At 32.9% G+C, this 144,179-nt stretch overlaps 6 protein-coding genes across 9 annotated transcripts in view; 3 read left to right on the top strand and 3 right to left on the bottom strand.

The window, feature by feature from the left end:
* LOC145333888 (actin-binding protein WASF3-like) overlaps nucleotides 1-195 on the top strand; it is an 8,814-nt gene extending 8,619 nt beyond the window's left edge. The window contains exon 9 of the mRNA XM_080179145.1: nucleotides 2-195. Coding sequence (XP_080035271.1) covers nucleotides 2-66 — 65 coding nt within the window. The 3' untranslated portion in view covers nucleotides 67-195. The remainder of the gene's footprint in view (nucleotide 1) is intronic.
* A 3,915-nt stretch (nucleotides 196-4,110) lies between these two features.
* On the top strand, nucleotides 4,111-9,480 carry LOC145333259 (uncharacterized). Its single transcript, XM_080178394.1, has 7 exons — nucleotides 4,111-4,130; nucleotides 4,567-4,632; nucleotides 5,067-5,138; nucleotides 6,629-6,705; nucleotides 7,502-7,558; nucleotides 7,911-7,998; nucleotides 8,359-9,480. The coding sequence occupies exons 1-7, from the start codon at nucleotides 4,111-4,113 to the stop codon at nucleotides 8,483-8,485; spliced, it is 507 nt and encodes a 168-aa protein (XP_080034520.1). The 3' UTR covers nucleotides 8,486-9,480.
* Nucleotides 9,481-22,858: 13,378 nt separating this feature from the next.
* Nucleotides 22,859-24,219, top strand: LOC145333513 (uncharacterized). The gene is made up of 2 exons (XM_080178672.1): nucleotides 22,859-22,940; nucleotides 23,508-24,219. The coding sequence occupies exon 2, from the start codon at nucleotides 23,509-23,511 to the stop codon at nucleotides 24,001-24,003; it is 495 nt and encodes a 164-aa protein (XP_080034798.1). The 5' UTR covers nucleotides 22,859-22,940; nucleotide 23,508; the 3' UTR covers nucleotides 24,004-24,219.
* Nucleotides 24,220-34,929: 10,710 nt separating this feature from the next.
* On the bottom strand, nucleotides 34,930-38,903 carry LOC145333512 (uncharacterized). The gene is made up of 7 exons (XM_080178671.1): nucleotides 38,827-38,903; nucleotides 37,561-37,654; nucleotides 36,998-37,092; nucleotides 36,427-36,521; nucleotides 36,119-36,173; nucleotides 35,539-35,599; nucleotides 34,930-35,377 (listed from the first exon to the last, which is right to left on the bottom strand). The coding sequence occupies exons 2-7, from the start codon at nucleotides 37,651-37,653 to the stop codon at nucleotides 35,174-35,176; spliced, it is 603 nt and encodes a 200-aa protein (XP_080034797.1). The 5' UTR covers nucleotide 37,654; nucleotides 38,827-38,903; the 3' UTR covers nucleotides 34,930-35,173.
* Nucleotides 38,904-43,658: 4,755 nt separating this feature from the next.
* On the bottom strand, nucleotides 43,659-123,233 carry LOC145333966 (uncharacterized). Of its 3 annotated transcripts, none has more exons than XM_080179229.1 (23): nucleotides 121,246-123,233; nucleotides 120,098-121,127; nucleotides 114,243-114,294; nucleotides 112,913-113,047; nucleotides 110,179-110,262; nucleotides 109,486-109,578; nucleotides 106,354-106,410; nucleotides 94,562-94,649; nucleotides 88,340-88,396; nucleotides 71,890-71,971; nucleotides 70,156-70,237; nucleotides 69,623-69,712; nucleotides 69,314-69,382; nucleotides 68,990-69,113; nucleotides 68,636-68,764; nucleotides 68,233-68,426; nucleotides 67,796-67,886; nucleotides 65,966-66,051; nucleotides 63,352-63,432; nucleotides 62,863-62,947; nucleotides 61,871-61,976; nucleotides 56,765-56,834; nucleotides 43,659-45,082 (listed from the first exon to the last, which is right to left on the bottom strand). In XM_080179229.1, exons 1-22 carry the CDS (start codon nucleotides 122,816-122,818, stop codon nucleotides 56,771-56,773), a joined length of 4,452 nt encoding a protein of 1,483 aa, XP_080035355.1. In that variant the 5' UTR covers nucleotides 122,819-123,233; the 3' UTR covers nucleotides 43,659-45,082; nucleotides 56,765-56,770. The 3 variants fall into 3 exon arrangements, with proteins under 3 accessions (XP_080035355.1, XP_080035354.1, XP_080035353.1); XM_080179228.1 differs by lacking the exon at nucleotides 56,765-56,834 and adding an exon at nucleotides 109,767-109,804 and having other exon boundaries at nucleotides 110,217-110,262; nucleotides 121,246-123,227; XM_080179227.1 differs by lacking the exon at nucleotides 56,765-56,834.
* Nucleotides 45,952-55,938, bottom strand: LOC145333968 (uncharacterized). Of its 2 annotated transcripts, none has more exons than XM_080179230.1 (21): nucleotides 55,883-55,938; nucleotides 54,397-54,458; nucleotides 53,662-53,714; nucleotides 53,153-53,244; nucleotides 52,657-52,754; nucleotides 52,110-52,207; nucleotides 51,996-52,030; nucleotides 51,294-51,389; nucleotides 51,139-51,208; nucleotides 50,859-50,897; nucleotides 50,683-50,775; nucleotides 50,384-50,497; nucleotides 50,046-50,114; nucleotides 49,258-49,341; nucleotides 48,940-48,980; nucleotides 48,816-48,853; nucleotides 48,473-48,523; nucleotides 48,115-48,247; nucleotides 47,652-47,686; nucleotides 46,509-46,572; nucleotides 45,952-46,152 (listed from the first exon to the last, which is right to left on the bottom strand). In XM_080179230.1, the coding sequence occupies exons 1-20, from the start codon at nucleotides 55,921-55,923 to the stop codon at nucleotides 46,511-46,513; spliced, it is 1,404 nt and encodes a 467-aa protein (XP_080035356.1). In that variant the 5' UTR covers nucleotides 55,924-55,938; the 3' UTR covers nucleotides 45,952-46,152; nucleotides 46,509-46,510. The 2 variants fall into 2 exon arrangements, with proteins under 2 accessions (XP_080035356.1, XP_080035357.1); XM_080179231.1 differs by having other exon boundaries at nucleotides 46,515-46,572.
* Nucleotides 123,234-144,179: the final 20,946 nt, after the last annotated feature.

Raw genomic sequence — 144,179 nt, 5'->3', positions numbered from 1 at the left:
GCCTTATCCACACATTTGAGTGAGAGTTCAACAGATGATTATTCAGCAATTATGTCAAGGAAATAAACTGTTTAAATGCTTAGGTGGCGGGTTAGAGTCCTACCTGTCAATGTATAAAATTGACTAAAAAGCATTGAATATATTGTCATATACCTTTACATGATTAAGACTCTACATTAGATCTTTTCATGAAAATACCCTTTTTCGAATTTCAATCTTCTGCTAACCTAAAAAGTTACTTTAGGGGCCTAGAAATATATGTACAAAATTTCAGCTCTCTATCTCTACTGGCGACCTAGCGCCAGGCATGTAAAATATCAACAGATAACGGTAGCACGGCGGTTTTAACAATATCTCAGTAATGTGCAGGTTTTTAGCTCTTCTGCATATTTCAATTTAAACACATAAGGCCAAAGATATTTTATCCAAAAAATCTTTTGTCAAAGTCTACTCTAGACCTAGCGCCAGTCAGTTTTCTAAAATCATGCATTTTATACCTGTGAAAAATGAAATCGCCAGCGCTAGGTGTAGAGTAGACTTTGACAAAAGATTTTTGGGATATCATATCTTAGGCCTTATGTGTTTAAGTTGAAATATGCAGAACACCTAAATTCACCTTCCAAGCCATTCTCTAAGCATTTTAATTTTTTTTTGAATTAACGGGATTTCAAAACTGCCTTTTGAAAAGGCCTAAAAAATATCTTTTTTTGTCCCTTTTTTCACTGTATATAGTTACAACTTATTAAGATATTATTCTCAGTTAAAAAAAAATTGGCGCTTCCAGCACCAAAACCGGCAAAAACAGGCAGTTAAACTTCTGAACCCCTACTTAACCCCCTGACAGACCCCCCCTCTATCTCGGCTCCTGTTACAGATAGAGACGTAAAACTTTTTTCTGGTTGTTCATGTGTATTTATAGAGAATTACTTTTTCTAGTCATAGCCGTCAGACCGCTCCTTATCTGCTTTTTAGCATCCAGCCGCTAAATATTAAAACAGCTGTAGAGCAGCCAATTTTAAAGCTAAGAAAACCAAATTTTTTGACAAACTATTATTTTTTATAATAAAAAGATACCTTTTTTGACCATCGCCGAAAAACGACAAATAACGGAAACCGCCAATTTTGGCGGTAAAACGGCCAATTTTAAAGCTAAGAAAACCAAATTTTATGACAAACTATTATTTTTTATAATAAAAAAATACCTTTTTGACCATCGCAAAAAAACGACAAATAACGGAAACTGCCAAATTTGGCGGTAAAACGGCGGTTGGCGGCGCTAAATAATATTTTTATCTGTTTATAGTTACAACTCATTAAGATATTATTCTCAGTTTAAAAAAATTGGCGCTTCCAGCACCCAAACCGGCAAAAACAGGCAGTTCAACTTCTGTATCCCTACTTAACCCCATAACAGACCCCCCTCTATCTCGGCTCCTGTTACAGATAGAGCCGTAAAACTTTTAAACAATTAACTGTCTTGACCCTTTCCAGACCTTAATCAGCCAATTTTTGTATGTAGTCTTTTATTGTGATCATAAACAGGTAAAAATATTAATTGGTGCCGCCAACCGCCATTTTACCGCCGAAATTGGCGGTTTCGGTTATTTTTTGTTATGAAAAATAATTGCTTGTCATAAAATTTGGTTTTCCTAGCTTTAAAATTTTAATATTTAGCGGCTGGCTGCTAAAAAGCGGATAAGGAGCAGTCTGACCGCAATGACTAGAAAAAGTAATTTTCTCTAAAAATACAAATGAACCAACAGAAAAAAGTTTTACGTCTCTATCTGTAACAGGAGCCGAGATAGAGGGGGGTCTGTTATGGGGTTATGTAGGGATACAGAAGTTTAACTGCCTGTTTTTGCCGGTTTGGGTGCTGGAAGCGCCATTTTTTTTTAACTGAGAATAATATCTTAATAAATTGTAACTATAAACAGATAAAAATATTATTTAGTGCCGCAAACCACCGTTTTACCGCCAAAAATTGGCGGTTTCCGTTATTTGTCGTTTTTCAGCGATGGTCAAAAAAGGTATTTTTTATTATAAAAAATAATAGTTTGTCAAAAAATTTGGTTTTCTTAGCTTTAAAATTGGCCGCTCCACAGCTGTTTTAATATTTAGCGGCTGGATGCTAAAAAGCGGATAAGGAGCGGTCTGATGGCTATGACTAGAAAAAGTAATTCTCTATAAATACACATGAACAACCAGAAAAAAGTTTTACGTCTCTATCTGTAACAGGAGCCGAGATAGAGGGGGGGTCTGTCAGGGGGTTAAGTAGGGGTTCAGAAGTTTAACTGCCTGTTTTTGCCGGTTTTGGTGCTGGAAGCGCCAATTTTTTTTTAACTGAGAATAATATCTTAATAAGTTGTAACTATATACAGTGAAAAAAGGGACAAAAAAAGATATTTTTAAGGCCTTTTCAATAGGCAGTTTTGAAATCCCGTTATTTCAAAAAAAATTTAAAATGCTTAGAGAATGGCTTGGAAGGTGAATTTAGGTGTTCTGCATATTTCAACTTAAACACATAAGGCCTAAGATATGATATCCCAAAAATCTTTTGTCAAAGTCTAATTGGTGCCGCCAACCGCCATTTTACCGCCGAAATTGGAGGTTTCGGTTATTTGTCGTTTTTTGGCGATGGTCAGAAAAAGCATTTTTTTTTTGTTATGAAAAATAATTGCTCGTCATAAAATTTGGTTTTCCTAGCTTTAAAATTTTAATATTTAGCGGCTGACTGCTAAAAAGCGGATAAGGAGCAGTCTGACCGCTATGACTAGAAAAAGTAATTTTCTCTAAAAATACACATGAACCAACAGAAAAAAGTTTTACGGCTCTATCTGTAATAGGAGCCGAGATAGAGGGGGGTCTGTTATGGGGTTAAGTAGGGATACAGAAGTTTAACTGCCTGTTTTTGCCGGTTTGGGTGCTGGAAGCGCCAATTTTTTTAAACTGAGAATAATATCTTAATGAGTTGTAACTATAAACAGATAAAAATATTATTTAGCGCCGCCAACCGCCGTTTTACCGCCAAAATTGGCGGTTTCCGTTAATTGTCGTTTTTTTGCGATGGTCAAAAAGGTATTTTTTTATTATAAAAAATAATAGTTTGTCATAAAATTTGGTTTTCTTAGCTTTAAAATTGGCCGTTTCACCGCCAAAATTGGCGGTTTCCGTTATTTGTCGTTTTTCGGCGATGGTCAAAAAAGGTATTCTTTTATTATAAAAAATAATAGTTTGTCAAAAAATTTGGTTTTCTTAGCTTTAAAATTGGCCGCTCTACAGCTGTTTTAATATTTAGCGGCTGGATGCTAAAAAGCAGATAAGGAGCGGTCTGACGGCTATGACTAGAAAAAGTAATTCTCTATAAATACACATGAACAACCAGAAAAAAGTTTTACGTCTCTATCTGTAACAGGAGCCGAGATAGAGGGGGGGTCTGTCAGGGGGTTAAGTAGGGGTTCAGAAGTTTAACTGCCTGTTTTTGCCGGTTTTGGTGCTGGAAGCGCCAATTTTTTTTTAACTGAGAATAATATCTTAATAAGTTGTAACTATATACAGTGAAAAAAGGGACAAAAAAAGATATTTTTAAGGCCTTTTCAATAGGCAGTTTTGAAATCCCGTTATTTAAAAAAAAAATTAAAATGCTTAGAGAATGGCTTGGAAGGTGAATTTAGGTGTTCTGCATATTTCAACTTAAACACATAAGGCCTAAGATATGATATCCCAAAAATCTTTTGTCAAAGTCTACTCTACACCTAGCGCTGGCGATTTCATTTTTCACAGGTATAAAATGCATGATTTTAGAAAACTGACTGGCGCTAGGTCTAGAGTAGACTTTGACAAAAGATTTTTTGGATAAAATATCTTTGGCCTTGTGTGTTTAAATTGAAATATGCAGAAGAGCTAAAAACCTGCACATTACTGAGATATTGTTAAAACCGCCGTGCTACCGTTATCTCTTGATATTTTACATGCCTGGCGCTAGGTCGCCAGTAGAGATAGAGAGCTGAAATTTTGTACATATATTTCTAGGCCCCTAAAGTAACTTTTTAGGTTAGCAGAAGATTGAAATTCGAAAAAGGGTATTTTCATGAAAAGATCTACTCTACATATATGTATGAACAAATTATCAAGTTGCAACATATTTATATAAGATTTTGTTTAGACTTACAAATAGCCAAGCTTCTTATTCGCTGACACTATACAAAAGTTTTAGTTCGGTTGTCTTACCTTCTCATTTTAGAGTTTCGCTGTATTGGATGTTGTCATCCTTGTTATAATAGAATTCGGGGAGTTTATTGGACTGTTTATTATACTTGTCGCCAAAGTTTTCTAATAGCGTTTTCTTATTCATTGGCTCAACAACTTTTGGGACTTTTGGTTTTGATTGGTTGGTTTCTAAAGTTGAGTGGACAAACGTTTCAACCAGTAACTTTAACTTACAGAAGGGGTTATTTTGTGTATCGTCATTGGGAATGGACATGAATTTATTAGCCATTGTCATATCCCTTTAGATTCCTGAATAGGATAAAAAAGATTAAAGCAGTTTTTTTTGTTGGTAATATGTAGGTCTGCTATAAATTTACACCAGTTACCCCATCATAAAACTGTTCCTCAATATTTATTTGGCAATAGGAAAATATATTTTAAATTTATTTAGATATCTGATAATTATAGTTCTTTATTTATTACAATTTCAACAATCTAGTTTAGTTATAAGCAGAAAAAATATACTTTATTGCAAAATTCATTCCTTTTTAAAACGTTTTAACCTTTGGTATTTATGGTAAAGATTTTAGAGTTTCTTCGCTTTATAAATTGTACCACTGTTACGTGAATCAACATGGCTGGTTTAAATCGATAGAACAATTTTAACATGACTAGATTAAATATAATAGAAACAATAACTAACTTAACATTTTAAATGCTCATTGGTCAAACGAATCTACACAACAAATTTGAGACATCTATCTTTAAAAACATTCTAGAAAATTAATTACATAGATTATGGACAATAATTTCTTAGGACACTAAGAGCATATAGAAAATTTAAATATAAATAATTCAAGTGAGAGCTATGAGACAAGCCATTCCCAATCTTTATCTTCTGGTTACAACTCTATCACAAAGTCAAATTCAGGAAATTTATTTTACAATATATATAGAGTAGATAATAAACTAATCTTACTCCAATAACCAAGGATCGGCAGCCACGCGAATCTGCGATGAATCCTCAAATTAAAACCCGCATGGATACTTAGGATTTTTTTAAAAATAAGGGAATGCATATTTGGATAAGGCTTAAACTTCCAATGATTTGAAAAAATTGTAAAATGTTGATTTACCAGAGGCTTACATTTTGAAATCGTCATAAAAGAACAAAAAACCATTTTTAATAGTTAATTATTGCATCGTATTATGGACAGCTTTCTGTGGACATAAACATGAAAAACCAGTTTTTGTTGTCCCTATGGGGCCGAAGTCCAGAGCTGGATCTTTAAAAGCGTAGCCGTTGCCGTAGTCGTGGTCAGAGTTACAGCCACCAACCTAATAGCGATCTTTAAATCATATTATCCACGCGTTGCCGTGGCCACAAAAAAAATTGCAATCTTTAAATCATATTGGCAACGCGTGGTCGTAGTCGTAGTCGTAGCGTGGTTAACCACGCTAAAAGTGACCACAGTCCGTTAGTGTGGCTAAAGCGTTGCTAAATCCACAAGTAATTTGATAATTTTAACGTAAACCTATTGAAAGTGAGGTTTATATGAATTATAATTAAATGAATGTATAAATAATTAGAAAAATAATGACCCAACCCGCCATTCATGTTGCCTGTCTAACCTTTTAAGGGACAACTTAAAATAAATAAATACTATACTTAAAATACACTTTTTTTGATTTATTACTACAATATTATTGATAGAAAAGAAAATTATTTCTTTTTAAAAAATATTAGTAAACAATTTTACTAATTAATTTGACTGTTTGGAGACTGTGGAAGTTAGAGGGCTAAATTAATCAAATTATTGTTATACACTGTTTACTACCTTCATACAACCACTTTTTGAATTTTTTTTTGTAAAAATGATAGTAATAATACGTAAAAACCTCAAAACATTTAAAGTTTATCATTAAAATAGTAATTTTGTATAAAAAACTTCAAAAATTAGACGTTATAATTTCATTTCTTTGATGAAAATAATTTATTTTTAGGTGGACCATAAAAGATTTTAGATATCCATAATTCTAGGATAGCCGGCATTGCACTTCTGTAAAATCATTTAAAAATCCATGTTTTATTAGCAGCACTGTGGCGACGACTACGGCTACAGCTACAGCTACAGCTACGACTATGACTATGACTACGACTACAACTACAACTACAGCCATGACTACGGCCACGGCTACAGCCACACCAACGGCTACACATTTAAAGATCCAGCTCTGGTCTAACAAAACTGGTATTAATCTTATGATTTTTATTTTTATTTTAGTAAAAAATTGTCTGTAATAAGATGCTATACGTGATTTTTAGTATTGCTGAGAACCGGTTCTAATCAAGCTGATACTTATCGGTATCAAAGACATACGGAAATAATGTTTGATATTGTATTAATAAATTTTTTAAAGGTTACTTCACAAACCCACACAATTCGCATTCAGGCCATTTGAGATCCCCTACTCAGAACTTTTCTGTTAGTAGCCAAGGTAAAAATATAACAAGGATGGAAACAGCCATAAAAGCAAAGCTTTAAAATAAGTAGGAAGGACAAACAAACCTTAACTCGAAAAATAAATAAGCAGATCATAAATTTGTCGCAAAATTGCTTAAATACAGGATATTGTTTAAGGACATACTTAATCTTTAGAGAAAGCCTAAAATGTCACGTGTGATGTCATAAAAAACCATCTCTATTTTGGTGGGTTCAATTCATACTTCTCCTCTTATCCTTCCTTTTTAGACGAATTTTTATGACGTTACACGTGACATTTAAGGCTTTCTCAACTTTTATTACTTGATTATACTGATGCTTGACTAATAACATTGTACTTTGTTGCCTAGCAATCAGTATTCCAAAAATCAGATATATCGGATATATTTTTCACCTAAAAATTGTATCTAAAGGGATAAGACAACAACCGATAAAATGATGTACATCCCCAAGACTGATATACAAAATACCCCTTTCCGAGATAAAATTCATAATTGAAACGTTTGAACACTTAACTTAATGACCCAACCAATCAATTTCCACAAAGTCCCCTCCCTTCATGGTAAATATGAACAAAGTGAATTTAAAAGCGTATTTTATATAAAGTTGGATGTACGCATTTATGTTAAATGCGCTTATCAAGTCAAACTGTTATTAATAAGCACATTTGACTAAAAGCTTACATCCTACTTTACGGAAAATACGCATAAATCCATGAACCTCTTTATTGCCAAAAAATAATCATTTTACTTTCCCTTTTTTCTGTTATACATAATAATGATACTTTTTAGACCTTTCATCGTATTCCTCATTGAGTCCAATTAAAAATTCCACACTCTCATCACAGGAAAGAATTATTAATAGCGCAGCTACTCTATAACCCAAAATGATCGGTTCGTCAGTCTGTCTGTCATAACAACTGTTAGATACATATAACAGTTTTTTCTTCTTTATGTCAAAATACTTGTTATTGCTACTTATAGTTAACATAATTGGGTCTCCCTCTCTTCGCGAGCATAGACCCCTTATCTAGTAATTTAAAAAAATAAATATTATAAGGGGAGGAGGATCTTATTTTTTTACCTGAGGGTGACAAAAAATAAAAACCACCACTCCCCTTATTTTCCTTCTCTTTTTGAACGACTAAGATATTTGAAGGAAACCTCCCATAATTTGATAATAATTCTAAAACCCACAAGGCGTCCACGGCAAGTTATCAAACACTGAACTCAAGTACAGCAACTTTGATTTCACCAGCCTCCAATAGAAACAGCTTTATTCTACCCAGGAATAGGATTAGGAATCATCCCCGAGAGGGAGGGGACAATAGCTAGTAAATTATAATTATACGCAGTGTATCACATTCTTTAATTTGTTGACTTGAAAACTTTTATTAAATCTTTTTAAGTTGGTTCAAACAAGCAAGAGTTTATGTTTATCATCATTGGGGAATGGGGATGTATATAAATTTGAAGTACATTGTCTTATCCCTCAAAATCCCTGACTTATTTCTAATTTGCGCACATATATGTTATGTTGATTAAAAAAAGCAAGTGTTTATGTGTTTATCATCATTGGGGATGTATATAAATTTATTGTCCAATGTCTTATCCCTCAAATCCCTGACTTATTCCTATACTGTGTATAGCTATCCATCTGTTAATCATGACTACTCTGAACCCTCTAGCCCTGCGGGGCTCAGCCTACCCTCACCCCCTGCCAATTCACAACCACAGGCAGAGATAGAATATAGCTATGATTATATCCTTCAGTAAAAGTAACAGTATGTCTATCTATTTTATATGTCTAACTGTGTGTACCTTATAAGGATCTTGGTAACCATTAAACCGATTTGGTTTAAGTGAAGCTTGATAGATTTATAAATATTTTAGTAAAGGGTGTCTCAACACTCCTGCAAAAAATATAGTAACTTATATACCAAGAAAATATTTTCAAGTGCTTCTGGAAGCCGACACTAGCACAGAAAACATTTTAAACAGCCGCTAGAGGCCTAAAGGGGCTTGTGCGCTAATTACTTAATATCTACTATCTCATTTTCTGTAATCCACAGGGGTTTGCACCTCCTAATCCTCCGCCCCCGCCACTACCACCTCCGCCACCCCCTCCCCCACCCCCTCCAGGTTTCTCAGTAAACCCCAAGAAAATGGTTGCTGAAGACAATTCAAAAAAAGAAGGAAGAAAAAATGACTTGTTAAATATTAAATAGATATGTTAGTACATTAATAGACAGTTTGATCAGAGAGGAAGAAGACATTGGACTTAGAGTCCCCAAAGTCTTATGATAGCGATTTCTTATTCTGTTGACTTAACAACTTTGAGAACTTTAAATGAATTTTCATTGGTTGGTTCATTTAGTTGCATGTACAAAAGTTTCAACCACTAATTGTAATCAAAAAAAGGTAATTTTTTGTCATTTGTTCATATGTTCTTTACACTAAATTTAAGACGTTTTATGTGATTAAAGCTAAGAAAATATATATTACATCATTCTTGTAGACCGACGGACAATCTATAATACAAAGTAGAACGATGTCTGTCCGTCTGTCCGTCTGTCCGTCTGACCGTCTGTCCGTCTGTCTGTCCGTCCGTCCCTTAAGATCTCGGTAACCACTGAACCGATCGGATTCTACTCTTCAGGGTATATACCTAATGGTCCTGTGGTGGTTTTAAGCTATTTTCTTGGGGGGTGGGACACCCCCAACCCCCCCAAAAACAAAAAAAATCCCCCCCCATTTTTTTTTTTTTTTTTTTTTTTCTTTTTTGTAGAATTCTTTTGAAGAAATATTCTTTTGTAGAAGAATTCTTTTGTAGAAGATTTCTTTTGTAGAAAATTTCTTTTGTAGAAGATTTCTTTAGTTCTTCTTATTTTTTTTTTTAAATTTTTTTTGTTGTCATCTCTTGGGGCAAAGCCCCTAGAGGCTAGGGGCGAAGCCGCTAGTATGATTTATATAGTAGACTGATCATTAAAGGTTTTTCTTAAAAATACTCTTTAATAGCAAACGAGAAAATACACATTAAAAACTTAACAGACTGAAAGACAGACAGACATATTTGCTGCTAGTATGAAACAAGAAATATAATAAAATTGATGATTGTCATTAATATCTAATATAATCAGAAGAAGAAATAAAAGCTACAAATATCAGCCTCAAGAAAGCTCCATCTATAAGAATAAATATAGGCGGTCAAAATTCACAACTGCTTGCCGATATCAGGTATTTCTGCAAAGCGACTCTACAATAATCAGAAATGTCTGTCAGTCCGTTAGATAAATTTCTCCCCCAAAGAAACGATTAATCTATAAGAATAAATATAGGCTTTCAAATCTTGCTGATATTAGACATTAAACTTATAATATGTTTTAAATGTGGTCTCCCTCAAATATTATTACTTTTTGATTGGTTGGTTCAAACAACCCGTGTCCAAACTTTGAACCAATAATTTAATATACAGCTGGGTTAATTTTGTTTATCATTGTTGGAGATGTACATCAATTTATTTTCCATTGTTATGTCCTAAAAAGACATAATAATAAAATGAGCATTTACTATGTTTACTAACTGTAACGATATAAGCAAGAATATGCAATTTTTATTGTAGCTGTCTATTGTGCCTTTGCAAAATAGGGATAGATGTCATCACTTTGACATGCCTATTCTATTGACGTCATAATATACCCTATACCCATCTCTTTTCTAGGGTTGTCTGCCCCCCATTCTCTTTCTCTCTCCCTGTACTATGACGCCAATAGAACATGTAGGCCAAACGCCTTGACATCTATCCCCATTTTGCTAGAGCACTCTAAACTGCTACTTTTTATTAAGCTTTATCCTGTCATTCTTGTTTTTGTTTAGGAAAGGTATAAAGCTCCGCAGGGTTGAGAGCAGAGCCAAACAGAGGGAAGTGGCTGATAAGTTGGATGTGGCTAGTATATTAGCAAGGTATATATAGATAGATAGATATATAGACAGATAGATAGTTAGATAGATAGATAAATAGATGGATAGACAGGGTTGAGAGCAGGGCCAAGCAAACGGAAGTAGCTAGTATATTAGCAAGGTATAGAATGATAGATAAAAAGAAAGAAAGAAAAAAAGAAAGAAAGAAAGAAAGAAAGAAAGAAAGAAAGAAAGAAAGAAATAAAGAAAGAAAGAAAGAAAGAAAGAAAGAAAGAAAGAAAGAAAGACAGAAAGAAAGAAAGAAAGAAAGAAAGAGAGAAAGAAGGAAAGAAAGAAAGAAAGAAAGAAAGAAAGAAAAAAAGAAAGAAAGAAAGAAAGAATGGAAGAAAGAAAGAAAGAAAGAAAGAAAGAAAGAGAGAAAGAAAGAAAGAAAGAAAGAAAGAAAGAAAGAAAGAAAGAAAGAAAGAAAGAAAGAAAGAATGAAAGAAAGAAAGAAAGAAAGAAAGAAAGAAAGAAAAAAAGAAAAAAAGAAAGGAAGTAAGAAAGGAAGAAAGGAAGAAAGAAAGAAAGAAAGAAAGAAAGAAAGAAAGAAAGAAAGAAAGAAAGAAAGAAAGAAAGAAAGAAAGAAAGAAAGAAAGAAAGAAAGAAAGAAAGAAAGAAAGAAAGAAAGAAAGAAAGAAAGAAAGAAAGAAAGAAATATTAATAGATAGATATAATACAAAGTAGAATGATGTCTGTCCGTCCGTCCCTTAAGATCTTGGTTACCACTGAACCGATTAGATTCTAATCTTCGGGGAATATACCTAATGGTCTTGTTGTGGTTTTAGACTATTTTCTTGGGGGGTAGGACACACCCAACCCCCCCAAGAACATAAAAATACCTCAATTTTTTTAAAAGAATTTTTTTCGTATAAATTTTGCGAATTCGTCATTTATTCGTGAAAATTAGCGACCCATTCGCAATTTTTTCGGCTGGGTAGGTAATAGAGGATGTAATGATTCCCGTAATCACATACTTTTTTTATTTCCTCTAGGGGCAAAGCCCCTAGAGGCTAGGGGCGAAGCCGCTAGTATATATATATTATAGATAGATAGATATTCTTTAAGAGATATAAGTTTTCCGGAATTTTAATGTAGGGAGTAGATTTGAAATCTGCATCAAATTTTAAGGATTTTTTATAAAATTCGTTTTTTGTAAAATTCTTTATCTAAAAGCGAAAATACATTTTAAGTTAATTAATTTTGACCAATAGGATATGTGGATTTTTAACTACCTGCGCTCTAATTGGTTGAATGGTGTACGATATCCAATCAGAGCGCAGATTTTTTAAATCCACCAATCCCAGATGCCAAAATTAATTAACTTAATTTGTATTTCCGCTTTTAGATAAAGAATTATACAAAAAAACGAATTTTATAAAAAATCCTTAAAATTTGATGCAGATTTCAAATCTACTCCCTACATTACAATTCCGGAAAACTTATATCTCTTAATATTCATATAGATAGATAGAGTTAAGTTTAGACTTATAAATTTATATTAACTTTAACCAAAAAAAATCATAATAGAATTCTGAAATTTTGTTTATGGTTTCCTTATTTTAGAATTTCCGACTAGCATAAAGTTTTACCGATTTTTTGCTTCTTATCCCTTGTGTAACCTATATCTTGAGGTCTTTTTTTAATTATAGAAACCTGCATATCTGCTCCTATTAGAGATAGAGTTAAAGTGAAAATTCAAGTGTTGTTTCCCCTTTTATATAGATTTTAGAGCTTTACTTCCATGAATTATACACATCCTTGTTTTTATTTAGAAGAGTAGCATTCCAGCATAGCGATAGTGATAGCAGTGAAACTGACCAGGATGATGCTTGGGGTGAAACTGAAGCCTAATTGGTCCACCAAATATTATGAATATTTGAAATTAGTATGGAAGGGAGTGGACATGGGGTGTTTATTGCAATAGTTTCCAATTTTTCTTATTTGTTGGCTACACAACCTTGGGGTCTTTTATTGAATTTTGATTGGTTGGTTCATTTAGTTGAGTGTCCAAATATTTTAACCACTAATTGTAATTCACAGAAGGGGCAATTTTGTGTATGATCATTGGGGATAAATCGGCCATTGTCTTATCTCTTTAGACTCCTGAGCTTAATTGTACCACAAAATATTGTAAATATTTCTAAAATATCATAAATAATATTTATACATTTTAATAAATTCAAAATTATTTACAGGATTTTTAAAAGCGAAGCTTTTCTATAATTAGGGTCGGTCCGTCCGTCCGTACGTCCGTCCGTCCGTCACAAACGGATAGCTTTTTCGTTAATTTAGGCATGTTAGAATTGTCCTATCGATTTGAAACTTTGCATGGTGATTCCTTTAGTAATTAGGTACGATTTAAAAAGCGTAGCAACTCTATAATCATTACACGAATGTCCGCATGTCCATTTTAAAAATGTTTTTTTTTTACTTTTTAACAACAAATTTTTATGTGATCTAATCATTCTATTGATCTGATTTTTGGTATACTGATTCCTGGGACAACAAAGTATAATTTTATAAGCGAAGCAACTCTACAATCAAGTCCTAAAAATGTAAATATGCCAATACACATTATCCTGTATCAAGCAGTTTTTTAACAAATTTACTTAAACTTTTGCTTCAACTCTTATACATTTATATTCTGATTATTCAGTTCTGACACTATATAAGTGTTAATGTACGTTTGTCCTACCATTTCAGTGCTTCGCTTTTATGGATGTTGTCATCCTTGTTAATGATAATATTATTAGTAGCAAAATTACTCTATAACTCACTACTTTGGTTTTCTGTACGTCCTTTTGAGTTTTTGTGTGTGAATATGCCTTTTTAACAGGGCTCTCAGTGCTCTCCCCCCCCACCCTCATTGTCAATTTTAGATTTAGAAGGAAATTTTGTTTGGACTTATACATTTATATTTTTCTTATTCAGTTCTGACAGAGTTGCTATTATGTTTGTTGTCACCCTTGTTATTAGAAGACCAATTTGAGGGAAATTCTTAGTCAGTCTTCCTAATTTTAAGCTTTTTATGTTTTATCTCTTGGAATTAGGGTTGGGCCGGATAGTTTTTTGGCCGGATACCGGATACCGGATATCCGGCTGATTTCAAATGCCGGATATCCGGTAACCGGCCGGATATCCGGCCAACGCCGGATATCCGGCAAATATCCGGTTATCCGGCCAAATTACCGGATATCCGGCCGGATAACCGGCCAAATTACTACATATTAAAGTATCAAAAAAGGATATAGTCCCTTTCGTAGCAACGCACCTTAAGGGGCGATTCGTTGTATTTAAAATTGCTTTTAATAGGTTATTTTAGGTTAGGTTAGGTTATATTTGGTTAGGTGATTGCCCCGCAGGGCTAGGCAATTGGCCCCGCAAGGTTAGAGTCCCCTGCGAGGGGCTAGAAATAGGAGGAAAGCTACTGTGAAAATACGAATAATCGCTCCTTAAGGATAACTTAAAACCTTACAACGACTTTTTTTATAAAAATTAAACGGACTAAAACCACCCTGGGACCTAAAAAGGAGAACCATATCGGTTCATCAGTTAGCGAGATCCTTCGCTACAGACAAAATAAAGCTTACTACTTTATATAATAGGATAAAATTAAGGTTAAAACTTAAAAATTAAGTAACTATTAAATCTCCATAGCAAATAAATCTAATTAACTATTACTACCCTCAATATGTAATATCAACCCCTAACCCCCCCCCCCCCCCACCTCTGTTTTTTTCTATCCCATTTTCTGTGTATAAAAGGTAGAAGGCTCCAACTGAGTGACTTTCGAAATATGGGTATGAAACATAACTAAGAGTTGAAAATTTTTAATACCTCCTTCCTGGCGGGCACAGGATGCCAGCAAATCTGGTAAGGTCATTCAGGTAAAAAGTAAAAATATTTTTTTACTTAAACAAAGCATTTCATGTTATCTAATACTAAAATATCCTATAGTCGTACATCCTCATATGTAATATAGATGTTCAAGTCGATTTCAGGTTCCAGGTATAATCCTGCAAATTCTGAACCTCCATATATATATATATATATTTATATATTTCATAAAATCCGTTGCCGTTTACCTGCCAACCGTCGGTTTGCGGCTGGCAGCTGCCAAGTACTGCTGCCACCGCCAAAATTTATGTTTTGAGATTTCTAATATAAAATTTACATAAAGATAAACATATTCAGAAAAAAAATTTCTTCTAGCTTCAATAATAAGAAAATTACAGCCATTTAAGATTTAAAAAAAACAGAGATTTTTGTTGTAAAATATAAAAGATTATATTGCCGGATATCCGGCCGGATAGTTTCAATATCCGGTATCCGGCCGGATATTGAAAATGGCCGGATATCCGGCCGGATATCCGGCCACACCGGATATCCGGCCCAACCCTACTTGGAATTTCTGATATAACAGAACGCCCCCCCCCCCCTCCCTCCATATTAGGGTTAGGAAGACAATACCGAATCGGGTACTCCTTTACAGGGTAGCTTCTCTTTAATCTAAAATACGAAAATTAGGTTGATCACACCTCTTGGGGCAAAGCCCCTAAAGGCTATGGGCGAAGCCGCTATTTTCTACATACAATACAACCTTTTCCATATCATTACCCTCAATTATCTAAACCAGTTTCTTTGCTTTGACGTCAAACTGTTATCGAGACTATTTGATAGTGATTGTATCGTATATAAATTTTTCTCGCGTTTTTATGGTAATTTTACATGAGACACACAATCATAATCTACGAATTTAATGTTATGTTGGGCTTAATAAATCATTGGAAATGTCTGACATCAATCATGAAACAAGTAAAACTTATTCAAAGGAATGCGGCCAAGAGTGAGATGCCATATTTAGGTTCAGGTAGTTAAAATACTATCTTATTTCAGTGGGACTGGGGAGGTATTTATGTTTATTCTCCTATTATATACAGTAATAAGCGTTTTTCTGTCTGTAGCGAAGGATCTCGCTAACTAGCGGACATATATGGTTCTCCTTTACAGTGAAGCTCCTTAAAGGTCCTAAGGTGGTTTTATGCTATATTCTGCCCTTCTATATCCCTTTGAATATAGAGCCCTTAGATGTTAGGGGCGCAGTCACAATATAATAAAATGATATTAACCTAGATCTAGATATATCTTATAGTTTCTGAAACATTGATTATTTGGAGAACCTTTGAAATGAGATTTATATACTCTTCTAATTAAATTTAATGGTGGTGTCATTTTTCTTTACCAACTTTGGCTGTTTTAGGGGGTGTATTAGAAGGATGCATTAACCCCCTGTCTGTACACATCTGTTTTTAATAATCCTGGAGGTGGATCTTTAAATGTGTAGCCGTTGCCGTGGCCGTAGTCGTAGCTGTCGCCACTGCCAGTGCTGCCAATAAAGCATGGATTTGTAAATGTTTGAAGTGTTTAGGTATTATTATTATTATTTTATTTCATATTTTTAATTAAAATTCAAAAAGTGGTTATGATTTAAAGATCGCGTATAGCCGTAGCCACGCGCAGCAAATTTGATTTAAAGATCGCTATTAGCTAAAGGTTGTGCAAAAAAAATGTGAACCTTTTTAAAATCTAGATTGCGCGGCTTGTGTTAATAGTAGAAAAACGTTATGCATACCATTAGAACCACTATTAAGTCTATTTTTTAGAAATATTAAAACGATTCCTGTGCTATGTATAGTTTAGGAGCGAGTGGTAAAATGTCCCAACTGCCTTAAAACTTGACTTGCGAGTAAATCATTAAAGATTAAAGTATAAAAAAAAATATATACATTTTTAAAATTCAAATTGCGCGGCTTGTATTAATAGTAGAAAAACGTTATGCATACCATTAGAACCGCTATGAAGTCTATTTTGTGGAAATATAAGAACCATTACTGTGCTACTTATATTTAGTTTAGGAGCTACGTAGAAGAATGTCCCAACTGGCTTAAAACTTGACTTGAGAGTAAATCATTAAAGATAAAAAAAATGAAATGACTGCATTGAAATGCTGATTACAGATCTGAAAACCGTTTTGCAAAATATTGATTCAGTCTGAAATGATTTTCAAATAACCTACCAAAATGAACAATTTTGACTAAATCAGCCTTTTTAGGTAATGAGCTCTTATTCGAACTAGGAGCAATATTTTTAAAAAGGTTATCAGATTCATAATCAGCATTTCAATGCGGTCATTTTGATATGCAACATGCCTGTGTTTGAAGGAATTTCAATTTTTGGTTTTAGAGGGGGTGGGCACTCTTTATTCTCCTCGCGCGCCCGTTGTTTTGGATTAAAAAACCTGTTTCAAGTTTCACAGGTTTTTTTTATAGGCCCAGTAACCCTTGCTAATGTGAAAAAATGTGAAATTCCAAAAAAGTTGGAAATCAACCCGCCTTATTATACCCGTGTTTTCTATTTATTTGGGGAAACAATAGAATTATAAATAAAAAAAAACTAATTAAATATAAGAGTGTTGAAGCCAATTTCAGATTCCATATATATCATAGATCCTAACCCTCCAGACCTGCAGGAAATTTAAAACAGCTCCTCCAACTGCAATTTTTGACTAAAATACTTAAAAATTGTCTACATAACATGTTATTTTTTGGTAAATATTCGCCGCTGCAAACCATTTAGATCTGCGGCAGTTACAAGCCGGGGCTACCTCAAACAACCCCCGCCACTGAAAACTCAAGTTTTGAAAATTTGTACATTTATAAGTTAAAGGTTGTTAAATTCCGTATGTAAGAAAGGAACCCCAAGAAAAAACTTTATACCTTTAGCAATAAAACGAGCCGAGAATGCACCCCCCTCTCCTATTATCTTAGCTCCTATTAGGGCTAGAGTGCTATAGAATATCTTGCATGTCCCCTGTTTGATAAAGAACTTCCGACTATATGTCAGTAAAAGTTGTATTTGGCTTCCTTTACCTTTTTATTTATATAGCATATACGTAAAATTTAACTCGTTTATAGTATATTTAATTATTTTACATAGAATATTTAAATAAAATGATAAAATGTAAAATAAACAAATAATTCTATATTTATCATTCATTATTTTAATACGTAAATTAGTTATTAATAGAGTAAAGTAGCTCAATATTACGAATGTTCTTCAACAAAAAATCTGATAAGTCATTTTAATGAGGCTAAGCTTTTTTTTTTTGGGGGGGGGGGGGATAAACCCCCACTAAACAAAATCCTAAAGTGACAAAGGCACCAACAGAATTTTTGGTATTATGTTAGATTTAACTACTTCCCCCCTCCACCTTTCTAAAAAAGTTTATTACCAATATCACTGAACATTTAGTCTATAGTTTACAATGTACGTTTATTTATCCATGCATGATTGTGGTGCTTTGCTAGGTTATCAAGTTGTTTGTCCTCCTTGTTATTTTATTTATTATCTGGTCTAAATAACACCGGAAATGAATAAAAGGATTTATATGAAACAAAAGGATCAGGTGCAGTTCACAGTAAAATGTTTCAAAAATTATGTGAACAAAATTTTAACCAACAAAAGAAGGTCTAAAAATAACTTAGTAATTAACATTTATCTAGCAGTACAAATTAATACCCTAAAGATATATTTTAATGCATAATTTTTTGTCATTAAGCTTTCATTGGAATTTTACTATTCCAGGTTATCTATAGGTCTTCTAATGTTGCTTTATGGCTGTGTGAAGGTATAACATGCTCTTTAAGTCGTTTGGCAGCTAGCAGCTTTCAAGTTTATAGATTTATGTAGATAATTGTTTACAGGAACATTTTACTGTGAACTAGACTCGATCCAAACAAAACAATAAAAATATTATATTCAAAAGGACAATGTAATAAACAAGTGTAAAAAAAGGATTATTATTTTGTTAAGTGCTTTTTTATATTACTAAAACGTTCCTTTATTCTATATCTATAATACAAAGTAGAACGATGTCTGCCTGTTTGTTTGTCTGTTTGTTTCGCTAACCGCTGAACCAATCAGGTTTCCCTTTATAACTATTTTCTTGGGGGGTGGGACATCCCAAACCCCCCCAAAAATGAAAGTACCTCCCCCCACCAAGACAAATTTTTCTTTTTCTTTTTAAAACTAAAATTAAAATAGCAAGGTCGACTACCCCCCCCCCACATTCAATTTTTTCCTTCAATTTTTCTTTTAAATTTAAAATACAAAAAAAATTGGTTTGATCAAACCTCTTGGGGCAAAGCCCCTATAGGCTAGGGGCGAAGCCGCTAGTTTTAATATAAAATACTATTAAATTCTATCGGCTGCATCCCATTATTTGCTATTTTTAAAGGGAGTTTTTAGAAAAAGGCCTGAATCCATTCCTCCCCCATGGTTACATACAAAATGTAATCAATTCTTGGTAGTTTTGACAATCCTAGTTTTAATAACTGATCAAGATTTTAATAAAAGAACAAAAAGTTTGAGAATGCATGTTATTGTTTATTGTAGCTTAATAGTTTATTTTTTTATTAGCTTCTCCTTCTGTCTATATGGCAAGAGAGATACATGTTTTTTTTTATGCTGGCCAACGTGCAGGCCATCCAGAGAGATACCATGCAGTATTCAACGCCAAGAGGACGGGACTATCCGACAGAACGCGCCAGTCTACGTAGGTACGGCCAAATACAAGATTGAAGACTTAGTGTGGTATCTGGCCCCCCGTCTAGTACCTGGGAAGACAGGTAAAATCACGAAGCGATGAAAAGGCCCCTGGAAGATAGTACGCCATGCCACGGAGGTCCATTTTGTTATCCACCCAGCCTCACCTACAGCCAAGACATCCAACAATGCTGATTACCAATTAGCCACACCAAGCAGAGGGTGTCACGCAGAGCCTGGGTAGCTCGAGCCATCCTACACCGCTCTACGCCCCAGGAGAAGCCTGACGTCCACCACTGGTCAAGATTTGATGTCCCAAAGCCCACAAAATCTTGAGGGGAGGTTGTGGTAGACGGACAGACCATCACTTTCCCGAGAAGTTTAGCTGCAAGTTAAATTTAGATACCTTATCAAGATTCCATCTACTCACAATGGCCCCCTCAGACAATGGCCATTGTTCCTGGCAAATTCTATCGGCGGATAAGCAGCGGTCAACCCTTATCAGCAAGAAGGGGCAAGGGTTCCCCCTTCTCCCTCCAAGCACTGCCGCCTACCCTTTTGTCCCAGCTACACAAGTTCATCCCCTCAGATGACCTACCCTTTTCCCTTTCACCTGGACGGATCACCACCTCTAATCTTCACCCTTCTACCCTTCTACCCAAGTTATCTAGCTATCTCTGTAATTTGGATATAAATACTGTATTTTTGTTATCTTAGTTAGTACCAAATAAATCTTTAATTCTTCAACACTTGAAGTACCTCTCTGGATAGAACCATCGAGCTAAGTGCTCTGTCGGGAAATCACGCTATCTTGTAAGGGGCTGAAACGCTTCACCCCTATTACATGTCTTTTAATTTAGAGGGAGGGGAAATTAGATATAAATTACACTGGTACATACCCAAAGTTTATAATAATGTTATCTTATTTGTTGGTTTACAATTTTTGTTTCTTTTTTCCATTTTGATTGGTCTTCCAGTGCCCTTAGTTTTTACAAATCAGATAAGTTTTTGCCATTTTACGACCATGATAAAGCTTTTCAACCCCTCTTCCTAACAAAATTTGAGAGGAAAAAATTTAAATATAAATAGTTTACTGTAACTTGTTGGTTAATCCTGATATTCTAAAATATATTTTAGTTCAAATTAAATTGTATAACAAACAATTATATAAAAAAATAAATTTTAATGACCATATTTTTCTGTATGTTAAATAATACTTTATTACCTTCAAGTCAGGGCTGGGGGTCGCAAATCTTTTGGACTCCTGCAGAATTTAAATTTGGTTAAATTTCATTAAGTATCCCCAAACTGTTTGTTTACAATACAGTTGCGGCTGCCTTTCTCTGGCATTGGAAACATCTTTCCAGTATGGCTTCAAATCCGATAAATATCCGACGGATTATAACCGGTTCTAACCATACAGAAAAATCATTTAAAGCATTGCATTGTATTACAGACAATATTCAACGAACATTGAAGTGAAAACTAATAAAATTGATACCAGTTTTGTAAGCCAAGGACTTTGGCTCCTTGGGGCTAACAAAGCAGGTTTTAATCTCATATTTTTTATTTTTTTTTATCCGCGGAAAGCTGTCTATAATACGTTGCTATAAATAACAATAAAAAATTTCAATTCATATATCATATATGATAATATAATATGTAATACGTTAATTTAATAAAACAATGGCCGTTTTAATTGTTGTTATTTTTTTTGGCAGGAATTAGTGATGGATTGAGAAAATATTTTTTCTCAATCCATATGTTGAACTTGTTGCTTTTTATAACTTATGTTTTTAAGTGGATAAAGGTGGTGCATATCAGTTTAACAACAATATTATCTTCTCCCTCCCTGGTAAATTTAGTGTATATATTCAATATTCATAAGTGTGTGTAAAAAAATAACCAAATTTTAACTATCGCTGTTATAACTTGAATGGAATGACTTTTAGAAATACTATATTAATAAAGAGAATTTTTACACATTCTGGGCAGGTCCGTTCATTCGTTCATATTTCTGTACCTCTGTGATGGATTGCTTTTTATCCATGTTATAATTGTTCTATTGATTTTAAACTTCCAGGATCCCTCCAGGCCTGTGTCTATTAGTTACAATTTATAAAGCACTAGTGGCTTTGCCTGTAGCCTCTAGGGGCTTTGCCCCAAGAGGTAATTAAAAAAAATGTAGTACATGTGGTGTAGCACTAAATGGTTGGTATCATCTGCATCATCAAAAAAAAATTATGGGGATTTTTTTATTTTTGGAGGGGTTGGGGGTGTCCCATCCACCAAGAAAATAGCCTAAAACCGCCACATGACCAGTAGGTATATTCCCCGTAGAGTAGAATCCAATCGGTTCAGTGGTTACCGAGATCTTAAGAAACAGACGGACAGATCTCATTCTACTTTGTATTATAGACTAGTGGCTTCGCCCCTAGCCTCTAGGGGCTTTAACCTATGAGGTAATGGAAAGTCAACCCTCGTATAAGAATTTTGTTAGAGTTATATTTTCAATAAAGTTATTCTTTGCCGAATTACTCTTTGATAATATTTTTTTAATAATTTTTCTTTTTTTTTTTTGGGGGGGGGGGAGGGTCATGGGATCTTTGCCCCATGCTGCAGTGGGGTTCCTCCACCCCAATTTCTGGATTTTGTTTATGAGAAAATAGCTTAAAACCACCAAAGGACCAGTAGGTATATTCCCAGAAGAGTAGAGCCCAATTTGTTCAGCAGTTACTGGAGATTTTACAAAAAATGTGAATACATTTTTTTAGGGGGGTGTTTTTTTCAGTTTTTGAAGGGGGGGTTGGGGGTGTCCCACCCACCAGGAAAATAGCTTAAAACCATCACAGGACCAGTAGGTATAATCCCTGAAGAGTAAAGCCCAATCAGTTTAGCAGTTACTAAGATCATAAGCTTCAGAAGGATAGACGGACAGACGGACAGACATCAAGCTACTTTGTATTATGGATAACAAACTTATAATAATTACCTAAAATTACATCTGGATTTTTTACATCCTTGTTTATACAGCATCAGTGCAAACAAAACTTAAATGCTTCAGAGCTTGCATTACAATTCTAACTCTCTATTCACAAAATATATTTATGTACCTTTAGATATTTAACAAAATAATAGATACAACCTAGATACATCATATCTAAATCATCCAATAGGAAATCAATGAAGGAACAGTCTGACCTTATTAGTGTTTAGAGTAAGCCATGAACCGTCGCATTTCCTAGGATAAAGGTTTTCTTGGGCAATTCATATCGTGTACAATTTTATTCCCTTAAATAATGTGAAACATATGGCATAACAAATAATAAGTCAGCTTAGTCTTAGGATAAAGTAAGCTTTAGGGAAATTATATCCTCCAAAACATTCGATGCTCATATGAATGAACTATATATGTGACAACAAAAATAATATAGGTGTTTGTCTACTTATACAATTTCCTTTTTGATTTGGCAGATTATTGGGCCGGTTTGACCATCTAAATCTACTATATTTATTATCAAAATAAACACCTTTTCCATTGATTTTGTTGCATTTAAAAGTGGGGATTTTTGTTAGTAAAATAAGTCTTTCAATCTCGTTGGATCTACGTTGTAGGTGAGAGAGAAAGGTCACACACATATTTGTAACACGTAATTCTTGTTAGGTAGCATTTTTAATTATTTCTTAGTAGCGAAGCTACTCTCTAATTTGAAATGTCCGTCTGTATGTATGTATGATTTTTTCGGCTCCTTATAAGATAGAGGGCTGAAACTTCTTGTCATTATTTCCATCAATATGGAGCATTATAAGGTATAAAAATATTTAAAATGGTCAGACTTTTTTTGAGCAGCTTTTTAGCTACTTTTATTTTTCACAACTGATTTTCTCTGCTTCTGTAAAAGTTAAAAATCTGAAACTTCATGTCAACATACCCATCAATATGGAGCATATTTAGGTATAAAATATTCATGGCGGTCAGACTGCTTTTAAGCAGCTTCTACTTTTTACAACATATTTTCTAAGCTTCTACAAAACCGGCACAGGGTCTTTGCCTTGTAGGTAAAGTTTCAATAGCTCGGGCCCCTCTATTTTTTAGTCACAATCAAAAACATTTTTGATATCAAGATGGTTGTAGAAGAAAAATTATCAAGTGATTGGGTGATGTAGTTTTATAAAATTAGTTACGCAGATTTTTAAAAAATATTGCTTGGTTGGTACTACTTTTTTAAAGGATGATTGGCATGGCGCTGAGTGCCTGCAAGCTGATGATGTTGTTCACAGTACTGACCTTGTTGTTCTCCTGGCACACTGTACACACACTAGACTTGGATATTGTGCAGGTTTCTTCAGACGAGTCATCAAGCGGTCAAGTGTTGAGACTCGAACCCGACAGTGTTAACGAGCTTATAGTGTCTGGAAAGAATGTTCCTAGTTACCTGAAACATGTACAAGAATGGTCGAGACAGAAGAGGGAGGCTAGAAGTCCGTGGTGGAAATCTATTCTACAATTTGGCAAGGAAAAACATGAGAAAGGTGTACCAGATAGTCTAATAATAGAACCCGAGACGAACCGCCGTAAGCTGGCGGCCAGCCAGGGCTCACCTGGAACTACGCTGTCACAGCGGCCGTCCATTGAGGAGCCGCCAGTCAGCCCGCTGTCTAAAATGCTTGGCGGCCTTCTTCCAAACACTAACTTCAGTAAACCTAAAATTTTACTATTTTATTAAATGTCGTCTTTGTCAATGAACAATCTAGAGTGGTTGCAAAATGCTAAGACGACATTTGAATATGGTTCATATTGTTATAATAAGATTTAAAATGTGGGAAACCTCTCATATTTTTATTATATAGACTATTTCTGTAGATCTTTTTAGCAGCTTTTCTTAGTTCCTAGTCAAGCAGAGAAAACTTTTCTGCCTTTCTCTTATTTTGAAATAATTTAAAATTTTGCACTTTTGAGTAAAATCCAGATTTTTTAGTTACTTTAAGAGTTTTTTTATTTAATTGTATCCTTTAAGTAAAATTAAATAATATTTAAATGATAATGATACTTAAAATACTTTTAAAATGGGGCATGAAAATTAATGTATATTATGTATTTTATTAATATTAAAAAAAAGTAATAATTAATTTTTGTTTACTTCTTCAAAAATAACTGTTCTTAATCATGCTTCCATAAAAAAATTTGCCATACTGTATTTGTAATAAAATTACAAGGGCATTGTAAAAAATATTTTTTTATATTTTATGTAAGTAAATAATAATGTACTATGTAATAAATGTTGTAGTTTATTAGATTTTAAAATAAACATTATCTATAATAAAAAAAAAAAAATATTAATTTAAATATAACAATTCTTTTAACAATATTATATAACTCCTAAAGAAATAATTCAATAACAAATTAACAGCATACCTTTTTTTAAACATGAAAAGAATAATTCTGTTTGTTTTCATTTGTTTGTTTTTTGTTCAAATCCAGGTAAAATTTATTAAACATTTACAACAAACAATAACTACATGGATAGGAATAAATAATCATAACATAAAAGCATTATAATACAGATACAATAGTCAGGTTGGGCAATCATGATCCCCCATCCCTGGAAAAAGTGGGGGGAATTAAGAATACAGTCAACCATAATATAAATACATATGGATTAGGAATAAAGATAGTTAAAGATAAATCATACAGTAAAACATAGATAATTGCAATGGTTAGGTAGATGGCTATCCCTGTCTGGGCAGGCAGGATAGCCCATGGAGCAGCACAATAGGTAGGTAAGCATAGAGGGGTTGAGTGGTAGGTCTGGGTACTAAAGAGGGAAGGTTTGATGATTACTTGTGACAACAACAGTCTGTGTGGGGGTGATTCTATCAGGTGAGGGCAGGTTTAGATCCTTTATCCTCAGGGTTGAGGTGGTGCTGATAACTTGGTGGTTGAAGGGGAAGGTTCCGGTGCTTAAGATGGGAGAGGGAGGGGTAACACCCCTCCCTCCATTTGCAGGACAACTGAGAGATGAAATCAGTACCGTTATCTGACATATTTTTCAGGTGGCTTTACAATTGTAGAATAACAGGATTTAGCTAGGTGCGTAGCATCACTATAATGTCTTGGTTTCTGCATGGTCCAGAGCTGCCGCATACCACAACTCTCCCCTCGGAAGGCTGGAGGGGTTGTCTGCACCGCCAGACTTCCAACAGTGGTTGCGGCCTTCAGTTTGTTGTCCTTGTGGAATGGGTCCGCCAGGATACCAGCTGCTGACTGGTGGTGGACTCCAGCCCTCCCCAGGTCGAACGGAATCTACTATATCTGCTGGAGTCGCTGGTCCTGTTGGATGTTCTGGCCGTTGGATGTGTACCTCTGAGGCCACCCTGGCAACCTCCAGGGGTGGCACAGCACATGAGGGGGCTTGGACCAACAGCCTTCTGGTATACACCTCTTCAGGTTTCTCCACTGGGCTGGTGGTCTCCATCGTGTTGGTCACCTTGCTGCTGGCAGGCTGGCTACTGGATGCAGGCGCAGTTTCTTCGCCCTCGGGGCTGGTCAGGTTCATTCGGCTTCCAGGGTCTCTGTCAACGCGGGCAGGTGGTGGTTGCCATACTGTAGGAGCGTTGCCTTCCTCAGGCTCATCCTGGACATTGGCAGGGGGGTGCATGGCAGTCAGACCTGCGGGGTAGGGGAAGGTAACAGTCCATCCCTTATGCCGGAGGCTGTCTTGGATCTGCAAGGGTGGCTCCGCTCTAGTTGGCTGGGAGACAGGCCCATCCACGGCCACTGCTGCTGGTGGACTGGAGGCACAAGGCTCCGGATTTCCTCCCCTAGCCTGAAGGGGTCCAGGCACATCATCTCCATCTTGGGTAGACATAATTGTTGAGGATCCTCTACTTCTATGGTTAGGCTCGGCACTGGGCGCATCTGGTTGAGTTACTCCCCAGGCGGCGGGCAAAGCTTCTTCAGTTTGGCTGGTAATGGCTGATATCCTGGTTCCTGGGGCAGATGCAGGGGGCGCAGGCAAGTTTGGCCCAGCCCAAACTTCCTGATACACCAGTGCAATACAATTACCCTGGCTTGGTTGAGGGAGGTAGACAGCTGGATGCAGTTGAGGGTGAGGGACAGCTGGACTCTCCCTGCTGGCTGAGGGCTCTGGCTGGCCGGGGGTGACGGGTGTCACCCCTTCCTCTGGGGCTGCGGGCTCATTCTGGGGTCCAGGTATCTCGGTGGCGGCGACGGTTGTCGCCCCAGGCACCAGCGTGGGGGCGCTGGATAGCACCCCCCAGTCTTCACAGGGGTCCAGGTCTCTCGGTGGCGGCGACGGTTGTCGCCCCAGGCACCAGCGTGGGGCGCTGGATAGCACCCCCCAGTCTTCACAGGTGGCGGCGACGGTTGTCGCCCCAGACATCAGCTTGGTGGTGCAGGGGAGCACCTCTCGTTCCTTCCAGGTGGCGACGCCGGTTGGCGTCCCTTACATCGACTCAGCCTCGCTAGCTAGCGCCTCTTGCCTCTCCCACTCGGCGGCCGCCAGGGCCTCCCCGTACACCGTCCCGGTGGCGCTGGGTAGCGCCCCTCGGCTCTTGCTGGGGGTGACAGGGGTTACGGACACCAGTCCCCTGTGGTTGAGGCTGAGGCCCAGGCCAACCCGGTTGGGTTCAGCCGCTCCTCCCAGCACGTTGATCCTGGCCACTATGGTCCCAATCTGAGACACAGACTCCTGGGTAGCCGCGGCCCCAGCGGCGGCAGCTGGTTGGGGTGACGGCTGGGCACCTCCCTCCAGGTGGACCTGGGTGTCAGACTGGTTGCATGCAGGTTGTTGGGCGGCCTGGTGTTTCTTCTTTGCCTGGTTCCAACCGGTTCTACACTTGGCGGCTGTGTGGCCGTTGAAGCGGCAGCGCCCCTTCGTCCAGCTGGGTCCCATCAGGCCGGCTTCCCCAGGGTGTATCAACCTGCCAGGTCTCTCCTCCTCCAGTTGGGGCACCAGCTGACAAACAGGGTCTCCCCTACTAGGGGTCAGGCGGTGCTGGGCTGCTTGTGGTGGCTCCTTGGTTACATTCAGCCTCCTCCCCATACACACAGGTCCCTTCCATCCAACAGCGGCTCTCCTCTCCTGGGTGGCGAGGCCAGCCTTGGCCTTAGCTTCTGCAGGTGCTTCTCCACATGAGGGATCCTGCCTCTGGGTACGCCAGGTAGTTGGTAGCAAAGGCCGTTGATGGTGCCAGTCGGAAAGGGGGCTATGATCTCTGGGGGGTACCTGTGGCCAGTGTGTGGACAGGTACCCACAGTTGAACCAGCAAGGCCCAGAAGATGCCATCCGGCTGGTAGCCTGAACTGTATTCTGGACTGCCAGCAGGCTGTCGGTAGCCACCTGAGTTGGGCCAGGGTTGCCAGCTGGTATTGCGTCCCTGCCAGGCTCCGTCAGCTGCTGGTGGGGAACCCCTGCGGTGGTTCTGGTTTTGGCAGGGGGTGGCCTTCTTATTGACTTCCCTAGTTGGAGCTCTGCATCCTGGTGGGCCTCCATCTTCAGCAGCATGGGGGAACTTGGCTGGGACATGTGCAGTGGTTCAACAGAGTAGAGGCATCTGGTCTTGGAGTGTGGGGGAACAGCCTCACTGCTGCTGGTCAACCCTGCTCCCTCCGTGCTGGGTAAAGCCTTCCACTGCAGCAGGTCGCCAGTTCCCATCCTTAGGCCGGTCCCCAGTCGTTCCATGCCTGGGGGCTCCCAAGGAGGCTTGGGTGGCGGCTCCCCCACCCCCAGGTACGCGTCGGGCATCTGGGTGAAGAGCCTATTCCCCTGGGACAGCTCCCCATCCTCCAGCTTGGTGAGGCCAGCGCCAGGGAGGACCTTTCCACCCCAGAAACAGGTGGTACTGGCCCTAGGGCTGGGCCCCGTTGGAGTCTCAGTTCTGGTGGTAGTGTCCATCTTGGGGCTGGCCACTAAGTCTCTGAAGCTTGTCACCTTCTCATTAGGCTCAGTTGCATCGTTCAACACCCCCAGGAGGACACCTACAGGTTCAGCAATCCCCAGTCCAGTATTGCTATTTCTCGTGCGTTGAGCACCAACTGAACAGGAGCTGTGCAGCGGACATTCAGTCACCCTTCCAGACAAGGGCATCTCAGGGACCAGGGGTCTGTGACCTGGCATGTGTTTGATGTTCACTGTACTCAACACAGTAGGCCAAAGTAATAACAGAAGCAGTATCTTGTATGAAGAAGCAGAGAGTGGTGGGGTACAGATGTTGGGGGTTCTGGTCCAAATGAAGACTTCTGTCCACCACAGTGCCAGCAGCAGGCCTAGGCACACAGTTAATGCCCAATCAGGAATGTCTTCAATTGCCGCACGTCGGGCTAGGGGCTGACAAGTTCTTATCTTGTAGATATAGGAGCAGAGTAGAGTAGCCGCGCCGCAAGGAGGTTCGAGCTGGCTCACCCCTAGTATAAATACTATAGCTGTGTAATTAGGGTGGTAGTCCACGTAGCCGTAGGCTCGGTCCTCCTGGCTCAAGAGTTTCTGTGGCTGGCGCGCCCCCATGATAAGTAGCAGGGGGTTGGTCTGTTGGTGCCAGCGTCTTGTTTAACTGTTGAGCCTGAGTTGTTCTCCTTTCCAGTATAGCTCTTGATTTCTGTGGTAACCAGCGGATCTTAGCTTAAAGGTAACAGGGAATTATGTTAGGTATCCACAGATGTCTCTAGGAGCGTATCCGCTAGTAGATATATGGATAGGTAGGCTATCTATATATATACATGGCTACACGCCCATATATATATATATACGTGTATAGGAATATCCCCAGAGCTAGCTAGCTTTTCCTCCTTGCTCCAAAAAAAAATCACGCTTCCTCTGTATATAGTTCACAACTATGAGGGTCGATGGTCCAGGTACACACCACCACTGCCCAGTGTGGGGCAGCAAGTCAGGCTATGTCCACAGGGTGGGCGTACTTTCGTTCAGTTACCATATCAGTTTCCAGTGTTGTTTGGTGAGGTTAGTATTCACTTACTTGCACCCATGATACAAAAAAAAACAACATTATTTATCACTTGGGTATTTATATATACATATATTTGTTTCACTAACCACTCAGCTTTGAAGTAGGGTTGGCAGGGCTAGGAGGATGTTGAGGGTCTGAGCGGGTTTAAGGAACTGGTTTAGTTTTCCTTATCACACTGTAGACAGGGAGGGAGGAGCTTGCAAGTTTTTCTCCTAAAAAAATATCTCTGTTGTATGCTATAGAGTGGCCCCTCTCCTGTGTGTGTGTGTGTGTGTGTGTGTGCGTGAAATCTCCTTTCCGTGCAGCGCGCTTACGCACCGTCAATCCGCGCACACAGATAAAACGCGCACTTATCCCTCAACTCGCTCTCTCGTTGGTCCGCTTTGTCCGTTGAATTTATGATATTTCCGCACTCTGTTGCGCTACCCGTGAATGGCGCTCTGTGTTTCCGGTTGCTAGCCCCACACTACGGACGGACTTAGTCTAGTGTGGGTAGGAAGGGGGGAAGCGCGTGAGGGGACGGGGGTAACTCCGTCCGTTCCCCTTGTGAGGGAGGGGGGAGTGTTATAGGTTTGAGGGTAACTGTGTGCTGGTGTAATAGTGCCTTTTCTTCTTAATCCTAGGCTTATCTATTATATCACCCTGATTGTATTTGCCTTCAATAGAGAGGGGCTCCTCCCTTTCCTCTGGAATAAGGGGTGTATTGTTGTTGTGCTGTAGGCTTGAGGTGATTTGATTGTATATCAGGGTCTTTATTATATTACATCTAGCTTCTATTTTTGTCCTTATCACAATTACATAACAGATTTGTTTACTAACCCTGTTCTATTTTTAGCTGTTATCACAATACACAATAAATCCAAGCCTGTTCTATTTTTAGTTTTATCACAACACAACAATTTGTTTGCCAAGCTTTGCTCATAAATCTATTGTTTAGCCATCACACCAGGGTGGTAATCCCTGCAATGTGACATAATATCTGTTTTTTCTAGATGGGTGGCTGCGTTGTAGCCTCTCAGGATACTTGGAGTTGACGTAGTTTTCTCTGCTTTGGTGCACTACACTCGTATGTTGGCTCGCAGCTCGCAGCTATGTGGCGTGTTTCAGCCTATCGGCGGCAGGGAATGTCCCGTCCTGCTAGCGCCGCTTGCAGCTATGTGGCGTGTTTCAGCCTATCGGCGGCAGGGAATGTCCCGTCCTGCTAGCGCCGCTTATCCAAATCCAGCTGATGGCGGCAGGGAATGTCCCGTCCTGCTAGCGCCACTGGTTCGGATCCTGCTATCTCTTGCAGTAAAATTGGCCTATTTTCAGCCGTTTACACTTATTTGGCTTGTTTCAGCCGGTCCGCAGGCCTGTTTCAGCCTTTTGAGCGCTCAATTCTCCGTTAGATGTCGGCGCTTCTCGCGGTTCTTCGTCAAGTTTCACTTCCACAACTGCCGGATGCAGAGTTAGACTTGCTGTCCAGGGTGGGTAATTCAGGTTGCTTGTGTCAGTTTTGCCAGTTTCACTGCTGGGAGTACCTTAGCCTCAGCTGCGCGTCTGCTCTACACTTGTGGTTCGCCGTAATCTCACACAGCTGTCACCAAAAGTTGTGGTATCCGCCTAGGGTAAATGGCAGACACCAGAGTTCGAATAAAGACTACGGCAGTGTGAACAGACGTGGACACCTTACTATAGAGAAGCTACGCTTCTCTAGCATTCACTAGACAAGAATCAACATCTATTTCAGTTGTCACTTTATTGAAGGTTTAAAGGATACTAAAGCTATATACAACAAACAATAACTACATGGATAGGAATAAATAATCATAACATAAAAGCATTATAATACAGATACAATAGTCAGGTTGGGCAATCATGATCCCCCATCCCTGGAAAGGGTGGGGGGAATTAAGAATACAGTCAACCATAATATAAATACATATGGATTAGGAATAAAGATAGTTAAAGATAAATCATACAGTAAAACATAGATAATTGCAATGGTTAGGTAGATGGCTATCCCTGTCTGGGCAGGCAGGATAGCCCATGGAGCAGCACAATAGGTAGGTAAGCATAGAGGGGTTGAGTGGTAGGTCTGGGTACTAAAGAGGGAAGGTTTGATGATTACTTGTGACAACAACAGTCTGTGTGGGGGTGATTCTATCAGGTGAGGGCAGGTTTAGATCCTTTATCCTCAGGGTTGAGGTGGTGCTGATAACTTGGTGGTTGAAGGGGAAGGTTCCGGTGCTTAAGATGGGAGAGGGAGGGGTAACACCCCTCCCTCCATTTGCAGGACAACTGAGAGATGAAATCAGTACCGTTATCTGACATATTTTTCAGGTGGCTTTACAATTGTAGAATAACAGGATTTAGCTAGGTGCGTAGCATCACTATAATGTCTTGGTTTCTGCATGGTCCAGAGCTGCCGCATACCACAATAGTAGTATTTTAATGTATTTATCACATTGCATTATAGACAGTTAGCCATAGAAAGAAAGTTTAAAAAATTTAAATCCCTGTTTTGTTGGACTTTGAGATGTCTTGCCCTAAGGCTTTGGTAAACTAATTTTAATTTTTTTTTTAGTTTCTTTTATGGCCAAAATTGTCTTTAATACGATATGATACATGTTTTTAATATGGCTCAGAAAAAGTTTAATTTATCAAGAATGATTTTTTTCAAAGCCTTATTGAAATGTTATTAAACAATGTTGATGTTATAAATTGAATGATTGATTATTGTAAGAATGATGATTTTGAATAAAAGGAAAAAAATAACTTTGCTATGTTCATCTGTCACCATCAAAAAAAGCGAAGCTGCAAAATCAAATAAGCTGTTGTTATTCCAACTTTTTTATTAAGTTCTAGCAGCTAGACCCAAAGAGGCCTCTAGGAGAACTTGTGATAGTAATTGGGGGGGAGGGGGGAATTCCATCCCTCTTTTAATTTTTACAAAAAATTGTAATAAACCTTTCCAAGACCTGTAAAGAAGAAACATATCAGTTCAGCGGTTAGCATCAACTCTAAAATGCTGAAACCTATCCTTTTAGGTAATTATCGTTGTATTCTAACCTGAACCCTACATAACCCTAAAAAAGCATAAAAATAGCATATAGAATTTGGTCCAGATTTAATCGAAAGTCCTAAATCACTACAGAAATATAGATAACATTTTGTTAAAATTTTATTTTTATAATTATAAGGTTTATTGTAAAAATCTCACACTTTTTAATTTTCTGACTAAAGTACATCTAGTATATAAAATCCTAAGGCATAATTTTGTTTGATAATCTTACGTGTCTGAGAACTAGTGAACTGTGAAGTTCCGTGTAAAATTTAGTTTATGCAGTTCAAAGAATACACAACACAGACATACCAGAAAGTTGAAAAGATGATATACTATACACCATGGAAACTATTCAGACAAAAATGCCCAACCCCCCTTTCCATCTGAAGTTCCCTTGCAGGGGCGCAGCCGTCAGTATTCAATAAGATAATGAAAATGTTGGAACAAAAATTAGTTTACATGGATAAGGTTATTTCACATACATATTGGAAAATACATTGAATTTAATGTTTTTTTTATTTTTCAAAAGAAAGTTTTTCTATAATTAGGGTGGTTCCGAACGTCAGCCCGGACACAATGGATAGCTTATATTGTTAATTTAGGTATGTTAGAATTGTCTCATTGATTTCAATCTTTGATGATGATTCCTGTAAGATCTAGGTAAAAAGGCCGAAAAAAAGTATGCTCTAATATTGGAATGTTGTGCGATTTTATATAAAATTTTTGTTTATGATAAACTAATATTCAATCTCAAAGAAGTTGTATCAACTTTTTTTTTTATAGCTAGCCGGTCCTTTTAGTAAGTAGTAGATGTAAAATTTTTCATAGAATTCAGATATGCAATCGGTTTTTTTGTAGACCTCTTATTTTTTAAGTAATTTAAGTTTTAAAAAAAAAATTAAGTCGATTTTAAGGTACTAAAATGCAACAAAAAAAAGAAAGAAAATGGCCATTTTGAACAAAAATAGTAAGATCTTTACTTTTTCAATTCTGTCAGGTAATTATTGAAAAAATCGATTTTTTTAAACCCACGAGAATAAAAACTTTGAACTCAATTTTATCATTTCACAAGTAAAAAAATATGGGTTCATATATACCTTTAGAATCAGAAAAATATTACGAATCCATTGTAAGCAAAATTGAAAAAAAAAGTTTACAATATAGTATAAACTACAATAAAAGGAATTATATGAAAATATCATATTATATTGTACAGGCAACGTCTTAACTCTTTAATTGAGTATAAAAATGGGAAGGGGGTATAAAGGGGGTAAAGAGGGGGTAAAAAAGGGAAGACGATAGTGTTGCCAGAACAAAAAATACAATTGGCCATTTTTAAATTTTTTTATTTTTTTACTTTTTTTCAATTTTGCTTACAATGGATTCGTAATATTTTTCTGATTCTAAAGGTATATATGAACCCATGTTTTTTATGTCTGTTTGAGAAAATATTTAGGTCTAAAGTTTTTATTAAACCGAGGTTAAAAAAATAGATTTTTTCAATAATTACTCAACAGAATTTTAAAAGTAAGGTGTCAAATTAAAGATCTTACTATTTTTGTTCTTACTGGCCATTTTCTTCTTTTATTTTGTTGCGTTTTAGTACCTTAAAACCGACTTAATTATTTTTTTTTAAAAACTTAAATTACTTAAAAAATAAGAGGTCTACAAAAAAACCGATTGCATATCTGAATTCTATGAAAAATTTTACATCTACTACTTACTAAAAGAACCGGCTAGCTATAAAAAAAAGTTGATACACCTTCTTTATAATAATCTCCTAGTGTTAATTTTTTATTGTTTGACCTTTTGACTTTGTAGCTTCAATTTTATGAATATTGTCAAGGACTTAAAGATTCTAAATTCTTCAAGAAGAACATGCATATTTTTTTCTCCTTTTATTTAATTAATCATCATTCTTACAATGCTCAATCATTTAATTTTAATATTATTACAGGTTTTTAATATTTCAATAAGGCATTAAAATTATTTTTTGATACACTAATTAAACTTTTTCATAGCTATATTGAAAACATGTATCATATTGTAAAATAAAAGAAACTAAAAATAACACAATATTAAAATTAGTTTACCAAAACCAGAGAGCTAGCTCAGGGGCCAACAAATCAGAAATTATTTGGGTATGTTTTCTTTTATGGGCACTTGTCTATATATGATGCGATCAATACATTACCAGTGTATTAATAAGATATGGATATAAGATACAAATGATAAAAGTCAAAGTAATTTTGCTTATTCAAGACCTATTTATGTTGTGTCTTTTCAGCCGGTTGTCAAAGGTCTCGAATAGATTTTTGTTTGCGACAAATTACTATATGCTACAATTTTTACATATGTACTAAACAATATCTTACCCTCATAAAAAAGATTTGCAAAAGAGATCAAAAATAATGCCAAGGGCTTGACCAAATTGTCTTATTATGAGGGTAGACACATTTATTTCAAATAATATTAAAAACACAATAAAAATCAGGATAAATATTAAATTTGTTCACAAGTATCTGGGACTTCTCAGTTTCTTTATGGGGAGTAAAATAAAGTGTTTCAAATTTTGTGAAAAGGTTTTTTTTTTTTTTGGGGGGGGGGGGGTGCTTAGTTTGGGCATTCCTTGATAAGTATATAGGCAAATGGCTTTTCATAAAAGCAAAAAAAATGTATAGTTAAAAATGAACACAAGAAAATAATAGTTGCAAATTATATGTGTTTCTTTGTCCAAGGGATTTTTCTATGATTATGATAATTTATCAGACAAGTTTTAATTCAAATACTTTATTTTAAATGATGTTGAATATAATTTCAAAGATTTCTATAAAGTAAAAAAACTTTATTAAATAAGGCCTTTCTTAAAACTTAACCTTCTTCTTAAAGTATTGGTCTAGCTTGGAAATGCCGTTGGATTGGAAGTCGCTACTAGCAGCGAAGACATGATTGAGCTCATTGGCAGAGATTGTCTTAAATTGGTTATTGAACAAATCTAATAGGCTTCCACACTTCAATTCATTGGAGATCAAACGTCCATCTGATTTGTCATGCTTTATCATACAAATCTGAAAAAAAATAATTATTTATGAAAAATATTTATTCTATAATAAATATTTGTTTTTGAACTTTTCAAAAATTTTAAAGGAAGTGAAGTTTTCCATGTAAAATTAATTCTTATCAAGACTTCTTTTGAAGATAACTGAACATTTTATTAAAAATGTGTAACCTCATTTGAATACAGTTCTCTACACTTCCAATTTCGTTCTCCAATTGAATAATCATGTATCCTTTAAAAAAATCATTACAAATTAGATTATCCTGACAATTTTCAATAATTCGAGGTTTTTATTTTTGTAGTTTGTATTTACTTACATCTTATAATTTAGTTTAATTGTCAATTCAATTGTTAATTTTTTTTTTTTTAAATCAGCAACTCTATATTAATTGTTTTGATTATCTTGAAAATATGGATACAGCACAACATTCATAAATTGTAAGCTGCCATTAAATTAGCACAATTCCTACTTGGATTGCAATTTACTGAAATGGTCATATTTTGACAATACCTAATGGACAAGGAAAGCTTGGTATTGGCATGTAAAGTACCCAAATTTTTTATATGTTTAATATGACACAAAACCATTATAAAAATATAAATTTGCATTCTTTTTAGTATTTTCATTAATTTTTCATGAAATAGAAAGTGAACATGATTGAAAATATAAAAACCTAGTTGAATTTAATTGTTTAAGTGATAGTTTCTGTGTTTTTGTGCTTTTTATCTTTAATTTCAGAAGAATACTTACTCACAAAAAAATACTTTTCTCACATCTGCATAGTTTGCAATACAACTTCTACCATCTGAAAAAGAATATGGTATTTGCAACTTTTTTTTAGTTTTACCCATTTGGTAAAGATTATGGTAAAAGTATACCCGTATTATACAACTGTTTTAAATATTTTTTTTGGCAGAAATATCCAAAGCAGTCATGTATATTTTTTTCCAAAATTGCTTTGAAACCAATGAATAGTCACGTTGTGTAAAGAGTCTATGGAAAATTTTATTCCCCCTTTGCTTTGTCGAGCGCCAGGACATGATTAGACTAAATGTTACCTGATTTAAAATGTCCTTTAAATACTGTTATGTTGGTAGGCATGAAAATATAGTTTTGAGTCTCTCTTCTCTTCCCTCTTCTGTATCTCATATTTCTAAATAATGTATCATTTTTGGTTTAGTATTTCTATTTATATGTTTGAATATAAACTTTGGGGTAGTTGCACGAAATGCATTTGAACTTGAATTAAGTGAACCATTTATTATTTCCTGTTTGATGGTTTAGGCTATATCGAAATGGCATATATTTGAAAGAATTTCAATTTTCTACAACGTAGTTTTAAAGATATCAAGACTAAAATAGTTGCTTTTACCTACACCAATTAGACATTTTTGGATCTAACTCAAAAAATGATTTGTAAAAGCTTATTTTCAATTTGAAGATATTCATTGCTAACCTATATGTATATATGTCATATTCTACAAAATCTTTTAAAGGTTCACCTTTACAAATACCCCCAACTCGTTAAATGCACTTAGTGCAACTATTCCTTTACTAGATTTTTTAATCATGCAAATTTTGATTTATAGAAAACAAATAATGTAAAAGGAAAATGCAAAAATAATTTACTTTGAGTGTTCCTCTGCTTGCCACTCATACAAACAAGATTCACAAACATGCCTATCTATGAAGGCCCTATGGGGACATCTGTTTTCTGGAGAATCCTAAGAAAATACAAATTAATAGAAGTTGTATAGTATCCAACAACAATAAAAAGGATAAGTTTTTTTAATCTTCTGTGATGTTTAAGTATTCCAGGCCAAAATCAAATTGACTTCTTTTTCCCCCATTAATCTAAGTTATTTTCTTTGCCATACAGAAAAATTCATTGATTATTTCAAATTTAGAAATATAAAATAAAAGATAAAATTATGTCGGGTTAACAAGACTGAAATTAATCTTATGTTTTCTCAATTAAATGCTACAATACTTTAGGAATAAATAGTGCACAACATCATATTATAAAACATCTAACAAGTTTCTATGCATCACAAAATATTATCTTTTTTGAAAACACTGTAATGTACAATACAAATGTTAAACTATTTATGGGTTTTAAAGGAATGTTTTTTTTTGCTTCAGATAAATTCGTTTCTACAGAAGTAAAATTAAAATATCTAAATATTTTTTACCTTGAAACTTGAAACAAACTGTTGCTTATTTAAATTTTGTTCACTTGGCTGTAGAAAGAAACTGAGTATGCAAAACAAAATAATTCCTTTCATCCTAAATTATATTAGATAATTGTTGCTATCATTTTTGTCTTCAAGGTTATATAAAAGTAACTAGATGTCTATCTGTCCGTATTAAACCTAAAATAGCCCACTGAACCGTTTTTCTTCTTCTTTGAAGTAAAGCTTCTTATATGTCCAGGTAAGGTTTTTAACTATTTTAAAGGAGGTTTATTCATAGACGTTCAAAATTTAAGAAAATACAATAGATTACTCCCCTCAAACCTTTGAAACCCCTTATTTTACCCTCTCAAAAAAAGCTTGGACTTCCTTGGTTTAATTTAACTTCCCAGTAGAATTGGCTCTTGGAAAAAATCCCCCTCCCATGCTCGAAATAAAATTCAAGAAAAATTTATGATAAGTATTATAGCAAAATTGGTTTCATTGTAATTCAGCCCACACGGGATTCAACACACGGAATTCAGCCCAGCGGGATTCAACCCAATGGAATTCAGTCCACACGAGATTCAGCCCAAACAGAATTCAACCCACGGTATTCACTATTCAGCCCATACGGGATTCAACCCATGGTATTCAGCCCAATTGGGACTCAACCCACAGAATTCAGCCAACACAGGATTCAATCCACGATATTCAGTTTAAACAGGACTCAACCCATGGAATTATAAAAAAAAATTCAATTGTAACAAAATACTTCTGAAATTTTTTTTGAAAATTTTATAAAAGTGCTGTATGAAAAAAAAATATTTTAAGAAAAAACAATTTTAGAAAAATAATTGAGAAATATATATACATATTGGATTTAATCCCGTGTGGGCTGAATTTCGTGGGCTGAGTCCCGTGTGGACTGAATTTCGTGGGTTGAGTCTTGTGTGGACTGAATTCCGTGGGTTGAATATCGTATGCGCTGAATACCGTGTGGTCAGAATTCCGTTGGGTTGAATCCCGCTGGGCTGAATTCCGTGGGTTGAATCGCGTGTGGGCTTAATTCCAATGGAACCAACAAAATTATATCAGAATTGTGAACACAGTAATAGTGTCTGACTGATTATGACGTAACAAAAAAAAATTAGCCAATGAGAGGCCACTATAAATTTTACCATTGGTCAATAACGGCCTCTCATTAGCTAATTTTTTTTGTTACGTCATAATCAGTCAGACACTATTACTGTGTTCCAGAATTGTGGAAAATAATAATAAACTTACCTTTTTAGTAAACAGTCCGTCCTTTTTTAATTCTTGATGAGAACTTATATTTCTATCCAAGTCTGGCAGTATTTATATTCGTGTTTCATACAGTGTGACGTAAATTCTAGTATAAATCTCTAGACAAAATTATGTGTTATCATGTGTAAAATCAACAAAAAATAATATAGTTTATCATAACAATACAAACCTTTAAGCACAAACCAAAAAATCATTCTGTGTACAAGTATAAGTTTTATTCCCGGAAACTGGCATAAAAATATTTTTTTTGTAAATTACAGACAGAAAATTTTTACGGTTGAAAAATTCTTAGCAGTGAAGCTTCTTTATAACTTAATATGATTTCTTTATATATATATGTCTTGATGAAGCTTGATGATTATCTTGGATCTTTTGATTATAATTAGACTAGCCTCAAGAGGGATGTGCAGAGGGAGGATGTACCAATCCCCCTGACAAACACTACTGATACAATCCCCCAAAAAATCCATAAATCAGTGAAAGGATTCTTTCTTGTTGATTATATAGTGGGTGAACATCTAAAGGGGGTAAATCCACTCCCTTAAAAATAAATAACATATCCCATGTTGCCGGTACAAACCTAAACAACGATATTGGTTTAACCCTTACAGATCGGGGGGGGGGGTCATATTGACCCCCACCTCTATTTTTTCAATGTCATTTTTTTTGTAGGTAAGATAGAGAGTTGTGACTTCATTACTTTTTAAGTTTCGTAATTATACGTCGGCAAGAGTTGGTTTTATTAGGTTATCTGGTCTGTGTCGGTCGTGGTGTCCGGTCAAAGTCGGTTGGGTAGCACCAAAATTAAAAAAAAATTCTAAAACAATCTTAATTTCTACATTATGACTTTGTATATAAGGTAAAAACCTAAAATTTTTTTGGTGAATACTGAGATATCAATGACCTTATGAGAAAAGTGGTGTTATGACCGTTTGACCGCACCCTGACCGACTTTATGACCGATTTTGGTCCGGCTTTTACTACAGACATATATCATGAATATCGTGGCTTCTATTACAGCTAGAGACCTATAAATTTTTTTGGTAAATCCTTGAGCAATAATAACCAGATAAAAATATTAATTTGCGCCGCCAACCGCCGTTTTACCGCCGTAACCGCCGAAAATGGCGGTTTCCGTTATTTGCCGTTTTTTGGCGATGATCAGAAAAAGTAATTTTTTTGTTATGAAAAATAAAAGTTCGTCCTAAAATTTGGTCATCCTAGCTGCAAAATTGGCCGCTCTACAGCTGTTTTAAAATTTAGCGGCTGGCCGCTAAAAAGCGGCTAAGGAGCGGCCTGACCGCTATGACTAGAAAAAGTAATTTTCTCTAAAAATACACATGAACCACTAGAAAAAAATTTTACGTCTTTATCTGTAACAGAAGCCGAGATAGAGGGGGTGGGGGTCAATATGACCCCCCCCCCCCCCCCCCCGATCTATTAAGGTGGGAATAGGGGCCCGATCTGTAAGGGTTAAGGTGGGTGTCAAAATTGTTTACTTTTTTCTAGAGTTTATCTAAATAAATTATCCAAATCTCATAATTTTCAAGTTAAATAAAGCGCTCAGTAATTGTTGTCATAAATACACTTATCCTTATACTAAAGTAACAGGATGTCTGTGTGTCTGTACCAAAGGATCTCGCTAACCGCTAAACCGATCGGGTTCTCCTTAACAGGGTAGCTTCTCATAGGTCCCGGGAAGGTTTATAACTATTTTTTTAGGGGGTGGGACACCCCAAACCCCCAAAAAATGAAATATTCCCTCCTCCAAAAATAAATTATTTCTTTTTAAAACTAAAATCAAAATAGTGGGGTCGACTACCCCTCCCCCCCCCCAAAAAAAAATGAAATTTTCCCTCCTCCAAAAATAAATTATTTCTTTTTAAAACTAAAATCAAAATAGTGGGGTCGACTACCCCTCCCCCCCCAAAAAAAAAAAAAAAATTCAATTTTTTTTAAATTTTTCTTTTAAATCTAAAATACGAAAAATTGGTTTGATTAAACTTTTTGGGGCAAAGCCCCTAGAGGCTAGGGGCGAAGCCGCTAGTAATAAATATATTTGTAATAAAGGTACAATTCTCAAGGGAAAAATTTTGTGTTTTCAATAAATCCAACCTTCGGAAAGGCTGTAAATGCCTAAACCCCTATCAATCTAGTATTTTTTTAGGCCGAGGATTTTATCTCATGTAAATTCTAGTGATGTACAGTCTCATTGTATGCGGTCAAAAATTACGTTTGAACGCGTACACACGTTTTTTTTATGAAGAAAGGAAGAAAAGCACAAGGCTTTAATCTTTAAATGCAAAATGTGTTCTTTAAAGCTTACTTCCCCCCTTGTCCTGTCTACAATGTGTTTTTTGTTCTCAAAATTGTTTGTAGGGAGATTCAGGAATCAAAAGGGATATGACAATGCCCGATAAATTGATGTTGATCCCAAAAGATTCTATACAAAATTATCCCTTCTGTAGATTACAGTTAGTTGATGAAACGTTTGAACGCTCAGCTTAATAAACAAACCAATAAAAGTTTCAAAAGTTGTTAAGCTTACGAATAAGAAAATGTCAATATGAGACTTTAAGGATCAGTGTAATAAACAGTCCAGCTATATTACAAGGTAGAATGATGTCCAGTCCACCTGAAGCTTAAGATCTCAGTAACCACTTAACCGATTGGATCCTACTCTTCAGGGAATATATCTACTGGTCCTGTGGTAGTTTTAAGCTATTTTATTGGTAGGTGGGACAGCCCAAACTCCCATCCCCCCAAAAAAAACAAAATCTCTCACAAATTTAATTCCCCAGTTATCTATTTTTTTAGGTATCTGATTTTTTTATTTTAATTACTTCTTGGGGCAAAGATGCTAGGGACGAAACCGCTAGTAACCTATAGTTTTTTTTACAACACACTATGCCATTATCTTACTTTTTAACTTACGGTAAATTGAAAAATCTGGGGAAAAAAATGTATACTATACATCTATAATACAAAGTAGAACGATGTCTGTCTGTTTGTTTGTAGCGAAGGATCTCGCTAACTGCTGAACCGATTGGGTTCTCCTTTACAGGGTAGCTTCTCATAGGTCCCAAGAAGGTTTATAACTATTTTCTTGGGGGGTGGGACACCCCCAACCCCCCAAAAATGAAAAATACCCCCCCCCCAAAATAAAAAAAAAAATTTCTTTTTAAAACTAAAATTGAAATTGTGGGGTCGATTACACCCCCCCCCCCAAAAAAAAAAAAAAATTATCCCCCCCTCCAATTTTTTTAAAATCTAAAATACGAAAAACTGGGTGATAAAACCTCGTGGGGCAAAGCCCCTAGAGGCTAGGGGCGAAGCCGCTAGTATCATATATATCACTATCAAATTGTATAAATAATAGTTTGACGTCATAGCATAGAAAACTGGTTTAGATTACTAATAATATGAAAATAAGTGGCATACACGGGGAATTACCGTGCGAAGCGCACATGAAAAACTTCATATCCCCTGTAAAGTAAAATCAAGGGAGGGGGGGCGGGGGGGGGTATAGAGTTGTGAGCTGCAATAATAGGATTTTTGTTAGTCGATCCGGGAAGTGATCGGTATTTAATATTTTTTTTCAATTAATTTTGATATTTTATCGCAAAACTATTGTGAAAACATTTTTATAATTATCAATTAAATAAATTATGCACATGTTATGTACGAAAGATGCCACACCGAGCCGTAAATAATAAAAAAAGATCAATGTTTTTTTTTTATCAGTAGCTGTGGCTCACTTCGAGGCAGATCTGGCTTGGCTCACTTCTAAATGATTTAAAGATCCAGCTCTGAATTAGACACCCCCCTACATAATCAACTCAACATAATCAATAGTCAAACAAGCGTCTTTTAGTGATCGGATATTTTATGTGCATCAAGGTGTTTATGTATAAAAAGGTTTAGGGGGTGTAACCATCTACTCTTCCCATTAATTTGCCAGGGGGGTGAATACATCCCCCAACACCTTCCTTCTTATACTATTTATTACACAAGTTCCAAAGGTTTTTAATGACGTTTTCTTATTCGTTGTCATAATTTCCTTGGGGAATTTAATTGAATTTTGATTGTTGGTTTATTGGTCCAAAGTTTCAACCACTAACTAATTGCTATTTTTTATCATTATTGGGGCTATCAATTTATCGTCAAAATTTATTCTTAGGTTAAGTGTATCAAGTGCTTTATCTCAGTCCAAACTACTTAAATTAAAAATAAAGCTCAAAACATATTTTCACGTACTCTAATAAAGAGATACCTCCATCTGGCTTACTACTAGATGAACGAATTGACCAATAAATGTGACATATTAGGAATATTAAAAATTGACGTCAATTTAGCCTTATAACATGGACATCATTAATTGGTCCATTCGTTCATTCAGTAGGAGGGAAGGGTAATGGGGACGGATGGGGGGTTTGGTTATTTTATCCAACCACAAGTTTCACTTTATCATAGTACATGATAATCAGGCGCAAATTCCAAAAAACTACACAAGAAAAAATTTTAATAGTCAATTAGGTTATAAAATGAGAGAGAGGGGACAATGGTCTGTTTATTACATTAGTCCCCAAAATTTTACAATAACGTTTTCTTTTTCGTTGGCTTAACCTCTTTGGGGACTTTTTAATGGATTTTGATGGGTTGGTCTATTAAGTTTACTTTCCAAGGTTTCAACCAACTATTGTAATCTACAGAAGGGATAATCATGTGTATTTCATTGGGGATGTACATCAGTTTATCATTGTCTTATCCCTTTAGATCATGATAGTAGCTGCACTTCAAAAATTTACAAATTACTATAAAATGATATATTTTTTAACATATTTATAAACCTTATATTCAAATCACAGAGCAAAACTAGAAATAAATAAATATTTTTTTTCTATCTTTTTACAATTTAGTTATTAAAACGAACTATAATATAAAATATTATATAATACACGCCAAAAAGTCACTAATTGTGATTTTTTAATCATATTTTTGAGACAAAATTAAAACTATTCTAATAATGTATTTTCAAATGATTGCACTTTATTTTAATATATTTACAAATTCTATTTCATTTGGGGCAAAAAAGTTTTCTTCAGAAAAACCTTTTCACTTTGATTTTACTGTGTTTATTTTCAAAATATTTAACATTTAGGGCGATTTGTGCTTTTTTTCAATAAAATCAAAAGTAGGGCCTAAAATAATGAAACATAATGCCCCTTGAATTAATACAGATTTTACACATTTAAAAAAAATATTTTGCAAAAAAGTGTAAATATGCATAAAACTAATGTAAAATTCAATAATATATGAACATGGGGAAAACATTTCAATTTAAAATTCACATCTTATGTAAAAACTTCAATATTTTTCATTCAGAAAAACAAAATTTCAAATCAGAGACTACAAATTTTTAAAATTTGCTTAAAATTGATAATTCAATTTCAATGTTATTTAAAAACAATTATGCTTTAAATAGCAATGTCTTTTAACAAGCACTATATTTATACTTTTTTCCAGTATTGCTTCCAAACCGATTGTTATCCTGTGGAATAGAACCTGTTCTCAGCCATACTGAAAAATTATGTACATCATCGTATTACATCCAGTTTCCTACGAATATAAAAATGTACAATCATAAAATTAAATGTTATTATGATTTTTATTTTAATATCAGCTGAAAGCTGTCTATAATACGATGCGGTAACTAACTATTACACTTTTGAGTATTTATAAATATATTGGCGTTATCTTACAAAAAATATATGTTCAAAGACACATTAGGTATATTTAGGTTGTAGATAGATATGTCTGTTTGGGAGATATACCTAATTTATTTTATATAACAGCAACTGTTTAATCACTAAGAGTCACTTTCGAGGAGGCGGTTGAATTTTTCCGCACTCCCTTCCAGGGCAATATGGGGACCATGGCTCCGCCCTCCCTTTTCTCTCCCTGAATATGGCCGGTGTTGTACGCCTCCATCTCATAGAAATCTGCGCTGCTATGCGCGGCCTCGCTCCCGTTACCCTCATGTCCTCCGCTATAATAGTCATTATCCGGCGAATTATTGCGGCTGCTGTTTCGTGAGTCGGGCAGGTCGGCGGCGGCAGCCTCCAGGCTCTCATCCAGCTCAGCGAGCTCCTGGATGGCGGTGAAGCCGGAGAGATGGTTGTTGTGCTGGCTGTGTATTTGATTCTCGTTCAGGCGGGACGGGATCACGTAGTTCCTAAAAACAGAAAAAATATAGTTCACAAATTTTCAAGAAGCTTTATAAAGTAAGTCTTTTTTCCAGTACGGTTCGAAAACGATTTTTATCCGCGCGCTGGTTTAGAACCGCTTCATAGCAATATTTAAAAAAAATCATGTATAGAATCTTATTACAGACAACTAATATTAAATTTAGGGTTAGACCTACATATTCAAAGATAGTTAATTTTTTTATGAAACCTCCTAATACATTGAAAATACAGCCTAAATCATTTTTTGTTGGATCCTAATTTATTATTAGCTCAAGCGAGAAAAACTAAACATTCTAAAGAAGACATTTAAAAAAATCGTTGTTATAGATGAATTGACAATCTCAACCTGCATAAGAGAATACACCCCCTTATATACTATCTTATAACAACAGCCAAGTGGGGGGGGGGGGGGGGGTGGAGGGGAATTTTCTGAACTTAAAATAAATTTACTTTTGAGTATGTTAAATACGAAGGGTGGTATATTTTTTCAAACTAACAATATAATTACACCCCTCTTGTTGTCTAATTACACCGCCTCGACATTGGTTCAGAAAGTGAAAAAAAATCGTAGAAGGTGTGTGAAAATTTTCGGTTTGGCCCGTGGTAAAACCCTCTGCATGCCACTGGTCGACATTAACGTCCTTGTTTATTACACTAGTCCCCACAGTTTTATAATAACGTTTCTTATTCTCAACAATTTTGGGGCTTTTATTGAATTTGGTTGGTTAATTAAGGGGGTAAATTTGTGTATCATTATTTGAGATATACATCAATTTATGAGCCATTGTTTTATCCCTTTAGATCCCTGATATATTTAACATATTGATATTTATAATTTCTAAAAAAAATATTAGTATAAAATCAATCTAATTTATTAGTCCAAATATACAATATGATTAATTAGAAAAAAACTAAAAATCCACAAAATAAACCATGCACAAATAAAGTACATTACATTTATAAGATATTAGAATATATTTATGAAATCAAAATCATGCAGACATGCAAATAAAAAACATATTTATTTAAATCCATACATCCATTTTTTTCCGATTACCTAAAATTATAATAAATATTTTTTATTGTTTATTAATTTTCTAAATCTTATAAAGTAAAGTATTAATACCACTCCATCTCTCTCTCTATCATTCTCTCTCTCTCTCTCTCTTTCTCTTTCTCCCCCATTCTCTCTCTCTCTCTCTCTCTCTCTCTCTCTCTCTCTCTCTCTCTCTCTCTCTCTCTCTCTCTCTCTCTCTCTCTCTCTCTCTCTCTCTCTCTCGCTCCAATCTCCCTCTCTCGCTCTCTCTATCCCTCTCATTCCCTCTCTCTCTCCCCCTCTATCTCTCTCTCTATCTTTCTCTCTATCTCTCTTTATCTATTTCTCTTTCTCTCTATTTTTTTCCAGTATCATACCTTTACCAAAGTTTATTATTATGATCCCTCTCTCTATAATCTCTGATGGTGAAGAGTGAACTTCCTAATTGGTCATTTGCATATCAATGAAACTGTGAGGATCCTGCAATGGATATAGTATATGTGGATACTGTCCTCAGATATTGGTCAATATTTTCCTTTATGGTCAGGGAATGGGATCTGGTCAAGTCATATGACCTGGGGGGGGGGAGGGGGGGATATTGTCATTTTAGCCAACTGGGAGAAACATTTTAAGTAGGTTATTCAATAATCTCTCATAATATCCACGTATTATATATCCATTGGATCAGCATACTTCCTCTTACAAGTGTTTTTATAAAACAGGATAGGTAATGATTATAGCAAAGATTTCAAGAAAAGTTTCAGTTTATAACTGTTACTGTATCCTAGCGGCTACACACCTGGAGGCCTCAAGGAGCACTTTAAGGAAAGAGGATGAATGAAGTCGTACATTAACATATAATTTTATTCTGGGGGTAGATTATTCCTCGAGGGACACACGTGGAGACACATAAAAATATCCTTGTACTTTTATATAATGTTTACAGTTTACTGGCTATATTGAAAGTACAATTTAGTTGCTATAGCAAGGGATAGAAGGATATGTTACAAGCTTTTAAAAATTAATAATTATTGACTTAGTCCCTAAATCTTAAAGATTACCAAAATTATGTTTCAAAATGATCAATAACTCCTTGTTGATCAATTGTGAGGATGGGTAAGTCATAACCTGGCGAACATATACTAAAACTCCCTTTAGAAAACCAACCTTTTATTTCATAACCTTTGTCTAGATATCCTAACTGGCATGGTAATAAGTTGGGCAAGTTTTAGGGCCAAGGCATTCTTCCTTCTCTGACAGAGCGGTAGTAAGAACAATTTTTAACATCTTTAGTTATGATGCATTGTTTGGCCCATAATTTGAACCTATCACCTACCCGACAATGATGTGTAAATTTCTTGAATAAAAAATCACTTTCTCTCTGCTTAGGAAGCCAAGTTTTATATTATTTTCCAATAAATATAGATTTTCCTGTTGTATTTTTCAAAATATATTCTGCAAAAAAGAAAAGAAAAAATAAGATTGCATCATTTTCTTTTCATTGATATACTAATAAATGCCTGTTGAATTTCTTGATACTTGTTTGAACTCAGTCCTAATAAAAAGAATTTACACATATCATTATCAAAAATAATTTTGCTATCAACTTTTCTGTTCGTTAAAATATAGGCAATTTAGATTTATTTTCTACTTTTACTAACCTCTTTACTCTCTTAAACCCTAACTTAAAAAAGTGTTAAGTTAAATATATTTTAAATATGAAAATAATCTATAAACCTTACACCTGATATCTATTGTCCTATCCTTAAAACAGGGAGGGAGGGGACACTAGTTCGTAAATTACAATGGTAACCAAATTTTTCAAACAAGTTAATTGATTTAAACTAGCAGTGTTCAAGCTTGTCACCCTTCAATTTTAAGCTACTAAAAGGGGATACGTTTGTATATAATAATTGGGGATGTAGAAAAGTTTATCATCCTTGTCTTATCCTTCAATATACCCGAATAACTGAGGTACATTACTTTGATTTCCTAGGAGCTGGCACTGGTGGTTGCTCCACAGGTATTTCAGGAGCTGCAGGACTATCATCCATAGGAGGAGCAGAGGCCTCGCTGTCATCAACTGTTGCTGAGCTATTGTCAATTTCATGCTCACCTAGTTGTAATACATTTATGATTTGAGGATACTCTCACAAGGGATTGGTTTATTTATTTTAAAGTGTTACTAATATCAAAATATGAGCCTTATATTTTAATTTAACATGTATCAAAATGAGTTTTATTATCATTAAGAGGTACAGCTGATGATACAAATAATTAAATGAAATTAAATTTTTAAAAAAATTAGAAGATAATCAGAACATTTAAAACAATATCTAACCGTCTTCAGAGCTAGAAGTAGAACTGCTTGAGCTATTGGCTTTGGAACTAGCTATAATTAAAATAATTATTTAAGAGTAGCTGCACCACTTATAAAAATATATTCAGTAATTTGATTTATAAGAAGTTTATTTTCCTTTCACTTATCTTATGAGATAATCAATAAATGTAGTATTCAAGAATAACAAGAAAGCAATTCAATATTTCTGTTTTACTATATTTCATTGTTAAAGAAATAATTTGTAAGTCTAATCATACAGTGGCTATGCTAATGAGCAACATTTTTCATGAAGGCATTTAAAATTGTTCACTATTTTTAGTAAAATAAAATAATCAATTTTTACCCTTAGTTTCAGAGGAATCTTCAATAATGTCAGATTCACTATAATTAAGCATTTAAATAATATTATTTCCTAATAAATATTTCATTAGATTTTAAATAATTTAAGATTAAGAATAAAAATTTGCCTTATGTCCAAACCAATGGGTTGACGAGGTAGAGAATCATACTGAAAATAATGATAATCTTGTTAGAATAAAGTTAGAATAAATAAATTTAATCAGGGAAATTTTTTTTTATAAACGTCACTGCTTCAGAATAGAGAATGAAGGGTTGGTAATTCAGGCACTAATAAGAATTCAGAATTTCCGTGAAGTTTTTATTGTCATTAAGGTTTTAAGTTAATCTATGATTGTTGATGGACTGAAACTAATTATAGAGTAGCCCCACACTGTTAGAAGCTAATAAAAATAAAATCTACTGAATTTAGATTAATGTGATTTAACCTCTCTTGAAGTTCTCTGTACTTGAGCTGAGAGAATTGTCTCCAATTCAGTTTTGATGGGAGAATTCTCTGAAATTGGAGTTCCCTGGGGAAAAATAAAATTGGTGGAAAAGAATTGTTTAGCCTTCATATTACAAACTATATTTATATTTTAGATTTAAATTTATGAGAATTGTTGTTACTCTACTAAATAAAAGAGTTTGTTCTTAGATCAAACTCATTTTCATTTTTCTTTTGAACTATCACATTTTTTTAAATTCTGAGTCCAATATAAACCTTATTTTATTTTTAACTTATTCAATATCAGGATATTGTTATATTGTGGTTTGTCATGGACAAAACCAAATCTGTCCTACTTTGAGAAAGACGATTCCAGTGACGTCATATATGTTTAGGGAAGGGGGGAAGAAAATCTCTTCCCTTTTCTCCCATCTCTTTTAAAGATATTTTCTTTCCCCCTTCCCTTTTTCTTTCCCGAAATGTATATGACGTCACTGAAATCGTCTTTCTCAGAGTAGGACAGATTGGGGTTCGTCTTTGTCATGCCTTTACTTGTTATGGATATACCTATTCTAGTCTTATATTTGGAATTGTTTCAAAAGTATTTGAATTTAGATTAGTGCATTTTTAAAATTTAAATACAGTAGATTTACAAAATTAAATTTAAAATATTACTTTACACAAAGTTGCTTTTTAAATTGTACAATTTCATCTTTGAAGAATCATATTACAAAACCAAAATCTCTCAATGTCAACTGTGTTTAAAATTATTAATCTAATTTTTCAAACCTGATATGAAAATATATCTTCTTTAGGTCTATCTAGACTGTTCATACTTATTGTTGTTCTTCCCAATGTCTAATTTAAATAGAAATCTTTTATTCTTATAATAATGAAGTATGTTTGTAAGACTGGTAAAGGCTTCAAATCAATTCTTTATATCAATAAAACACACATTAAAAGTATTAATTTGATTTTGTGCATTTGTAACAAAGCTTTAGGATTTATGTAAATAATCTTTTCAATTTTGTTTTAAACATAACAAAGTTATAAAAACCATAAGGAGTGATTAATTTAGCCTAATTATTAGAGCTTATATATTATTTCATCATGTTCATTAAAAATACCTTAGGTTTTATGTTAACAAAGGTAGGTCTTTCAGCTGGGGGTGGAGGTGGTGATCTTTCAACATACCCCTTTTCGATCACAACCATACCAGGTTTGCTTTCTATATTGCATTCCTAATTTTAAATTTACTTTAATTAACTGAATAAAAAGAATATAATGTTTTAAAAATTATATTATTCTTTAACAAAAAATTCTATTTTGAACTAATTAGACTTTTTGAATGCAATTTAATAAACAATGCTTTTTTATAATTCCTATTGTCCTATTTTGATATGAAAACTGCTTAAAATATTTTCACCTTTTCTCTCATTATTACAGAGCCAGAATCAGATATATTTTCAATTTCTTCCCCAACTGAATCTGCTTTGGCTACAGAAGTTTTTCTAGATGCCTATTGATCAATATTTCTAATTTATTTATTATACTGCAATACAAGTAAATTTTCACAACTTTTTTTTATATTTAAAATGATACCTTAAACGCTTCATCAGAATGTCCAAAATTGTACCTCCTAATTGAAATCTTATATAACTATACAAATATATTTTATGTCCCTCTATTTTATTTATGTATATGGGAGGATGCACTGTCTTTTGTATCCCTATTTGATTAATCTTTCTCTGCTAAAAACTTTTAGGAAGCTAATAAAGCAAGAAAAAAATACTTCTTAAGCTAATATATAAATAATTCATAAATTAGCCAAAAAATCATAAATTAGTGAATTAAGTAAATAGTTATAATAAGATATTTTCCTTTCTTTAACACTAATGTTATAGCTTTCACCATAAGTAGTTGTTTCAGAGGAGGCCATACTTCTTTTAACTCTAAATTATGATTAAGTTAGATCTATTGCATGATAAAAATATGAATACAATTGAATATTAATAAGAAAAGACATAACAAATATACTTTAGTTTTTCAAGGATGCCTTCAATAGCCTTTTCTTGTTTTTCTGTGAGCATTGATAAATCTACTTGTGGGTCTTCTGGCTTGCTGCTGTTAATGCTAAAAATGATAATTTAAGTATATAATACTTTCAAATTTTATATTTGAATTGTAAGTGTTTAAATTAGTTTTGTATTACAAATTGTAAATGCAAATATTTGAATTTATTTAAATGCTAGAATAGTAAGGTTGTTCAATTATTTGCAGTTTATTAGAACAGCTAAACCAAACTATTTCACGTTTTGCTTAAATCAAAAACTTTTTTTCTATAAAAACAATCTAAAAGTAGTAATCTAAAGCTTTCCCAGAAGAAGGTGATAAAAATTTTAAATTGGTTATGCATATGTAAAATTATCAAGAAATTAAAATTGAAATAAATAGAAATTCAGCAACTCTAATAAACTGAATACATTTTAACATCTCCTCTGTGGAACATGTGTTTCCAACCAATAAATATGTAAACCTCTTGAGAAGAAAATCTTGGAATCAAGGAAGCTTAAAATTGAATTTCTAATGTGGAAGTGTGTTCAAGAGAACTTCACAAATAAATATCTTTAAAATTTATTTGTGATGGAAATTAAGAAAAGATTTCACAAACATAATCATCACTTTTTTATTAAATATAGAAAACATCTTTGGCATCATTAAAAAAGCTGTAAGACTTGCCTTTGAGTTTCAACTGATTCTTGAATTGTCAACTCCTAAGATTCAAATTTAATTTTTTTTTTTTATAATTTGATAAGAATATTCAATACTACAACTATTTTTTTTAATGAGTACCTCAACAGAAGTGTCCTGATCATCATTATCATCAGCATTAGGGTTAGCTTTTAAAGCACTAAGAATTTCCTCATTTGCATTTGTTGTATTTTCAGTTCCTTATATCATTTTTTTTTACAACAAAGCAAAATCATAAAGTAGGTGATTTTTAAACGTAATTTTTATTGCCAATAAGCAGGTATTAGGTTAAAGTTGCAATAAAATGAGTAGTAAAGATATACATCACTTATGCATTTAAGAATTGGAAGTGCAAATACATTTCTATAATTCTAATAAGCTCTTTTTCAAACATATCAGTGGCGTTCAGAAGAGGGAGTGGGTTGAACACACTCTTAAACTAAATATTAGGAAAAACGCATCCCCTTTGCATTTTTACTTCTCTGTAAATTGCAAAAAATTTATGCTTCAAACTAAATCTATTTTTTTTTACTTTAATTGTGTATATGTGCAAAAAAACCTTAAACATTAACGCATTTCTTGTTTTTTGCTTGGCTAATATTAGACAAACTTATCCATGTTATGTTAAGCTGTTTGGTGTTAAAAATGCCTTTAGTTTTCCAAGCTTCTTGTGCCTTGCGGATAGCCATGATTTTATCAAATATATTGGTCCCCAATTTGTGTTCGGGTACCTCAGCTCTTACATTTCTATAATCAAAACTGGATTACAACATAATCTAGTACATTAAGAGATTAAACCTAACATAATCCAACAACCCACTAAAACTTTTAACTGAGTTAGTAATTCCTAATCTATCATGAAAAATATTAGTATATTAAAATTAAACTTTTAGACATTTGAATGATATTAAATTGCTTTAAATCTTATAAAACTCTGAATATTGAATAAATCCTATAATATACAGTAGTAAGGTTAAATGTTTGTATTTAGATCTCAGAAACTGAGGTTTCGAATGGCGTGTACTTTTATAGAAAAGCCTTATAAATGCCCTGGGGTGGCTTTAGTCTATTTTCCTGACCTCCATTTCACCTCTTCCCTAGGAGCTAGTGGTGAAGTAACTAGTGAAATAAAAAGATAAAAGTACCTAACATTAAACTTTTTCTGGAGTTCACTGACAGAAACTTCCTCTGTTTTTGGTATCTCTAGTACTCCATTAGTGCTGTTTTCAGCTGTAGCCTTTTTTATTATTGATTTGTTACTGGAGATGTGTTCAAAAGTCTGTCTGTCTTTTATGTATATGATTATTAGGTAAGAAATTTAAGAAAAAAAGGAAAAGATAAGATAATAATTACATATATATATCTATATTATTTTAAGTATAGTAATAAAGCTATTGTATTAGTAGTATCTAGTAAGGTTTATTTGTGTATTAAGCTTAAGACCTTAATAACTACTAAACAGATTGGGTTCTCTATTTTAGGTAAGCTACATAGGTACAATGGTTATAGGCTATTTCATTTCAGATTGAAGTCTTGAGATTTTTTAAAGCTATTTTTCTAGCGCCTGCCCCTTTGAATACAGCGCCCCTAGATACTAGGGTCGATGCCGCTAGCATAATATATGGTAAAATATATCATATTTAACATTTATAACCTGTTGAACCACATCAATTAGATTGACTTGATTTAATTTGTCTGTAATATCCTAGCAATGTTTATAGATAACTATAGATAGATCATTATTACGACAAAATATGTAATTTTTTGCTGTAATTATTATCAGTACAATATCTCCAGTATGGCTTTGAAACCGATTAATATTTGCATGATTAACCATAATGAAAAAATATATATAGCATTGTATTACAGACAATTTTTCTCGAATAATAAAATATAAATCATAAGATTAATACAAGTTTTGGTAGCCTAGGCTTTTTGCCCCATTGGGCTAACATGATGGTTTTAATCTTATTATATTTATTTTAATATTTGTGGAAAGCTGTCAATGTTGCTAAAAATTGGTCAATTAATCTGTACGTCCATCTGTAACAGAGACAATTTCCCATTTTCAACCAGTATTTAAGATACTATTTTTGTGTGAAGATATTTCATACTAAAGATCACCCATTAAATGTAGCAAACTGCTACATTAAAACCCTTTAAAAATAATTTATGAATTGATTATTTTGTCCGTTAGTCTGTTGGTCATGCTACAAAAGACTGATTAATTAATTAATTTATTTTTTTATTGTTTAATAATCTAATATTCTTTTTCGTTTTTTATGACCCCTATACATTTAATTTACTTTGTTTGTTTATCCATAATTTCTGATAGCTTCTTATGGATGTTGTCATCCTTGTTAATCTGAATAGTTATTTATTAATTCCTTGACTTCTGTTGCCTCTAGATCTCCTGATTTCTCCAGCTCAACTGTTATCCTTTGCAACTGGCTGGAATTATACAATTGTGTATCAAGCGTAGCAACTCTATTGTCTTTGTTTGTCGGTCTATCTGGCAACTATACTGTTATCCTTTGCGACTGGCTGGAATTATACAATTATGTATCTAGAGTAGCAACTCTATTGTCTTTGTTTGTCGGTCTATCTGGCAACTATACTGTTATCCTTTGCGACTGGCTGGAATTATACAATTGTTTATCAAGCGTAGTAACTCCATTGTCTATGTATGTATTTCTGTCTAGCAACTCTACTAGTATCCTTTGCAACTGGCTGGAATTATACATTTGTGTATCAAACGTAGCAACTCTATTGTCTATGTTTGTCTGTCTGTCTGGCAAAGTATAACGCATTAAATGAGGGAGGGGATATTGAACTGTAAATCACACAAGTTCCAAAGTATTTTAACATTTTTATCTTATTTGTTGACTACAAAAACCTACTTTTATTGATTTCGATTGGTTGGTTCCAAATTAGCAATGCCAAATTTTGGGAGTTTAAATAAATTTATCGGCCATTCAACCAATCAATCAAAGTATCCAAAACTTATGATCCAACGAATAACCGTGGTTATAATACTTTGGCTATTTTTTGCATATATATTTTGCAATACCATGTTCCTTTTACATTTCAACATACTATATTTATCTTTTAAATATTGCTATGAAGAAGTTTATTCTTGGTTGATTATCAAAAACATTATTATATTTGTATCATATTACACTCAAAGAAATAATACTTAACAATATTTGGTAAAATTCTTAATTTTGCTAATAGACATTTTTAACCCTTGCTCTTTTTTTCTTTTACTTTTATAAATGTGTCGGATAATATCTTTTAACCCAACATAACCCAAAAGAAGACTTTTTTTGTTGGGGGAAGTCTCCAGAAAGTCCAGGGTAGGAGGGCTTTTATAACCCCCATTTGTGTTTTTGGTTGAAATTTTTGCCGGTAATGACGGTGTTAATGTTCAAGTCCCGCCCTCTAGACATAAAATGAGTTTGGAAGGAAGGGGACATGGGGAGATATTAATTTATCCACTGACAAATTTAAGAATTTAGTCAAACATTTTTATATTACATAACAAAGAAGTGCTACAACGTATTGCTAATCTATTTTGAAATTAAAGTGTATGTGTAAAATACCTCTAAAGATTAGAACATATATGTTAAGCAATAAGTCATATTTTTATTACTTTAATTAGCTTAATCTATTCTTTAGTCGGGTCGTCTGTATGGCTCATTTTTTACTTTATTCGGCAAGTATTGCAAAAAACCAATGATTACGTATTATATAATGTTTTATTGCAAACTAATTAACAGAAAGGGCATTACAGGGGATTGCTTAACTTACGAACGTACCAACATTTGCTAGTTGTAGAGTAGCTTCGCTACTTTACAAAAAAAATAAAATATTACCTAATTATATTAGCTAAATTGCCTTTAAGTTTATCAGCCATTTTTTTATATTTATGAATTCTTAAAATATAAGATAAGAAATTATTACTAGGATATACATTACTTTTAGTATGTATGTATGTTGTAAAATCCAGGAAGGGAGGAGACATTGGGCTGTTTATTTCTATGGTCTCAAAAGTTTTAAAATAACGATTTCTTGGCCATTGTCTTATCCCTTTAGATCCTTGTGTAACTATTTTCAGTAGAGAAGCTAATTTATAATTCACTTTCTCTTTCCATCAGTCAGTCTGTCCGTAACCTATGTGATTTCCTCGGCTTCTATTTATGATAGACCGCTCTAATTCTTGGTGAAGATTATATACTTGCTTTCGTTTTATCACAACTGAACCCCTGCTTTATAACTCACTTTATACGTATGTACTTCCATTATTTTTTGTGCTACTTATGGAAGTTGTCATCCTTGTATATCGATCATTTGCTATTGCTGTACTTTTTATGGACATAGTTGTCCTTGGTTTCCCTAGATTATCGTAGATGAAGGGTCAGGTGGACAATTCTGCACCGGCTAGCCTATTCAAAACTCCAATTTATTTCTTCAGACTTTCATATAACACCATTTTTATTAGTATATCTTTTCTTACTTTAAAATATAGTTTTATAGATCTATCTTTAACTTAAAAAGTTAATTTTAATAAATTTTTATTTCTATGAAAGTTAGTTATATAAAATAAATCATTGAATTAGTAAAAAACACAAAATAGCAGTTAGAATATAAATAATCATTATTCAGAAAACAAAATCCCTTAAAAAATGGGATAAATTGTAATATATTTTTTAACTCAGTTTTAAAAGCACACTCTAAAAAAACACACGTTTTCTTACTTTTTTTTAGAGTTTGCAAATTAGCTTTTTCTTGCGTTCCTTTTCTCTCTCCTTTTTCACCTTTACAGCTCTAGAAACACATATTTGTTATTCCAAGATTAGTTTAAATGCCAGATTATTGCTAAAATTTGTGAAAGGGAAAAATAACCACGAAATCTTTTTTGTAGAATGACCGACAGACTGACGGAACAAGTATGTACACTGGATGAACAGCTGAAAATTACATTTCCCTACGGACGGACAGACGGACTCACACAAAGTAAATGATTAAGTAGCTTCGGTGTAAAAAAGAGCAATTTTATTAATTCATTTTCCAGTATGTCTTCGAAAGCGATTAATATCCGGTGGATTAGAACCGGTTATTGGCCATACTGAAAAATTATGTCTAGTATCGTATTGAACACAATTTTCCATGAATAAACAAAAACTTTAAATCAATACCAGTTTATTTGGACCGGGCCTTCAGCCCCTCAGGGCTAACTAAATTTAAATAAATCTTATATTTATTCATTTTACTATCCACGAAAAGTTGTCTATAATACGATGCAATAACTTTAAATCATGTAAAACTAAACAAATATTGGCTGAAATTCAATGCTTTTAATTTTATAAAATCTAAATTTTATTATTTTTTTTATATATATTTAAAAAGTATAACATTACAAGGATGACAACATCCAAGAAAGCGAAGCTCTGAAACGATAGGACAAACGGACATTAACACATAACTGAATAATCAGAATATAAATTAGCAAAAATAAAGCAAAATTGTGAGTGAATTTGTGGAAAAAACTTCTTGATACATGATAATGTTTATGGACAAACCTACATTTCTAGGACTTGATTATAGAGTTGCTTTGCTTATGATATTGTACTTTGTTGTCCCAGGAATCAGTATACCGAAAATCAGAACAATCGGACAATTAGATAACATAAAAATTTGTTGCTAAACAAAGTAAAAAATAAAAATGGACGGACGGACATTCTGGTAATGATTATAGAGTTGCTACGCTTTCTAAGTCGTACCTAACTACTACAGGAATCACCATGCAAAGTCTAAAATCGATATGACACTTCCAACATGCCTAAATAAACGAAAAAAGCTATCCGTCTCGGACGGACGTACGGACCGACCCTAATATAGAAGACTCGCTTTTTAAAAATAGAACCTTCCCTTAAATTTAATATGATTATCTAGTTGATTTTTAAAAGCGAAGCTTTTCTATAATTAGGGTCGGTCCGTCCGTCCGTCCGTAACGGATAGCTTTTTTCATTAATTTATGCATATTAGAATTGTCCTATCGATTTCAAATTTTGCATGGTGATTCCTTTAGTAGTTAGGTACAATTTAGATAGCGTAGCAACTCTATATTCATTACCAAAATGTCCGTACGTCCATTTTAAACATGTTGATTTTTTTTACTTTTTTAACAACAAATTTTTGTGTGAAATAATCATCTGATTAATCAGATTTTTGGTATATTGATTCCTAGGACAACAAAGTATAATGTAATAAACGAAGCAACTCTATAATCAAGCCCTAAAAATGTAAGTATGTCCATAAATATTATCCTGAATCAAGCAGTTTTTTTCAACAATTTTGCTTTGACCCTTATACATTTATATTATGATTATTCAGTTCTGACACAATACAAGTGTTAATGTCCGTTTGTAATACCGTTTCAGTGCTTCGCTTTTATGGATGTTGTCATCCTTGTTTATAAATTAATACTTAGAAATACGTATTTAAGACTTATTTTTTTTCTTATGTTGATAATCAAAATTACCCCGTTGGAAGATAATATTTTTTCAAACAACCAATTACGATTTTATAAATTCACGAAGTTATAATCGAACGTAATAATAAAACTAATCACAACTCAATTCAGATTTGTGGCTATGTTTGAATAATTATTTATCGCATCGTATTATAGACAGCTTTCTGCGGATATTTAAGGAAAAATTTAAATATTATAACAGGTATTAATTTTCTGATTTTTATTTAATTTTCGTGGAAAATTGTCTGTAATTCGATGGTTTACATGGTTTTTCAGTATGGCTTAGAACAAATTCTAATCCAGCGGATATTAATCGGTTTGGAAGCCATACTAGAAAAATATTCCCACAAAAAAGTATCAAATACAGAAAAATATAAAAAGAATTGCAATAACTTAATAATTGATAACTAATAAATGATTAAAAATTATGTTTAGCTAAAATGCCTTATCTAGAGTTTTAACAAAAACTCTAAATTATCTGAAAATTACAATGATATTTTTTTTTAGTAGGTCAGATGCGTGAAATTAATGGTCAAATTTAGGTAAAATTAACTAGACCATAAAACATATTGAAATAGGTTCAACCAAAATAAGACCTTGCATTGTTTCTACCCCTATCTGGGTTCAGGGGCAGCTAAAAAAAGACCTTCTGGTGTACATGTCCTCTAGAGATAGGTTCAGGTACACTTAAAAAAGATCTTCTGGAGTACCTGACTCCTAGATGTTATCCAGGTTCAGGTACACCAAAATAAGACCTTATTGTGGTGTACCTGTCCTCTAGAGGTTATCCAGGTTTAAGTACATTAAAATAAGACCTTGTAGTGTACCTGTCCTCTAGAGGTTATCCAGGTTTAGGTACACTAAAATAGAACCTTGTAGTGTACCTGTCCTCTAGAGGTTATCAAGGTTCAGGTTCACCAAAATAAGACCATGTGTTGTACATGTCCTCTTGAGGTTATCCAAGTTCAGGTACATCAAAAAAACACCTTGTTAGTTGCAATAAAATAAGACTTTGTTGTTTGTATGTTCTAAAGGCTATCCAGGTTCAGGTAAACCATAAAAAGAACTTGTATATGTTTTCTTTATTAAAATCGTGCTAATATGTACTACTGTCTGTACTGTATTAACACCACCTTATCTTATCTCTCTCTCTCTCTTTCTCTTTTTTATGTTCATACAATGTAGAAAATATCCTAAGCAATCAAATTAAAAATGTCATTTTAAGAATCTGCTATTCAATATCTAGCATAAAAAGTATTAGAACGGCTGTTGGTCTGTAGGATTTTCAGCTCTGATTTCAACTATTGCAGCCTTTCGATTGCACAACCTTTTCGTGAAAGTTATAGTTTAATAAATTAGCGTTAATGATAAAACACCATGTACTCATGCAGTTGACACATTAATTATAGAAAACATAAATGACCAAAAAAGAATAATTATTACATTTCTATATAATAAAAAGCTTTCAGCTGTGCTGAAAATATTCTTATATAAAAGTTATAGGATGCGTGTTTGTCTGTCTGTCTGTGTGTTCTAAAGAATCTTGCAAATAGTTAAACCGAGTTCTCCTTTACAGTGCAGTGTTAGTTATTATAGGTCCTGGGAAGGTTTATAACTATCTTTGGGGAGGTTACCAGCACCCTCACAATAGCCCTATTTTTTCTAAAATTTAATGGTGGATTGACTTCCCTTCCCCTTTTAAGAGCCCCTAATATCCGATTGTAATGTGAAATTTAATAAAAAGGGTAATTTTGTTTATCAACATTAGGGATGCATAGCATCAATTTATCATTTATTGTATTATCCCATAAGATACCTAGCGACCAAAAAGTAAAATAATTCGACTCCTTTTAATTTTGGTATATCTATTATCTAATATTTTATGAAGGAATTTATAATTTTATCTTTTTAACAATTTAAAATTTATTATGACCTTCGTATTACATCCTTGAAATTTAAATTAAGAGATAATACAATGGAAAATAATTTAGCCCTCCCCCAAATTATTATAGTGCATATTTTACAAGATAAGTTTCCTCATATGGGCATTATTTGAAATGTAGAAATTTAGTGGTTTGGAAACCGACTAATATCCGCTGGATTAGAACAGGTTATCAGCCATTATGGGAAATCATGTATAGCATCGTATCACAGACAATTTTACACGAATACTAAAAAAGACATAAAAAATTAATACCTAGTTTTGTTAGGCCGGGCCTTCTTTCCTTCAGGTACAACAAATATTTAGTTTTAATCTTTCAATATCTTAATAATTTTTCTTTTCAATATCAGTGGAAAGCTGTCTATAATACGATGCGATAAATAACTATTTTTCCACTGTACTTTATACTTGGTTAAGTGTAACTTTTGAAAAAAATCTGTATTTTCAAGTATGATAAGAAATTATTAAAAATAGTATATAATTAAAACAAGAAAGAATAATATATTTGCTTAAATGGTTAATAAAAGTAAAACAAGGATGACATCATCCTTAAATAAAGAAGCCCCAAAAATTTAGACAAATGAACCAAGAGAGTTATAAAGCAGATGTTCAGTGGTTATTAAATTAATCAGACAATCTGAAGTACCAGACTAGTGAGTCATATTTCCCCATAGCGTTACAGACTGAAAAACTTACGGACAGACAGACAGACTAATAATATTCAAAGTATTATTAAATTACTACTTAACTAAAAAACAACTTTAATCTATGATAAAATTAACTGAAATTAATGATTTTTAATGACAATGATAGCTGATTTTGACTTAACATAGCACATTTAAGTAAAACAATAGAGGTGGAAGGGGTTAAATAACTATGAATTGGGTCATCCAATAGCGTCTAGAATATCAACAAAACCAATTAGCTACCAAAGAGTAGAAAGCAAAAGGGCCCCAACATTGAATCCAGATAGTTATCCGGATTACATATTTATCACAAAGCAATCATCTGAAATAGATATAACCACCACCTTTTAATATCAGCATGCAAAGACTAATTAATTTTAATATACATATAAGTCGTGCTTTTTTACGTCAAAATGATGCTGAATTGTATACTTATTTGGGTGCAAAATACAAATATTTAGGTTTTGTGTTTTTTTTTATATGAGTGATATACAAGAAATATATTTTTTTTGTTTTTCATTAGCAGGGATATTAAGGGATAAGACAATGGACAATAAATTACATCAAAATAATCAATTAACATTTAATAAAAGTACCCAGTGTTTTTAATCAGATAATTAATTCATAAAACTTTGGGTACTGAATACAGATATAATTTACAGTCCAATGTCCTTTCCTTCCCAGGTTAGTATCAACTTACTTTTTAGCATCCTCGCCGCGTTTCTCAATGAGCTGTCTTTTCCAGGCAGGTATAGTTGCCTGTCGGCGCATCTCTTCCAGCCGAGACCTTTCCTCCATGGCGTCAGCTAAATAGATAGTTAAATAGATAGTTGGATAGGAAGATATACAGGCATGTTTAGTTGCCTGTCTTCGCATCTATAGATATACAGATAGTAGGATAGATAGATATATAGGTAGATAGATAAATTGTAGATAGATAAATAGATAGATAGATAGATAGTTGGATGGATAGACAGGTATAGTTGCCTGTCTCCACATCTCTTTCAGTCGAGACCTTTCTTCCATGACGTCAGCTAGAGAGAATATAGATAGATTAGATAGATATAGAATTACCTAACAATCAAATACCTAATGCGAGCGAGGCTGCGGCCCATGACACTTCAACGCCATGGTAACGCGCATATTTTGAGCCAAGGCATTTTCCTATACTCTAACTATTAATGTTGAGTATCAGGCATAGTAGCAGTAAAAACCATTTTATCGTCTTAGTTAAGACGTGGTGCTGAGTCGAGATTCGAACCCATAACCTGCCCGGATGCGCTACATGTAGACAAACGATCGCGCGTTATGAGATAAATAGATAAACAACCATTCTGGAGACAACCGTTTTAAAGGTCCATGGGACCATAAATTTTACGAGAATACATTCCACTTTCCATTCGAATCCGTTGGATAAGAACCGGTTCACCTCCACACGAGCACAAACCAGCTTTTTAGACCGTGCCCTCGGCACCTCGGGGCTAAAAAAATGGTTTTAATCTTATAATTGTGCATTCTATATCCTCAGAAACCTGTTTATAATACGATGCGAGAAATAACTATGATTGAATTAAAGGTCCAATGTAATTATAGAAAGACACATTTTTAGAGGTTAAGTTTGCTTGATATATTTGTAGATAGATGTTTAAATAAACAGATTGTATAGATAGATAAATTAAGCATGATCATTACCTTTAGCCTTTTCAGCAGCTTTTTTGGCCATCATTTCTCGTTTCCATTTGGGAATCTCATTTCCTTGTGGATCTACGTTGGGAATCTGAAACGTGAAAATTGATAAAATCAAAGTTTTTCTATAGTTAGGATCAGTCGTCCATCAGAACTTAGCAATTGCTCATTCCGTTACTTTAGGCATGTTAGAATTATCATTTCAAACTTTGAATGGTGATTCCTGTAACAGTTAGGAACCGTTAGACTAATTTAGACAGTTTCAATATATCATATAGATTTGATGTGAAATGGGATAACATCCGACATTTGCCTCCAAGTGCCTTGTTGAGCAAGAAAGCATCCCATTATTTTCTGAATAGGAAAGAGGCGAGGGGTAATTTGTTTATTTATTGGTTCAGTCTATGTTTGAAAATTAAATCTATTTCAATAGTATCAAGGGGGACCGGAAGGTTTAGAGTTCAACAAGTTACTTTTATGGAATGCACCGTTTACCTTCTTGAGAAAGTTTTCTGTGGTGAACTGTTCGAGGAACTTTCTGTACTGCTCTTTCTCTACTTCTTCTTGAGCTTTGGCCTAAATAAATAAGGGATGTTAATGGATGATAAATAAATAGTTCAGATGAATTGTAGAAGAGCTATATGGTTAACAGGGAGGGAAGGGACAGTGGATCATAAGTTACACTGGTACCAAAAGTTTCTTAACCACGTTGCCTCAAAAAATTTGGATACTTTTATTAAATTGGATTATCTAAACTTTCCAACTAATGATTTTTATCTAAAGAAGAGGTAACTTTGTTTTTCATCATTAGGGAGTGTATAATGTATATCAATTTATCGTCCATTGTCCATTGCTCCGTTATTTAGGCGAAGTAAAAAAATGGTTATTGATTTGGAAAAAGTGATTTAAACTTTCCATCCAATTAGCTTTAAATTAGTTTTGAATATAATTTTAAAAGCAGAGCCCCTTATCAAGTCAGAGATATAAAGGGTTATGGCAATGAATTGATGTACATACCCAATGATGATCAGCTAAATATACCAATGTATATATAATTAGGAATAACGTTTAAAACTTTGGGACACAACAAGTTTGAAAATAACTAATCCAAATTCAATTAAATTTCCCAAAGTTTTTGAGCTAATTAATAATAACATGGTTGTAATAAAACTTTGGGTACCAGTGTAATTTACAGTCCTAAGTCCCCTTCCTCCCAGGTAAAGTTCATAAAAATGTACTTCAACTAAACCTTTTTCAATATTATTGAATGAAAATTTTAGCCAGAAAATTGATAAAACTCTGTAATAGCCATTAGAAAAGTTTTGGAAGGCTAAAATAAATGGATCAAACGAAAAGTTAGATAAAATTATCAGGGCAAAATCTCACAAATAGGTTTTGGAACACCTACCCCCCAATTATCCTCTAGTTTAATTACTAGCGGATACGCCCCTAGAGGTCTCTAGAGGTACTTGTGGGAAAGAGGAAACAGTTAACCCTCTAATTTTAAATTTTTGTGGAGGTGGTTTTTACATTTGAAATTTATCTTGGGGGAAGTTCTTGTTCCCTCCCTAATTTTTTTTAAAAACCTCCCTGGACATGTAAAGATTTACTGTAAAGAAGAACCATATCGGTTAAAAGGTTTTTGGGTAAACACTGCGGGAAATCTAAAAACATCAAAACCTAACATAAAAGATGATAAGTCGCCAATACCTATATAAAGGTTTTTTATATTTTTGGGCTAGCTTACAATGTAACAAAGTATAATAAGAAGAATAATGAAAGGGTTAACAGATATTAAATAGAACCATAATGCGATGGATATAATTATTTATTGAAATAGGATGTCTATAGACTAAAATACCGCTAACCACTGGACCGATAAGGTTCTCCTTTACAGCCAAGCTTGTAATAGGTCCAGGGAAGGTTTATAACTATTTCGGCGAGATCTTATATTCCCTAAAGTGCCCTTAGAGGCCTCTAGGGGCGTATCCATTATTGAAAAATAAGCTTATGGTATACCGTTTTCAAGCCATATATTTTGGAAACTACATATTTCATTGTTTTGACTTAAATGTTTTGCTTATTCTGATGTAAGATAAACTTAATGTAAGTCAGGGAGGGAGGGGCCATTGGACTGTAAATTATATTACTGACAAATGTATTTTGATTGGGATGTACAAACTAGGAGTAGTATCCAAATTTTTCCACCAATAATTCTACATAATTCTACATTTTCTATATAATAATTAGAGGTATACATTGTCTCATTGTCTTTGCTTTTGTCTTATCACTTAAGATCCCTGGTAAAAGTAGTGAGAAGTTGAAGATTAATTCAATTTATCTCAGGACGTTAGATAAACTATTTGTCTATCTATCTATCACTTTCTCTCTATCTTTATATTAGAATAACTGGATGTTTGTCTGTCTGTCGGTTTGTGTTTTTTTGCTAACCACTGAAGAACCGACTTGGCACTTCTTTCAGTGATTTAAAGGGATAAGAATATGGCCGATAAATTGGTGTATATATTCAAAATGATGATACACAAAGTTACCTCTTCTGTAGATTAAAATTATAGTTAGAAACGTTTGAACATTCAACTTGATGATTCAATCAGTGAATATTCATTAATGTTCTTAAGCCAACGAATAAGAAAACGTTATTATAAATCATTGGGGACTCATTGGGGCCCATTGTTCTCTAATTATCTCTTCATTCCTGTACTTCTCAAGATGAATCTAAAGGGAATGAAAAGAGAGAGATCGACCCTCCACTTTAGATTTTAGTTTAAAGGTAAAAAAATTTGGTGGGTAAGGTCATTTTCAATTATTCTCTTGGGAGATTAAAGGTACCCTTCCATAAATAGAACCCCCCATGACAAATAAGAACATATTTTTATAGTGGCATCATGTTACATTTAAATAAGTAACGGCTCTGTGACCCTAAATTCAACCAAACACATAAACCTGAAAAATAAATGGCCTAAAACCATCACGGGACCTATTTGTTGTTTATCTTGAAATAGAAAACCCAATCAGTCAAGCAGTTATTGAGATCTCAAGCTTCAGACAAAAAAAAATATTATTCCTTTCTATAAAAAGATGATGTTACCTGTTCATTTTTAAGCTTGCCAACACCGCCGATATGATGCGACATCTTCAGCTCTGCTATCAGGTCTCCCTTAGTTCCTGAGTAGTCTAAAATAAACATAGGTATTTATTGGGTTTGGACCTCTTTAGTTTTGCTATCAGGTCTCCTTTAGTTCCTGAGTAATCTAAAATAAACACAGGTATTTATAGGGATTGGACTTCTTTAGTTCTGCTATCAGGTCTCCCTTGGTTCCTGAGTAATCTAAAATAAACACAGGTATTTATAGGGATTGGACTTCTTTAGTTCTGCTATCTGGCCTCCCTTAGTTCTTGAGTAATCTAAAATAAAGAAAGGTATATTAGGATGAATCATCTTCAGCTCTGCTATCAGGTCTCCCTTAGTTCCTGAGTAATCTAAAATAAACAACAACAATTAGGTCATTAGGTACCCAAGCACTGGTACCCAAAGTTTTATATACACATTATCTTATTTTTGGCTCAAAACCTTTGGGTACTTTCAATAATATGTTTGGTGTCCTTTTCCCTGTGGTAATAATGAAAATAATTTTTCATGACTTTTAAATTCTATTCATAGCCAGGGAATTAGGGAAAAGAAAATGATAAATCATTGATAAGTATGTTAAACACATCCCCCATGTTGATGAACAAAACTAACCCTTCTATAGATTATAATTATTTATTGTCAAAATTAAATACTGATACTTTGAACAAACCAATCAAAATTCAATAAAACTAACCAAGGTTTTAGAGTAAAAAATAAGATAAAATGGTTATAGGACTTTGGGTACCAGGCTAATTTACACTCCAATGTAACCTCCCTTTCTCCCTGATTCATTTTTGCATTATGTTGATGATTTATAGATAAGGATGACAACAACCATAAAGTTATTCAATGACAACTCTATTATCATATATGAAAGTAGAAGGATGTATCTATTTCTTTCTGTGTGTTTCAAGAAATTTCCTAGCCGCTGAACCGATATGGTTCTCCTTTTCAGTGAAGCTTCTCATTGGTCCTACTGGTTTATATTTATTTTTAGAAAAGAAACCTTTACCCTCCCAAGAGAAATCGTCCCTACCTTACCTTTCTGTTGGTATTTAATCTTATTTAATCATTTATATCTTTATCTGAATTTGTAGTACCAACTTGTTTTAAGCTATTTTAATTTTTAATCTTATCTTATTGTATTATATTTTCGTATTATGTATCTTCAGAAATTCACAGAAAACATATAATTAATGCTATTAGGATTATTTTTAAGACTATTAAGAATATTTTACATGTACTAGCACCAGGGAGGAAGGGGAAATTTGAGTGAATATTACACTTGGACCCAAAATTTTGCAACCACGTTATCTTATTTGTTGGGTCAAAACTTTGGGCATTGTTATTGAATTTTTATCTATTGGTTTCCAATCTCCAGAAGGGATAATTTTGATTATCATCATTTGGGATGTATATCAATTTATCGCCCATGTCTTATCCCTTAAGATCAATGTTTTAAACAAACAAGAATTACAAAATTCCATAAGAGCAAAGCCCAGAAACTAAAAGATGTTCAGGGATAAGACAATAGACTAAACTTAATAATAATAATAAACCAAATTATCCTTTCCATAGATGGAAATTATTGGTTGAAAGTTTTGTACACTGCTAGTTCGGAATTGAGCAATTAAAATTTAGCCAACAAATGAGACAGCCTATGCATAAAACTTTAGATACTAGTGTAATTTACTACCATTCTAAGCCTCCAATTTTTTTGCTCAATATAACAGGGACCTTTGATCAAAGTTTTAACTTAATAAGACGATTCTAACAAAAGATAATTACCTCCTCCAATTTTGGGTGGTAACAGCTTGGGCAATGGAACACTGTGGGTCCTATCCAGGCTCTGCTTTTCTGTCTTCTTCAGCTGTACTGACTATAATATAGATAATTAGATAGACAGTTAGATATATAGTTAGGTGTTTAGATAGATAGGTCTAGGCTCTGTTTTTGCTGTTTTTTTTTAATATAGATAGAGACAGATAGATAGATAGATATTGTTAGATAAATAGATATATAGAAGGATAAATAGTTACATTTATGTTACAATAGATAGGTAAATGGATGGATAAAATTATTAATTATAACAAATAAATAAATATTTAGGATATTACATAGATTTGAATGCTTAGATAGGATATGGAGATACATACAATTTTTCAATGTATTTGTCAGTCTGTCTTTCTGTCGGTCGGTTTTATGATGCTATCTAACTAAATTACCTTGAGTTCCTTCATAGAAATTGCCATGCTAGAGGGATGGTTATTCTTCTCCACACTACCCCCTGACCCTGGGGCAGATACTGTGGCCATCAGGCTGGGGTGAGGTGGGGGTGGAGGAGGTGGTGGGGGACCTCCGCCGGTGGCAGAGGGCATGGGGGGTGCAGGTGGCGGTGGTGGAGGTGGGGGAGGCACTCCTTAAAAAAAATAAAAGTTCGTTGTTAGGTTTCAGGTTAGTTAGAAATACAACAAGAATTTTAATATCCACAATCTTATAGCAATCTTTACAAGAGTGAATTAAATTGCCATTAGAGCATTCTTTAATGAGTAAAAAATTATAGCAATGTCTAAAGGAAAAAATCAGTGCTTTATCTCAAATAGTAGCCAAGAAAATCAAAATGTTTACCTGTTTCTGGAATGGCTGGCAAGCCTGCAGCAGAGGTTGATTGGCTGGAGGATGACCTGTGTGAGGGTGTGGCCGCCAGGATCGGACTACAGCTGGAGGGTGGCAGGCTACAGTCGGGGGAATCAATACCTAAAACATAAAAATGATAAGTATAAATATTTGATGTAAAAACACCTTTTGGTAAATTAGTAAACTTTATAGGATTTTTCAGTGAAAAATACTTTTCAGTAATTTCAGTGGTAAATTCTCTTCCTTTAAGAAAGTTATGATAGCAGACTTGAAAAGTCACTCTTCAAATACTTTGTGATACCCTTCAAAAAAAAAAAAAAAAAACACATGGAAAGTGCACTTCACCTGATTCCTCGGAGCCCATAGGATCTGGAATAGTTCCCCCACTAGCTGTACTATTAGCTGAGCTAGGCTTGCTACTCAGAGATCTCAAATACTCGGATGGCTTGATCAATGAATCACCTTCTCTCTGAAAAGTAGACAAGGATTTAAAAAAAAGATTCATGAAAATATGAAACAATGTTTTAGTTACTGCCCTAAAATATGATGTATAAACAATGGTTAGAGTAAAAGAAAAAATGTTTTACTGTGCTATAAAAATAGATGAAAAACTAGAATATTTTCATCACATGAGTTTTAGTAAGAGTAAAAAATTGAGTAAAATTTTACCTTAGCTTGAGAAAATTTTGGTGGGAGAAAAGGTAGAACTCTAGTAGCACCTGCTATAACATTTTTCTCCTAAAATAGATATATATTATTTTATATCTTTCTATCTTGGTATCTAGCTAGGTAGATAGTTAAAAAGTTAGAACTCTAGTAGCCCTTGCTATTACATTTTTCTCCTAAAAAATATACAGATATTATTCTATGTCTTTCTATCTTGGAATCTAGATAGACAGCAATATAATATAGGTAGCAATTTTTACATTTTGCCTTCAATGCCTTGATCATTATTAAGTCAAATTGTTTTAATTTTACCTCTTCTTCTGCCTGTACTTCCTCTTTGATAGGGACATTCTTTCTCTTACGGCCCTTGTTGATTTCTGATGGTTTGATCACGTGACAATCCTTCAAATTTCATACTTATGTTTTATGTTTATTAGCATCTTGACTAGAAATTTTGTTTTTGTCTGTTTATTTGTCAAATGTGTGCAAGTTTGTCTGTCTGTTCGTCTGTCCGTGTGGTGTGTCTGTCTATTTTTCTCTTTATGTTTGTCTGTCTCTATATCTATATGTCTGTCTATCTATTCATCTGTCTGTTTATTTATCTGTTGTCTGCCTGCTTTCATTTTAGCTTTTCTGTCTGTATGTTTGTAGGTATGTCTGTATTTGGTATCATATCAATAAGTGATTTTGAAATTTTATCTCTATCTATCTTTCCATCTACAAATGTATCTATCTAACTTTCTATCTATCTATATATATATATTTCTCTCTATCTATCTACCTGACTATCTATCTATCTGACTTTCTATATGTCTTTCTATATGTCTATCTATATATCTATCTACCTGACTATCATCGTCTCCTCTGCTAGACAGTGTGGACAGTGAACTCAAACTTTCACCAGAATTACGACGTACATGGGACCTGGTTAGGGTACATACATACAGACAAGGGTTAAGGGACAGATGTAAAAAGGGGACAGATACCCGAATAGATCTTAGTTAAGTGTAACTAAACCTGGATAAACTCTAGAGGACATTTACATCACAAGTTCTTATTTTAGTGTACCTAAATTACTGTGGTCTCTAGAGGACAGGTACACCACAGATATCCTATTTTGGTAAACTTAAACTTAGATAACTTCTAGAGGACAGGTCCACCACAAAGATCCTATTTTGGTGTACCTAAACCTGGATAACCTCTAGAGGACAGGTACGCCCTTAAGTCTTATTTTAGTATACCTGAACCTGGATAACCTCTAGAGGACAGGTACACCACAAGGTCTTATTTTGGTGTACCTGAACCTGGATAACCTCTCGAGGACAGGTACGCCCTAAAGTCTTATTTTAGTATACCTGAACCTGAATAACCTCTCGAGGAAAGGCACGCCCTAAAGTCTTATTTTGGTGTATCTGAACCTGGATAACCTCTAGAGGACAGGCACGCCCTAAAGTCTTATTTTAGTATACCTGAACCTGAATAACCTCTAGAGGACAGGTACGCCCTAAAGTCTTATTTTGGTGTATCTGAACCTGAATTACCTCTAGAGGACAGGTACGCCCTAAAGTCTTATTTTGGTGTATCTGAACCTGAATACCCTCTAGAGGACAGGTACGCCCTAAAGTCTTATTTTGGTGTATCTGAACCTGAATTACCTCTAGAGGACAGGTACGCCCTAAAGTCTTATTTTGGTGTATCTGAACCTGAATAACCTCTAGAGGACAGGTACGCCCTAAAGTCTTATTTTGGTGTATCTGAACCTGAATACCCTCTAGAGGACAGGTACGCCCTAAAGTCTTATTTTGGTGTATCTGAACCTGAATTACCTCTAGAGGACAGGTACGCCCTAAAGTCTTATTTTGGTGTATCTGAACCTGAATAACCTCTAGAGGACAGGTACGCCCTAAAGTCTTATTTTGGTGTATCTGAACCTGAATAACCTCTAGAGGACAGGTACGCCCTAAAGTCTTATTTTGGTGTATCTGAACCTGGATAACCTCTAGAGGACAGGTACGCCCTAAAGTCTTATTTTGGTGTATCTGAACCTGAATAACCTCTAGAGGACAGGTACGCCCTAAAGTCTTATTTTGGTGTATCTGAACCTGGATAACCTCTAGAGGACAGGTACGCCCTAAAGTCTTATTTTGGTGTATCTGAACCTGGATAACCTCTAAAGGACAGTTACGCCCTAAAGTCTTATTTTAGTGTATCTGAACCTGAATAACCTCTAGAGGACAGGTACGCCCTAAAGTCTTATTTTGGTGTATCTGAACCTGGATAACCTCTCGAGGACAGGCACGCCATAAAGTCTTATTTTGGTAGACCTGAACCTGAATAACCTTTAGAGGACAGGTACACTCAAAGTTCTTTTGATGAAGATGAACCTTTATAATTTTTAGCGGAATGGTACATTAATGTTCCGCATCTGACATAGCAGCAATAGTCAATATCTTCATATTTACCCCTTTTTGTTAAACGTATTGATTATTTTCATGATTTCAGTTACATTATTATTTTAGAAGCGACGCCTCTCAATCAGGCCTCTCTATACATATTGACTGTATGTATGTACGTCCCTGTTGAGAGCCGGTGTGAGTAGGTCTGGTGGGGGGAGGGGAGGGGGAGGTGGAGCTCCTCCACTGTGGGTTACACCTTCCACATCTGAAAATAGGAGATAATTATTAGATTTTTAATAACCACTTTCATAAACAGGGTACTTTAATATTTGATACAAATTGTTTATCATCATTGGGGCTGTACATCAAAATTCTGGCTATATTTTTTAGCCTCCAGGTAAACAACATTTTACAATTTAAAAAATAATCTGGAACTTTAAACATAATCTATATATGGCAATAACTTAAAAAGAAAAGAAAAAAAATACATCTAAATATTCTGTATTTTTTTTATAGAAATATTATTATAAAAATTAATATTGTTATTATAAGCTGGTAAGCCTAATAACATAAGTATTATAACAATCATTGTTCTATTTAGTATACAGGGATGGGATAATTAACAATAAATAAATTTTTAATAAAATTTAGTGCAAAAGAAAATTTATGCACAACCACAATTATTATAGACAAAATTACCCCCCTTCTGTTCAATATAGCCGATGGTGTATATTTTCTTTTAATGAACTTTCAATAAAAGTCACCACTAAGTTTTCAGCAAAAAAATGAGTGAATGTGTTATAAAACTTTGGAAACAATATAATTTATAATTCAAATGTCTCCTCCCTCCCTGAACTAAACGTCTTTTCTTAATAATACAATAGAAAAATAATTATTATAGAGTGATGATTAATAGATCGAAGGTTTTAACTGCCAATTTACCTAAGAACAAATATTTCCGAATCATTTTTCGACTAAACTTTTTAACTACTGCTGCTAAATCATACGATTAACATTTAATGTAGTATGACTAGGGTGATTGCCTTGGCACATAAGATTCAAAATTCATAGGCAATTAGGACTCTTAGACAAAGTGCAGCAACCAATAGGTTGCAATAAAAATAATAAATTTTTTTTTGCATTCTATTGTTACTAGAAATAGATTTATAAACGGTGGGCTATAGCATCCGCAAAAGCGTCACAATTGAATTTTACAATAACAGGACTGTAAATTTTAATGGTACCCAAAATTTTAAAAAACACGCTCTTCCATTCGTAGATTTAGAGTCTTTGGGTACTTTTATTTAATCTATGATGGATTCTACAAACTAGCAGTGTCCAAACTTTTCAGCAGTAAGTTCAATCTTTAAAAGAAGTAATATGTTTGTAATAATCAATGCATCAATTGTCTTATCCTTTTAAATCCCTGGATAATGTAATGAAATCAAGAAAAAAAGGATAAGACAATGATACACATCCCATACTATGATAAACAAAATTACCCCTTCTGTAGATTAAACTATTTGTTGAAGTGTTTAAAATCAACAAATCATAATTTAATAAAAGTATAAGGTGTAAGTTTGTACGTGTCATATTAATTTGCGGAATTTATTGCCTTGGCGGCATAAAAAAAATGCGGTAATGATGTCACACTAAAATAATAATCCTATATGAAAAGAACATTAAGCCATTTATTGTTCTTATTTGATAGCGTGGCTTCTCTATATAAAAGTTGCAGGATGTCTATGAGGCTGTGGGAGTGTATGTATGTTAGTGTGTACCAAAGTATCTAATTAACCGCAGAACCGATATGGTTCTCCTAAAGTTCCTCTAAGAGAGACGTAACCGCTAGTATTTAACACTGTAAGGTTCTATTGACGATGACATGTAAATTCAGAGTCCGTTTATGTACAGTACATATGCATTTTACTCGAGGTACAAATCTACATTTTTTTTGGAAGCATGGTTATTTTAAAAAAACTATCAGACAGACAAAAAATCAAAATTTTAAAAACACTACCATACAAATAAAAAAACCCTACTTAATTCAATTCTTACTCGAGTATATAAAAATGCAATATTATTTAGTTATATTATAAAAGATATATAATGTTAAAGGAAAGTCTAATCTACAAAAATGTTTTTTTTCATTATTAAAAGGAGTTTAAATGTAGGACCAACCTGTAACCCTTGGAAAGCCCCTAGGGTCTAGGGCAAAGCCATCAGTTTTAATAAAAAGCATGACAAGATTTATAAAAACTTTTAACAGAAACTTTGAGAGATTTATATTATAAAAAAAACAATTTAAAATTTAAGACATACTATAGAATAATTTTGGATTTTTAGAAATTATGAAACAAACTTCAAAGGTACGGGTGCAACATTAACCCCTCTTCCTACCCGCCCTGCCAAGCGGACCAAGAAAATCTTCTAAAAAACAAAAAGGACCAAGGAAATCTTTAGCAAAAAAAAAATTAATAAATAAAAATGGGGGGGGGATTTTTTTGTTTTTGGGGGGGTTGGGGGTGTCCCACCCCCACAGAAAATAGCTTAAAACCACCACAGGACCAATAGGTATATACCCTGAGGAGTAGAATCCGATCGGTTCAGTGGTTACCGAGATCTTAAGGGACAGACATACATCGTTCTACTTTGTATTATAGATATATGAACTTAAAATTACCATTTTTTTCAATAGTTAAACACTAGAAAACGTCTAGAAAGTTTTTATTCCAACATAAAATATATGTGCTTAACTTTTAGACAACTTATTTAAAGCATGTAAGATTAAGCTTCACTTTTATCTATCTATCTATCTATCTATCTATCTATCTATCTATCTATCTATCTATCTATCTATCTATCTATCTATCTATCTATCTATCTATCTATCTATCTATCTATCTATCTATCTATCTATCTATCTATCTATCTATCTATCTATCTATCTATCTATCTATCTATCTATCTATCTACCTTGTAAAGACCTCAGAGCACAGTGTAAACAGTGCAACATAATTGTAACTACTGCCAAGGGTGGGGCCTTGGTTTTCTGAACACCCTCCCCTAACAAAATTTTCTGGACAACTCCCCCCCCCCCCCCCTTGTTTACTGGAAATTTATTACTCCCAGTTGATGTTAACAAGAATGATATTATGCTTTTATGCAGTACAACAATATCTCAAAACTTATTTAGGATACATATTTCAATAAATTTGAATATTTGGAATTTTTAAACTACCTAACCTATTTATTTGAATTTTCACAAATAAATAATGAATTAGGGACATTAAACTATAAATTTTACTGGTTCTCTCATTCAAAGGCTCAACATTTTTGGTGTTCTTTTATCAGATATTGATTAATTGGTTCAGAAATGTGCAAACTTTTTAACAAATAATCTTGACATACACATTATGTTATTGTCCATTGTCTTATCACTTAAGATCCCTGGAAATACGCTAAAACTCATAAAAAAAATTACAACCTACTTTAATCATAGGGTCGCTTCGCTACAAAAAAGGAGTAATACACATGTACGAGAAAAATAACCATAAATATTTGCCATATTTGGGTGATTCCAAAGACACTATGGTAAAGTATTCTAACATATCAGAAGCAGGCTAATTTGGATCAACATTTTTATTGTTATACTATAATATTATGAAACTTAGAAACCAGAAATTTTTGAATTGCGAAAAGTCACAAAAAGTGAATTTGTAAGGGTGGGGGGTTAACTTTTAATATTAATATGGTTCAATAATCATAAAATATTTGTATTATGTGGGGGGATGTGTTAATAAAAGATTTGTTTATATTATACAACATCTAGGAGCTCTGAAATCAAAAGGGCTAGAAATATAGCTTAATACCATCCTAAGTCTTAAATCTGAAAATGAAATCGCCTAAAGTTTGTGAAGTTTACCTAAATTAGAGAACCCAATAAGTTTAGTAGTTTTTGAATTCTTAAGCTTATTTTTTTTTCTCATTTGTTAGTTTATTTCAAAGTAGCAGTGTGCTATCTTTAATCTACAAAAAGGGTAGTTTTGTTTATAACAATTGAGGATCTACCTACATTAATTTAAAGTCATTGAGCGATTTAAAGAAATGCTTATGATAAATTACAATTCTATATACAAAAATATTTTAAAAGTGTTCTATCTTAGACTCTAAAAGCAGGTTGATAACTTGTGCATTAGTCCTTCATATGTAACTAGCGGCTACGCTACTCTAGAGACCACTTCCAATTAAAGTGTCCTCGGTTTTTTTTTCTAGTGGCGCATATTCTGAGGGAATGATGGTACCCTCGCCAAAAATTGCACTAAACCTTTCAAGGAAAATCAAATTGGTTCTTATATAAAGATTATCTCATTAAAAATAATAATTGTTCGAAAATTATTGAAAACTAAAAACAATATCCTTATATGTTTTTACATTACAGCCAATATTGCAAATACATATTCTAAAGTAGTATGCTGTGTTTCCACTAATATATGAGAAAGATCGTATATAGCATCATAAATATGTAAGCTTTTAGTCCTGGGTAGGTTTAATGCTATTTTCCCGGGGGTTGATGGAAAGGTATAAATAACCAACCAAGGACATACTTATATTTCTCGTATTCATTCGAATCCGGTGGATAGGAACCGGTTCTCATCCATACGAAAAAACTATGTCTAGCATCGTATTATATCCAGCTTTCTACGAATATAAAAATATACAATCATAAAATTAAAACCAGTTTTTTTAGCCCATGCCTTCGGAACCACGGGGCTAAAAAACTTGTTTTAATCTTATAATTATCCTTATATATCCGCGGAAAGCCGTTTATAATACGAGGAAAGAAATAACTATTTTAGGACTTAAAAATAGCATGCTTAAAATAGACGTTCGGACTTTTTGGTAACAATTATAAGGTTGCTACGCTTTCGAAATTTGTCATAGGAATCATCATGTTTTAAATCGATTAAGCAATTCTAAGATATCTAAATAAACGAATTTATCTTTTGAATAGATAATCAGGGCCTTTATGGGAAAAGACAGTGAAAAATAAATTAATGTACCCCAAATTATAATAAAATTACCCCTTCTATAGACTAAAATTATTGGTGGAAAACATTGAACATTACTAGTTTGTAACACCTAGTAAAGATTCAATAAAGGCCTCTCAAAAGTTTTTAAGTCACCGAATGAGATAACAAATTGGGAAGGGGGTAGACAATAGACATATGTTGGGACTTTTAGCGATTATAATGAACTTTATATTTTTCTGCTTTTATAAAACACGAGAACAATAATATTTTATAATGATTATTTTTGTATCATTTAAAACAATTTTAAACTTTAGTTTCTATCTGTTTCAAGGTTTAGATATAAAAGTCTATATTATCATAAAAAATTGTTTAAAAACAGAATGCCTCATAGTAATAAGGACATACTAACATTTAAAAACTTTTTGATTTTGATTTCTCTAATATTATGCCTAATTGCCCTAGAAATCTCCTCAATCATATCATGAAACACGTTGGAGTAAAAATGTCTTTAAGATGTACGTGTTTTTATTTTTGATAATAAGTATAGATTTGCCAGGATTTTGAAATTATACTAAAATCATCATGAAAAGGATCAATAGGATCGGACACACGGATCAGGGATGGAGAGAACATTGTGCTGTTTATTGTCTAGTCCCCAAAATATTATAATATCATTATTTTATGCGTTGGTTTTCAAAAGTTTCAACTACTAATTGTAATCTACAGAGGGGGTAATTTTTGTGTATCATTATTGGGGATGTACTTTAATTTATCAGCTATTGTCTTATCCCTTTAGATCCCTGCTTACAGACCGACCCAAATCGTAGAAAAGCTTATGTTTTAAAAATAATACTTTTTTATAATAAACTTTGTTGATATGTACTTTAAATAGTCTATAATCATTTAATTAGTAGGATACAATTGATACCGGGTGCCAAAGGACAATAAAAGATAGCTAGCTAGATAGATAATGATAGTTAGCTAGATAGATAGTTGTTGGTAAACAATTAGTATTGTTTTAAGTATATATCTTTGTAGATAGATATTTAGATAAAACAATAATATTATAGATAGATAGATAAGAAAATAGATAAGATAGAAAGACACACCATGATATATAGATAGTCAGATAAATAGATAGTAAATAAGATAGATTGGTAGTTAGATAGATAGCTGTGAGAGATTCTCGCATAACCTGATAAAAGTTTCTACAGCTGGCTAATATAATGATACAACCTATCCTACAGCATATTTTGACTTTACTCCATCCCCTCCCATGATCATGGATTAACCAATATTGACCAATATATAAGGATTATATTAGCAACCTAAATTAACAACAAAATTATCCTTTCACAATATTCACTTATTCTATATCCATTTTTCCACGTAAAAATATTTTCCATTCAAATAAGACTACAAACAAATTTCATAATACAAAGGAGTAGTTGCAAGAAATGCATTTGAACTTAATTTATTAAACCGCACTTTTTTCCTGGTCAACGGTTTAAACTACATCTATATGGCATATATTTTAAAGAATTTCAATTTTTGACCACGTAGTTTTTAAAATATGAAGATTTAAAAATCGTATTTTTGTGATATATACAATTTTTAAAGCTAGCTTATTTTCACAAAAACAGCATTGCGACTAATTGCTTGTTATTTATTGTACTACAAAATTAAAATGTTTTATGGTATATTTGTAACTTTTGCTTGAAATAATTTTTTCGAAACGCACTTCATGCAACTATCCCTTTTAAAAAGAATAATTTAGACAACCACCCAGACGAAATTCGATAAATAGGTTACTAGACTTGTTAGGGTTGGGACAATTGATAATAAATTGATGTATATTTTCAATAATAATAAACAAAATTACCCCCACTTTATATTAAAAAACAAACTAATTAAAATTCAATTAAAGTAGCCATGTAATAAGATAAAACTTTGAGTACCACAATATTCTACAATCTAATCTCCTTTCCCTCTTTGACAAAAATAAAGTAAAATACTTGCTAACCTAATTATGGTTGTTTTTATCCTTGTTGATTGAAATGAAGCTGCTTTAAAATTGCTGAGTTTACAAAATTATTTTTGTAGTAATGACATTAATAAAAACAATCTGATTAAGTCTATAACTCTACAGTGATACTTTAGCATTAAACTGTTTATAGAACCCGCAATTATTGTTTTACAAACCTTGATTTTTGTAATCATTTATATTTATGCTAAAAATCTGAAAGTCCTTATTGGCAGGGATCTAAAGGGATACGACTATGGCAGATAAGTTGATGTACTCCCCCAATGATAATAAACCTTCTATAGATAGATTAGTGGTTGGAAGGTTTTGATTTTCAACTTAATAAACCAACCAATCAAAAATTAATAAAAGTCTCCAAAGTTGTTAAGTCAACCAATAAGAAAATGTTATTAGAAAACTTTGGGGACTTGTGTAATAAACTGCCCATTGTCCTCTCTCTCCATGGCATATTTTGGGGTGAGATACCTCCCCTCTCTAATGAGAAATCGCTCCTGGAAAAAAAAAATTCCCCACCCCCACTTTAGGGGAAATAACGCTAGTTATGCATTATTATTTGCTTTGTTTAGAGTCTTAAGTATGCCAAAACTCCTTTATTTGCTCTAATAAGGAAACACTCCAAATTTTCATGATGTATGATTGTTTGACACAGTTTACACAGACACAGACACTCCCTACTACTCAGGGATCTCAAGGGATAAGACAATGGACGATAAATTTGATGTACATCCCACTGGCAAAAAAAAACTTTCTCATGAATAAAAGTGCTGGTTAATGATCCAACCAAAACAAATTTTAAAAGTAACCATTGTTTTAAGTTAATAAATAAGAAACAGTAATATAAAACTTCAGGTACTAGTGTAATTTACAGTCCAATGACTCCTCCCTCCCTGCTTTATACACCTCTAGGATATGGATAACTAATCTTAATAAATAGTTATTTTGGAACCTAGTAATAGTGTCTAACTTTTTATCTTCGTGACGTAACAAAAATCCATCTCTTTTCTAGAGGTTTCCTTTCCCACCTCCCCTCTCATCCTTCGATTTTTGTTACGTCACAAAGATAAAAAGTTAGACACTATTACTAGGTTCTTATTTTGTAACGCGTCTGATATTTACATCGACATTTACATATGGCCTTATATAAGAGAGGTTATAATTGACAATACATCGATATTCTAATGACTACAATGTTGATATAATTAAAAAAAAAATTTTAATAGGGTAATGCTATAAAAAATTACATGACGATGATTTGTCAGCTATTACCATTTAGCCGACATAAATAGGATGTCATAAGAATAAATCTAATTTAAAAATTACCACTTCTATAGATTGAATTATTGGTTGAAAAGTTTGGGTACCAGTGTAATTTACATGCCAAAGTCCCCTTCTTCCCTTAATTTTCGACTTTTGTAATTTAAGTATTAATTTAAAGAATAATTTTCTCCCTCCTATCCCCTTGCAGAAAATTATTCATGATTTTATAACGTAGCTACTCTTTCATATTATTAGTCCAAAATTCCTTTAAAAATAGTTTGAATTTTTGCTTTATCGTTTCTTTTTAGTAACTGTTTAGCTGGGATCTTAAGGGATAAGACAATGGACGATAAATTAATCTACTTCCACAATGATGACTAACAAAAAACTCTTACTCTAGAATAAGAATATTGTTGGAAAAGTTTAAACACTTTAAGCTTGTAAAAATCAATATTTTATAAGGCGTATCATTAGAGTAAAATACTAGAGGGAGAAAGGGTTATATAACTGTATCTCCCCATCTGGCAGCTGCCTTGTGCAACCTTTCTATTGGGTCAATGAAAATCAACCAATGGTGTCGCTTATATTAACACAGCCAAGTAGCAGAAAATAATTTAGAAGCAGACGAAAGAGGTCTTTGAAAAAGGAAGGGAGGTAGTTGTCTGTATATACATCTATACTATAGATCTGTTGGCGTATCTAAAGTTTTAAGCCTGTATATGACGGAACGTGTTTATAAAACTTTGGGTTCCAGTGAAATTTACACTAGGAAGAAAGAGACATTACAGTTTGATCGGTGGTTTCCAAAATAGAAGTGTCCAAACGTTTCAGCTAATGATTTTATTCAATCATTACTAGCGTCTTCGCCACCTAAAAGCCTCTAGGGGCACTTGAGGAGGGGTAGTAAAATTGGGATCAACCACCTCAACCTCAACATTTTTAGTTTTAATCTTAAATAAAAATTTTAAAAAATTTTGTGGGGTTGTATTTTTTTCTGGGAGCGATTTCTCTTAGGTGGTTCAGCAGTTAGCAAACAAACAGACAAACATCCTGTTACTTTATCATAAGGACTAGCAGCTACGCCCCTAGAGGCCTCTAGTGACACTTTAAATGTTTTTGACTGTAAAAGTCTCTACGTTACTTCTTTATGTTTCGATACCTCTTTATGTTACGTTAAAGTCTCCCATCTCATTTCCTTTGTCATTTCTCTTGGGAGGGTGGATGTACTCTCCCCCAAAATAGTTATAAACCTTTACAGAACCCATGAGAAATGAGCGAGATCCTTCGGTGAAGACACACAGACATCCTGTTACTTTAGAATAAGGATTTGTAATATGCATCAATTTATCATCATTGTCTTATTCCTCAAGATTCATCGCCTTTTTCAATAAAATCCCAATTTTAATGTATGGTAAGTATTGACGTTTTTTCTCGATAAATAGGAAAATTTAAAGTTAACAACAAAGATGATTTTTTTATAAACAGGGATGACTCCGTCCATAAGTTAATCCATAAATAAAAAAAACATGGATTGACAAACTAACAAAGTATGCTAGAAAACATAAAAAAATCACAAAACCTTATGAAAGGACGTCCAATGGGGGTGTGGGCAGAAAGAAAAAATAATTTATGGTAGCCTTAGCATAGACAACCCCCCAATTAAAAATAAAACAGAAATTTGACCACCCCTCTTAAACATTTGAAAACCCCCTATTTTACCCCATCCCCCAAAGCAAAAGCTTTGACGTCCTTGTATGTATGTATTTTGTAGAATTACCAAAAGAAAGCTGGACAAAGTAAATCATATTCTAGATGCTCATTTAAATGAAAATCTTTTCTGAAAAATGTAAAGTGATTGTTCCAACCATTTATCTGATCTTAGCAGACATACACACAGACAGATAGACTGACAGACATCCTGTTACTTTAGTTTATAGAATTATAAAATAAATATAAATATCCTTATTTTATTGACCATTTAGAAGGTTTTATTATCAATTTTATTTTCATAAAATGTTGAAAATTATTTTTCTCTGCAAAATTATACAGGGATCTGATGGGATAAGGCTATGGACAAAATATATCTTGTTATCATTGCACTCATGATAAACAAAATTGTCTCAAAAATGTTGGTACCCAAAGTTTTTAGGCCAGGGTTTTAATCTAACTTGGGTGACCAGCAAGATTTACAGACTAATGTCCCCTTCCTCCTTCATAAAGTACGATAAAAAATATTGTAATATATTATTATATGTACATTCACATTCTCACGTCACTGATTAATACATTAGACAGCTTTCCGCGGATATAAAAATAAAAAAATATCAGATGTTTGCCCCAAAATGCCGAAAAAAAGTGGTATTAATTTTATTTAGTGGTATTTTAATATTCTGGGAAAATTATCTACAACACGATGCTTTACATGATTTTTCAGTATGGCTTAGAACCAGTTCTAATCCAGTGGATAATAACAACTTTCAAAGCCCTACTTGAAAATTAATTTATCTTTTATTTTACCTATCCCTAATATTTCTGATTTAAACCTTATCTAAAGGATAGAAAATGTTTTCTTAAAACAGATTTATTTTAAGAAGATAGAGTATTCGTACAAAACATTCAGAATATATTTTTTTTGCAATTTTAACAAATACTAGAGAAGTATATGAATATGTATCATATAAGATATCGTAAACTGATAGATATATACTTAAACAATTATATGGTTAGGTTTTAGGCTATTTTAACCGCAAAAATCTTTGTTTTTAGAAAGCTTTTAATTTGATTGGGTATGTGAAGGGATCTTAAGGGGAAAATAAGGTTGATAAATTGAAAACATCTCCAATGATTGACTATTTTGCTTTCGAGGCAATTTGTCGTATTTTTAAAATGGCCTTTCATAGGTTATTTTATGTTAGGTTAGGTTATATTAGGTTAGGTGATTGCCCTACAGGGTTAGGCAATTGGCCCCGTAGTTTTGGTAAAAGTTTTAGTTTTAAACCCAAACAGTTTTTTCAAAATTTGGCACTATGGTAATTTATAGTCTAATACCCCTTCCTTCCTGGGTAAGTAACACTATACGAAAGAACAATTTTAAAGATTTTATTGAGCAAAGAAAAGTTCAATATATTTTGTTAAAATTACAAATTAGGTTTTTATTAGGAGTATATTTTTCCCCCGGGGCCAACAGAACTTTAAAGAACATAGTTTTAATTTTAATTTTGACTTTAATTAAATTTGGCTGTATTACAGAAACAATTTACCTCTCTAGACAGCTAAAAATGTCGTTCCTACGACGTTGTAAGAAAGTAATTAAATAAATAGCAATTTTTTGATTATTGGAAGCTAATATGTGTCAAAAATTGTATACATATAATGGTTTACTGACAGTACCTGCCACTAATTTTATTTTTATTATACAATTCGTCGTTTATTGTAGAGAATTTTGAATATAAATTCAAAATATGGAAGGGGGGGAGGGGAGGGGATATTTTTTTGTTTAATTGTTAGGTTAGGTTAGGTTATATTGGGTACCTTGTGGCTCCGCAAGATTTGGGCGATGTAGACACGGGCAAAAAATAACCCCTCCCCCTTATCTTATTTTCAGTTCATCCTTATACTAAATTAACAGGATGTTTGTCTGTTTGTGTATCTGTGTGTCTGTACCGAAGGATCTCGCTAACCGCTGAACCGATCGGGTTCTCCTTAACAGGGTAGCTTCTCATACGTCCCGGGAAGGTTTATAACTACTTTCTTTGGGGGGATAGGACACCCCAAACCCCCCAAAAATGAAAATATCCCCCCAAAAAAATAAAAAAAAATATTTTTTTAACTAAAATTAAAAATAATAAGATTAAAACCAGTTTTTTTAGCCGGTGCCTTCGGCACCTCGGGTTTAAAAAAATAGTTTTAATCTTATAATTGTACATTCTATATTCGCGGAAAGCCGTTTATAATACGATGCGAGAAATAACTACAACTGTTATTATGACAAACATTAAATTGCTGCGATATTTATTTATTATTTCTGCAATAATTATTTAATATATTTTCATTGAACAAACGTACATGAGAGTATTTTTCAGCAGAAAAAAAGATAAGATTGACAAAATTTTAGTGCGAACAGGAATACTCATTCTAATTTTAATTTTTAAAAGCTAAATTTAATTATTCGTTTAGGTTAGGTAAATTTAGAGAGAAACAAGCCCTCTAGAAATAGGACCCCATTGGGCTAGAAATGAGTAATTTTTCAACAAAGTGGTGTTAGTGTTTGTCAGGGATCTAAAGAGATAAGACTAATGGACGATAAATTGATGTACATCCCCAAAAAAATTTGATAAAATAGATTGATTGAACTTATAACATACATGATGATACACAATATTACCCCTTTTGTAGATTAAAATAATTGAATAAAATCTAAGACTCTGCTAGTTTTTACCAACCAAATCAAGAGTATAAATAAAAGTTTTCAAGCATTAAACAAATGAAAGAAAGAACGAATGATTTGGGTACTAGTATAATTTACAGGCCAATGTCCATTCCCTCCCTGGGTGTTGGAACAAAATTGCTGCGCTGACTATGGACAAATTTAAAATTGTTTTCATATTAAATATTCAGATCTCTGATTCAAGTCTCAAATTCATTTAAAATTAAAACTTTAATCCGCTTGTCTAACTTTAAAATATTTTTTTTTTCTTTCAATTTTACTTGATTTTTAATATTGCAGTAAAAATGTAGGTATGTACATACGAAAATGATACAACTAGCGACTACGCCCATAGGGAAAAGGGGGGTTCTTCGCCATAAAATATAGTTTTAAAATACAAAACTTCATCCCCCATATATCTATAAACCTTTCTTAGGCCTATTAGAAGCTTCACTGTAAAGGAGAATCATATCGGTCCAGTTGTTAGCGGTATTTTACTACAGACTGACAGGCACTATTTTACTTTTTATATATCAGCTCCTAAAATAACAGCAGTAGGTCTCGTTTTGAAACATGCGCAATGAAAAATATACCTTTGTTGTTAAATACACAAAAGAACACTTTAAACTTAAATTATTAACATTCCTAGATGTCTCAAACGGTGTATTATCAATTTCACAAATTGTAAATTATCTCATCTTGTTCATTGGCTAAAAACTTGGTTACTATCAATGATTGGTTGGTTTCAGAAGTCCAAACTTTTAAATAATTTTAAACCACAGATGGGATAATTTAGCTCATCATCAATGGGGACGAATTTCAATGTTATTTTAAAGATATGAATGGAATGATGAACAGACAGACAAACAAAAAACAGTGTTGCGGAGCCGGAGCCGGGAGCCGTGGAGCCGCCATATTTTGCTGGAGCCGGAGCCGTAATTTTCGTTAAAAAACGGCTCCGGCTCCGGACTAGATAAGTATAGATGTTTTTTTTTTTATAAACTATGATTTGGTATTTCTGTTTTGTCATGTGCAAATGCCCTTTTTAAGTTTTTCAAGTCCATTTTCATCATAAATTGAACTTTTAATAACTTCAAAAGTCAAAAATAAAAAAAAGATTTTTTTATGGGGGAAAAAATTAGTCGAGTTTTTATTGATTGTAGGTCGGAGCCGGATCCGCACCAAAATCAAACGGCTCCGCAACGCTGCAAAAAAAACAGACAGTAAGACATACGGAAAGACAAAATAAGAGACAGACAATAAACTAACATCCGTCTATTTTGTAATCTGTTAAAATAAATCCTTGACTCCTAATGAACTATACGTTTCCATTCTAGACATTATTAGTAGCGGAGCTACTCTATAGATAATGTATGTCTGGCTATATTAGTCATTAGTTCCATTTGTTGTATACTATAATGGTTTTTTAATTAAATCATGGTATATTAAGTTTCAAATGTTAGTGATCTTCAAACAACCCAACTTCCAACAGCCCAAACAACCACATACTTATAAAGTAGCTTCTTTATTAGTTACTTAAATGGAGAGATAGGACAATAACCGATAAATTGACTTACATCTCCAATGATGACACACAAATTTACCACTTTTATAGATTACTATATATGGTTGAAAGTTTGGACACTCAACTTAATGAATCAACCAATCAAATTTTTTTAGCCAACGAATAAGAAAACGTAATAATAAACATTGGAAACATTGGGTACTAGCGTAATATAATAAACAGCCAAATATCCCCTCCCTCCCTACTTTAAACGTAGTATATGTCTGGAAAAATTAAAGACAATCTTAAAAATGAAAGCTAGTATTTAAAACAAAGATTTTTTTGTTAGACAAGTGTTTCAAAAATCATACTTAAAGATAAAAATAGCAGTTATGTTATCTAAAGCAAAGCTTTTTAAGAAATAATGATTATAAGTTCTTTTTGGATATATTCATTATTCACATCATTTTTGGAACATTTTTTAATAGGCTGATTAGGAATAATGTGATAGGCGAAGCATTTCTATTAATAAATATATAAGGCTTATATTGTAAGTGTGTCCATATATGTATATGTAGCATTCTATATTTATGCAATTTTTAGAAATATTCGTACGATAATTTAGGATCTGCATATTAAATGCGTTGTTTTTATATATTTGTTAATAACCGTTTGTCCGACAGTATCCCAGCCAGTGTTGCTGAGCCGGAGCCAGGAGCCGTGGAGCCGTCATATTTTGCCGGAGCCGTAATTTTCGTTAAAAAACGGCTCCGGCTACGGACTAGATAAATAAAGAGATTTTTATAAACTATAAGTCCATTTTTATCAAAAATTTAACTTTTAAAACCTACAGGTAAAAAAATATGTAGAGTTTTTCTTAGATATTTATTTTTAATGACACACATAACAAGTAAAAATAATAACAGTGTTATAATACAGGTATTAAATATTCATATACAAACAAAAAAATTGAATATGAATAAAATATTAAGGACAGATCAAATAATAATTATGTACAGTGTCAAAGGACTAAACAATCTCGTGATTTTAGGTCGGAGCCGGAGTTGGAGCCGGAGCCCACCAAAATCAACTGGCTCCGCAACGCTGATCCCAGCAATTAAACAATTAGTGTTAAATAGTATAAGTAGGCATTTTTATGATTTTATTATAACTTCTAATAAAAAAAATATATCAAATTTTAGATATGCTATTATATATTACTGTTTGTATTGTGAAAACGTCAATTAAAATTTTTAAGAAATGCCCGAATTATTTTGTGTCTTTTTGACTTTACCAAAGCATAAGAAATAGATCGTAGTTGTCTTTTCAATTAATATAGATGTATATTGTATATACATACAGACAACTACCTCCCTTCGTTTTTTAAAGACCTCTTTCGTCTTCTTTCTAAATTATGTTCTGCTACTTGGCTGTGTTAATATAAGCGACACCATTGATTGATTTTCAATGACCCAATAGAAAGGTTGCACAAGGTGATTGCGAAGGAGAGGTACAGTTATTTAACTCTTTCTCCCTCTGTTGTTTTACTCAAATTTTCAATAAATGTAATGTACGTATAGATGTATAACCCGGACAACTACTTGGCCCATCATTTTGGGACCTTTTTAGTCTGCTAGTGAATTGTTTTTTTTTTTAGCAATTTGGCTGTGTTAATATTTACGATGGTACTGGCTGATTTTCAAAGACCCAATTGAAAGACGGCACAGGGTCCACGGTGTGGGGACTTATTTAACCCCATCTCCCATTGTTTTACTATAATGTATTTTAAAACCTAATTTGAAGTAAAGCATTTTGCATTTTGAGAACTTTTTTCATTTAGCATTATCATGATATAACAATCAATGTTAAAACATTAAATTTATAAAAATGATGTGTTTAAAAGGTTTCGTGATTTTAAAGCTTTGTCTAATGTAATTTTATATTACTTTATAAATTTCATATTTTAAGATTTGTTATTTATCTAAATCAATATTAGTTACACAATTTTAGTTAAAGGTGCATGATCAGTAATATCTCCTAAAAGGCAGGCTTTACCTTTTCAGGGAGGGAGGAGACATTGGGCTGTTTATTATACCAGTTTACTAAGTTTAATAATAAATTTTCTTATTTGTTGTTTGATAACTTTGGGAACTTTTATAATTTTGATTTGTTGGTTTATTGTCTTATCTCTTTAGTTGTCTGGTACCTATTGCTAGAAAATTTTCAGTAAATCCAAAAGCTCTGTTTTAGTTTTGGCCATGCAGAGAAGAGTTTGTAAAACTTAACTGGCAGAAATGAAATTACCTCCCTACCCCCCCCCCAAAAAAAAAAAAAAATAGAGGGTGAATTGGTAAGAATATGAAACTAACCTCTGCGGGGTTCTGGAATAACTTCATAGGCATGATTTATGTCCTCTTCTACAGTTTCTATAATAGATAGATAGATAGATAGATAGATAGATAGATAGATAGATAGATAGATAGATAGATAGATAGATAGATAGATAGATAGATAGATAGATAGATAGATAGATAGATAGATAGATAGATAGATAGATAGATAGATAGATAGATAGATAGATAGATAGATAGATAGATAGATAGATAGATAGATAGATAGATAGATAGATAGATAGATAGATAGATAGATAGATAGATAGATAGATAGATAGATAGATAGATAGATAGATAGATAGATAGATAGATAGATAGATAGATAGATAGATAGATAGATAGATAGATAGATAGATAGATAGATAGATAGATAGATAGATAGATAGATAGATAGATAGATAGATAGATAGATAGATAGATAGATAGATAGATAGATAGATAGATAGATAGATAGATAGATAGATAGATAGATAGATAGATAAATAGATAGATAGATACAAAATGCATTAATTTAAAAAATATTTAAATTTAATCCTACTTAAGTATTTTATTTTGACTGACTGACTAAGACTTAAGAGTTTGTCTAAAAAAGAAAAAAATATATGTAACTGTTTAAAAACTAATTAAACCAAAATCAGTTAGAAATGTTATTCATTAATCAACGATTTAGAAAACACACATAGAAGAAAGAGTAGTAATTCATCTAAAGAAAATACTTTTGCCTCCTAAAATACAAAGAAAAAAACACTATGGACTCGGAGGCAAATAGGTTTTCAGTAGATTATTATTTTAATTTTGAAAATGACAGTTATTGTCTTTAAATCTCTTTTGGATAACAAACAAACCTTGTGGGAGAGGTATAGGAGGCGCTGCCCGTCTTTTATGGCCGCTACTCTCCGCATGCAGCTGATGCTGACCCATCAACTTGCGGCCCTCATACCGAGTCGGGCGCTCAGGAATCTCATAGAATAAACTTTGAATTGTTGTGTATTCGCCAGGCATCGGTTGGCGTCCGGTGCTTGAAGGATTGTGTAGGTAAAACGGCTCTGCCTCTTCCGCCGATCGGGACTTGCGCGATTCAGCGGCGGCTTTACGGCGCTGTGCCCGCCGTTCATCCTCTTCTGCTTCGACTATGGAGTCATGACTGCGAGAGCGGATTAATACTTTCTTTTTATCGCCGTTTGAGGCGGTTTGGGAATCATTGATTGTGGGTTTTGGCGATGATTCTTTAATGCTGTTGGACATTTGACTAGATGTTGATGAAATTGGTGATGGGGTTTTAGATTGACTAGATGCATAGCGGCTGGGTAATGCTGGGGGTAGTGGGGGCGGTGCGCCATTCTTAGGTTCATATTTGTTGTTAACTGGACTTGATTCCTCAGAGGATTGCCGACAATCTGAGGTGCATGAGAGAGCACCGCAATCCGATGCTGAACAACACTCATGCTCATCGCTGCTTGATGACCGCCCGCCAAGATTTTTAAGCTCCCGCTCACTAGATGACCGTCCGCTGCTATGCTCGGCGCTTGATGAGTGACTAGAACGGTTGTTGTTTGCCCGATTTTCTGTTCTTGATTTTAATAAATATTCCTTAGAATGTTCTCTTTCTTTGCGGCGTGGTTTTTCTGTAGAAAATCTGACCTCGCGCTCACTGGAAGAGCGCGGATCTTTTTCTCGCAGCTCAGCCGTTGCTGCCCGACTTTTGAGGCTGCTTTTTGTCGACCGCTTTGAGTGTTCACTAGGTTGGTTGCTTTCCTTTTTATAATGCCTTGATTCGGTTTTGTGATTGTCAAGATTAAATTTGACCTCCCGCTCGCTTGAACTGCGCAACTGCGGCGAAACTGTGGATTCGCGGTAATGGCGCGCCGCGCTTTCCCGATCCCGCTCACCACGTCTGCTATCCTCTGTCTTTGACTGACTCCTGTTTTGACTAGAACCTCTTTGGTTGCGGCTAGTGGCGGCAGATTCTTCCGACCGTCCAGATGAGCGGCGACTTTCTTTATGCTTATTATCATACTCTTCCGAGCCCCGTGATTTTCCAGACCTTGATTGTTGTTGGTGGTTATTATCAGTATAGCGGCCATCTTTATGACTTACTGGCCGCTCCTCCGTAATGCGCTGAGTGCTACGCTCACTGCGACTATGCCGCGACTCATTATATGCACTGCTTTCTTTAGAAGATTTTCTTGAAGTTTCATGGTGTTTTTCTTCACGGTTGCTGGAATGTCTGGGACTTGTATGTGGACTTCTAGTTTATGTATAATCAAAATATGTTAGTATGTAAAAAGCAAAACAAAATGGTTAAGTATATCAAAATAGGTAAAATCCTTCTTTATAAATCTTATTAAATCCAAATTGAAAAAAACTAAATTAATAAATTTTATAAGCAACACACTTTTAATACTTTAAAAAAACACTTAAAATGTTAGTAATTAAACAAATATTGAATCCTAATTAATTGTTAATATATTTACTAAAAGCTCTTGATTCTACCTTTAAATTTAAAATGTACTTTAAATATCTTTTTCTCTAATAGAACCCAAGGCTTTTCATGATATACTTGTACTAATCAAAATGAGACAAGATGTATTGTTTGCAGGGAGGGAGGGGACATTGGGATGTTAATTACAATAGTCCCCAAAGTTTTCGTCGGCGCATCAACTTCGGGGATTTTATTGAATTTTGATTGGTTGATTCATTAGGTTAGGTGTCCAAACGTTTCAATGACTAATAGTAATCTACAGAAGGGGAATCTAACTCAATTTGTCGGCCATTGTCTTATCCCATTAGATCCCTAATTAATGGGTTAAAAATTTTCTAATATACATTTCTATTTATCCTTTTCAACTGATTTATAAAATAAGATTCCTAGGACAACAGGGTACAATGTTTTAAGCGAAGCATCTCTATAAAGAAGTCCTAAACATGTAAGTATGTTCTTTGATAATATCCTGAATTTCAGCAAGTTAGCTTCAAATTTACAAAAAAAAATTAAGAATTAAAAATTAATTATATTCTCTCATTAGGTTATGACACTCTACAAGTGTTAAAGCTCAAACTTTAATTTTACAGCTTCGTTTTAGTGGATGTTGTCATCTTTGTTTTGATTCAAAAGGAGTAAAAATATAATTTCTTTTCAGCTTAAATATTTTCGTCGGATTTAAGAATAATTTTGAATTTAAAAGGTTTTGTTTGAAAACAAGCAGATTCTTTTAAATTCTTTTAGAAGGTAAAATAAAGGATATTTATACAAAAAAGTATAAATTTTGAAATTTGATGTAGTTTTTATAATGTTAATATTGAATTTAATGGAAAATTAAAGAAAGTTAATTTCAATTTTAAGGCAATGGACTATAATTCAAATTTCAATAAATTACAAGTATCCAAAGGTTGAATGGTTGAATCAACAAATAATATTACCTAATGTTACTTAAAGTTTTAATTCTAATGTCCCCTCCCCTCCAAGACAGGACAATGCTAAATAAAATTGCGCAAGGCCCGAACTTTTATTAGCCAGTTGTAAATTTTAAATTCCTATGGTTGAAACGTTAAAACATGTTAAAAATGTATGAATTGTAGATAAAGCTATATAAGTTGGAAAGAATTTTAATGTATATAATAGATTTGAAATCTGCATAAAATTTTAAGGATTTTTTTTTAAATTCTTTTTTTTGTATAATTCTTTATCTAAAAGCGCAAATACAATTTAAGGTAATTAATTTTGACATCTGTGATTGGTGGGTTGAAAACAATCTGCACTCTAATTGGAAACGCTTAAGTTTCATACATCATAAAACCAATTAGAGCTCAGGTAGTTTCCAATCCACCTATCCTATTGGTCAAAATTAATTAACTTAAATTGTATTTGCGCTTTTAAATAAAGAATTGTATGTAAAACGAATTTTATGAAAAATCCTTAAAATTTTATGCAGATTTTAAATCTATTATATACTTTAAAATTCTTTCCAACTTATATAGCTTATTGTAGATTTAGATGGGTAAAAAGGAAATAGTATTTCTAAAACTGAGAAAAAAAATACTTTTATCTCGGAAAATTTCAGGTTAAGTTTATAGTGGACAACCAACCAACCCCCATCACATTGCCTCATACTCCAGACTTCGGCGTTATCCTCTTAGAAATTTTTTTTCAATTTTATACCCCCCCCCCCCCCAATGGGGATTTATATAAATTTTTAAACCATTGTCTTATCCCTTAAGATCTCTGAGAAACAAGAAGTCTGGGTATTATCCTCTTAGAAATTTTTTTTCAGTTTTTTACCCCCCCCCCCTGACTACCGACGAACAACTATTTTAGGTTAGGTTAGGTTTTAGGCTAGCGAGCTGAGCGCTGCGCCTAGGGAGCCGAGCGCTGCGGCCAGAGTTCATAGTTTGCTGTCGAGAGGGGGGGGGGGGGTAAAAAACTGAAAAAAAATTTCTAAGAGGATAATACCCAGACTTATTGTTTCTCAGAGATCTTAAAGGATAAGACAATGGTATGAAAAATATATAAATCCCCATTGAGTATATATAATTACCATTTAATTAGATTATGATTATAGTTTTAAAAGTTTGAACTAATGTAACTGTTTTTTTTTTGTCATTATAAAAAAAACTTTTTATAAAATTAGAACTTTAAAAGTAATTGAGAAAATAAATTTCTTTTTGATTTAAGAAGTTTTTGTGATTATTTGATAAAAAAAAGTCTTTCTATAAAAACTCTAAAGTAAATATTTGTAATTAGATAGATAATTAAGACATCCAGAAAAAAATAGCAAGGTATAAAATTTACAAAGAGACAGCAAGATAGAAAGTAAAATACCAGATAGACAGTATCAGAAGATAGATAGCTAGATATCTAGAAAGGTATTAAATAGAAAGAAAGTAGTATCAAATTTAAATTCTTTCCTTGTAGAAGAAAGATGTGCTTTGGAAAAATGTTCCTACAATCTGTGGAGGAGGGAACATTGGGCTCTTTATTACACTAGTCCCCAAAGTTTTATGATAACGTTTTCTTATTCGTTGGGTTAATAACTTTTGGGATTTTCAATAAATTTTGATTGGTTGGTACATTAGGTTAAGTGCCCAAACGTTTTAACCACCAATTGTAATCTACAGAAGGGGTAATTTTAATCTAATTAATCTATCGGCTATTGTCTTATCCCTTTTGATTCCTAGTTTAAAACAGTTGCATCCAGTTTACTGAATACTATTGTGTTGTTTTTTTTCAGTAAAGAAATATTAAAATATTTACTGATTTAAAAATTTGTTCTGTTGTTTTTTTAAATAACTTTAAAATATAAAAGAGTAAAAATAAAATAGAAAAGGATTTAGTTTTTAAGATCCAAGTTTTAGAACTTTAACTTTTATTTGTTATTAAGTATTTACTTTAGAGAAAAATAAAATAGTTTCCAACATGGAAGACAACATCCATAAGCCATAAGTAACGAATCACAAAAGTCATAAAATGGACAAACGGACAAAATTTTATAAGTTTTATGTCTTCTGAAGCATGAACACAATATATAGACAAATGTGTAAAAGGGATCTTCAATAAAAATTTTAGCTTAACAATAGCAGCAATGTACTGAATGAGTGACTGATTTTGATTTTGATATATGTTTTTGTGATTTCTCTTGGGATGGTGGTGGTACCCTCCTCAAAAATAGTTATAAACCTTCCCGAGACCTCTTAGAAGCTACCCTGTTAAGGAGAACCCGATCGGTTCAGTGGTTAGTGAGATCCTTCGGTACAAACATAAAAACACACAAACACACAGTCATTCATTAATTTTGTTACTTTATTATAAGGATTTCATGATAAAATTGTGTTACTTAGGTTTCTATATAAAGGAACTTAAATGTAAAATATAACAATTTGAGAAAATCAATTAAAATAGATATGTAGAAAAATATATTTTGATTATAAATTTCCTTTCTGCGGGGCTTCTGCTAGATTTTGTTCCCCTGCCACCGTTGCTACCAGCTGAACTCTTATGTCTGCTATTATTGTTCTCAGGGCTTTTAGTAAATTTATTATTATCATGGCTGTTAGTAAAACCACACTCACACTCTTCCTCCATTTCGTCCAGACTACTGGGCCGACTCGAATCCGACAGGCTGGAGGCTCTGGCGGCTGTCCTGTGGCCGCCAGCAGCCGCTGGCCTGTGCTTTGAGTCGGCGGTTGCTGGTTGTTGTCTACCTTTGTTGTTGTTGTTGTGGTCCTCAGATCTTGAGCTAGTGCTATTGGAGCCAGAGCTGGGCTTATGCAGGTAGAATGGTTCTCCATCCTAGAAATAGACAGATAGTTAGACAGATATTTAGATAGATAGATAGTTAGAGATATAGATAATTGTATAGATAGATAATTGACTAAATATATAGATTCATTGGAAAAGATATATAGACTGTAAGTGCAGATAGATAGATTTGATGGATTGGGAAGGATTTGATGATTAAATATGCATTTTGAATAGAAATATATTTTCAATTCAAATTTAAGTAAGTAGTTTCATTCTATTTTCTCCTATCCCCTTCTTTTCTTATCGAATACAGAGTCTCTAGATGCTAGGGTCGCAGCTGCTAGCAAATTGATAAATTTATGGGAAGATAGATAGATACAAATAATGGATAGTTTAAAATAGAATCATTACTTTAAAATGCGTAAAAATTTATCACTTTTTTATAACTGTAAAAGTTTGATTTAGATCATTTTGAACAAGGATGACAACATCTCAAAAACGAAGCTTAAAGACTTGATTTTATAAACCAAGGAAGGGAGGGGATATTAGACTGTAAATTATACTGGTACTCACAGTTTTAAAACCACGTTTTTCATTCGATCTTTTTCAAAATCTTTCCCTACAATTACAATTTTGGAGAATAGTCACTTTCGTAACAATGCCCCTTAATGGGCGATTTGTCGTATTTTTAAAATTGCTTTTGATTTTGGTTATTTTAGGTTAGGTTATATTGATTTAGGTGATTGCCCCGCAGGGTTAGGCAATTGGCCACGCAGGGTTAGAGCCCCCCGCAGTGGCTAGAAATAGGAGAAAAGCTACTGTGAAAAAAACGAACAATCGCCCCTTAAGAAGCGTTGCCACGAGAAGGACTATACCCCAATTTTTTTTTATCATAATTGTAAATCAATTTACTGTTTATTGTATTATCCCTTAAACTCCTAAATAACATGAGAAATATTCACTTAATTGTATAAACATTTGTATGATTTTATAACGCTCTATTTAACTACATTTTTTTAGCTGTTTTCTAGAAAGCATATCTTCTGTAGTAGGACAATAAATTTATGTTTAGCTTATAAGTTACTGTACTGTTATTTTCCTATTAAAAAAAAACTTAAAACTCGGATTTCAAAGATTTTTTTGAACAATATCAATCAAATTATAAAGAGAACAAGGATATATAAGTTGGTAAGAGATAAGACAATGGTCGATCGAATGATGTACATATCTAATGCTGTTACAGTAAATGACCCTTTCTTTAGAATAAAATTAGTGGTTGTAACGTTTGGACACTCAACTTAATAGTCCAACCAATCAATAGGGTTAAGCCAACGAGTAAAAAAATTTCATTTAAAACTTTTGGGACTAGTGTTTTAAATACCCCAATGTCCCCTCCCTCCCTGAAATATAAAAGGTTTAGGATTATTATTATACTAATTATAAACTTTTTCGTTCTTGGTGATTTTGAATATACACTTTTAAACTGCAAAGTTAACGTTTGTTGTCATTTATTTGCAAAAATGTTCAATTCTAGAGCAAAAAATGCATTTAAACTAGAAAAATTTACATTAAAGCATATTTTAGAAAATAGATTTCTAAAGTAGAGCATTACCAAGAAGGATAATAAGATGCCATTGGACTACAACTGGTGCCCAAAGTTTGCTTTTTTATTCCTTTGATAATTTTAATACTGGCTGGTTCAAACGAGCTGTGTTCAAACTTTTCAAAAAACAATTTTAATCTACTGAAGACGTAATTTTGTTTATGATTAAAATATCATCCATTGTCTTATCTCTTGGAACCCTGAAGTTTACTGTTGAACATTTGAAATATTTACAAAATGTACCTTCCAACTTTGATATCAGAGGACTAATTAAAATGGTTTTCAGAAATATCTCAATGTCATCAAATGGACGGATAAATAGATGGATAGATAGATATAGATAACTAGATATGTATATACATATAAATAGATAGATAATAGGTTGTCTGTTTATTACTTAAGGTAAGGTTAGGTTAATATATATTTGTTACGGAATAAACCCGCATGGACCCCGATTGGGATAGGAATAAAAAAAAATAGCCCCCCCACCATTTTATTTCAATGTATTCAAAAAATATGGGGGTTGTAAGTACTTAAAAAACTGTTTTGAGTTATATTTATCCAAAGATAGATAACCATAACATCTTATTCGTTGGCTCAAAAACGTTGAGTATTTCTAACTTTTAGTTTCAAACCAGAAGTGTCCAAACTTTTTAACTAGTCCCCAGAATTTATAATCTTATTTTTATCACTTATATGTATATCAATTTCTCGTATTCATTCGAATCCGGTGGATAGGAACCGGTTCTCATCCATACGAAAAAACTATGTCTAGCATCGTATTATATCCAGCTTTCTACGAATATAAAAATGTACAATCATAAGATTAAAACCAGTTTTTTTGCCGGTGCCTTCGGCACCTCGGGACTAAAAAAAACTGGTTTTAACCTTTTAATTGTACATTCTATATCCACGGGAAGCTGTTTATAATACGATGCGAAAATTAACTATTATTGTCCATTGTCTTATCCCTTAAGATCCATAGAATGACAAGAATGGAGCAGAACCACTGAACCAAATATTTCAAGTCCTTCCTAAAGTCAATAATTTGTATTAAATGTACAGCACATTACTAAGATAGCTTAGGTCAAAATCGTGCTGTTATTAAATAGTTTAAAATTACGACAAAATCATTCTTTTAAATAAGTGTTGTACCTTAGAAAAGTGTCCCAGCAAAATTGCTAAATTAAACAGAATTTTAAAAGAGGGAGTTGGATTGTAAATTACACTGGTACCCAAAATTTTATAAATCCGTATTCATTTTAATTGGTTTAACAACCAAAGGTCCTTTTATTAATTCTTGATTGGTTGGCTTAAGCCAGTAGTGTTAAACTTTTCAAAAATATTTAAAATAAATATGTAATGTTTGTTATTATAGGGTATGTAAATTTATCGTCTATGGATCTTTTACTTTGCTCGACTTAGTTGTCAAGATAAGTTTAACGTAGAATTATGCTTTCAAATTAATCAAAAAACTTTTTTTTGCAGTTTTTCCAAAACGGTTGATTTTTAAAACAAGGAATGATTTCGAAGTTATAGAGTAGAAAGAAAGGTGAAGGATGCAGGGATCTACAGGGATAAGACACTGGACGATGCATTGGTATACATCCCCAATGATGACAAACACAATTGTTTTTTTAGTAGACAAAAACTATAGGTTGAAACGTTTGAACACAACTAGTTTGGAGTCAAAATTCAACAAAAGTACTCAAAGTTTTTGACCCAACAAATAAGATAGTTTTATCAAACTTTGGGTACCCGTGTTATTTACAGTCCAACGTCCCCCTCGCTCCTTGTGACGGATGTAAAAAAAAATAGAAATGTCCGCATCCATTGAAGCGAAGCTCAACAAATCAGACAAAATGACAAACGAATATTAATATGTATAGATAGCTTTTATTATAACTAAAAGGAATAATATTTACAATTATAAAATATACCTCAAATTAAGAATGATTTAATTAATACAGGAAAAGAAACTTTCAACATTAGGCATAATTGTTTTAGGAATCTATTTATTATGAGTTAGACTTATAAACTCTATTCTTATGTACAAAAGGATTTTTAGGGATAAGACAATGAACATCCACAGTGATAATAAACAAAATTACGCCTTCTTTTTTGTTGTAGAAGTGAATCAAGCAATATTAGCTTGGTCGTTTTAAAATCCTATTATAGAAATGACAAATGTTTGTTTCATCCGTTAAATTCACTTAACCGATTGAGTCCTCCATTTAAAGAACAGCAGCACAACATATGGACTAAGCCATCCTCGTTTGCTTAAATGATATAAACTTTTTAAATTAACAGGCGTTAAACCAGATAAATAAATTTAACTGATAGGTGAAAATTCTATATTTTTTTCTACTAGATGGATACATTTTTTATTTAATAACTTATACATTTTTATACCAAAGCTAATCTATGCTTGGTTTTATTAAGTTGAGTGTCCAAACGTTTCAACCACTTTTTGTAAAGGGTAATTTTGAGTATAATTATTAAGTATGTACATCAATTTGTAGAACATTCACTGTTAAAAATAAAATAAAAAAATAGCATCAGATAATACTATATATTCATTTCATTACTGTACAGCATCATCCCATACGTTCTAGCAAAAAAACCTCATTACTATATAAGGAAGATTCCAATACTGTATTGAGTATTACTTAGTGTTCTATGGAGTAATATGTATTACTAAATAAAGAATGTGCATTTTATAGTATTATCTAATACTCTCTATGGAATAAAATTCAATACAGTAGAAGGAAGTTTTTAATACTCTGGTTCGTAATTTTTGTTACTCTGTAGGGTAAGAATTGATACTAAAAACGTAATATCTCTGTATAGTAATAGTTATTACGGTATATAGTACTACGTGGTGTTATATATTCATTTTGTTAATACAGCAATTTTACGGGTCCAGGTCCAATACAACCCCAGCGTATCAATTGATACTAAATGAAAAAAAATATTTTTTACAGTGTTGTCTTATCCCTGGCTTTTATAAATTTTATTGGTTAGTTAAATAGGGAGGATCCATTGGACTGTAAAACTATATTGGTACCCAAAGTTTTATGACAAGATTTTCTTAATCGTTGCCGTAAAAACTTTTGTAACTTTTATTTAAGTTTGATAACTTGGTTCTAAAGAAGTAATGTCTTAACCTTTCGGCTTCTAATTTCAATCTCAAAATGGGGTCATCATAATTGGGGATGTACATCAATTGATATTCCATTTTCTATCCATCAAAAATCATAAAATAGGTGTAGATACATAATCATTCAATGAGGGAGGGGACACTGGGCTATATATTACATTAGTCCCTACAGATTTTTAATATTCTTATTTGTAGGCTTAACTACTATGTGAAACTTTTTTTTTGATTGGTTGGTTCATTAAGTTAAATGGCCATATGTTTCAACCACTATTTGCAATATAAAGAAGGGATCAGTTTGTTTATCATCATTGGGGACGTACATTAATTAACAGAAATTGTCTTATCCATTTAGATCCCTGATATTTATAAGTAAATGAAAATTGTGTTGATATTTTCCTAAATTAACAAGCATTTATTTTGGTTTTACTTCAATGAAACACATTACTTTTTAAAAACGAAGTATTTTTATAATAAGTTCGGTCCGTGCGTAAATCTTATCATTTTTTAGGAATATTATAATTGATCTATCGATTCTATGCTGATTCCTGTAAACGTTAGGTACAACTCTAAAATCGTGACAACTCCATAATCATTACAAGAAAGTCCGAACGTTCATCTAAAACATGCTGATTTATTTTAAGCGCATTATCTCTATGTATTATAAAACCTCAAAATGTAAGTCCTTTTAACACTATCCTGTATTATGCAATTTTAAAAAAGTTTGTTGGATTTCGTTTTGACTTAATATTCTGTGTATTAAGTTATAACATTAACGCCTGTTTTCAGAGCTTCGCTTTCATGTTTCATGCCATCCTTGTTTTTAATTTAGTTTTGTTTTAGAAAATCACCATTATAATTAACAAAGCTACTCAAGTATCCAAACTTCCTATAGAAAAATCTTTTTTAATAGCGAAGCTAATCTATGCTTAGAATATCCGTCTAACTTTTCGGCTTCTATTTAAGATAGGTGGCAAATTATTATTTTTCCGATATACTCTCTCGATCAGTCCTTCCAATCTAAAGGTACTTCCAAGCTAGACCTGTCTACCTTAGCCTCCAGAGCCAATCCTGATATATTCTATTTTAAAAAGTAGTAAGGTTTTTTTTGTCTGTAGCTTAAGATTTCGATAACCACCGAACTGTTTAGCTTCTTCATTTTATGGTGGCTTCACATAGGTCTTGCGATGGTTTTAGGCTATTTTATTTTTTAGGTTTGAGCCGTTGGATGGTCTTAGGCTATTTTTCAACCCATTTTCTACCCCTATGAATACAAAGCCCCTGGACGCTAGAGGCGCAGCTGCTAGTTACAAATAAGACAATTATTTGTCCAGTAATGATATGAAAGAGACAGGATATACAGAATTTGTGATTCATTTACTATCAGAAATCAGTTTTTCTCAGTTATTATTACAAATAGATAACTGGATTTTTTGTGAGGATTTTGATAATCAACGAGCAATTAGAATTAATATAAGTTCATAGTTTTTGTGTAAAATACTAGTAAGGATGTTTTGTTCAGATAACTAAAAGATAAATTATTTAGGTACATTAGACTAACTTGTGAAGATTTCTATAATCACACAGCATTTGCTCTATCTATTTATTCATATAATTGCATTAAACAATTGAGTTTTTAAAAAATATGCAAGTAAAAGATCACTAATCATTATAAACAAAATTACCCCTTTTGTAGATAGTTTCACTTGAATTGTTTTGGACTAACCAATCAAAATTCAATAAAAGTTTTTGATCCTAAGAATAAGATAACGAGGTTATAAGACTTTGGGTACAAGTGTAATACACAGTCCAATTTTCCCTCCCTCCCTAATTATAAGTCAACTAATAGATAGATACAAATAAAATACTCTATATTTGGCTAACAATTTGACCCTTCACTTTACCACAAGTTTAAAAAGGTATTTCTCCAATGATGCACAGTTTAGTTTTTATTAGACAGCAATATAATACCTCTTTATAAAATAAAGCGAAAATAATAAACAGTTTTTGATGTTATTTTAATCATTGTTTATTGATAATATAACACTTTCTTTTATCATCATAAGAGATCTATAGTATAGATGTATATACAGTTAACTACCTCCCTCCCTTTTTCAAAGGCCCAATTTAGAGTCGGCACAAGGACATTGTGATGGGGAGATATAGTTATTTAACCCTTTCTCCCTCTAGTGTTTTACTATAATATTGTTCTATTCGACATAAAAAAATATGTGAAAATTAGCTAAAATGATTTAACATCCTTTTCATTGTTTTAACTTGTGTTAGCATTGCAGTGTCAAATAATGGTTTGAATCTTATGTTTATTCAAAACAGACAATATAAATTTCAGCCAAAGTGCAAATTCTAATTTTGTACATCCTTATATTAAAGTAACAGGATCTGTGTGTGTGTGTCAGTCTGTCTGTACCGAGGTACGAAATGGTTCTCCTGTTCAATGTAGTTTTATAGGTAATGGAAAGGTTCATAACTATTTTGGGTAGGGTACCGCCACCCTCCCAAGATATATCGCCCCTAGAAAAGAAATTCCAACAGTATTTTAAATACCGCTTGGCAACTATATTACTTACTATACTTACAAAACATATTTAAAAAATCTTTTGCAGTTTTTTTGGCACATTTTGGAAGGTGGCTGAAAACCACTAAAAAACCGCCAGTTTCTACTTAATTCAAGGGCAACACACTATAAAAATATAATTTCATTTGCAAAAGGTTTTTCAATCAAATAGCTGTTTGTTTAAAGAAATCTAAAGGTGTAAGAAATATTTAAGAAAATTTTTCCAAAGTTTTAAAGCCATCGAATGAGAGATCAGTATAATTTACAATTTCCCTCCTGTTTTTTAGAAAATTAATTTTTAACAGTGTCTTCTTTTTGACCAAACTGTTCATTATAAAGATAAAAGAAGAAATTCAACATTATTAAAACCAATACACATCAGGGAACTAAAGGGAAAAGATAATGGCTGATAAATTCATGTACATCCCCAATGATGATACATAAAATTGCCCCTTCTCATGATTACAATTAGTAATTGAAACGTTTGGACACTCGACTAAATTCACCAACCTATCAGCATTTAATAAAAGTCCCCAAAGTTGTTAAGCCAACGACTAAGAAACTTTGGGGACTAGTTTAATAAACAGCACAACAACCTTAGGGAGGAAAGGGACATTGGACTGATTATTATATTGCCCCCCAAAGTTTTATAATAACGTTTTCTTGTTCGTTGACCTAACAACTTTGGGGGCTTTTGTTGAATTTTGATTGATTGGTTCATAAGTTTAGTGTCCAAACACATCAGCTTTTACTTTTTATCTACAGAAGGTACTTTTCTGTATCATCATTGGGGATGTACATCAATTTATCGGTCATTGCCGTACCACCTAAGATCCTTTTATGGAAAATGTGATTTAATCTTTCAGACAAAGGTCGTGTTGTCAAATAATGTAAAACTTAATTTAAGAGTAGCTTCGCTACAAAACGTCCTTTTACCCAGTCTGTCGTTGATTGTTTTATACAAGCAATAAATAGTCTAAGAATTGAGATTAGTAAACTCATTTTATAATTGTAAGAACATCTTAAAATATAAAGTTTTATTTCCTTTTAGATTTATTACTTGATTCACCCATAGTCTCTAGGGGAGGGTGGTAAAAATAGCCTTAAACCACCTCAAGACATTTAAAAAGCTTCACTTGAAAGTAGAACCAACACAAACAGGTTTTTTACTGAGATTCTCAGCTACAAACAAACAAAAACCATATTAATTTAGGATACAATGTAAATTGCTTTTCTTCTTGCCCGTAGATTTTTTTAGATTTGTCTTTAAATTTTTTTTCAGGAGTTGGGGGGGGGGGGGGGGGGAGGTTGACATTTTTTAGAGGGAAAAAGTACCACCCAATATTAAATAAATCAAAACATTTTTTTTATCATTAGGTGTTTTCCCTGAAAAGAAGAAACTAATTGGTCAAGCAGTTTGCAAGATAATAAGCTTAATCCAAACAGACAGACAGACAGGTAGACGGCAATAAAGAAAAATATACATCATTCCATTATGTGTTACTAGAGGCCACGCCCCTGGAAACCTCTAGGGGATTTTATGGGGGGGGGGGTGTGACCCCCAATTTTCAATTCTAAGTTTTAAAAAGAAAAAGTTATAATCCTTTCCTGAACCTATAAGAAGCTTCATTGTAAAAAGAGAACCTTGTACTTTATATAACAGGATGGATATATATTTAAATACATATAAACTTTAATCTGTTGTATGTCAAGAATATCACAATACTAAAGATGTAAATGGCAAATAAATCGCATATTAAAATAATAAGATTATGCTAATTTTTGAGGAGCGAAGGTATTCTATAATTCAACCATATTGAGCAGATTATTTGTCTCATTAAATGTATTGGTATAGATGTATACTCCAGAAAACTATTTGTCCCAAGTGACAAAGACCCTTTTCGTCTGCTATCAATTTGCTTTTTGTTCTTATGAAGGGACTCGCCTGTGTTTTTATTTCCGACGCTTAGCTGATTTCAAAGACCCATTACAAAATCAGGACAGAAACCCCTCTATTCTTTTTATCTCTCTCTCTCTCTCTCTCGCTATCTTTTTCTTTCTTTTTTATTCCTTTCTTTCTTTTCTTTCTTTTTGAAGTATGCTTTAAAATTTTCGATTAGACAATTATTTTCAAATATTTTTAAAAACTAACTTATTTTACCACAATAAACAATTTATAAAAACCTCATTTTATGGACGCTGTCATCCTTGTTTCTTACTACTAAAAAGATATAACTATTGCAATTCCGAAATAGGAACAGGTAAATCCATAAGCAGCTCAACAATAATCCAATATAGAAAGTAGTAAAGTTTTTTGTCTGTAGCTTAAGATTTGATTACTACTGAACCGATTGGGTTCTCCATTTCAGGAAATCTTCACATATCTCCTTGGATGGTTTAAGACTATTTCCTCCTAAGATTTAAGTATTATGATGGTTTTATTTTCGATTAGACAATTATTTTCAAATATTTTTAAAAACTAACTTATTTTACCACAATAAACAATTTATAAAAACCTCATTTTATGGACGCTGTCATCCTTGTTTCTTACTACTAAAAAGATATAACTATTGCAATTCCGAAATAGGAACAGGTAAATCCATAAGCAGCTCAACAATAATCCAATATAGAAAGTAGTAAAGTTTTTTGTCTGTAGCTTAAGATTTGATTACTACTGAACCGATTGGGTTCTCCATTTCAGGAAATCTTCACATATCTCCTTGGATGGTTTAAGACTATTTCCTCCTAAGATTTAAGTATTATGATGGTTTTATGCTATATTTATACCTTAACCTACCATTAGAATACAGAGCTAGGAGCGCATCCGCTAATATTGCAATAAATGACAAAAATCATAATCATTAGTCACATGATTATACTGGTACCCAAAGTTTTTAAAATGCTTGCTTGAATCCTTGGGTATTCTTGTTAAAAAAATGATTTTTTTAGGTTTAAACTAGCAATACCCAATCATTTCAACAATTTACTGAATCAGAAATATTGTTTATAATCATTGGAAATGTACATCAATTAATCGTTCATCATCTTATCTTAATCCTTATATAAAAGTACCATGATGTCTATCTGTCTGTACCAAAGGATCTCGCTAACCGCTGAACTAATATGGTTCTTCTTTACAGTGAAGGTTCTCATAGATCCTGGGATGGTTAATAACTATTTTTTTTTGTTGGGGGGGGGGGGGGGTAGCACGACTCTCCAATGAGAAAAGGCCCCTAGAAATAATATGACTTCTTCTTTTTTTATGCCTCTAGGGGCAGGTGTAGCCGCTAGAATTTTTATTTAGTAGCTCCGCTTTTAAGGCTATATAGGATTATGTTAATTTTTTCCTCTATTTCTCACTTTTTGTTATGTAATATTTTTTGCCTTTGTATTTAAAACAAGGATGACAACATTCATATGTATATATATTTAAAAACCATTTATTGGCAAACGGAAAAAGTAAGTTGAAGAGCAAATGTTTAGTGGCCATAAGATAGGTGGAGAGGGGGGGGATTTCATATTAGAAAATCACAAAACTTTTCTATATTATTAATTAAAAGTTTCGGGAATAGTCCCTTTCGTAACATCGCCCCATATGGGGCGATTCGTCGTATTTTTAAAATGGGTTTTTATAGGTTATTTTAGGTTAGGTTATATTGGGTTAGGTGATTGCCCCACAGGGTTAGGTAATTGGCCCCGCAGGGTTAGAGTCCCCCGCAGGGGCTAGAAATAGGATGCATAAGGTGCGATGTTACGAAAGGGACTATACCCAAAGTTTTTCGTAGCATGACCGATAGACTGACGAACAATGTAAGTTGTATTTTAAGAGGAGTATTTTCACAAAAAATCAGCGGTCTATTTTAAATAGCAGCAGATAAAATTAAACTTTAGTTACACAGCGTATACAATAATGAAAACTTAACATAATATCGGAGTTGGAGGGGGGGGGGGAGTCTGGACCACCCCATGGAATAAGTATAGGGGTTAACATTGACGTACATAACCTAATTATAAGATAAGCATCAGACAAATCAATATCTAATGTAGTATTTTATACAATAATACTAGTGGCTTCTCCCCCTAGCCTCTAGGAGCGTTGCCTAAAGGGTTGGTAAATGTAATTCCCAATATTTATTTTTGTCTTGAATTTTTATTAGAGGAGTACAATAAAAGATAGACAGACAGACAGACAAATATGCTGAAAGACAGACATAAAGATGGACAAACAGACATACAGACAGACAAACAAACAGACAGACAGACAGAAATACAGACAGACAGACAGACAAACAGACAGACAGACAAAAAACAAAAAGACAAACAGACAGACAGCCTGCCAATGCTTTTAGCCAAAAATTTCAATAAAAAATTTACAAGATACTCTAAAAGACATATACTACGCTTATAATCAATTTACCTTAGACGTTGATCTTGTTGATTCCTTCTTGGAGTGCTTCAACAGTAGGACCAACACCTAAATGGATAGATAGATAATCAGATTGTAGGATAAGTAGATAGATGGATAAACAACAGATCTATAGTATACATGTACATACAGATAACTACCTCTTTCCCTTTTTCAATGACCTTTTTTGTCTGCTACTAAATTGTTTTCTGCTACCTGGCTGTGTTAATATAAACGACACCATAGGTTGATTTGCAATGACCCAATTGAGAGTCAGGACAAGGCCACTGCGATGTGGAGATACAGTTATTTAACCCCTTCCCCCTCTAGTGTTTTTACTCTAATGGATAAAATTAAAGATGGATATGCGATTAGATGGATAGATAGTTTTATAAATGTGTATAGTTAAAATGATAAATGGATAAGTAGATAAATTAATAGATAGATAGATGGGCAAGTATTAGACATTCATTTATATTATATGACATTTCCAACAAATGATTCAACTTTTTTTCTAAAAACCCTTTACTAACTCAAGTATGATAAAATTCAAAGAATTATAGCCAAAGAATAAACAAAGACTTAGAATTGATTAAATATAAAAATCTATTACAGCCAAATATTTAGTTATAAACAGACGTACATACATTAAAAATCATGGGAAAAAAGCGAATTTGCGGGGTTCGTCGTATTTTCACAGCAGCTTTTGATATGTTATGTTAGGTTAGGTTAGGTTAGCTAAATATTAATGATTGCCACGCAGGGGCTAAAAGTATGAGAAAACCTACTGTGAAAATACAATGAAACCTCCAACTTCGTTTTCTTTCAATGATCCAAAATATGTAATCTTTAAGAGATGCTCCGCACCTCAAATAGCAAAAGTCATAGAGATACATTAACACTATATTCTTAAATTCACGGAACTACAATGTTTAAAAGTAAGGTTTATATACTTAAAGATAAGAAAATAAAACATTGGCGTTATTGGATTCTATGACTATCCCTGTGATGGTTACTTAATATTATCTAACCTATAAATGAGTAAAGTTTCCATAAAGTTGGTTAGTAATTGATTTGTGATTTCAGGGTAAACCGCCCAAAGAGTTGGTTGCCTGTGTGATTTTTTCGCAGCTTTATTTTTCATGGCTTATATTTTAAATTTCCTTGAAAAACTGCATTGATTTTGTGTTTAATCATTGCTTTTAAGTTCAATGTCTGCATGGGGTGACACTAACTGTTTTGCAGTAGCGAAGCTACTAACAATTTTGACATCTAGAATTCTATAAACTTTATTATTTATTTAAGTTATAAACATTGTTGTTTTTTAAAGAACAATAAAGAAAAATAAGAGTAAATTAGTAATTTGTAATATTATCATGATATATATCAAATTAACAGGATGTCTAACTGTATGTGTAAGGATCTCACTAACCCTAAAATATTCATGATTTTCTTATATAGGCAAAGAGAAGTTTTGTAACATTTTTTTTTGTGGTGGGAGTGTTTTGATCCTTACCTTCCAATGAGCAATCAAGTCTAAAAATAACCCCCCTCTCCCTAAATCTATTTCAATTTTTCCGTTTATATCTAAATTTGAAAGTGAAGGTGTAGCCACTAGTAGTTAAATCCATCAAAAATAAGAAAGAAATAAGCATTATTCTAATCTAAGGGCGGGCATCAGCTAATTAAAAGGTAGATTCTCTTTTGAATAATACAGATTAATAGTTTTAAAAAATTCTGAACAAAGTTTAAATAGTTAAAAGATATTAATGATGGAAAACTATTTGTTTTCTGCTACGGTCTACAGATAATAACTTTTCAAATCAGGGATCTTAAGGGATAAGACATTAGACGATAAATTGATATACGTCCCCAATGAAGATCAATAGGATTAACCCTTCTGTAGATTAAAATTATTGGTTTAAATTTTGATTAAGGTTATGATAGTCACAATTACCCCTTGTAATTTAATCCAAGTTTAATCCAATCGATCAAGACTTTAAAGATCCCAAACTTATTAAGCCAACGAATAGGATAACACGGTTATAAAACTTTGGATACCAGTTCAATTTCAAGTCCAATGTCTCTCCTTGCTTTTATTTACATTGCCTAAACTGTTAAACTGCTGGTCGGAAATACTTAAAAGGAAGAGTAATGCGAGGGGGGGGGGGGTTGTAATTTTACGAGGTCCTATTAGGCTTTGTACTATTCTTTTTAAAACCTAACCTGACCTAGGGTAAAAAAATAAGCACATCCCCCGCCCCCAATTTAAAATATTAAACTTAATAATTGATTCAGCCGTTTAATAGATCTTAATGCACACATTTACAAAAATATCCAAGTATTTTGTGTGGATTGGATGAAATAAAATCCAGATACAAATTAATCTAAATTCTTTGAATTTTTCGCGAAGTTTATTTACCTTGTGTACAACACAAGTTGCTTCACCCCAAGCTACTAGGGAGAGCGGGAGAGGTCAGGGAAGTAGCCTGAAACCACCCCAATACACCCAATTAAATAGTATATTTTTTACTACTGAAACGATTGGGTTCTCCTTTTTAAAGGTCCCGAGTTGGTTTTAGTCAATTAAATCTTTAGATTTAAGTCTTGGGATGGTTTTAGACTATTCTGCTGCTCTAACACTTAAATTCTGAGCCCTTAAAAACTATTAAAGAAAACCAACTTTTAATCTTTGAAAATATAAAAAACTTTTATTTTTTTTATGTTGACATTTTAAAAAGTTTTGATCGACAAGCTTTCAAAATAATATGAATAAATAATAACAAATTTTAATATTCAATATTTTCTTGATTTTAAATAATTGAAAATAAAATAACAAGGATAATAACATCCTTACAAGCGAAGCTCTAAATCAGATGGATGGACATACGAACATTAATATTCTCTAAACTAAATTGTAGGTACATACATATATTTAGGATGTCATTATAGATATATGACATTATAGAAATTTTCCAAGGGTTACAGTCAGACCGTTGGACCATGAATTCTGGATGCTAATCGATAAAGAGAATCTACACCAAAAATTTCAGCCGCCTATCTTGAATTGCAGCCAAGAAATTCACAAACTGTTTCTAACAAAAATATAGAGTAGCTTCGCTACTTAAAAACATAAGTACTTACGTCAGATTGATTATTTTCCGTGGCATCATGTATGGGCGTTTTTCCGAATCTGTCCGTGGTCATTTTGGCTCCTGCCTCCAGCAACCATTTTACCTGGACATTGGAAATTAATATTATAGGATTATTTGTCTTTCTGTTTGTCTGTTTATTTGTTTGTCTGTCTGTCTTTCTGTATGTCTGTCTGTTTGTCTGCTCGTCTGTCTGTCTATTTTTAGGTCTGTTTATCTGTCTATCTACCTGTCTATCTACATGTCTATCTATCTGTCTATCTATTTATTCACCGTATTAGTATGTCCACGGCTAGCGGCGAAGTGTAGGGATGTCGCGTCGTCATTATATGTATGTCTATCTGTCTAGTAATCTATCTATATATTTTTAAATCTATTTATCTATCTATCTATCTATCTATCTATCTATCTATCTATCTATCTATCTATCTATCTATCTATCTATCTATCTATCTATCTATCTATCTATCTATCTATCTACCTATCTATCTATCTATCTATCTATCTATCTATCTATCTATCTATCTATCTATCTATCTATCTATCTATCTATCTATCTATCTATCTATCTATCTATCTATCTATCTATCTATCTATCTATCTATCTATCTATCTATCTATCTATCTATCTATCTATCTATCTATCTATCTATCTATCTATCTATCTGTCTATCTATTTATTCACCGTATTAGTATGTCCACGGCTAGCTGCAAAGTGGAGAGGTGTCGCGTCGTCATTATCTTTCACATTAACATCCACGTTCTTGTCCTAAAATAATAAAACATATACAGTCCCAATGTTGATAAACAAAATTACCCTATTAAAAACTAGAATTTATTGTTGGAAAATTAAAAATAATTGGTAATTATTTAACCAACCAATCCAAAATAATACAAGTACCCAAAGTTTTTAAGTCAACGAATGAGTTAATGTGTTAATTTTGAGTACTATTAGAATAATGTTTTCTTTAAATCTTTTGAACTTTGCTTTTAGGAAGACAATTTCAGCTGAAATTGTTAAATTAGTAGTTTAGAGACTATTTTCAAAATTGTTTCAATTTACAAAAAGGAAAATGCTTAGATAAATATTAGATGGATGGATAATTGATTTTAAAATAACAAGTATGACAACATCCACAAAAGCGAAACTCTGAAACGGTAGGACAACGAACATTGACACATGTAGATTGTCAGAACTTAAAAAGCAGAATAATAAAAGGTAACAATATATCAATTTATCATCCATGCATTGTATTATCCCTTTAGAATTTAAGAATAAACCTTAATATCAGGTATATACCGGCCGCATAACAACACTATTCGAGGGTTAAATATTTTTGTTCATGTATGAAATATTTTAGTTGTTGCTTACAGAGATAACTATGCATAATTTTTAAAAGCGAAGCTTTTCTATAATTAGGGTTGGTCCGTACGTCTTAAACGGATAGCTTTTTATGGTAATTTAGGCATGTTAGAATTGGTGATTCCTGTAAAAGTTAGGAACAATTGGGAAGGTACTTTCACCCTTCAAAGAGAAATCTCCCTCAAAAAATACACCCCCCCCACCACCTTTACAACCTAAAGATATAGTTCTTTATATTCCTGTTAAAATTTAAGAAAAAGCTATTATTTAACAGTAGCAGTATTAATGAAACACCAAATTTCCAAAAATGTTTGCCCTAAATAATCACAGAGGGAAAATTTTCTAAAATATAAATAGTCAGAAAACTTAATGGATAAGACAATGGATGATAAATTGATGTACTCATCCAATTATAATTGACAAAATTAATTATTGGTTATTAGTTTAGACACTACTTGTGTTGGAATCAACAAATCAAAAGTAAATAAGAGTATCCAAAGTTTTTGGGCAAATGAATAAGATAAATGTACTATAAGACTTTGGGTACCAGCATAATTTTCAGTCCAATGTCCCCTCTCTCCCTGCTTAATAAAAAAGGTACAAGAATGATATTACAATGGACAAAATATTTATCTTTCCCCAATAATGATATCTTATATGTATTATTTAGTGGTAAATATGGGGGGAAATAAAGGATTGTAGATTTTTTTCAACGTAAATTTTCTTTGAATTATTAAATAAAATCATTTTCAGTATGGCTTCGAAACCTATTAATATCCGCTGGATTAAAACCGATTGTCAGCCATACTGAAAAATCATGTATATTATTGCATTAAAGACAATTTTTCTCTGTATTTATTCCTTTTTTTATTTTACTCTCCGTGGAAAGCTGTATATAATACAATTGATTTATCATACTTTGTCTTATCCTTTTAATCCATGCAGAAATCTTATTTTTTCCTGCATTAACTAGCTTTAAATGGGTCAAATCTTAGAGAAGTTTCTTTAATCACGCAGTTTTAGCTATTTATATGTTACTTAAGATCTTATAAACAGCGGGTAAAGGGTTCGGGTAATGGTTAGAGTCAATAAATCACTGAAAATGACACCTTTGTTACTAGGTTCATAAGCATTTTTTAGAAATTAAAAAACTTGGTAATTAATAAATACTGCTAATGTCTAAAATTGTCTGTAATGTGAAAACGTTGGTCAAATAGAAAAATATTTTAGGAAAACCATAGAACATTATAGCAAAACATGATGTCTAGGGGCTTCGTATTTCGAAGAAAAATAGCCTTAAACCAAACCAATGCTTGTACATAAAAATAAATTAGCCTAAAAGTCACAGGACCTATGTGATTCATCCCTAAAAATGAGAACCCAGTTCAGAACTGTTAGATATCTTCAACTACAGACAAAATAACCGTTAACTATTTTGTATAATAGGATAAAACAATTAAACGACTGCTAATATATTAGGAGTTTAACATAAGCAGTAAAGATAATTAGAAAATTATTGAAATAAAAGAATCGGTGGACCTTTAGAATTCCTTACTAATACCTGGAATCTTAATAATAGAAATACATAAGACAAATTAATGTACATACCAATTCGTAATAAACAAAATTACCCCTTCTGTAGAAAGAAGTTATTGGGCGAAAAGTTTGGATATTACTAGTATGGTATCAAAATTCAATAAAAGTTCCCAAAGCATTTGAGCCAACGAATAAGAAAACATGGTTATCAATCTTTGGGCACCAGTGTAATTTATAGTCCTATGTCTCCTCCCTCCTTGGTCTAATCTGTAGTATGGTACCTGATTAGACGTCTAAAGTGTTCTATGGGGAAATCTATTTGCTAAAAATATTTACAATACATATCAACTTTCACTTTCTTTGGGTAATATTTAGGGAGGGAATAGAAATTTGTCAAAAAATTAATCCTCAAACCCCAAATATCGTTCATCTACTGGCAGAATGTATAAATAGATTTCTGGCAGGTTGTGCGGCTATATGCACCCCCTACCCACTGGGATCAGGGTACCTATTATCGTACCTTAATAAGCCACTGTAGGCAGGTGAGATGACCCATTTGGGCAGCGGCATGTGCAGGGGTCATACCGTCCTGTGCTGGAGCATTCACATCCCCTCCGTCCTTCACAAGGTATTTCAAAACTTCAAGATGACCCTCCTAAAATATAAATATTATCAGGAATTTTCAGGGATAAGATAATGGACGATAGAATTGTGTATCGTCCCCAAATCATGCTGAACAGCATGTAGATTTAAATCATTGGTACAAAAGTTTGGAAACTGATAGATTGTAAACAATGATTATAAGCCATCGAATGCGTCTTAAACGGAACAATGAGAGGAGGAGCCCCCTAAAAAGAGATGGATATTAGACTATTTTTATAAACGTAAATAAAAATATGACGTCACTCATGACACTTTCTGCTGTCCCGCTTTTAGGGGCACTTAAAGAAAGAGTTTCAAAGATTCTAAGGACGATATTTCTTTGAAGGGTTCATATAACCTACCCCAAGAGCGTTATATACAGATAAAATAGGGTTGTCCGGATACTTTTTTGGATGGATACCGGATATTTGGCCGATTTCTAATGCCGGATATCTGGTTGGGGCGGATATTTAAAATGGTCCGATATTTTCAATATCCGGTATCCGATCGGATATCCGGCCCAACCCTAATATAAAATACTGCATTGTAAAGGAGAACCATATTGGTCCAGTGGTAAGTGATATCCTTCGCTACACACACTCAAACAGACATCATATTACTTTTATATACGAATAAAAAATTATAAAAATAAAAAATAAGATGTTTTTATTCTTTTTTTTCTGAAGAAGTACATAGAAAAAGAAAAAGTATTTGAAGATAAATTATGCTTATATAAGTATACAATACTGTATAGTGTATATGTATGTATGCATTTTTTTTCCAATATATCAAAAATATAAATATAAAGGTAAAAAGAAATTTCATACATCAATTTTTTTTGCATAGAAAAATATATTTTTCTTTCACATGGTTTTTAACAAATTAGCCAGTTTTTATAAAGATATTTGTTAAAAATCCTGAATTTTTTTATTATAGGTCTAAAAACACCTTAATCTATTTAGATATTAATTTAGTGCCTTCCCTTGAAGAGCCTGACGAGCATTAAACCCAATTGTAAAAATAGAGGGGGTAGTTTTCTCAATATGCCTGACCAATATCAGGCCCATTCATACAGTGCCCAAAATAACTTAAGCTAACCTGCGACCTAAAGTAACTAATTAATTAAATTTATTTGTAAAAAATTACTAAAAAAATAATTTTTGAGCACTTGTTTTTCTATCTATATATACATCTATCTATCTATCTACCTGTGCTGCAAGATAGACAGGACTAACTCCATTTTCCATCAGAACATTCGCACTGAAAAAAAAAAAAATATTTTTAAAAATTTTAATATATTAAGATTTTAAAGTAATATTGCAATTTTCTTTGTCCTTGGTATATTATTTGTTATTTATTGTTGATTAAAATACCCAAGTAAAAAAAAATAGGCGTAAGGATAATTTAATGTTGATAGACAAAATCATCCCTTCTTTAGATTAAAATTATTGGTTGACAAGTTTGGATACCACATGTATAAACAAAAAAATCAAGATTTAAAAAGTACCCAACATTTTTCATCCATTGAATACATAAATTGCTTGTAAATCTTTGGGTACCAGTAGAGTTTATAGTCCAATATCCGATTATAAAGGAGCGGACAATGGATTCTTTATTACACTAGTCCTCAAAGTTTTATAATAACGTTTTCTTATTCGTTGGCATAAACTATTCGGCCATTGTCTTATCCCTTTAGATCCCTGTCTTGATATTCATATTTACATCACTTTGACTTTAGCGTGGCATTTAACATATTGCTTGAAGTTCAAATTCTTAGTGATGTAATAATAGCCTCACAGGGAAAAGAGAATGAACGATAAATTGATGTATTTTCCCAATGATAATACACAAACGATACACCTCAATTAATGGTTGAAACGTGTTTACACTCATTTTAATAAACAAAGCAATTAAAATTCAATAATAGTACCCAAAGTTGTTCAGCCAGCGTCATTATAAAACTTAGAAAGGGGCGGGATTTTTTATGAGTTTTCTATGGAGATTTTCATAGAGGAGTAGGGGACATTGGACTGTAAATTACACTAGTACCGAAAGTTTTTATACCCACGTTATCTTATTCGTTGGTGCAAACACTTTGTTTACTTTTATTTAATTTGATTGCATGTTTCCGAATTTGCCATGTCCAAACTTTTCAATCGATAGTTTTTATCTAATAGTGCTAATATTGTTTGTCACCATTGGGGATATACATATCAGTTTATAATTTAGGGGCGCGGCGTATTCGCTAGACTATAGACTATATAAGGGAATATCAAAGAAACAAACATGTAATACATACACACAAAAAGTTAGTATCAGAGTATCTGTGCTTCTATTAGCATGAAAAATGTAAACGTTAGCAAAATTGAAAATATTTAGATGACAAAAACACTTTTACTTCAAGTTTAAGTGTTTTCATTATTCAAAGTTTGAAAGAGAGAGGGTAAAAAAGTACTTGCATTTAAATTTAATTTAAAACATCATGTTTTCAGTCAGAAATGATAAAATAAAATTACATTTAAGGTATGTTAAGTAAATGTCGAATTATTTAATACTTTTACCCTTTGAACCAAATCTGTTCAGCAGTATTTGAGATCTTAAGCAACAGACAAAGAACTCATACTACTTTAAATAATAGGATAAATGCTAAAGTTATTCCGTTAGGATACTAAATAATATCAATCTTAAATTAAGTTTGCTATTATTTATTTATCGTAGTTTTTAGCCCTATTTATCAAGGAATCATTTAAATTTTAGAAAATAAATATGCATGGGTTTTGAACAATTTGAAGTGCCGGCGTTTTCCCTCAATGTATCCTGTTCAGAACAGAACAACCCCCCCTCCCTATTTTGTAACAAAAATAAAAAATAAGGGGGGGGGGGTAGTTTTTTGTTTGTCAGTTTTTTGTTTATTAAGGTCAGGTTAGGTTGGGTTTTATTGGGTATTTTGTAGCCCCGAAGGGTTCTGTCACCTTTCCCTCCCCCCCCCCCCTCCATCTTATTTTCAATTTATTAAAAAATATTGAGACTAGGGGGTTTCCAGCGCTTAACAGGCACTTTGTGTGAAAGATACCCTAATATTGCCAGAAATTGCAGCAAATAAGTTTGACATTATACGTAAAAAAGGAAGGAGAACTTTTAAAGAAAATAAATTAATAATGTGTTATTTAACCCGATTGTTCTCTAGGAAGTTTCAGGTTCGAGTTTGGATCTCATATTTTTGCTATTTAAGGGATTAGGCAATGGGCGTTAAATTAATGAACACAATTACCCAATATGTAGATTAATATTATTAATGAAAAAAGGTTTGAATACTACTAATTTAAACCAAACAATCAAGATTTTAAAGGACGAAGCCCAATCTGTCCCACTTTTGAGCAAGACGATTCTCTTTTTTCCCATCTCTTTTGAAGAGATTTTCTTCCCCCCTTCCCTTTTCTTTTCCTTTTATATGACGTCATATAGGAATCGTCTTGCTCAAAAGTGGGACAGATTGAGCTTCGTCTTTAAGAGTTCCAAGAAAAACAATAATACACTGGTACCCAAAGTTTTTTAACTAAGTTATCTTATTTGTGCTCCAAAACTTTGGGTACTTTTTATTGAAATTTGGTTAGTTAGTTTTAAACTAGTAGTGTATATATATCTATATATTAATTTTGTTTATCATTAATGGGGATGTATACAAATGTACCGTCCATTTTTTTTATTTCCATTACATCTCCCTGCCGGTATTTCTAAGTATATACTTAAACTAATAAAAAACTTTTCTAAACATTTTGACAAACGCTGCTTGAAGCTAATGGATAGATACTTAGTTTTTTTTTTAAACGAAGCTACTCTGTAATTTATTTTGTGCGTCTGTACGTACGAACAAAATTTGAATTTGTGTGTAAATATTCTTTTTTTTTGTTGGGGGTAGGGGGGATGGGTAACTGGGGACTTTTTATCTAGAGGAGATTTATATAGGAAGGGTGGAGGTATACCTCCCCTCGTTATATACACATACAGACTTACATATTTACATCCTGTTACTGTTATATAAGGATTAATTATCTAATTATCTATATTGTTACGCTTATCATGAATATAATTACCCTTGTTATTTTTCTTTCTCAAAAAGTTATAAAAATTGTATTTGACGTATAACTTAGGAAGAGGTGTGTAAGATATATTTATAGATTATTTTCATTTAGTTGCAAAATTTTAAACTTTAAAAAGTCATAATGTATATAGTATTTGATAAAAATAGAGGCCTGTAGGGGTATTTTAGAAAGTAAACGGGAGGGGGGGGGGGAGGGAGAATCGATCATCTCCATTTAAATTTTAGTTTTTAAAATTTGTAGTCAAAATTAAATTTTTGGGTGTAAATTATTTTTATTGAGACAATTTTTCATCCCAAAATAGTTGTAAACCTTTCTCGGGCCTAAAGAAGCTTAACTGTAAAGCAGATACATACTTAAAAAAAGTACATCCTTTCTATAATTGATTTTAATTATAAAACCTAAAAAGCAAAATAAAATTTTAAGTAAATTATGTAATTTTAAATAAACAATATATGTATGTAGTAACCAAATAGCAGTACAATTTCAAATATTAAAAAAGTTAAATTAAAAGGAATACTCTCATTTCTATATTTTTACAATATGGCTTCGAAACCGTTTAATATTCGCTGTATAAGAACTTATACTGAAAATTATGTATTGCATCGTATACTTCATAACAGCTTTCCACGAATAGTGAAATGAAAAAAAATATAAGATTAATTCAAGTTTTGTTAGCCCTGAAGGGTCCGATAAGTGACTTTATTTAGTATTCATTTGTTATAGGAGAACCATATCGGTTCAGCAGTAAAAACAGGATCGGTACTGACAGACAGACATCCTGTTATTTTTATACGTTATGCATAACAACTTTATTCAATTTTCAATGGTTGGTTCATTAAGTTGTGTGTCTAATCGTTTCAATCTCTAGTTGGAATTTACAGAAAGGGTAATTTCGTGTATCTTCATAGGGGATACAGATCAATTTAGAGACCATTGTCTTATCCCTTCAATCCATAGCTTTCTGTAATTGTTATCAATTAAGGATAAAAATTTGAACTGTCCTTTTTTAAAGTTGAAATTAATTAAAAGTTTAAATTATTCAAAAACATACTGAGATAAAGATATATGAAGGTTGATTAAGATATAATAATCTTTACAGTATAGCTTTAACACTTGTTATAATCCGCTGGATTAGAACCGGTTTTCAGCCATACTTAAATATTATGTATTGCATCGTATTATATCCAATTTTCTACAAACTAGTTTTAATCTTATAATTGTACATTTTATATCCGCGGAAAACCGTTTATAATACGATACGAGAAATAACTATTCCGCCATTTATATTTCCCTGTATCCCCTTAAACAAACCACTAGTACTTTAAACAACAAAATAAACTATTCCAAAAACTTTTTGCAAATTTCTTAGTAAATCAAAATGGTTCCCTTAAATTAAGAAAAATGTGTAAAGCTAAGAAAACAAATGAGTTTCACAATTGTATTTTAAAAGCTTTAAAAAAATAGTTCTAGGACAAACGCAGGAGTGACAAACGTCAGATAAGACTCAGAAATGTCCTTAATATTAGGTTAATTAATCATTTTTATACAGGTTAGGATAGGTTAGGTTGAGAGACGAATATACAAATAATCCATTCGCATGGGTTCGGCATTTATTATACCTATAAGAAGGTTTAAAATAGGTTAGGTTAGGTTATGTGTCCACTCCGACGTTTGTCACTCCTGCGTTTGTCCTAGGACTAGCATCTATAGTAATGAAATTTGCTTCCACAAATGATAATAAAAATAACACCAAACTAGAAATAGTCAACAAATCTAACTATTACTTTAATAAATTAAAAACCAAAGTTATTAGAGCTATTCTTATTAGACATTTGAAAAAAATTAAAATATATGGGGGGAAGGGTAACAGGGTTAAATTGTAATAAAATGGGAAATTTTCAAAAATGAAGAATTGAGAGTTGTTTTTCCTGAAGTTTATATCAACTGTAAAATGTTATATAATCAGTTGCTTTACATTTAATGAAATGTAGGTAATAAAGAAAAACTATTTAGCCTCTATCTTATTAAAATTACTTAAAGAAAAGATGCTTTATAAATTGTGTTTTATGATTTGATAATAATTAAAGTATGCTTTTCACACCCTAATTTTTGTTGGTTAAAAATATAATGAAGGCACAAAATTTGGCAACTTCATGTTGTTTTATAATCAAGGATAATTGTCTAAAACAAAAATTTTATTTATATGGGTTATAAACTTTCCTGGGACCTGTATGAAGCTACATTGTAAAGGAGAAACATATTTGTTCAAAGGTTAGTGAAAATATTTGGATTGGGACAGACATAAACACCCACACACAGATCCTGTTACTTTATTTAAAAATTTAAGTGTTAGTTTGTACAAAATCAGCTCCTCTATCTTTCATCTACTTGAAAACTAGAGAATCAATATACTAGAAGTTAGTTTGTTATTTCAAGTGTTTAACAATCCTTTGGCAGATTGAGACAACTATTGTAATCAAAAAATAAAATACTGTTTAGTAGCAAATCATTTCTATATAGCTGTATGTCTGTTTAGGGATGCTAATGACGGTGTGCTTGAATCATATTAAGCTCCATAAAACTTCTAAATAGAAATGATATTTTTTATTCAAAATAGAATTATTTTGTTTTTGATTTGCTAATTATGAACATTATTGTCCTAGGTGATGTTTACTTTGTGTAAATGTTAAGCTTTATTTTTATCTTATTTTTTAGAATACTTCTTCAAACTGCTGTTCCTGTAAGAAGCAAAGTTTGACAGCAAATTGGAAAACTTCACACTTGGAAATGATGTAAGCTTTCAGAAAAAAAGTTTTACAGTACATGCAAAGGTAAAGAATCTGAGAAATAATTCTGGCAAAATATACAACTAAAATTAAATCTAATGATGTTAATAATATGTTCAAACAAGATTAGTTATCAGATAAACACACAAAACCCAACACAACAATCTTGCTCACCGCTTCAAACAAGAGCTGCTATACTTCAATTTTGAAGTGGGGGGTAGGGGGGCATTAGCTGCCTTAGCTGTTGGCCCCCCATAGAAGTAGATTTCTACATCCTCAGGGATAAAAGGCTTTGATTTGTCATTTGTTTTAACCTTTTTCAGCCTTTTCCTGTGATCTTCCTTAGCTATATCCCTGACTAGAGATCTGACATCACTGTTAAATACACGGGGAGCAATATTTCTGTGGATCACCTTGCCCACCTGTATTTCACTCTTGTCACTGGTTTCAGCTGGCTTCAGCTTGTGGGCCATGTTCTTAAGTTCATCATGAACTGCACTTAAGGCGTTTGATGGGGATGGAAGGGAGGCCTTGGAAGCTCCATCTGTTTGTGATGGAAGTGGGATTAATAATGATAAGGGTGGACGGGGTGGTGGTGGAGCAGGAGGGGGAATTGGGGGAGATCTGTGAGACTTTTCTGAAACACTAGTCTCAACCTCCATTTTATCACAGCTTTTCTCAAAGGATCTGGACTTGCTGATACTGCTTGGGTTCATCAGGTCAGCAAATTCTTCATTGAAAATCTCATCAATAGCACCACTGCGCATGGCATCAAATCTCTCCTTATCCTTCTGCTTTTGTGCTTCAACATCAATAAGAAATGCATCAACTCTGTCAATGATATCACCAGATGGAATATCACTGTCAATATCCCAGGCCTCTAACTCCAAAGTTTCAAGCATTTCATACTTTGCTTCATAGGTGAATGATCTGGTGAGGCCAATCTGTTTGATTTTTTCTTTACATTCATCTGTCAGGTAGAGGGCATCAGGACAAACAGGATCCCCATCCTCTAGGCCCATATGCATAATAGAGCCCTTGCTCAGTCTACCCATGTTTTCACCACATATATAACAGACAATGTCATCAGCATTGGCTTTCTCTCTGCTAACTTTTCTGACAGTTTGGTTGCTGGAAGAAGGAACATCAAGTTCAGCTGTTGGACTTCCATCTTGGATGCTGCATAAAGATTTTGATCCAATACCTAAACATGAATAAGTTATCAATTAAGAATCATGTTTGATACAAAAATTAAATGAAATAGTAAAATCTTGAAAAGTTTACAAAATTGAAAACAAATAAATAAGAGGTAAAAACTCAACCTGAATCAATGCTTCTTCTTTGTTTTGATAGAACAGCAGCAGGAATAGTTGGACTCTCTGATCTATTTTCATCTGTGTCCATTGTAAAGCTGCTAACCATATCACTTGAGGGAGTATTATTACCAGATCCTATGCCATCATCATTAACTCCTGGCTCTGCATTTACACCATTTCCCTTTTCATTAAAAGCACTTTTGATAGCAGACATATCTTGAAGAATTTGCTTGCGTTCATTTCTCAAAGCTTTAATTCTTGTGAGCATGTCATCTAAGCCAGCATCAGATGCAAAGCTTTGAGGTCTGTTGGGTTTTTCAGGAGTTGACATTTGTCTAAGTAAAGGATTAACAGGTAAGTTGTCCTGTGAACCTGCACTACCTGACTGCTGTGAAGCTTCCAGCTTTTTCTGTCTAACAAAGGCAATTTTACGCTGTGTTTCTTCATCTAGTAAATCATTCAAAGCAGACTTTGCCTGAGTAGCCTGACTCTCTCCTCCTGTCTGGCCTAACATTGCTTTCCTTTTGCGTATGAAATCAATTTTTCTTTGCATATCATCAGGTAACACACTTGGATCCGGAATTGCTGGGCATGATATTTGCTTTTTGTAAGAATTCTTTGTTGTCAAAATGTCAACTTCAGCACTTTTTAATTCAGTTGTATCTAGTTCTTTAATACATGTATCATTCACAGGTTCAGTTATATTAATTTCAGGGTTAGTTTCCATTTTTTCCACAAGTTGTTCCACTTCATCAGCTTCTTCAGTGCAATCATTTGTATTTGGTTCATCATCAATATTATCAGTACTAGTTTCCATTTTATCATCTACATGAGTGTTTTCTTCTGTGATTTGAATATCATGTTCTAGGGATTCTTGAACTTCATCTTTATTTATAATTTCATCACCTTCTTCATCCTCATATTCCCATTCAGATTCATTATCATTGTTATCAATAACCTCATCATCTTGCTTACAATCATCAATAGCAACTGATATATGTTCTGATGAATTTGCTTCTACCATGTCATGTTCAGCAATATTTTCATCTATTTCAACTTTGTCCTCTTTGATTTCAACTGAATCTGTTTGAACAGTTGTATTTTTTATATTTTCATCAGAGACTTCATTGTTACTATCAACTTGAATAGGCTCATTTTCAACAACTTTAGAATCCTCATGGCAATGGTTGACTTCAGTGGCCTCAAAACTGTTAGACTCCATAAGCTTTTTCATCCTTCTCTCCCTTTCCTTGTTGACCTGACTCTCCATCCAGGCAATCCATTGGGCAGGATCATCACTGAATGCACATGGTTCAGGATCTGTTACATAATGTGGAAGCTTAGGTTTCATTGCCTCAATCTGCTCTTTACTAAGAGTATTTGTGGGTGATTCATCCTTTTCCTCTTCAACTGTGGTTTCTTCTTGTTGAATTGGAATTTTGATTGTTTGTTCTACAACAGCTTCCTGAACCTGACCCTCCTCACTTTCCTCTTCATATTCACTGTCAGTAACATATTCATAAGAGTACTCAGATTCATCATCAGCATTATCATACACACAAACATTAGATGCTGCCATGCTGCTGTAAGGTTGGTGTATTATTTAGCAAGCTGTTATCAATATGGGTTAGAGTGTGGATAGTTTATAACTTGCAAAGTGCAGTTTAATGCTAGATAAGAGATTGGTAAGTTGGTTGTGAACGTGCTAGCAAACTACTGTTAGAACCTGCCTTGGTGTTTCCACAATCTGTGTTGCTAGTTGTGTAGGATTTGTTTTCATCACTCCCCACGGGGTTTGAATAAGAGGCATGTTTTAATTTCAAAACATTCTAACTGCCATGCACAAAACACACTATTATGCAACAAATGTTAACAGAAATGGAAAAGAATTTTGAACTTTTGATTAATCAATTATATTTTTGGTCACTCTGGCTTTTACTGGCTGCAAAACACTATCTCTGTTCAGCTTTCACAAGTATTTGCATCACAGCACTACACAACATTTTTTCCTCAAATTAGGCCCATGTTGAAATATTTCAAATTTAGCACAATTCTTATTTTTTTTAATTGATAGAATAGTTAATCTATAAAAATGTAGTGATAAGTATACAAAAAGAAATGTAGAAATATATTTTTTTCAAGAAAAAAGCTTTTCATAATTAGACAAAAATGTATGTTATGTACATATGTCTAAAGAAATGACTTGTTTTTCCAAGAAAGAACTAAGTATGACAAGAACTGTAGAGAAAAGATAACTAAGAAATCTAATTTACATCTTCATAATTTGCTTACTCAACTTTATCTTAACTTGTCACTGTATTTTGCTTTACAATTATGTTAAAAATTTTTTCATGCTTTTTTTTGGCACAAAAATGATATAACATTGCTTATTATTGTAGACCAATACCAAGCATTATAGAAAAAAAGGCAATTAAAAAAAATTATGTCAAGATGGATTATGGATTTTTGTCGATATTTCACAAAAAAATGAAAAAATCTATAAGATTTAGAACTATTGTAAAGCATATATTTACAGATTTAAAGCAAGATAATTAATTAATGTTTGTGGGCAATTTTTGGAGGATTTCCTGACAGCTCAGAGGTCACTAGAGAAGTGTTGACCAGAGTCTAGAAAGCTTGGGACCTTTCCTGGCCTACGGCGCAACTAAATCTTACAAGTTCACCTATTTTTCCAAACTCTGCACTAAGGATATATTTTCATTATCAATTTCAAAGGAGGGACAGGAGATGTTATTACCAAAATTTTAAAAAAGTTGTAAAACACTTTTTTTGTAAAAACATTAATTTATGATACAAAATATGAAGTTTTATAAAACTATGGTGTAATTTTTGTAAACAAATAAATTGTCCGACTTAAAGTGTTCAGCAAAATATTGCTTATTGAGATGTAATGTTTATCTATAAACTTTTTTCCAGTAAGAATTCAAAACCGATAATTATCCTTTGGATTAGAACTTTCTCACAGCAATAATGAAAAATCATGTAGAGCATACTATTACTATTCCAATTATTTTTCAGAACTCCTATAACTTTTTTTAAGGAGGAAAAATTTGTTATTTTAATGAAATATTTTTCGATAAAATTCATTACAAATAAATAATTAGGTAAAGCAAAAATAATTAAATTTATAGTAATTAAGATAATTAAATAATTCTAATAATTTTTCCCCTTTTATTTTTCAACCCTATTGGAAAGAGCTAGATTAAAGCTACCTATGTCTATAAGTAGCGCAACAAAAAAAACTCAACAAATAAAAAAGAAAATGTACAGTCTGAGGGCAGTTTGAGTAATTGTATTGTTCAAAATACAGTATGTCCTCTAATAACATAATATTTCTAAAAGCGAAGCTTTTCTATAATTAGGGTCGGTCCGTCGGTCCGTCAGTACGTCCGTCCGTTCGAGATAGACAGCTTTTTTTTAGTTAATTTAGGCATGTTAGAATTGTCCTATCGATTTCAAACTTTGCATAGTCATTCCTGTTGTAGTTTGGTACGATTTAGAAAGCGTAGCAACTCTATAATCATTACCAGAATGCCCGTACGTCTATTTTAAACATCTTTATATTCTGATTATTCAGTTCTGACACTATACAAGTGTTAATGTCCGTTTGTCCTACCGTTGCAGAACTTCGCATTTATGGATGTTGTCATCCTTGTCAAATTACTGTTATGGCTTGGAATTCTTATTGGTTCTTGCTCTCAAAGTGCCAAAGGAGTACAATATCTCCCTCGTATTATTTAATAAAAAGGGGGTAGTATTTTTATGCGGCGCAGGAATTGCAATAACCTTACAGTGCCTATACATGTGGTGCCTTAGCCCTACATGGCTACCCTGTATCCAATATAACCTTACCTAACTTGATCTAAAGTAATAAATAATAAAAGAGAAAAACTACCCATTTACCCTAACTTAGTTTCAAAGGTACTTTTTGTGAAAGCACCCTACTTAACTTTATCAACAGTTTTCTATGAAGGCTAAGCTACCTAAAAGCTACCCCAAGTATTTGACAGGGAAAGGAGTTACTAAAACTATTAAGGCAAAGCACCTATATAGGATATTAGGCCCATATGTTCATATGTGTATGTGTAAGGTGTGTGTAGGGTGTGTGTGTGTGTGAGTGTTTAGGTGTATGTATGTTTGGGCTGCCTGAGTAGGCCTGAAAACTTGCCAAGAATAGGCCATTTTTAAAAACCTCAACACAGAAAAATAACAACAAAGTTTATAGTCTGATTAATCATGGTAATTTCTGTAAAATTTGTAAAATAAAATCTTAAGAACCTAAACATCCTACAATGCATAAGTCACTAACACACAAATACAAACAGACATACAAACAAACAAACAAATAGATTAACAAATAGATAAACAAACAAACAAATAAAAAGCAACAGTGAGTTTTAAATACATTCTACATTTACAGGGTTTAGAACAAAAAGGTTTTAAAATGTATTAATGAAACCTTAATCAAAATTAGAATAAAATATACTTTTTTCCAACAATTTTTTTTGGTGGTTTATATGCGATTTAAAAAAGCCATAACTTAACATAACCTGAGGTGGATTCTAAAAATTGTTTTTGGCTCACTGCCTCACTAAAATTAGTGAGGCTCGCTAAAAATGTTTGTAGAAAAATCCTCCAAAATCGCATGAAAAATCTACAAAAATTAAACAAAATCTTCTCCTCCTGCGTTTAACCACCCTGTAGATGAGTGTTATGTACATAAAAATAAAACAAGCCGACGTGAATTCCCCGATTTGCTTTTACTTTTTTTTTCTGGGGCCTTCGATTTTCCTTTGGGGGCAGTTATGTCCTCCCAAAACAGGTCAAAACATTTGAAAATAGTTTGGCTTTTCTGCAACTACTCTATATCTATTATTTTCTAAATTGATTCGTCAATTAGAAAGAAGTTCAACCATTTTATGTAAATTAAATTCAAATGTTTCATTTATTGAATGATCTTTAAAAACTAGATATGATTTCCTTCTGTTTGGTTTTAAGAAATTTATTGACAATTTATAGTAAAGATTAAGTTATGACTTTAATTACTGTCTGAATTGCTTGAATATATATATTGATGGGTTACTTTTATTTATAAAGTTCTTGTTTACTAAAATTTTGTTTAAAAAAATATTGGTGGTATGTTTGAATATTTTCTGTATTGTATAAACGAAAAGTTAGATGCATTTTTGACTAACTCTTAACTTCAAAATAAGAAATAATTTCAAACAGCCAATTTAAAAAAAAAATATTGAATGTATTATTAGAATGATTAAACTTATACCTATATAAATTTAAATGTTTTGAAATAAATCCATATTAAAAAAGGGACACACTTATATTGGTGTTATTAGCTGTTTTCCAGGCTAACTTTGATAAAAATTTTAAAACCTTATTTTGGGAATTTCTAAAGAACACAGGGATGCGGCACTAGACAATAAAAAAATCTTCCCACATACTATTGTGTAAAATCAAACTAGAGAGGGGGGGGGGGTAGGTAAATTAATAATTTTCACTGTCCACTCCCTCCCTGAAAGTTTTGCATTCTTCCCTTACAATTGAAAATTATTTTTCTAGTCTGAATTTTAATCTCAATATTTGAAAAGTTTTTTATTCTAAAACGGCGTATATTTATAGTGAAATAAGTTTAAGACTTGATTTTTAAATTTGAACATTGAGTTGAACAGATAATTTTAAAATGCATTTCAAAGTTAAACAATAGTTATTTTTCCCTTAGTATTATAGACAGCTTTCCGTGGATATTTAACTGAAAAAAATATGGTAGTTGAAAGCAGTTTTGTTAAGCTCAAAGGGCCGCAGGCCTAGGATAACAAAACTGGTCTTAATCGTATAATTTTTCATTTTAATATTCGCGGAAAGGTGTCTCCAATAAGATTAAAAAAATAACAATTCTTCAACACTGGCTAGAAAATAACTGCTGTACAGAAATTATAGAGTAGTTGTGCCACGTTAGATTAACATGCGCAGATTATATTACGAATTATCAATTTAAAATTTTTACCTTGAAAATTATCAAATAAACTTTTCATGCAGGTGCACGTTTATTTTAAATACACGTTTTATAAAAGCAAAGGATGTCTTTATGTTGGTTTGTTTGTCTGTACAGAAGGATCTCCCTAACCACTGTACCGATGTGGGTAGCTTCTCATAGGTCCTGGGAAGGGTTATAACTATTTTTAGGGAGGGTTCCACTACCCTCCGAAGATAAATCGCCCCTAGAAAAAAAATCCCACCCCCCAAAAAAATTTTTAAATTTTTTTTCTTTTTAAATCTAAGATAACAAGGATGACAACATTCATAAAAGCGAAGCACTGAAACGGTAGGACAAATGGACATTAACACTTATATAATGTCAGAACTGAATAATCAGAATATAAATGTATAAGAGTCGAAGCAAAATTGAAAGTAAATTTGTTGAAAAACTTCTTGACACAAGCTAATGTTTATGGACATACTTACATATTTAGGACTTGATTATAGAGTTGCTTCGCTTAAAACATTATACTTTGTTGTCCCAGGAATCAATATACCAAAAATCAGAACAATGGGATGATTAGATCACATAAAAATTTGTTGTTAAAAAAGTAAAAAAAATCAACATGTTTAAAATGGACGTACGGAAATTTTGGTAATGATTGTAGAGTTGCTAAATCGTATCTAACTACTAAAGGAATCACCATGCAAAGTTTGAAATCGATAGGACAATTCTAACATGCCTAAATTAACGAAAAAAGCTATCCGTTACGGACGGACGGACCGACCCTAATTATAGAAAAGCTTTGCTTTTAAAAATTGTTGCATCGAATTCAACTCCTCCCCCCTATCTAAAGTGCCCCCAAGAGGCCTCTAGGGGAGTATCCGCTAGTACAAAATTAACTTGATGTTTGTCTGTGTGTATGTTTACAGTGAAAGATCTCGCTACCCACTGGACTGACATGTTTTTTCTTTACAGTGAATCTTCTTATTGGTCCAGAGAAGGTTTATAACTATTTTAGGGGTGGTTCCAATTACATATAGATTGAATAAATATTGCAAACTTAAAAATAATTTTTCTCGTATTCATTCGAATCCGGTGGATAGGAACCGGTTCTCATCCGGCACCTCGGGGCTAAAAAAACTAGTTTTAATCTTATAATTGTACATTCTATATCCGCGGAAAGCCGTTTATAATACGATGCGAGAAATAACTATTAACTCCCCCCTATCTAAAGTGCCCAAGAGGCCTCTAGGGGAGTATTCGCTAGTCGTTATACAAAATTAACTTGAAGTTTGTCTGTGTGTATGTTTACAGTGAAAGATCTCGCTAACCGTTGGACTGACATGTTTTTTCTTTACAGTGAAGCTTCTTATTGGTCCAAATAAGGTTTATAACTATTTTAGGAGAGGTTACGAATTGCGATTTTCGAAAATAAGAATAATTTAGCATCCATTGTCTTATCCCTAACAATATGGAACAAATAAATGTGAAACACTATACTATTCCTAACTTAGAATAGTTATTTCTCGCATCGCATTATAAACAGCTTTCCGCGGATATAGAATGTACAATTTTAAGATTAAAACCAGTTATTGCCGAAGGCACCGTCTAAAAAATCATATGATCGTACTTTTTATATTCGTAGAAAACTGGATATAATACGATGCTAGACATAGTTTTTTTCGCATGGCTGAGAACCGGTTCCTATCCACCGGATTCGAATGAATACGAGAAAGGAAGATTATTTTATCATGCATTGTCTTATTAGGAAAACTAAATATAAAACAGTATACAAAGACAGGGGGGGGGGGGGCATTGGGCTGTTTATTATACTAGTCCCCACAGTTTTTAAAGAACGTTTTCTTATTTAGTGGCTCAACAACTTTAAGGACTTGGGGAGTGTTGATTGGTTGATTCATTTTTGAGTGTCAAAACGTTTTAACTCCTAATTGTAATCTACAGAAGGAATAATTTTGTGCATCAACATTGAGAGTGTAAATAAATTTATCGGCAATTGTCTTATCCCTTTAGATCCCTGATGCATATATGTTTTTAGAAAATCAAGGGCAACGAGACAATAATGGATATTTTCATCATTTTAACATTTCTTTAAAGGAGCATTTTTAGGAGGGAGATTAAAATTGTTTGTTGTGCAAATTATCCCCTCTAATCGCTTTGTAGACCTCATCTATCAACATCCAAGGGTGGTGGGGGGTATTAAACTTTGAAACCCCTTGAAAATACTTTACATTATTCCCCTCAAACCTCTGAAACCCCTTAATTTACCCTCCTCAAAGTAAAAATCTTGGACCTCCCTGACCCCATCACTCATATTTTTAGCTCCTTTATGAGCTGTTTTCCCACGGGGGTTCTTCTGAACTTACCTAAAATATAAATGAAATCTATAAACATACATTAAATACATCGGATAAAAAAGATATCTTAACTAGAAATATTTTGATATCTCAATAAACATTCAAATCAAATGATATAGATATTTTGGGGGAGAGTACCAAAATCCCCCCGAAAAAAACCTATTTATTTTAAAAATTCAAAAGGGCCTCTAAAGTTTAAAGTATTGTTCTTATTTTGCTCCTTTGACATAAACTTGTACAGACCTCTAGTGCAACAATAAACAACAGTTGTGTTTCTTAATTTTACAACATTTATCACCAGGGAGGCAGGGGATATTGGAGTGTATATTATAATAGTACCCAAAGTTTTATAAGCACGTTGGCTTAAAACCTTTGGGTACTAAATTGGTCGATATGGCTGGCAGTGTTTTGTTTTGGGGGGGTTGGGGGTGGGAATGTTCATCAATTTATTATCTATTGTCATATCCTTTTATATCTCTGTTTAGAAATGTCTCAGAAACTGCTTTTATCCTACTTGTGAAAAGATATATTTGATAATTGTTTAAAAATACAATAGTACGACAATATAATCTTAACGTATAATAGCCTCATACTGTTTTTTTATCAGAGTTCGGCAACCGCGACTAAGCCTCAAACTTAGAATCGTTTGAATGCTTTTTTTAATGGATTGCTACATTTGGTTCAAGTTTACTTTTTAATTGAAGGGAGCAGTCTTTGGACTGTAAATTACTCTGGTACCCAAAGTTTTAATATTGTGTTGTCTAATTCATTGATAAAAAACTTTGGGTACTTTTTTATTGAATTTTATTCCTTTCAACGAATATTTTTGATCTACAGAAATGGGAATTTTTTTCTCGTATTCATTCGAATCCGGTGGATAGGAACCGGTTCTCATCCATACGAAAAAACTATGTCTAGCATCGTATTATATCCAGCTTTCTAAGAATATAAAAATTTACAATCATAAGATTAAAACTAGTTTTTTTTAGCCCGTGCCTTTGGCACAGCGGGGCTAAAAAACTGGTTTTAATCTTATAATTGTACATTCTATATCCGCGGAAAGCCGTTTATAATACGATGCGAGAAATAACTATATCATCACCGGTAAGTTTTCCGTGTTTGTTGGGAATTTGTTTATAGCATAATAATATTTTTGCAATATACATTTACTCACAAAAACGGAAAGAATTTATTTTACAGAGTTTGTTGTTTGCACTACTTTGATCATTACTTGACCTTGTCAGGGAGGGAGGGGACATTGGCAGGTTATACTGGTCTCAAAAGTTGTAATGTATCTCAATCTTTATTTGTTGGCTTAAATAGGAATAGTTATTTCTCGTATCGTATTATAAACGGCTTTCCGCGGATATAGAATGTACAATTATAAGATTAAAACTAGTTTTTTTTAGCCCCGAGGTGCCGGAGGCACCGGCTAAAAAAACTGATTTTAATCTTATGATTGTACATTTCTATATTCGTAGAAAACTGGATATAATACGATGCTAGACATAGTTTTTTCGTATGGATGAGAACCGGTTCCTATCCACCGGATTCGAATGAATACGAGAAATATAATTAAAAAGGTACTAGAAATTCACTTGTAATTAAACTGACACACTAATATTGCTGTAATTAGTGTGTTATTATTTTCTTTTATGTTTTAGAGAGCCTAAAATTATATTACTTAATTTTCTATCTAACAAGGATGACAACATCCATAAAAGCGAAGCTCTGAAATAGAAGGACAAACGGACATTAAGACTTGTATAATGTCAGAACTGAATAATCAGAATGCGAATGTATAAGAGTCAAAGCAAAATTGTAAATAAATTTGTTGAAAAACTGCTTGATACAGGATAATGATTATGGACATACTTACATTTTTGGGACTTGATTATAGAGTTGCTTCGCTTATAATATTGTACTTTGTTGTACTAGGAATCAGTATACCAAAAATCAGACCAATCGGATAAATAGGTCACATAAAAATTTGTTGTTAAAAATGTAAAAAAATCAACATGTTTAAAATGGACGTACGGACATTCTGGTAATGATTATAGAGTTGCTACGCTTTCTAAATCGTACCTAACTATTACGGGAATCACCATGCAAAATTTTAAATCGATAAGACAATTCTAACATGCCTAAATTAACGAAAAAGGCTATTTAAAAAAGTAAAAAAATCAACATGTTTAAAATGAACGTACGGACATTTTGGTAATGATTATAGAGTTGCTACGCTTTCTAAATCGTACCTACCTACTAAAGGAATCACCATGCAAAATTTGAAATCGATAGGACAATTCTAACATGTCTAAATTAACGAAAAAAGCTATCCGTTACGGACGGACGGACGGACGGACGTACGGACGGACGTACGGACGGACGTACGGACGGACCGACCCTAATTATAGAAAAGCTTCGCTTTTAAAAATGCATTACGGTACATATTTTTTAATAATTGCATTTACTATTAGTTTCTCTTGTACATTTAATTAGTTGTAAGATATGTTTAGTCTATCTTTTAATATAAAGTAACATGATGTCTGTTTGTCTGTCTGTGTGTTTGTACCGAAGGATCTCGCTAACCGCTGAACCGATCGGGTTTTCCTTAACAGGGGAGCTTCTCATAGGTCCTGGGAAGGTTTATAACTATTTGGGGGGAGGGTACCACCACCCTCCCAAGAGAAATCACAACAAATCGATTTTTTCCCCCCGAATAGAGACTCCTACGTAACATTGCAAAGTATTGTACAAATTTGATATAGACTCCTTTGCAACATTGCAAGGTACTTTATTATGTTTTTAAAACACCAAACATTGCCACTAGAGGCCTCTATCCAATCTTTTAATCTATTCCCATATACCAATTTACCTATCTATGTAACTATATATCTATCCAACTTTCAATCTATTCATCTTTCGATCTAACCATCTTTCAATCTATTCGTATAGGATCTAACTATCTATCCTACAAAAGATTTAATGATGTTTTAAAGTAAGTATCAAGTTCAAGGGTAAACCAAATGCGGCAGGGTAACTTTTCATTGCTGCCAAATTTACACATCAGCAATGAATAATAATGAATTATCGATTGAGATAATCATATATAATAGTATCTTAACAATTAAGTTAACCAATTAAACACTCTTAACCAAAGTTTTATATTTTCCTTGTTGGTTTAAAAGCTTTGGGACATAGGACTGTAAAATACACGCACTGGTACCCAAAGTTTTAAATCCATATTATATTATTAGTTGTTCCAAAAACTTTGAGTACTAGTATTGCATTTTGTTCTGTTGGTTCCAAACTAGCAGTGTCAAAACTTTTCAACCAAGGATTAAAATATTCAGAATTTCAGAGGGGGTGATAATAGGGATGCACATAAAGTTATTGCCCATTGTCTTATCTTTGAAAACGTCTTGTATACAATTTTTCTGTTCCAGGACAAACGCAGGAGTCCCATACGTCAGAGTGGACAAACGCAGGAGTGTTAAAATATTAATTTAATTAAGTTTTTCTATACAGATTAGGTTAGGTTAAGATATGAATATATAAATAATCTCACCGCAGGGGTTAGTCATAAGGTGGTCTAAAATAGGTTAGGTTTGGTTAAGTGTCTACTCCGAGGTTTGGGACTCCTGCATCTATCCTAGGACCAATTTTTCTCCATGGTATGAGAGACTTATATAGTAGCGCTGCTATTCAAACTATTAAATTTTTGTAACATTTTGAAAACATACCTATATGTAGACTACTTAGAACCATATGTTGAAGGAAAATCTTTATTAATTTCAAGTAAAAGCTGTTTATACACTAGGAGGGAGGAGATATTTGGCTGTTTATTACACTGTTTTATTTTACGTTTTCTTATATGTCGGCTTAACAACTTTGGGAACTTTGGGAACAATTATGATTGGTTCATTAAGTTGAGTGTCCAAACGTTTCTAATTGTAATCTACAGAAGGGCAAATTTTGTGTATCATCGTTTGGGATGTGCATCAATTTATCAGACATTGACAATTGAGAAAAATGTAGTTTAGAGCATTACTGATAGACCAACGTACATTACGGTTTATAAAGTAGACGTGCATTGGTTATAAAAATTTACACAAAAATCAGCATTCTATCTAGAATAGCAGCTGATTAAATCATAGTTTTACATAATAAATAAAATGATTATCAGATATACAGGATGCTCTGTGTACATTTCAAATTATAGAGTAGCTTCGCTACTATATAGAAAAGAATAAAATTAATTAAAGGGGTAGTTTCACGAAAGGCATTTGAACTTAATTTAGTGAACCGCTTTTTTTTCCCTTGTTAATTGGTTAAACTACATGTATATGGCATATATTTAAAAGAATTTCAATTTTCTACCACGCAGTTTTTAAAATATCAGACTTGAAAATCGTCTTTTTAAATTACATGTATCACAAAAAGACGATTTTCAAGTCTTGATATTTTCAAAACTACGTGGTAGAAAATTTAAATTCTTTCAAATATAGGCCATATAAGTATAGTTTAACTCATTAACTAGCAAACAATATGCGGTTCACTAAACTAAGTTCAAATGCATTTCGTGAAACTACCCCTTTAAATATGAAAAGTGTAATATACTTAACTTTTTCTAAATTTGAAATTCTTATCTTATATAATAGGACGTTTTCTAGCTATAAATAAATGTAATAGCCTATTTTATATCTTTTATTTCATACTTTTGTATACATGGTTTTGCCAATTTCATTACATATATATGATTTTAAATAAGGATAGTAACTTTCTTGGGGCGTCCAAGCTTTTTTATTTGGGGGAGGGGGATAATAACCCCTTTTACCCCCCCTCCCCCCCTTGGACGTCCTTGTAACTTTCACCTGCGACCCTAGCTTGACGGGATTATGAGGGAACAGAAAAATTATCTTAACTCCATACCAAGACTATTTTTAAGTGTCTTGTTACGATAAACTTATTTTTTGTATAAAAATATTTGTTATTTCTGTGGTACTTATTCACCTTATGTGGCAGTCTATACAATTTAAATTATGAATGTATTACAAATATGCTGATAAAATTAAATCATCCGTTTTTTCATTGTTTTTTTTTAATGTGCTTTGCTACTTTATTAATCAAAATAACAAATTACAAAAGCAATATTTTTTAGAGATAACATAATAATAAATATCAACTTTTGCTGCTAGGTCAGGCGTTTCATATGAAATTAAAATCGATGGGAATGCATTGGCCTAAAAAAATGTCTTACCTTGTTGTAACTTTTTTCCTTGGTGGGTGGAGGTAAAAACTCTCACTGGGGTTACGGGGCATTTTTTATTTTATGACTTTTTTATTCTATAATTTTTCTTTGCAAATTTCTTTTTTTTAGCTCTGATCACTTCATTTTGATGTATTTTTTTTATTTTTAAAATCTGTAAATTAAAATTTAATAGTTTTATTATTAAAATTTTTTTTTTGATAATGAAATAAAATAACACACCGTTGGTTGGTTTTAAATTAATGGTGTTGAAACTTTTCACCACATCTTCAGAAGGGGCATCTTTTTAAGAATATTTGGGGATGTATATTGTATATCAATTTATCGTCCATTGTCTTATTCCTTTATGAAGATTGTATTACCCAAAATAACGTGTAGAGCAAATGTTAAAAGAAAAGACTAAGAGAGAGAATAATCTCATTACAAATATCAAAGCAAACTTTTTTTTTCTGGTGCGCTATCACGTCCGCTGATATTCATATCTTCAAAAAGTTTCATATTCGCAAACTATAATTAGTAAGCAAACAAATATGGATACTATTCAAGTTTGGGAAATAGTTTGTTATTCTTAATAATTTGCAGGGATATCAAGGGATAAGACAATAAATATTCTCAATGATGATAAACAATTTCTTTAGATAAACAAATATTGGTGGAAAAGTTTAGAATCTTCTAGTTTTAAACAAACCAATCTATACCAAAGGTTACCAAAGGTTTTTGTGCCAACGAACAATAAAACATGAGTAACAGTATAATTAACAGTCCAATATCCCCTCCCTCTATGCTATAGATCTTCTTGCGAAAGGGATAACCCACTTTTTTTCTACAGTTTTTGAGCAGTTTTCTTTTTTCTGTTAAATGTATCCATTTTTAACCCTCTTTTCAGTGTTCATGCTATAATAAACTGTAATGATTTCAAGACCTCTCAAACAGTAGCAGATTTTTTTTAGCTTACATCATTTGCTATGTTAGATTTGGTTTGGTTAGGTTAAGTTAAGGTTAGGTGTAGCACCCCCGCAGGATTAAAGCCCCCTTAAGGAGCTGGAAATATGTTTTTCTTCTTCAAATTAATTAAAATAATATCTCTGGTTGCTTTATCGGGTGTGTGAGAACATTCAAATGACTTTATTTAGTACTTTTCATATGAAGAGGGAGGGGAGTGGTTTGTTACTGCTGTAGTTTTTAAACAAATTATAAAAGTTATTTTTACTTTCTCTCTTCTAAAGAAAACATATTATTAAATTGGAACATACATAAATCCACGTATCTAAAGGGATAAGACAATGGCCAATTAATTTATGTTCATCCCAAATGATGGTACACAAAATTACCCCATTTGTAGATTACAATTAGAAGTTGAAACGTATTAACACTCTATTTAATGGACCAACTAATTAAAATTTAATAAGTGTCACCAAAATTGATAAGCCAGAGAAGAAAAAAAACATTATTAAAAAACTTTTAGGACTAGTATAATTAACAGTCCAATGTCCCCTTCTTCCCTGCTTAAAACTCTTTTTTGTGGGATACAGAGAAAGCTCAATTGAAGATTATTTTTTTGTTATTTGTTAAAATATAAATTAATATTCCCCTTCCAATTATAATAAACAAAAAGAAAATTCTTCATTTGACTAATTTAAGTTGTAGAGGGGGGAGGGATTATTATTCAGTGTTCTTTTATATTCGTTTCATCAGAATTTTAAGCTACCAGCAATGGCAGAAAAATGTTATAGAGTTTATTGGTTAAAAAGTTTAGACACTAACAATTAGTTTAAATCATATACACAAGTTGTAAGTAAATTTAATGGATGCTGTGAGTATTGGTGCAAAAAATGGGGACATGATTCCAGTGACGTCATATTTTTCTTTCCCGAAAAAGGGAAGGGGGGAAGAAAATCTTCAAAAGAGATGGAGAAAACCCCCTTTTCTCCCATCTCTTTTTTTCTTCCCCCTTCCCTTTTTCGGGAAAGAAAAATATGACGTCACTGGAATCATGTCCTTATTTTTTGCACCGATACTCACAGCATCATTTAATGGAAATTCATATAAATAAAACTTTGGGTACCTGTTTAATTTACTATCCAATGTCCTCTCCCTACTGACAATAAAATAAAAAAAAAACAGTTTGGGAACTATTTAGAAATTTGATGTTATTTTATACAGCCGTTTTAACAGTTTTAATTTTTAATTAAATTTTCTTTCATTCAAAATTTTCTAAATGATTTAATTTTGATACAAACGATATTAATAGTAAATATTTAGAACAATATGCCATACTCTAATGTAATCCTAATTTATAAAGTAATAAGGTTTTTTTGTCCCATGCTAAAGCTCTGGGAAAATTCTGGTCCAACTTGGTTGTAACTTTCAAGGAAGCTTTATAAATGTCTTGGGTTGTATTAGGTTATTTTAAGAGATGGAATGCATATTGGACTGTAAATTACACTAGTACCCAAAGTTTTATATCCTTGCTATCTTAATCAGTGGCTCAAAACTTTGGGTACTTTTATTGAATTTTGATTAGGTGGGGTCTAAACTTTTTAAATAATAATTTTAACCTACAGAAGGGTTTATTTTATTATCATCATTGGGGAATATATAAATTTAATATCCCAACTCTTTAATTAGGAACTCTATGATTTTAGCCTAATTCTTTCTTACTCCTAGGCAGGGAGGGATGGGACACTTATTATTATTATTACTCTAGTCCCCAAAGTTTTAAAATAACGTTTTCTTATTCGTTGGCTTAAGAATCTTGAGGACTTTTATAGATTTTGATGGGTCTGTTCTTTTTTTTTGAGTGTCCAAACATTTCAAGCACTAACTGTAATATACAGAAGGGGTAATTATCTGTATTATCGTTGGTGATGTTTATCAATTTATCAGCCATTGTCTTATCCCTCTATATCCCTGACTCATAGGTCATTGCTAAGATAACAGATATAATAATAACACTTAATATGCCAATAGGGTTGCCATAGCTTTTTATTAAATTATTACTCTTTTCTAGCTATTAGAAAGCTACTGTGTATATAAACTAGTGACTGCGCCCTTAGTATATCTGTATTCAAAAAGAGTAAGTAGGAAAAAGGCGGGAAAAAGCCTAAAATCATACCAAGGCTTTAAAATAAAAATATACTAGCCTAAAACTACCCTATGACTTATGTGAAGTTTTCATGAAAAGGAGAACTAAATCAGTTCAGTTGTTAGTCATTCGACTTTTAAATTCGGCACCCATGCCTGATATCATTTATCTTGCTAGGGAAATGTTATATTTATCTAGAAGTAAAAATTACCCCCATAAAAACTTTCAAATGAGTATATTTCGTCAGGAATCTAAAGGTATAAGACAATGGTCGAAAAATTTATGTAATCCCTAATGATGCAAATAAATTACTACTTCTGTAGATTATAATCAGTGGTTGAAACGTTTGGACATTAAACTAATTGAACCAACCAATCAAAATTAAATAATAGTCCCCAAAGTTGTTTTACCAACGAATAAGTTATTATAAACTTTGGTGATTTGTGTTATAAACAGCCTAATGTCCCCTTCCACCCTGATATTTTGTAGTACAGTTTCTCTATAATTAGTGTATGTTTGTTAGACCGTCACTTGTAGACAAAATGCTCATCTTAATTATTTTAGGATTTAAAAATTTTTTACAACAAATTTTAGCACTTTCCCTCAAAGTGCGTAGTCGAGCATTGAACTCCCTTCCCTTTTTAATAAAACGAAATAAGCACTGGGTTTAGTTTTTTGTTTAAATACTTTAGGTTAGGTTAAAATGGGTACTACCGCGCGCATGGCTCCGCATGGGTTAGGCGTTGAAAATTAAATAACTTTTAAAAATATCTTACATTTTTTTTATCGTATTTATGCTGTGCTACTTAAGAAATTCCATATTCTATTTGTATAGAAAAGCTTCGCTTTTTAAAACTTTCCAATGACTAAGTGTTTATCTATCTATCTATCTGTAAAATTACTCAATGTCTATCTATCTATCTACAAATTATGTTTAACTCTATTCACGGGGAATTTTTTGTTATCATTTTAATTAATTGAAATTATGTACATATGTATACTACTACATTAAAGAGAAGGGGGACAATGGGCTGTTTATTCACTAGTACCCAAAGTTTTATATTATTAGTTTCTTATTCATTGGCTTAACAACTGTGGGAACTTCAGTGAATTTTGATTGGTTGGTTAATTATGTTGGGTGTTCAAACGTTTAAACCACTAAATTTACTCTAAAGAAGGGAGAATTTTCTACATCATCATTTGGGTAATACATCAATTTATAGGCTATTGTCTTATCCCTTTAGATCCCTGCTCTTACATACAATATAAAAGTAACAGGATGTTTGTCTGTCTATCTTTACCGAAGGATATCGCCAACTGCTAAACCGATATGGTTCTCCTTTAAAATATAACTTTTCATGGGTCCAGGGAAGGTTCATAACCATTTTGGGGAGGATTCTACCACCCTCCCAAGAAAACAAAAATTTGAAATGGTGTTGGCTCCCCCCCCCCCTCTAATCACCACAAGTGCCTATAACAGCTTTTAGGGGCGTAGCCGCTAGCAACAATAAAAAGTGAGAGTTAAGAGAGAAGAAAAATAGAAAAATGTAATTTAGAATTTAAAAATAAATTTAATAGTGTAAATTGTTAAAAAGAGGTATTTTCTTTGTTGTACAAATCATACCGTAAAAAGATTCTTTATTTTGAAAGTAACAAGATTAAACATTTCCTAAAGAGCGCAGCAATTTACAAAAAAAAAGAATAATCAAAATTAAAATTGGGGGTGGGGTTTGATGGAGTCAGCCCTTAACATACAATTTGAAATGGAAACAGGAAAAAAGATTCTTCAGGTAAAATATTTTTTTATGAATGATTTCTTTTTGGGGAGGTGAAGTTACCCTCCCCTAAACCAACTGTGGGCCTGCAAGAAGATTCATTGTAAAAGTGAACCATATCGGTTCAGCTGTTAGCGAGATTCTTCTTTACAGATGCATAGACATCCTGTTACTCTGTTTCCAGATTCGACATGGAAATAATAAGACGTACAGACCAACAAATCAGTAAAAAATAAGCTTCGCTTCTAATATTAGATAAAAAGTTGATGGCGAAATAGTTTGTAAAAGCTTTTTACCTTTTTCCACCAGGAATCTATAGGGATAAGACAAGGGACAGTAAATAAATGTACATTCGCAATGAAGATACATAAAATTACCCCTTCTTTATATTTATACTAGCGGCTGCGCCCCCTAGAGGCCTCTAGTGGCACTTTAAATGTTTTTTTTATATTTGAATATGTCTATGTTGCGTTTGACGTTTATGTTTCGTTGAACTCTCTTTGTTGAATCGAGAAACGTAATTTTTTTTATATTTTTTGTGATTTCTCTTGGGAGGGTGATGGTACCCTCCCCCAAAATAGTTATAAACCTTCCCGGGACATGTGAGAATCTACCCTGTTAAGGAGAACCCGATCGGTTCAGCGGTTAGCGAGATCTTAAGACGATCTCCTATTAGTTGGCTTAAAACTGTGCATACTTGTATTAAATTTTACTTGGTTGGTTCACGTTAGCAGTGTAAAAATTAAACAAACACTAGTTTTAATCTACAGAAGGGGTAATTTTGTTTATCATCATTGGGGATGTACTGTACATTGTCTTATCCCTTAAGATCACTGAACCAAAGCCAAGTTCTAACAGAAAATTATTTTCAGGAAACATATCCCTTATTTTTCTTTTAGAATTGAACTCTATCATTAATCATCTATGTAAAAAGGCAAGAAAAGAAAATTTTAAAATTTTATACCTAAAATTCAAATTGATTTAAGTGTTTTAAAGTAAAGCTTTTCTATAATTATTGCTATAAGTCATTCAGTTGTTTAAAATTGTACAGTTGAATGCTCGTATGTCCTATTTGATCTCGAAAACAGCTAATGCGAAATCAGCAATTTTACGTGGTGCAAGTATCATATTAAAGGCGAATTGAATAGTGTCTCGGGCCAAACAATCTATCAAATAATATAAAAGTTCGCAAAATGATAATCAAACTGATTAGCCGTTTAAAGATTCAAAGTAACATACACCGCTTCTATTTGAAAGATTTTTAAGAATACAAGCGAGGTTGAGAGATTTCATTTATCCTTTTATAAAAGTAACATGTAGTTTGTAGCTCAAGATCTCACTTATCGATATGGTTCTCCTTAACAATGAAGATTCCTATAGTTCCGGAGAAGAAATTTCTTTTTGGGAGGGTACCTACACCCTCCCAAAATAAATCGCCGGTGGAAAAAAATACAGCCAAAACAACATAAACTTTTTAACGTTCCTGTAATAGATTGATACAAATTTATCTGTCGACTAATTAACGTTGTATGTATAACACTATTAATACAATACATATAATAACCTTGTTAAGCTTATAGCATTATGTTAACATACAATTTAAATCATATTTCATTCAATTTCAAAACTGTTGGCATTGTCAAAAAAGAAAAATAAATAGTCCCCAAAGTTGTATATCAATGATTTCTTATTCGTTGGCTTGACAACTTTGGGGACTTTTATTAAATTTTAATTGCTTGTTTCATTACGTTAAGTGTCAAAACGTTTTAATTATTATTTGTAAACTACAGAAGGGATAATTTGTGAATCATCATTGGGGTTGTACATCAATTTATAGGTCTTATCCCTTTAGATCATGACATACTTGTGTTGACTTACACATTGATATAATAACAACGACAAGGTTCAACACTGAATAATGATTATAAAGCTATAATGATTTTATTACAATTATAATTTTTATGTGGATGGCAAATGACACTTTTTTCAACACTTCCTTGTTTTAAATTAGGTGTTTTCAAAATACAAGGGGAAAAAATCCAGGAATCTAAAGGTATAAGACATTGGCCGATAAATAGATATACATCCCCAATGATTGTACATTACTATAAACATTACACTTAATGAACCAACAAATCAAAATTCAATAAAAGTCCCAAAAGTTCTTAAACCAACGAATCATTATTATAAAATTATGGGAACAAGTGCAATAAAGAGCCCAATATCCCCTCCCTCCCTGGGAAAAAGTCTGTACAGTGTGATAACTAAAGACAACAAAAATAGGCACCTACTGCTGCTTTGATAAGTGTATGACATTAATATTAAGAGGAAGGGAAATATCTTGGCCTATTAGTATTAGCTGTATGAATTCTAGACAACTTGGTAGTATTACTTAGTCTAAATATTTTAAATAAGCTTAAACCTTCTTTAGACTAAAACTAAACCAAGATCCAATATGTAAACTTGACAATTGGTTTACAAGATCTTAAAGAACATAAAGTAGATACTTTTGTAAATAGGATACATATTTTTGCTAATATGTAAAATTTTCTGTATTTTTAAAACATATTAAAACATTATTGACATAAAAAAGTAATTAATTTTAGACTAATTAAATATATGTTTCAAAATTTCTTGTAAAACAGTAAAAAGTTTATAATTAGCGAAATAATTTGCAAGTTTAAAAAGGTACAGTAACGTATAATACAGTAAATTTCTGGCTTATTTAATTTATATCAAGCATATTAGCCCCTAGCACCTAGCCTACGAACATAACAATACTTAAATTCAAAAATATATAAAACTTTCTTAAAGAGGAGAACTTAAATGATTCAGTGATTTAAATTAAAGATTTGCTTTTTTTGATGTAGATTTAATACCTAAAATTTTAGGAATACTTCTAAAAACCTTTATCTTCGTTATAATGCTTTTCTAATAATGATATTATTGCTACAAGCTATAATGATATTAACATGAATTTCAAAAATGATTACAGTCCCAGGGATCTAAAGGGATAAGCTGATAAATTTTATATACTTCCTTATGTGTTTTCGAATAAGTGGTTGAAACGCTTAGACACTCAGCTTTATGAACTAACCAAATAAAATCTATTACAAGTAAAATGTTATTATAAAACTTTGAGGACTAGTATAATAAACAGCCCAATGTCCCCTCCCCCCTCCCTGGATTAAAGTCATCTTTCCTAATTATTCTATTCGGATGATCAAAATTATATGAAGCGTATAGAAAATCATTCTATATTTATAGCAGGGATATTTAGGGATAAGATAATGGACGATAAACTAAATTAGCCCTAGACAAGCTTGAATAGTGTTAGTTTGTATCAACCAATAAAGATATTTCAAAAGTTTAAAGCATATAAGAAAAAACGTGATTATAAAACTTTGGGTACCAGTATCAGTAACAGTCCAATGTATGATCAATAATATGTCAGCCACGGCTACCTTTTATACACCATATAGTCGACATAAAACATTCCATGTGACGTTCAGCAGGGAAAGTCCATCAAACCTAATCCTAGAGTAGCTGCGCTACAATTGCTGGCACGGCGTTAAACATCCGTTGATCGTTAAAATTTGACGCTTCATTACATTCAGAACAGGGAGGGAGGTGACACTTGACTGTAAATTACACTGGTACCCAAATTTTTATTCTGTCTAATTTTTTGGCTTATAAACGTTGGGTACCTTTAGTTAATTTTGATTGTTTAGTTTAAAACTAAAGAATGAGAGAGAGAGAGAGAGACAGAAACAGAGACACACAGAGAGACAGAGAGAGAGAGAGAGAGACAGAGAGAGAGAGAGAGAGAGAAAGAGAGAGAGAGAGAGAGAGAGAGAGAGAGAGAGGGAGTTCAAGACGAACATACCCTATTCATAGAGTAACTACGATAATAATAAATAAGAAAAGAAAAATTAAAGAAAATATGTAGAAAAACAAGAAAAACAACATCTTTACAGGCGTAGCTCTAAATAAAATTAATTCATCAATTAATTTAAAGTGCTAAAACATTAATACAACTCCAAAATGATGGTAAACAAAACTACCCCTACAGTAGACTAATAGTTTAGAGACTACTAGTTTTAACCAACCAATCAAGAATTAACATAAGTAATTAAACAAAGTAAAAAGTAAACAATTTTATAAAACCTTTGGGTACTAGTATAATTTACTTTCCAATGTACCCTCCCTTCCATATTACTATCATAAATCATACAAAGTTTATTAGCAATCTAAAAGACTCACAGTTTCTAATAATTTATATAATAGCTTCGCTTCTTCTAAAGTGTTGATATGAGGTGTGAAAATGAGCTTAATAATTGTTTAACCGTGATATGGCACTTTTTTAGATAAATAATAAACATAATTTTACTTTTTCCAGCCATCTATCTATCTATCTTTC

Source organism: Acartia tonsa, chromosome 12, assembly GCF_053477335.1.
Source record: "Acartia tonsa isolate MP-2025a chromosome 12, ASM5347733v1, whole genome shotgun sequence".
Lineage (NCBI taxonomy): Eukaryota > Metazoa > Arthropoda > Copepoda > Calanoida > Acartiidae > Acartia > Acartia tonsa.
This window is presented reverse-complemented; position numbering and strand designations above follow the sequence as displayed.

Bases quoted from the DNA above. Each gene is read 5' to 3' on its own strand.
- LOC145333259 (XM_080178394.1), top strand. From the start codon at position 4,111: ATGTATGAACAAATTATCAA. The intron at 4,633-5,066 runs GAAAATATATTT...AAATAATTCAAG, and splicing joins CAATATTTATTTGGCAATAG to TGAGAGCTATGAGACAAGCC. The intron at 5,139-6,628 runs AAATTTATTTTA...ATTTTTTAAAGG, and splicing joins ATCACAAAGTCAAATTCAGG to TTACTTCACAAACCCACACA.
- LOC145333513 (XM_080178672.1), top strand. From the start codon at position 23,509: ATGATTGGCATGGCGCTGAGTGCCTGCAAGCTGATGATGTTGTTCACA.
- LOC145333512 (XM_080178671.1), bottom strand. From the start codon at position 37,653: ATGAAAGGAATTATTTTGTTTTGCATACTCAGTTTCTTTCTACAGCCA. The intron at 36,174-36,426 runs GTAACATTTAGT...ATTCTTTTTCAG, and splicing joins TAAAGGACATTTTAAATCAG to ATGGTAGAAGTTGTATTGCA. The intron at 35,600-36,118 runs GTAAGTATTCTT...ATTTTTTTAAAG, and splicing joins AGAAAAGTATTTTTTTGTGA to GATACATGATTATTCAATTG.
- LOC145333968 (XM_080179230.1), bottom strand. From the start codon at position 55,923: ATGGCTGATAAACTTAAAGGCAATTTAGCTAATATAATTAG. The intron at 51,390-51,995 runs GCAAGTCTTACA...TATCATTTTTAG, and splicing joins GAATCAGTTGAAACTCAAAG to CATTAACAGCAGCAAGCCAG. The intron at 47,687-48,114 runs GTAATGTACCTC...TCTTTTTATTAG, and splicing joins CCAGCTCCTAGGAAATCAAA to GACTGAGTTCAAACAAGTAT.
- LOC145333966 (XM_080179227.1), bottom strand. From the start codon at position 122,818: ATGGCAGCATCTAATGTTTGTGTGTATGATAATGCTGATGATGAATCT. The intron at 94,650-106,353 runs GTAAATTGATTA...GTCTATTTCTAG, and splicing joins CAACAAGATCAACGTCTAAG to GATGGAGAACCATTCTACCT. The intron at 45,083-61,870 runs GTAAGTTGATAC...TTCTGTTTTTAG, and splicing joins CGCGGCGAGGATGCTAAAAA to GAACTACGTGATCCCGTCCC.